This window comes from Equus quagga, chromosome 3 (genome assembly GCF_021613505.1).
Source record: "Equus quagga isolate Etosha38 chromosome 3, UCLA_HA_Equagga_1.0, whole genome shotgun sequence".
Lineage (NCBI taxonomy): Eukaryota > Metazoa > Chordata > Mammalia > Perissodactyla > Equidae > Equus > Equus quagga.
The window spans coordinates 123,310,535-123,454,713 of NC_060269.1; the positions used below are offsets into that span (position 1 = coordinate 123,310,535).

The window sequence follows — 144,179 nt, forward strand, 5'->3', positions numbered from 1 at the left end:
CACCTACCACAGCATGGCTTGCCATGCAGTGCCACGTCCATACCCGGGATCCAAACCAGCGAACCCCAGGCTGCCGAAGCAGAACATGTGAACTTAACCACTGCACCACGGGGCCGGCCCTGAACTTTACTATTTTATCTTAAAAAATAAGGCAAAGTTTTCCATTCTTCTCCACAATTTATTCATTTTTGTTTTAATATGAAATAAAGTATATAAAATAATAATATGCGTTATTTGCCATTGAGTACAATTAATGCCCCTGAAACATGCTAAGTTGACCCTGGACTTGTGGTACTCCCTGGCATACCTCTACATACCTCAGTTGACATGCAAGTCTTTTGTGATAAATACATCAACCCATTTTATTTCTAGTGCTTGGTTTGACAAGTACCATGTGTCGTAAATATGGACATTTGATAACTCATCCTCCAGCTCCACTTTTTTCTAATGAAACTTTTTGTATGGTAGAGGCTGGAAAGTTTAAAATTACATTTCTTAGACCTCTCTGGCATGTAAAAATCTGGATATAAAATAGTTTCCACCAATTAGATACACTCTTACGAGATTCAAGAGGCAGAAGCAAGTTAGAGGCCATCTATCTGTTGCAATGTCTCATTTTGCTAAAAAGTCAAGTTATGGAGAGGTTAGGTTTTCTTCAACACTTTCCAGGTGCCTAGTCACCAGCTCTGGGTGTGTAGAGAGTGAGTTGTGGCAATGGTGCCATGGTGGCCTCCTGATTCCTCACCTTTTAATTATGGCAGAGGCGGCAGCTACTACGGCAGGTTTATTCTGCAGTGTTCTGGAAGTCATACCCAGAGCCAAGTCTAGAGTCCACCTCTCCAAGCTTTCTACCCAACTTTTTAAAAATGCTTTCCATTATAGAGTTTTAAATATATTCAGAAGTAGACATTATAGAATAATGAACCTGCAGCTTCAATATTTACCAACTCAGACCAATCTGATTTCCTAAGTAGCCTGACTCACTTCATCTTATTTTCAAGTAAACCCCAGACATCATATCACTCTATGTAAATATTTCAGCATGTATCATTTTCAAAAAGTAAAGACTCTTCTAAAAATATAACCACTGTGAGATAATAGAAAATATATACTGGTCTCAGGCCCTGGTTCCTGGCGCTGGGCTCCTGAAACTCTTGTAATTCCCTAAGTGACAAGAACACTAGGAGCATCTCTCGTTCTAAAATTTGACTTTGACTGCATCCCTGACACAGGGCTCCCAAGTCCCCTGTAAACTCCTCAGTGGTAAGAGCACTCGGAACGTCTTTCATTCTACTCAGGTGACTCTTGATGGGCTCCAAATGGGGGCTGATCACCAGAAAGACCAAGCCATGATTAGAAGATTGGAATTTTCAGCCCTACCCCTCATCCTTAAGAGAAAGGAGAGGGACTGGAAACAGTAATAATTGATCATGTCCACATGAGGAAATCTCCATAAAATCCCAATAGTATGGGGTTGAGAGAGCTTCCAGGCGGGTGGACACATCCACACTGGGGGGTGATGCACTCCCAACCCTTCACAGGACAGAAGCTCCTATGCCCAGGTTCCTCCGAGACCTCGCTCTAGGTATCTCTTCAGCTGGGTGTTCATTTGTATCCTTTAAGAAACTGGTAAACATAAGTAAGTGTTTCCCTGAGTTCTGTGACTCGCTCTAGCAAATTAATCAAATCTGAGGACAGGGTCATGGAACCTGATTTGTGGCCCAGTTAGACAGAAGTGGTAAGTGGGGATCTACTACTTACGATTGGCATCTGAAGGGGAGGCACAATCTTGTGGGACTGAGTCATTAACCTGTGGAATCTGATGCTATCTCTGAGTAGACAGTGCCAGAATTGAGTTGAATTGTAGGACACCCAGCTGGTATTGTAGAGAATTGCTCAGTGTGATGGGAAAACCTCCACACATTTGGTGACCAGAAGTGTAGGATTCTGTATAAGCGGTAAAGGAGACACAGAGGAAAGAAACACATAGGAGGAAGAAATGGGTTTTTCCCTTTACAGGAGAGAAAGACATAGGAGAAAGACTAGTTTTTCCTAATACAACCAAAATATCACCATCCCTAAAAAAAAAAAGTCTCTTGTCATAAAAGTTTTCTCTTTTTTTTGTTGAACCAGGAAATCAGATCCATAGATTGCAAAGGGCTAATATATTTCTTAAGTCTTAATGTATAGGCTCCCCTTCCGTTTTTGTTTTTTTTTCCCCCTTCATAATTTATTTGAAGAAACTGTGTTGTTAGTTTCCTGCAGTCCATATTGTGGTGATTGCACCCCATATTCCTGTGTCCTCTAATTCCGATCAATTGGCTATTGGATCTACAGGCTCAATCAGATTTAGATTCAATTTGCTTTTGTTTTTGGCAATATAAGCTGATTTTCACTGATTTTTGAGTACCTAATTCTATATATTAGGTACCTTTCTGGGATAGTAGAAGCTATCAGAAAACAAAACAACAAAAACAAAAGCCTAATATTCAGCATTCAATCAGATGAGTCCACATGTAAAGAGTTAACGGGGATAAACAAACTGGCTCATCATTTAGACATCAAGGGCAGGAAATCTTCCCTAACAGTACCATCCAATTTGAGCTTTGTAATCCACTGTACTCTAGAGAGGCAGTATTCCAGGACCCACTTAAAGAGAAGCCAGGTCATTAGCTTACTATGGCAGGCCAGGTAAAATGTCCCTTGGGTCTCTCCTTGATAAATTCTAAGTCTGAGCTTTAGTCTTCTTAGACTGTTGATTTTAGCTTATATAAAGCTGATAATAGGAAACCTCCCAAAGGCCACCTGGATAACAGCTTCCACAACTTTACTAGTCAAAATTATAACATGTGTAACTACACCCAAAAATCTGTTTTCATTGCTGACTGCCATGGCCAAACACAGGTCTCCCAAGAGATATACTTACCCGTCTTCTTTGTTTTCTGGGCAGCATGAAGTTTCCAGTAAGATTTAAATATCTTAAGATCCTGGATAACCTCTTCTCTATTTTATTTCACTTTACTAACCTGAGTAAGAAATTTGTGACCTCGTTGTATTAGCCAGGGTTCAGTTCCGGGAACAACAATTCTAGGTATTTTTCCCAGAAAGAGATCTCAACTACTGTAACCATTGGCTGTACCATGCAGTTTCAGCATTAGCAGATGCCAGTTGATTGGCTCTCCTGAAGCTGGGCAAAGTCAATCCAAAGCAAACTAAGCATCAGTTCCTAGAAAGAAGCAGATTTTGGCTTCCCTCCATCCCTAGCCCACCAAGTTACTTATTTAGTGGATTTCACAGGAAAGGGTTGAATTAATCATCCTCCCTAGTTCATGGCACACTGTCATCATAGGTCTGTGCAAGGTCCCTCTCATTTTATTGATTTATTCCCTTTTTGCTGCATTCCTCATTTTCATATCCTTTCCCTGCCCCAGGCAAGCTTTAAAATATTTTCCATGTGTGTCACTGTTTGTATGTATTGTTGTAAAACATACATTGTCGTTTTGTCTGCACAATTGACAAATAGTACTGTGCTATAGATCTCGTTGTTTTTTCCACACAGCACTGCTTTTAAGACTTATCCATGTTGCTGTGTATACATCATGCCCGTTGCTGCTAACTCCTGCATAGTACTCAATAGTGCGTATCAACCATTTCACACTCCTCCAGTGACGAAGACCTACGTTACCTCCAACGTCCTGCATCATCCCTGTGGACCTACGTAAAAATTTCTTTGGCATATACCCAGCAATAAGATTGCTGAGTCATAGGATATATAAATACTGTTGTCCCTCAGTACGGGGGTGGGAGGGACTGGTTCCAGGACCCCCAAGGATACCAAAATCTGCAGATGCTCATATCTCTTATATAAAATGGCATAGTATTTGCACAGAACCTACATACATCTTCCCACATACTTTAAATCATCTCTAGAGTACTTATAATACTTAACACAATGTAAATGCTATGTAAATAGTTGCTATACTGTACTATTTAGGGAATAATGACTACAAAAGTCTGTACATGTTCCGTACAGATGCAACTGACCTAGGCCTTTCATCCGCCGTTGTCTGAATCCGGGAATGCGGAACCCCCGACTGGGAGGGCCCACTGTATTTAACTAAGTACTGCTCTCCAGGTTTCTCACAAGTTGCTCTCTCACGAGTCTGCACTCCCATTGCTGGTGCATTAAAGTAATGTTTGGCATTATCCAGGTTTCCATTTTGCCAGACTGAGTGTAAGAGAACATCTCATTTTTATTTTAATTTATTTTTCTCATTAGGAATAAATTCTCTTTATTAGCTTGTTGCCTTTTGGAGTCTCCCTTTCTGTAAATTGCTTCATCATATTCTTTGACCATTTTCCTACTGGGATTTAATTTTACAGGAGTTTCTCTTATATTTAGAATTAGCCTCTTGGCATTCAGACATTGCAAATATTTTCTCCTATTTTCGTTCATGATGTTCTTCATTGGGCAAAAAACTTTATGAAATTCACATTTTTGCCTTACGCTTTTGTTTCTGGGGTTTTAAGTTGCTCCCCACCCCCAGGTCAAAAAGATGCTTTCCAAAATTACTTATAATATTTAATGAAATCCCAGATGCCATGTATAAAGATGCATAATGATTTCAGGTGTTTAATTGTGAAAAATACAGCCAATGGCAACTGTAAGAAATAACCTACAGTAAGGACCATCTCGATTTCAGAAATAATACATTGTGAGTCTTAAAGTTGATGACATACACGTACTATTAATTTCATAGCTTCACCTGTCACAACTGTCTTTAATCCTTCTGGAGTCCACCTATGTATACTGTTAGGTAAGCACCCAGATTGACTTTTCTTCCTATATATCCAGTTTCCCAACCTCAGGAGGCAAGATTTCAATAAATTTACCTTTAAGTATGATATTTGTGCTTTAAAAAAATACTGTTTATCAGACTAAAGAAACTCCTTTCTATTTCTAGGTATCTGAGATATTTTATCATTCTAGGCATTATCATTTTAGGTATTAAATTTTATCAAATACTGTTTCTTTATCTATGAAGTTAATCAAATGACTTTTTTTCTCCCCTTCAGTTAAAGTGGTAAATTATATCCTTGTATTCCTGGAATAAACCTACTTGGTTGTGATACCTTATGCTTTTTATATACCACTGGATTTGTTTTTCCAATATTTCGCTTGGATTTTTGCATCTATGGTCACTAAGAAGATAGGATATATCTTTTTATGGTTACGTTTTAATCTATGTTTGAAAACTCCTAATACAGTTTTTTTAGGTCTGTTTCTGCTCTTTTGTCTCTGGTGGTTACCATTCTTGGTGAATTAGATCTTCGTGTGTTTGGTTATTTTTTATTTTAAACTACTTGTTTTCCTTGGAAAACAGTATGTGGGACTTCTTTTTTTAAATCCTCCAAGATGAGGGTGTATTGTCTCTAAGATTTGTATTTGCTTCTGCCAGGCAGCTAATGGTGGCATTAGCAGGCTGTGACTTCTTTAAATTCAATTCATAACCTGATGTTTTTTAGACTGTGTAGGTAATATAATTTTGGCTGCTAATCTGTGAGGGCCACTAGTGATTATAAATTTTACTTTTTTTTTTTTTTTTTTTGGTCTCTCGCTCCGCTCAGTGCCAAAGCAACATTCCTTGAAGTCTTCTGGGAGTGGGAAGGAGGGCAAAATTACTTCTGATCATCCCCACTGAGGATAAAGCCCTTCATCTTTATGGAGTATCTCTTATTAGTCTCCAGGTATGCTGGCCTCTGTCTTCTGTTGCTGCTCCCCAACAAGACTGAAAACTGAAACCAAGGTGAGTCAGGACCAGAGGCACCTTTTATAAAGGTGCCTCTAAGTCCTTTCACTCAGATTTTTGGCTGAAGCCCTTACTATCTTATGAAATATGCAATGCTATTAGAATGTTTTAAATATTTTCATCTGGAATTTTTAGTCTCCCCCATGCTCCTGGTGGAAGGGTCACTGTGAATATCTAATTAAGAAACATATACACAAATATGAGATAGCTATATCTTATATTAAATAGGTCAGGCTGACGTAGCAACACCAGAAACACGCTTTGACTGAGGTACTTCCTCCCATGACCACTGATTGAGCTAGTCTATGATACTGACTTTCTTTCCTAAGTCTTGAACAGTGCAGACTGATCCTTCCCAAATAAATTTCCCATCTTCCTCTCCTGTTCAGCATGCTGCAAGTATGATTTGTCCCAAATCCAGTGGTTATAGTGATGCTATTAATGGTTTTTGTTTTCCTTAGAGGGCACTCCAGATTTCTCAAAATTTCATAGGACAATATTCTGGAACCTCATTTTTAATAGAACCTCATTTATTATACCACTGGTATAATAAAACACAATCTACGTACTGAAAAGTTAATGTTGCAATCAAATAAAGGTTATCTATGTGTGTTTTCATAGCTCCCGTTTAAAAGGATATTTTCATCTGATGGCTTTCAATCCAGAGAAGGAAACCATATTCAGTATACTGTTTTGTGCTGTCTTGTAAATAAGTGATATAGCATGCTCCAGTGTGCCCCCACCCACAGGTGAAGGTCTTTCCTTACCAAAGTCAGCCCATAAAGTCTGGAAGAGAAACTGCTTCTTCAAATGTGCAAACACCTATGCAAGGCTACAGGGATCACAAAGAATCAGAGAAACATGACAGCACTAAAGGAACACAGTAAATTTCCAGTAACTGACCCAAAGAAATGGAGATACATGAATTGCCCAACAAAAATTCAAAATAATTCTTCTAAAGATGCTCAGGGAGCTATAAGAGAACACATAACAAAATCAGGAAAATAACACAAGAACAAAACTGTAAAGAGACAGAAAACATAAAAAAAAAAACCAAACAAATTTTGAACCTGAAAGAATACAATGACTGAACTGAAGAATTCAATAGAGAGCTTCAACAGAAGACTGGACCAAACAGAAGAAAGAATCAGTGAGCTCAAAGACAGAGCATTTGAAGTTATTTAGTCAGAGAAGCAAAAAAGAAAAAAGAATGAAAAGAAATGAAGCAAGCTTATGGGACTTAAGGGACACCATTAACAGAAAATCTATGCATCACTGAAGTCCCAGAAGGAGAAGAGAGGGAAAGGGGCAGGAAGTTTATTTAAAGAAATAATGACTGAGAACTTCCCAAACCTGGGGAAAGATTTGGACATCCAACTTCATGAGGCTAACAAGTCACCCCATAATGTCAATCCAAAACAATCTTCTCTAAACCATATAATAAAATGGCCCAAAATCAAAGACAGAGAAAACTTTTAAAGCAACAAGAACAAAAAAAAATTCTCTCATATAAGGGAATCCCCATAAGGCTATCAGTAGATTTCTCAGCAGAAACCTTGCTGAACAGGAAAGCATAGGATGAAATATTTGAAGTGCTAAAAGAAAAAACTGCTACCTAAGAATACTTTACCCAGCAAAGCAGTCCTTCAGAAATGAATTTGAGATAAAGACTTTCCCCAAAAAGCAAAAGCTGAGGGAGTTAACCCCCATTACACCTGCCTTACAAGAAATGCTGAAATGCTGAAATTCAAGCTGAAACAAAAGGCGCTAATTAGTAACATGAAAACATATGAAAATATAAAACACACTGGTAAAGGCAAGTATATAGTTAGATTCAGAATACTCTAATACTCTAATATGGTGGTGTGTTAAGTACTTAACTCTAGTACAAATGTTAAAGGACAAAAATATTAAAAATAGCTATAGCTACAATAATTTGTTGGTACACAATATAAAAAGACATAAATTGTAACATCAAAAACATAAAATGCGAGGGGATGAGTAAAAGAATAGAGTTTTTGTATGCGATCAAAATTAAATTATCAGCTTAAAATAGACTTATATCTATAAGATATTTTAAGTAAGCCTCAGGGTAACCACAAAACAAAAACCTGTAAGAGACATACACAAGATAAAGAGAAGGGAATCAAAGTATACTATTATGGAAAATCATCAATTCACAAAGGAAGACAGCAAGAGAAGAAGAAAGTTATAAAGGAACCACAAAACAGCCAGAAAACAATTAACAAGATGGCAGTAAGTCCTTACAAAGCAATAATTAAAGTGTAAGTGGATTAAATTCTCTAATCAAAAGGTGGAGAGTGGCTGAAAAGATTACAAAAGATCCAACTATATGATGCCTACATGAGACTCACTTCAGCATAAAGGACACATATAGGCTTAAAATGAAGAGATGGAAAAAGATATTCCACGAAAATAGAAATGAAAAGAATGCAGGGGTAGCTACACTTATATCAGAAAAAACAAACTTTAAGTCAAAAACTGTAACAAGAGACAAAGAAGGTCATTATATAATGATAAAGTGGCCATCAAGAAAATATAACAATTGAAATACATACACATCCAACATCAAAGCTTATAAATATATTAAGCAAATACTAACAGATGTGAAGAGAATAACAGACAATACAATAGTAAGGGACTCCAATCCTCCACTTTCAACAATGGATAAATCATCCAGACAGTAATAATTAAGGAAATATTGGACTTGTACTATAGTTTAGACCAACCAGATGTAACAGACATATATAGAACATACTGTACAAGAGCAGCAGAATATACATTCTTCTCAAGTGCACATGGAAGAACCTCTGGAATAGATATGTTACATCTCAAACAAGTCTCAAAAAGTTTAAAAAGATTGAAATTATACCAAATATCTTTTCCAACTACAATGGCACGAAACTGGAAATCAACAAGAGGAAAATGAGAAAATGCACAAATATGTAGAAATTAAACAACATTATTCCTGAACAACCAATAGGTCAAAGATGAAACCAAAAAATATCTTGAAAGAAAGAAAAATGGAAACACAAGATACCATACTTACGGGATGCAGCAAAAGCAGTACTAAGAGGGAAGTGCATAACAGTGCATGCCTACATTTAGAAAAAAAAGAAAAGAAAAGAAAGATCTCAACTTTACACCTCAAGGAATTAGAAAAAGAACAAACTAAGCCCAAAGTCAGCAGAAAGAAGCAGATAACAAAGATCAAAGCAGAAATAAGTGAAATATAGAAAAACAATAGAAAAGGTCAATTAAACTAAGAGCTGGTTTTTTGAAAAGATAAATAAAACTGAAAAATCTTCAGCTAGACTTACCAAGAAAGAAAGAGAGAGGACTCAAATAAATAAAAATCTAAATGAGAGAAAAGACTTTACAATTGGTACCGCAGAAATACAAAGGATCATAAGTGACTACTATGAACAATTATACACCAACAAATTGAACAATCTAGAAGAAACGGGTAAATTCTTAGAAACACACAACCTACCAAGTCTGAATCATGAAGAAACAGAAAATCTAAACAGACCAATAACAAGTATGGAGATTGAATCAGTAATCAAAAACCTCCCAAAAAGAAAACCCAGGGCCAGATGGCTTTGTGGGTGAATTCCACCAGACATTTAAAGAATGAACGTCAATTATTCTCAAACTCTGACCAAAAAAAAGAAGAGGAGAGAACTCCCAAACTCATTTTATGAGGCCAGAATTACCCTGATACCAAAACCAGATAAAGATACTACAAGAAAAGAAAACCAAAGGCCAATATCCTTGATGAATATAGACGAAAAATTTGCAACAAAATACTAGCAAACCAAATTCAACAGTACATTAAAAAGATCATATGCCATAATCAAGTGGAATTTATCCCTGGGATGTAAGGATGCTTCAACATACACAAATCAATAAATGTGATAAACCAAATCAATAGACTGAAAGACAAAAATCATATGACCATCTCAATAGATGCAGAAAAGCATTTGACAAAATTCAAAGTCTTTCATAATAAAAACTCTCAACAAAATGGGTATAGAAGGAACATAGCTCAAAAAAGGCCATATATGACAAACCCATGGCTAGCAAAATACTCCACAGTGAAAGGCTGAAAGTTTTTCCTCTAAGACTCAGAACAAGACAAGGGTACACTCCTATTCAACACAGTACTGAAAGTCCTAGTCAGAGCAATTAGGCAAGAAAAAGGAATAAAAGAAATCCAAATCAGAAAGGAAGAAGTTAAACTGTCTCTGTTTACAGATGATATGATTTTATATATAGAAAATCCTAAAAACTCCACCAAAAAACTGTTAGAATAAATAAATTCACTCAAGTTGCAGGATACAAAATCAATATACAAAAATCAGTTGCATTTCTATACACTAGCGATGAACTATCAGAAAAAGAAATTAAGAAAACAATTCCATTTTCAATAGCATCAAAAACAATAAAATACTTAGGAATAAATTTAACCAAGGATTTGAAAAGTATGTACACTGAAAACCTACAAGACAGTGATCAAAAAAACTGAAGACACAAATAAATGAAAGATATCCCATGTTCATGGATTGGAAGAGTTAATATTGTTAAAACTTCCACACTACCCAAAGCCATCTACAGATTTCAAGCAATTCTTATCAAAATTCCAATGGCAGGGGCCGGCCCAGTGGCATAGTGGTTAAGTTCACACATTCCACTTCGGCGGCCCCAGGGTTCACCAGTTCGGATCCCGGGTGCGGACATGACACTGCTTGGCAAGCCACGCTGTGGCAGGTGTCTCACATATAAAGTAGAGGAAGATGGGCATGGATGTTAGCTCAGGGCCAGTCTTCCTCAGCAAAAAGAAGATTGGCAGCAGATGTTGGCTCATGGCTAATCTTCCTCAAAAAAAAAAAAAAAAATTCCAATGGCATTATTTCACAGAAATAGAAAAAACAATCCTAAAATTCACAGAGAACCACAAAAGACCCCAAATAGCCAAAGCAACCTTGACAAAGAACAAAGCTAGGGGCATCACACCTCCTGATTTCAAACTATATTACAAAGCTACAGTGATCAAAACAGTATGGTATTGGCATAAAAACAGGGACTAACGGAACAGAATCTAGAGCCCAGAAATAAACCCACTAATATTAGACAAGGGAGCCCAGAATACTTAATGGGGAAAGGATAATCTCTTCAATAAACGGTATTGGGAAAACTGAATATTCACATGCAAAAGAATGAAACTGAACCCCTATCTTACACCACTCACAAAAACTGACTCAAAATGGACTAAGGATTTAAACGTAAGACCTGAAACTGTAAAACTTCTAGAGGAAAACAGAGGGGAAGCTGCTTGACATGTCTTAGCAAAGATTTTTTAGATATGACACCAAAAGCACAGGCAAAAAAAGGCAAAAATCAACAAGTAGAACTACATCAAACTAAAAAGCTTCCGCAGAGCAAAGGAAGCCATCAACAAAACGAAATGGAAACCCTGCAGAATGGGAGAAAATATCTGCAAATCATAAAGGGTTAACATCCAAAATACAAGAAACTCATACAACTCAATAGCAAAGAAAGGAGACAGATCCAATTAAAAACTGGACAGAGGCGTTGAATAGACATTTCTCCAAAGACATACGAATGGGCAACAAGTGTGTGAAAAGGTGCTCAACATCTCTAATCATCAAGGAGATGCAAATCAAAATCATAATGAGACATCACTTCCAACCTGTTAGGATGGCTATTATCAAAAAATAAGAAATAACAAATGCCGGCAAAGGTGTGGAGAAAAGGAAACCCTGATATACTGTTGGTAGGAATGTAAATTGGTACAACTACTATGGAACAGTATGGAGATTCCTTTAAAAATTAAAAATAGAACTACCATATGACCCAGCAACCCAACTTTGTTTCAAAGGAAACAAAATCAGTATTTCAAAGTGACATCTGTATTCCTATGTTCATTGCTGCATTATTCACAAAAGCCAAGCATGAAAACAACCTAAGTGTCCATAACAGATGAATGGATAAAGAAAATGTGGTGGAATATTATGCTGACATAAAAAAGAAGGAAATCCCGCCATTTGCAACAATATGAATGAACCTTGAGGGTACTAAGTGAAATAAATCAGACAGAGAAAGGCAAATACTGTATGATCTCAATCTCACTTATATGTGGAATCTAAAAACATTGAACTCATAGAAACAGACAGTAGAATGGTGGTTGCCAGGGGCTGAAGGGTGGGGGAAATGGGACAATGTTGGTCAAATGGTACAAACTTTCAGTTACAAGATGAATAAGTTCTGGGGATCTAAGGTACAATATGGTGACTACAGTTAACATACCATTGTATACTTTAAAGTTTTTATGAGTGTAGAGCTCTAATGTTCTCACCATAAGAACAACAAAAGGGTAATTATGTAAGGTGAAGGATACATTAACCAACCTTTTTGCAGTAAACATTTCACAATATATACACATATCAAATCATCACATTGTGCACCTTAAGCTTACACAATGTTAAACGTCAATTAGATCTCAATAAAGCTGAAAAAAGGGGATAACTCCATCACCTCATTATTTTTTTTAAGATTGGCACCTGAGCTAACATCTGTTGCCAATCTTCTTTTTTTTCCTTCTCCCCAAAGCCCCACCAGTACATAGCTATATATTCTAGTTGTAGGTCCTTCTGGTTGTGCTATGTGGGATGCCACCTCAGCATGGCCTGATGAGTGGTGCTAGGTCCGTGCCCAGGATCCGAACAGGCGAAACCCTGGGCCACTGAAGCAGAGCACTCAAACTTAACCACTCGGCCATGGGGCCAGCCCCCATCACTTCATTCTACATCCTGACCTCAAATCCTGCAGCTGCTCCTATATGAGACCACAAATAGAACTGCTGATTGATCACATTTTCTATTATTTCTCTACCTCCAAATATAGTCATTCCTTGGGTTAAGGAATTAAATTCTGAAACTTCTTTAAAATTAAAATGCTAACGTTTAATTAGCTATTAAAATTAAATAAATCTCTAGCAAATTAAACTTAAATAAATCAAGATTACCCAGAGGAGTGCTTCAGAACCTATGAGGGGTACAATTGTATGGTTATATATGTACAAATCCATGAATTTGAAGTGTTTAATCTTTTTTCTACAGAAAGTCATTTAAAGATTTCAATCATGAAAGCAAAGCTCAAAGTTACCACCTCCAAAAAGAATTATTCCTCTCCAGTGCTTCCACAGTTCTTTCTTTAAATGCAGTTTCTAGTTCTTAGGACATACACGTTTATATCTCCCTAAAGTTTACTTAGCTTTAAATCACTTGCAACAAGTATTGAGCTTTCAGACATGGATGTGATTAATAAATGTTTAAGAAAACACAAAAGTCAATATGCAAATATATTAACTAAGCAGTATCACTAGAAATAACTTACACACCTAATCTAGTTGCCACCACCAAGTTATCGGATCAAAAGCAATCTCATTAGCAGTTAAGTCATCAACTGAAAGCCCATTCCATCAGCCATGTTGATGACTCATTTGAATATTTAAGTTAAAACATATGCAACTGTGATTTCCTTTTTATTCTTCCTAGCACATAGTAGTCATCAACAAAGATCTCTGGGAGGAATGTATCAAAAATTAATTTTCACATTATGGCATTCAGTGATCAAAAAACATGTAATCTCCTGCAGCTAGATGTGACCATGTGATTAAGTTCTGGCTAATAAGATGTAAGTGGAAGGGTCCTATGGCAGCTTCCAAAAATCTTCTATAAAAGATCACTGGCACTTGCCCATTGCTCCCTTCTTCTTTGTCCTTCCTCCAATAAAATGTAGACAGGATTAGAGCTCTAGCCACCCACCCTGGTCTAGGAAAATGAGGGCCACACTTCAGGTATGGTAGAGTAGTGAGCAAAAAGGATCTTAAATCCCAAAAAACTTCATGGAAAAGAACACACCCATAAGCCCTGGACTCTGTCTCTGGAATTTTATATTGAGAGAAATAAACTTTTATCTTTGCCACTGGGAAAATCCATAATATCAGGTTCCTTTGGATAAAGGAGGAAGGTAGATTTATAAATGGCAGATTTTCATAGACATATATTGTGAAGTCAAATCTCTCTGAGATGGGAATATTAGGATATTCTCTCTTTTTAAGTAATTATTCTTACTCTTATGACATATGAAGTTGCTCTATACTAGAAGTCAGAGAATCCAGGTTCAAGTCTTACCTCTGCCACTAAGTAACAAATCAATCAAATTCTCTAAGCCTTTGTGTCTTTACTTGTTAAAGTCGGTAGCACCACTTATCTAATAAGATTCTTGTATGACTTAAAATACAACGGGTATGAAAGTGTTCCATAGTATAAATCACTATACACAAAATAGTTGATGAGAATAATTTTTTATATCTGTGGATAGAAGTTCTGTCTTACACTGCATCCTCAATAGCAAGTGCTCAATAAATATTTGTTAAATAAATATTTTTAAGTCCTTGTTAAGTGAATGAAATTATTCCGCTTTGGAGTTGAATAAAGTTCAAAGGTCTTTAATATTAACTAAAATACTACTTGAGTCCCTTAGAGAGACAATTCTTAATTTTGATAATAGCTATAAGCTATTTGCTATAGCAAAATAATTTAAACTAGAAGAAAAGATGTGGCACAGAAATGAAATTTTTAGGATCCTTTTCCCTTGAAATTACCATGTAACACATAAAAATATATTTTAATATTTAAACAACTAACCCTACCACATCAAATGAAGGATTTCCTCACATTGGACTGTGGCTAAAGTATTTTATTAAATTAAGCACGTAATTTGCAAATGGTTTCATAAGAAATTTAAAAAGCAAAGCTATAAAACATTTTCAATAAAAAAGTACAGCGTTAACAGCAAAATTACATTTTATTTATAGTACAAATAAAAACAATTCGTTTCTGATACACTGTCTGAAAATTTTATAATATATTCTCCATCTGATAGCTGCAATATTGTATTTTAATGCGAAGTCTCACGGTCAATTCAACCATTTGTTAATAACAGGTTCATCATTTGGACCATGAAAGTCAATTACTCAACTTTAAGGAAAGTAACAAAATTTGTCAACATACAATGTGAAGTTATAAAAGGCTCTTCAGGATGTAGATGTATTCTAGCCTTGTTTCTCTATTAAATTCTGTGAAGAGGCATTAAGTAACACTGTAAACTTGAATTACATTTTAAAAATAAGCACCATTAACATACATTCTACATAAACTTTAGTTTTTAAATGACACTTTTTGTTTGGCCACACAAACATTTAAATCTGTTTTCTTTATCATGTAAATAAAAATAAGCAATATTTTAACTATTACACAGAAAGATTATCAAATTTCACCTCATTGCACAATGGAAAAGCACTTAGAAAAAGCACTTGGAAAAAACAGCACACGTTATTTTCGTGTCTTTTTTATACACATTTGTCATTTTCTTACATTGAGAGCAGTTAAACATTGTCAGAGCAATTTCCTGAGTTTCGAAGTTTCCAATTTCCAGCTCAGAAATAACGAATCTTGTTATTATACATGTTCTTTTTTTTAAGCATACAAAATACTTGAGTTCAAAAAGAAAAAGATGAAAATAAAGGCCTGGAAACAATCCAACAGAACTGTTTAGCTTCTCAAAATGTGTTGTAATACACAAGACACTTCAAAGGATGTCAGGATTTCTAATAAGTAATATATCCTGTAGGTAAAGGCCACAGAATTGCAAACAGTATGGAAATACTAATACATTGAAAAACTCTCAACTTGAAAATAATATAGAGATATATTGACAGCCAATAAATGTAAGACAGCATGCTTCCACTTCTCATCTCAAAGTAAGGAAGTGGATGGATTAAAATTACTGTTAAGAGTCCCCTCCAGGCAACCCCACTTCCCCTGTGAGTGTCCACATTAGTTCTCTTTTTCCCACTGGTAAGACACTACTGAAAGGATATAACTGTCACTAAAACCTTCCAAACTACACAAGTGTTGTACTTTTAAAATATTCAGATGCTAGCAAAGAGCCTTTCTAATGACTCACGTATTAGCACAAATACACCAATACATGAAAACTTTGATAATCTCCACACTATCTTTACCTTTGGTATTTAGGACTTAGAAATGGGTAAAACAAGAAGGAAGAGATTATAAAATTCTCTCTCATAATTATATGTTGCTTAAACTATGCTAGACAGTGGAGTAGAAGGCAGGTTAGGATTAAACAACTTCATAAAAAACACATACAATGCTCAAAATTTGCCTATATATTTATGAATAACGATTAAGAAGAAATACTATGAGATTTACCAAAATAAGGCATAAAATTAAAGTTGATACAGCTTGGAAAACATAGCTTCTTTCATTTTGCTTCTGCTCACAAAATACCTCACCTCTTGTTCTTTTTGACTGCTCCCGATTAATCATAATTACATTAATATTGAAATAAGTCTAGCAGAAGTGCTCAAAAACGGTGATTTTTTAAACTGGGTGAGGAAATACAAAAAACAGAAAAATGAGTATGCAGCTGCATACATTCAAATAAGTCCAGGTTTTAGTATTGTTATTCACATTTCTTGAATCATATTAATTTATACACAGAAATATTTTATTTCATTAACTAACAACTGTAGTTTATAATAAGTTATTGAAAGGAACTGCTTTATTTTTAATGCACACAACTCTTCCAGACATTACAAAAAAAATGTATGTTAAACTGTTGGCATTTTTTCTTTTTTTAACAAACTACTACAAACATAAGAATGTGAATAATACTTCAATGCCAGTCACTAACCATTTCTAAGTAACAAACATATTTTTATTTCTGTGGAAATAAAATTCAGTGATATGGCTCTTCTTTTAAAAGCATGCTTTCATGATGTATAAAAAATATGTTTTTGAGTTTTATTTTCATTAAAATGTTCTTTTGGGGAAATGATGCTATAATTCAGCATTCTTTCAGCTCAATCCTATAATTCCTGATCCAAATGATTTTTTGTATCAAAAAGCAACAAAGTTGTTTGCTAAAATCATATACGTTGAAAATATTCTCCACATCCAAAGTCAAATTTATTTAAACCATTGTCCCATATTGGAAAATTACACTTTACCACATTAAACCTGTATAAAGGAAATAACAATTAACATACTAACAGGACTTTTTAGCTCACCAAAAAACAGAAGTTAATGAGTTTCCTTTTAGAAAGTTGGCTGTTTTTAAAAATAAAGGTAAAAAACCTTTAAATTTTACCGATTTCTTTTATGATTATATCAAAAATGTTTTCTATCTTTGTTTTCAGTTAATAGGATTTTGACCTACTGCAGTTTAGAGATTACATACCTCAAATATAAAACATAACTCTTTAGTACTGTCTTAAATACCACTTACACAGACCATTCTATAAGCAGTTCTATGAGACAGCAACACTTGGTAGATATCTAACAACTTCTTCTCTGAAAACTTTTCTGCCTATGGAAGTACAAAACTGCAACATAATCTCAGAACTCAACTTTCCTCCCGGAAAATGCACACACACAGAAGAAAGGAACAAGAAGTAAGAGATCAAGATCGTATAAAAAGCAGAAGAAAGTGCAACAGCATGTCTTCCTTCCTGTGGGATACAGCAAAATGAAATAATTTTATATTTTTACTTCTGAAATCAAAACACATTCAAGCATTTTGCTAGATATCCTTGCTTTTGTTACCACTATTTCTAAGGAGCGATACCACTGCTTTTTCCTCTTTTAACATAAGCCTTTGGAGAGCAGGAACCAAGTCTCAAAGCAATTGAATGCCTCTCAGAGAAGCCTTTAGGACTTTATTCAACGTCAAACAACAATTAATACAAAAGTAACATTTTCTCTCTGAGAAAGAATCAGAGCACTTCAAACTTTAAAACTGCAGCCGATATGTTTCTTCGACATTTGTAATCAATAAAAATTCTCTTTAATATTTTTAACAGACAACATATTTGGCATTTGATTCAGTAAAAAATTAAACTTCTCTTGAATTGTAAAAAACATCATCATAATGTTTTTCTGTTTTATAACTGGACATTATTTCTAATAAAACACGTTTACAGTAAAACTAATTTACTGCAAATAAAACTAATTTCAACCTACAAACCTTCACACTTCTAAGTCAAGGACGTTTATTTTACTTTAGCATGACTTTCAAGCACCCTGGTTTAATTTCAGAGAACCTGCAGAAATGAGAAAAGAGTTATTTTAAAGAGAGAGATTTCAAACTGGTTAAGGAACGTATCTTGTAATCAATTCCAAATGCCTATGTTAAATATAATATTTACTATCAAAGTACTCTCCTTTACTAAGCCACCATCCAGGACCATTATCTATACTTAGGTGTCTTTTAATCTATTGTCTAAATAAATAAAATCCTAAGGGTGAGGGTTACTCCTTAGTAGTTATAATAATTTAAGATTTTTCAAAACTCTGAAGCCTGAATTTGGCCCTCACGAAGAAGAGCCTGATGTATAAAGGAAAAGATGATGTCTGCATTACATTATTTCTGTGCATTAAGTCAGCACCAAGAAGAAATCTCTAATAAAAGAGGTAAATCTCCTTCATCAGGCTATGAAACGCTTTCAACTCCCTCAGTGTAAAATTTAAAGAAACAGTAGTCTCTAAAATAAATCATTAATCCCAACATGATAGTATTCTGGTCTATTACTCTTTTTGTAAAACTACTCTGAACCGTCATCTGTTTGCATGCTCAGAATTAATGCTACCATTTTCTATAATGTAGTCAAACAACACGTTACATGGCATAAAAAAATATGCCTTACTAATTAAATCTAGAAGGAGGTTTTACTTAATGGGGAGGAGGGTACTTAATGATATCCATCCTCAGGGAATCTTTCCAGCAACAGATCTTTATGCTTGGACTTTTCTTTTCATTTTCTGTTATTGAATTATAATCACTTAATGAAAAAGGACATTTCATGTTTGCCAGCTAAGATCATTAATGGCATTTAACTCATGAAGAGGTATAACTTCATACTGACTGGAGCATTTCCACTAAAGTTTAAACACATTCAAATTACAAGCATATTTCAGGAGAAACTCCCAATTCTTTCCAAAATCTACAAGTACATATTTTCTTTCAAAGAAATAATTAAACAGCAACCTTACAGTATGATATGTATAATCTAATTCTCTTAGATAATACATTATCAAAGAAACACAAATATATTTACTTTCTTTTATAATTTTAAATTTATGATAGAAATAGTTTTTATCAGATGATTACTTCAACAACAAACACATTTTTCTTCATTTCTGGATTACTGAATGTCGCAAATCCTGCAGGGAACATTCTATCACAATTTAAGTATAAATTTGCGGCTAAAATCAGATAGCTGAATTTAGTTAACTATTCTAACAAATTGCTCTGAGCATACCATTAGTGTTTACTCTCTATACAGGGCAATTGCCATTATCATAACCGAAATCTATACCCACCTGAAGCTGTGGCTTGTGAGGTATTTAATGACAGCTGGTTTGATGCGAGCAACTCCTCCCTGGCTGTGACTCCCTCTGCCCGTAATCACAGAGAGATAGGGCTTACCACCACTCTGCTCAAATTCTGTTACAGCAGGAATTGGAACAGTTAAAATTTATTTATCTACATTCTCAATAGAAAACAAACTTCAACCACTCAAACACATACAAAATTATTTTCATGGGGATTAGAGATTTATTACCTCAAAAAGCCCCAAAATTAATGTTTTAAAATGTATGTTTCATCTACACTGTAGGTATGGAAGTCTCATAGCAATTCACCCACCTAAGGACTTAAGAGGGGTTTCTTCCCCTGTAGAGAGGGATATTTGTGTGTGCTACCAGAAGTTCTCTCTGAAATAATGATAATGATATAATAATATTTAATAATACCAAGCAATTATTATACGCATGGAATCAGGTATAGCTTTAAGTGACTTGTATTTATTAACTAAGAATCTTCACAACAACCCTATTAATGAAATACTCTGAAGCTGGCCAGCTGGTTCTGATTAGCAGCTCTGCCACTCAATGACTGTGAGATGACCATGGACAAGTTACTTAGCCTATCTGTGCCTGTTTCCTCATCAGTAAAATGGGATATAAAGCAAGTGCTTTCTAGAATATCCCTCCCAGGAATAGCTATTAGCAAATCCACTAATTATAGCACAGACTGCAGTCCTACTATTAAGATAATCAATTGTTAACTTAAGAAACTCTTCTACATAGATGATGCTTAAACATCAAACGAATCTGAGCCTCTTAAAAGCACCTGCTTTGGATATGATTTTCTGAAAATCAAGTACATAAATAAATCCTGAAACTCAATAATAGCTGTAATAGAATAACAAAAAAACTGTTAATAATGAGCTGATGTAATGAATTTAATAAATACTTGTTCCTCAGTTATAAATAGCAACAAGTTTTGATCTTTAGCATAAAATATATATACACATAATATAAACATTCCATGTTCTGCTCATTAAGTTGCCCTAAGACTCCAGCAGATCTACAAACAGATGGCTTTTCAAGTCTCACATCTCCAGGGCAATATTTAGCCTGGAATTTTAAGAGGACATGTTGCTCTTGCATTTCTAATTCCTTCTTTGCTTAAGATCTCCGTTTCTACTCTAAACCATATCCATTCCTTTAAGCAATACGTCATTTAATATTCAACTCTCCCTAAGTGCTGGCTACACAAGGGTATTCACTTTGTAAAAAGTTTTTAAGCTAAACAACTGTAATTTACGCATTGTACTTTACATATGAGATATTACAAACAAGTTTACTTTAAAAAAACTTAAATCTCTTAACTAACCATAATTTATTCTCATTGCTCTTTCTCTACTGCTCCCCTTGTCAGGTAGGTCAATCCTTTATACCACTTCACCTTTCCATAGTTCATTTATTGCTATGAAATGTCCTCTGTGCGACTCAGATGCCTCAAATAAAGTAGGTGTTCAAAGGATGTTTGTTGAATGAATGTATATGTTTAGGTTCCCAAATTTCAGGCTGTTCCTACCATTTATCACCTTTTAAAAAACTGTTTAACTCATTTTTAAGCATATCCCAGATGTTTTTATCATTTCAACCATAATATTTCAGTATTTCAAAAAGATATGGACTCCTTTAAAAATATATATAACCACAATGTCACCATCATTCTTACAAAATTAAAAATAGTCCCTTAATACCATCAGCATCTTAAAATAGCTAAAAATTGCCCCCAATAGTCTCAAAAAAATGTTTTTTACAAAAAAAATTATTTGAATTGGAGTTAAAAATAAGCCCACATGTTGCATTTGGCTGACACATTTCTTAAATACTTTTAATCTAAAGGTTCTTCCTCCCCTTGTGTTTTTCTTTACAATTTGTTGAAAAAATTGGATCATTTATCCTAGATTTTCACAGTGTGTATTTTGCTGATTGTATCCCCATGGTGCCATTTAACATTTTCTTCTATTCCCTGTAAATTACTATAAAGTAATAGTCAGATCTAAAGGATTGATCTGCTTCTGGTTTATTTGGGAGCAAAAAGACTTCATTGGTGGTGGTGGCGTATATTTTAATCACAAGGCACATAGGTTCAGATATATTTTTTTAATTCATCCCCAATTTTGACAATCCTTTCATCTTATAACTAAAAGCAACACAAGGCACAGCTACAGATTTTCCCCTGGAGACATCTGCATTCAACAATACTACCATCTGCTGGTGACTTCCAGTAACTACAGATGGCAGCATACACAACATGGGCCTTGGCTTCTAGAAAGAATTTGTGTCTTGGGTCTGACCAAGGATCACATTACCCAAGTTATTTAACTCTTTTTTTTCTTGTAATTTTTTTTATTGAGATAAAATTCACATAACATAAAATTCACGATTTTAAAATGTATAATTCAGTGGTTTTTAGTATTCTACACTGTTGTGCAACCATCATCACTATCTAATTCCAGGACATTCCATCATCTCAAAAAGAGATTCTGCACCTCTTAGCAGTCATTCTTCATTCCCTCCTTTTCCAGGCCCAGCAACCAGCAATGTGCTTTCTGTTTCTATGAATTTGCTAATTCTGGACATTTCATATAAACGGAAATCATACAACATGTCGCCTTTGTATCTGGCTTCTTTCGCATAGCATAATGTTTACAAGGTTCATCCATTTGTGGCATCAGTACTTCATTCTATTTCATGGTTGAATAATATTTCATTGTATGGATATACCACATTTTGTTTGTTCATTCTTCAGTTGATTGGACATTTGGGTTTCCACTTTTTAGCTATTATGAACATTCATGTACAAGTTTTCATGTGAAGAAAGCATGTTTTCAATTCTCTTGTGTACATACCTAGGAGCAGAACTGCTGGGTCATATGGTAACTCTATGTTTAACTTTAAAGGAATGCCAACTTTTTCCACAGTGGTTGCACCATTTAACATTCCCACCAGCAATTCCAAGTCTCTACATCCTTACCAACATTTATTATTTTCCATTTTATTAAACTTTTTAAATCATCAGTTTCCTCATCTATAAAACCAGAGGAATACCTACCCTTTATTCAGTCATTTATTCAACTTTTTTGGGTGTTGAATGAAAGGCACTATATACAAAGATGATTTAATAATCATCACTGACTCAATTCTTGGCCAATTAATAATCAATTACACAATAAGCTTTTTATAAAGACTGTGATACATAGGAAGACTATGAGAGGCTATTAATGGGTAGCCCAACTTAGTGTGGAGGTCAAGAAATGACAGTGTAGCTAAACATACAGATAAGGAAGAGGAGCACAACACAAGATGAGAATGGAGAGGCAGGCCAAGGAACAGATTATGTAGAGATTTTGGAAGTTACGCTACATGCACCATGGCAACCTGTACTTTCTTACCACAACGGAAATTATTTATGTTAACTACTTGTTCACTCTCATCTACTCTACTAGACAGCACACTCCATTAGCAAACTCCATAAAGACAGAGATTATGTGTCTTTTTCACTGCTTTATCCTTGAATCTAGAATACAGAAGATAATCAAATTTTATTGCATAAATGATTAACTCATCCTCTATAGACAGAACGTTCTCTTATAATACTTCTATATGAGAGTTTTTCCTTTCTTCAGATTAAATAATGTATTTAAACTGCTCTTAAATTTTCTCTTTTCTAATCTCTATTCTTATTGTTTTCTAGATTTTCTCCTACATTTCCAAAATTCTATTTAAAAAACTACCGGGGGAGGGGAATCCCCTACTTTATTGAAGAATGCCTGCTAATAAACATAGAATGAATACAAATTATAAAACATCAATATGCAACCACCAATATAATAATTGATTCAGCTAAGGATCATCAATGGATGCTAAAATCATCAGGCAAAATATTGTAGAACAGTTATTCACACAGTCACAAAGTATCAATCACCAAAAATTACTAATTAATTACAAAAAGGTACATTTACATAGAGAAATCTGATAAAGTCCTACCTTAGCTAAGAAATCAAACTTAACATCACCAATATTGGGGCAATCTGACCATGTAAGTCTCTTGATATAGTCACCAAGGGCAACTTAACATTCCCTATGTTGTATTTTTACCAAGAAAATTTTAAACTGAATCTAATCATAAGGAAACAATCAGACAAATTAAAACTGCACAACACACTAGCAAACAACTGGCTTGGAGTCTTCAAAAATGTCAACACAGAAGACAAAAAACAGGGAGAAGAACTATTCTCTATTACAAGAGACTACAGACATGGGGCAATCAACTGAAAATGTGATGTCTGACTGATCCTGGACTGAGGGGGACAAAAAGGCACAGCTATACAAGACATTATCCAAACAACTGGAGAAATTTGAATATGGCCTGCATTTTAGATAATATTATTGTAACAATGTTTAATACATGTCTTAAAAGTGATAATGTTATTGTGATCATGTAGGAGAATAAATTTGCTCCTAAGAGATACATATGCTGAGGTATTTAGAGGTAAAGCACCACAATGTCTAACTACTTATTTTCAAATGGTTCAGCAAATTTCAGAGAGATTAAGCAAATGTGGCCAAATGTTAACAACTATCTAGGTAAAGGATATACGGGTATTTATTCATACAATTCTTTCAGTTTCTCTGTAGGTTTTTGATTTTTCAATATAAAATGTCAGAAAAAAGTGATAAGAATACACATGTTGATATACAAAATAAAGCTCAATGTAATATTACAAGTAAATATCTGTCGACAGAGGAATGGATACATTATGATGCATTCACAGAATACTATACAGCAGTTACAATAAAAGACCAGATCCACCAAGATAAGTAGATCTTGAAAACTGTATTGGGTGAAAATAAAATAAGTGACTTGGCTGATGATATAGTGTGATACCATGTACATTCATTTTTTAAAATTCACAAAAGGAGTACTATAGACTTATAGTGGACGAACATACATATAGTAAAGGTATTTTAAAAATTGACCAGGAAGACTGTAGACCAAACTGAAGCATGTTGATTTCCACTAGAAAAGGAGGGAAGAAAGAGAAAAGGATTGGGAAGAATACAAAGAGAAGAGTAAAAAAAAAAAAGATATGAGGCATATATGGACAAATGCTATTATCACTTGTTACTTGGATTCATGAGTGATTAGTATATCCCTCTGTAACCTCTTCAACATGCTTTTCATGATACATGAATTTTCAACCTTTTATATCAATCATACTTAATCAAATAATTAATTACAAGTGATGATGTGTTGAATTGATAAACCTATATAAAGTATAGTATAAAGCTTTCTAAAATGTATATAAATCAATTAATCAGAACAGTATAGCTATCAATGAGAGCGTGGAGCTATGGAGCTGCAAGGTATAGCTCAGGCATGTACTCTACATCTCCGCAATAAAATGGAAGAGAAAGCCAAGTTGAAAATTCAAAAATACTCTAGTAGTGGTGAAAGGAGATGACTTCTAGTATTAAGAGTCTAGGGTAACTAAAACAGAATGAATTTTTCTAAGTGTTACTATCTGATGATGAAAAGGAAACAAGATGATAAACCAACAAGATACATTAATGTATGTGAAGTACAAGATACTGAATGGAAGCATGAGAAAGATCCTCATCCAAAGCCCTGGGAAGAGGCAGAACTTAGACAAGAGGCAGGCAGTGGCCCTTCCTATTGATCTGCAAAGAAAATATAAGCAGAAAGGGAGACGGGAACATCACCATACTGTAAACACTCAGAAATCCTGCCTTTTGTGATAAGTCTGTAAAAATCCTATCACCTTATTTACTTCTGTATTTTATTAAACACCTATTGAACAACTGATATCTAATAAATATCTGTTAGGGTTTTTCTTAATGTTCTTTTTTTTATTATTATTTTTATTTTTCCTTCTTCTCCCCAAAGCCCCCAGTACATAGTTGTGTATTCTGGTTATGGGTCCTTCTAGTTGTGATACGTGGGACGCCGCCTCAGCATGGCCTGATGAGCAGTGCCATGTCCATGCCTAGGATCTGAACTGGCAAAACCCTGGGCTCCCGAAGTGGAGTGTGCGAACTTAACAACTCAGCCACAGGGCCGGCCCCATCTGTTAGCTTTGATAAATGTCTACTGAACAAAGACGTATAATTTCTGAAAGGTCCCATTTATAAGTAAGATGATTCTCAGATTACACCATGCCCTCCCTTTAGTAAATACAACAAAGGAATACAAATGACTGAAACAGGAAAATTTTTTTTAAATGCTAATGGTCATGCTAATGAGAATTCTTTCCCAAGGGATCCCTTGAAGAATGAGCCTAATACAAACATCTATAAATGTGGCACAGATATCCTCAGGCTGCACATTCAGAATTTCCTGAGTTTACAAGTTATATCAACATAAGCAAAGACATATTTTCTATTGAAAATTTGTCATTATCACAGTCCTACCTTCAGTTTTCTGCTGTAAAACTGTCATCAAATGTTCTATAGCTTCATCCACATGCAGCCCATGGAGATCTAAAACATTCTGTGGCAGCAAGGAGGCATTGACCTTCTCAAAGATCTCCACAGCAGCAAGGTGATTGGCTTCTTTCATCTTCTGTTCATGGAGACTACCCTTTAATTATGAACACATCACCAGTAAACACTTTTGATATTTGCTACTTGGTAGGCAATGAGGAAACAAACAGTGCCCCAAACAAAAGACAGAACAAAAGAGGGAACAGTAAGGGCCAGCCTGAAGGCACAGTGGTTAAATTTGCATGTTCTGCTTCAGCAGCCCAGGATTCGCCGGCCTGGATCCAGGGTGTGGACCTACGCACCATTTGGCACAGCCATGCCGTGGCAGGCATCCCACGTATAAAGTAGAGGAAGGTGGGCACAGATGTTAGTTCAGGGCCAGTCTTCCTCAGCAAAAAAGACGAGGATTGGCACCATATGTTAGCTCAGGGCTAATCTTCCTCAAAAAAGAAAATAAATAAATCTAAAACTTTAAATAATGGAATGGGCTAATATGCAAGAATATGCTGAAATTAAGGTGAATTTTGGTGGATTAATAATACAGTTCTTAAACAAGTGAATCATCATTCCTATATATTTTCTGAAGCAAAAATCAAGAAGAGGGAAACTTAAACACCACCCATCTCAAGAAAAAAATCCACTGGTTTATCCTTTGATAATCCTGGGTCTCATCCCTTTCAACACCTTATAGTTACCCCTGAAGCCATCCCTCAAGGTGTGCTGTTAGGGCTCACAGCATTAGAACAGTTTGATACTTTTCTCTGCTCTCTCATGAAAAAGTAAGCCACATGGAACCACAAAAAGTAAATCAGGCAGGTTTCTTGTAATACCATGCCAAACGAGCCCAGGTAGAAATTTTACTTTCCTGAAAGATATTAATGTAATTTTCTGTTTCTCACTACAAAAGTGATACATTACTAAAAATTAAAACCTGATGGAAAGCACAAGTCCCCTGTAATCCCACCATAAGATGGCCAATATTAACATCACGCTGTTTTTCCTCCAGAAAACCTGTATCTGTTTAGAAATAGTACTGAATGATGGAATCTAACTTAAGAGAAAACATGGACTGTCAGAGTAAACTGCAGTTCATGTATGCCATAAAGGCAAAAGCAACCACGGAAATGGGGCATTTCAAAGGAGATGAAATTCTCAGAACCATACATTTCTTATCTATTAGGATACCTTATTTATGTCACTTATATAACTTACATTTCCCAGAATAACTTAATCTTGTCACAATATGAGTTTTATCTGCTTTAAGACTGTTCGGACAATGTGAGTGACAAAGAAATAATAATAATCGGTTTTCTACTTTACCTGCTGGGCATAAAAAGTGGCAACGTTTTTCTTCCCCATCCGATAGGCTTCTTTTGCCTTGCTGTAGCACTCCATCCTCTTCTGCTGGTGCAGGAAAGCCTCCGCCCTGTAGTCGTCATACTCTGGGTACTCAAAATCCTGGAAAGATGGTTCACTTGGTACATCTTCAGTCTCTTTCATTTTCTTTGTCTATAAGAAGTTACAAAATAAGCAAAATATGAAGAAAGTAGGAAATACAGGCTTTATCCTCAGAAAATGCATATGAAAATGGGGCAGTACTATTTTTCATCTTTCTTCTCAGAAAACAGATTCTCCTAGTGTCTACGTAGTAAGTCATGCACTCAGCAACTATCATTAACCTTTTCATGCCATACGGGTACCCCTTCTTTAACCACTCTTACCTTAGGAAATGTTGAAAGTTCTCTAAAGCTGCCAAAGTATAATTAGGTCACAAAATCAAGCCAAAACAGAGAATATAAGATTTTCAAAGAATAAAACATTTACCTAATGCAAAATTTTCCAAATTTTAGTTTGAAAATCCATTCAAAGGGTCCAGTCATTGAAAGCAGTAATGGCATATTTCAGTTTATATTTTTAAAAAACCAATCAATAAAATAATTGAATAATATTCTCTTTAAAACAGAAGGGCATGTGGAGTGATCATGCCTGTAGTTAATAAAAATCATAAGTATGTTTATGGACCAGTTTTCAATCAGTTGACTACAAACTATCCACTATGGTAGTGTTGACTATTACATAATTTCAATAAGATTTGTGAAAAGTCATCTATCAAGTAATTGTTACCCAAAATGGATACTTAAATCTCAAAGCAAAAATGACTCTAATTCAAAACATAAGGTAATGAAAATAATTATTATGTAAATTTGCCTCACTGCTCTCCACCAAATAGGAAAATTGCATTTTTCTGAACAAAATTCTTAGTACATCCAGATGTCTCTAGAATATAAAGTCTATATTAAAAAACAGCAAAATATAATGACTTCTATATCCAATATGGCTTTTCATTTATCCTATTCTCCAAAGTGTTATTTGCAGAAAACTGCTTGCAATCAGCAATCTGGTATGTTTCTTAGCATGTCTTTAGGGGGGAAAAATAGCTACTATGATTTAAGTTGATTTTCTTAAAAGTTTAAAAGAATTTCAGGCATTAGGAGCCATACCAAGTAATTTAATGAACATTTTATAAACATTCAATCCCAAAACTCCCCAAAAATATAAACTTCAATTTTTTTAACAAATCATGCTTTTTTGATATAATTAATTGAAAGTACATTAAATAGTATAGGTTGCTTGTTAAATTTATAAAACCTGAAAATTGTCATTAAGTTGGAAATATTACCAAGGAGTATAACTATAATGTACTCTATAATACCTTTAATAAAATACTGATTTGAACTTTTATATAATATAATATATACTAAAAATTATATGTATATATTTGACAAATAAAAATGGCAAGCAATAGGATATATTGGAGTATATGAGGAAGCCATTTGGTATAAACCTAATTCGGCCTGACTTCTTTTTTTTCCTCCAAAAGGGCCTGACTGGCTATTGAGCACGCACTGCATATCTGCTTAGACATTTCCTATGGCCAGAACAAAGGCCCTTGAGATAAAGATGCAACTTCCCCCCGACATTAGCATTTTTCCTTAGGCTAGGAACTGATTGCTGCACTCACCTCCCAGCTCACCTGTGACCACCCAGCTGGAGACAACAGACTGCCACCCTGCTGTGTTCACCGAGACAGACCTATCTGCTATTTCCATCAATCACTGTGCCGACAGAGTAGTCTCGCGACTATTGTAAAAGGGACATTCCAATCATATGTGAAACATCCTCTTTGAGGGTATATAATGACCCTGTATACCCCCCCACCTCTTGGGAGTGCTCTGTTCCTTTGTGGAAAGACTCTCCCGGGTTATAATCCTCAGATTTAAGCTCAGAATAAACTCAGCCAAATTTTCATTTATAGATTGGATATGGATTATTTTTGTTGACATATTATATATGTATTGCTGACTGATAAAAAAATTTTTTTTCAAATTTCCTGCCCATGAATGGAGTTCAGAAGACAAGAAACACTGGGAAAAACTGATTTAAAATATAGTATTAGTTGGTTGTGTAATTTCTCCACTCATTACATTGTACTTACTTAGCACCTGGAACTTTAGAGGCTTGAAAGAGTTGAAGAAAAGAATAAAATAAAGGCATCACCATACTCCTAACTCATTACCAGAGCCAATTATCTGTAAAACTGAGACTATACAGTCAATTTATCTTTGCAACAAATATCCAGCTTATTTTATGAAAGAACACAAGGCGCTCTCTCATATATGAATATTCATAGAACCTACAACCTTATGTCACTGTAAGCAGCACTTAATCACAAGCTTGTTTCATATTAATGTTTATATTATTCTACGAGTGTATGGTTTGCATCACTGACAAAATCAAAGACTTTCGGGGGAAGGGATAATAAAAAAGCTTTCTATGACCTCTGAAAAGTCCACAGTGCCTAACACCATAAAGATAAATTCATAAACATAAACATAAATTTCTTAACATTAGAGTCTCTGTTGGTGTTCCTACTAAAAAACACAGATGATAGATGTTTCTCTGGGAAGAGATCCTTCACTTCTTATTTTTAAAAAAGAAAAAAACAGTATATAATGAGAAATGCTTTTTCAAAGAGCTACTCTCTTTTAAAATAAAACTAAGATTTATTTTTATATCCATTTCACAGTAATGTGGTTTACTATAACTTCATTAACAGGAGCCAAGTGAAATATTTGCTTCCTAGGAATTCACCTAATTAGTACCACTTATTCTCTTGAAAGCATGATATACTATATAATACCAAAACCATTTCCGATGTTAACAATCTTACAAATTTTATTAAAGCCTAAAGAAGAAAAGTATTAATAAAACAGTTTGAAATGTCAGTTTCTTGAAAACAGATAAACCAAAATGTTCCTGGTACCATGATACTCCCCTTTAGTATCTGTGGTCCCTTAGGGTCCTGGAATATCAGAGACAGACTATTCTGCTCACACATCTTAGAAGATGTTTATCAGTGTTGTGACACCTGCCTACATTTTGTGAGAAAGGCTAAGAAAAATTTCCAGAGTAACTTAAAGTTTACATTTTGGCCAATGTTTACATAACTCACAAAATCTCCTTTTCTGATGACAGCTTCCAATCATCTCCCACTTTGAGCAAGCCCCTTTCCCCATGACCTCCTCTATCATCGTAGTGACCCACCATGCCTTCCTCTATTATCAAGAGAGAGAAAGAATAATCTTCATTCCCAGTTTGACCTTAAAGGACTCATCATCATCTTGTACTCTCTCTATATCTTATAATACCATACCTATCTATCCATGTTGAACACAGGCATCAGTGGTATCACTTGGTTCCTGCCCCATGTATAGCACTAACAGATCACATAAACACCTAAGTCCTATATATCAATCAACTAATTGATGGTGAAATATTCAAAGAAAAAGGGAGCAGATCAAGCTATTCCTGAGTGGTCTTATTAATAAGTAAGAATAGCAGGATGATAAAGTTCTGTTTAAAAATAATGTGTAAAGCTAATACAAGATTACTATACAAAATCAATTATATTTCTATGTATTTGCAATGTGCAATCTAAAAATAAATTTAAGAAAACAATTCCATTTACAATAGTATCAAAAAAAATTAGAAATAAATTTAACAAAAGACATGCAAAACTTATATTCAAAACTACAACACACTGTTGAAAGAAATTAAGTCCTAAATAAATCAAAAGATACACCATCTTCACAATAGTGTTAAGACAGCAATACTCCTCTAATTGATCTACAGACTCAACACAATCCCCGTGACAACTCCAGATGGCTTGTTTGCAGAAATTAACAAGCTGATCCTAAAATTCACATGGAAATGCCAGGGGCCCCGGAATAGCCAAAACAATCTTGAAAAAAGAAGAACATAGTTGGAAACTCACACTTTTTGACTTCAAAACTTACTACAAAGCTACAGTAATCAACAGAGTTTAGTACTGGCATAATGACAGACATATGAAACAATGAAACAGAACTGAGAGTCTAGCAATAAACCCAAGTCAATTCAGTTTCAACAAGGTTGCTAAGAAAATTCAACAGGGAAAGAATTGTCCTTACGAGTGGTGCTGTAACAACTGATATTCACATGGAAAAGAACGAACTTGGACCCCTATTGCACACCATACACAAAAATTAACTCAAAATGGATTAAAGATCTAAACATAAGCACTACAACTATAAAACTCTTAAAGGAAAACAGGTGTAAATCTATGACCTTGGATTAGGCAATGGTTTCTTAGATATGACACCAAAAGCATAAGCAACAAAGAAAAAAGATAAATTGCACATCATCTAAGTTAAAAACTTTTGTGCTTCAAAGGACACCATCAAAAAAGTGAAAAGATAACCCTCAGAATGGGAGAAAATTCTGCAAATTACATATCTGATAAGGGACTTGTATCTAGAATATAGAAAGAACTTGTACAACTCAAGAGTAAAAAAGAAAAATTTAATGGGCAAAGGATATAAATAACATTTCTTCAAAGAAGATATAAATGGCCAATAAGCACATGAAAAGATGCTCAACAACACCAGCCATCGGGGAAATGCAAATCAAAGCCATGAGACAGCACTTGTGTATTAATCATGTCTTTTATTTCCTGTATTCTGATGCTCTGACATCTGGGGCCTTGCTAACCCTTGGAGAGACAGCCCCCACCACCCCAGGGTTAGCTAATTCCTAGAGACAGCAAACAACTTGCCTGCTAGAGCACCTTAGATAAGCAAACCAACCAATCTAGAGCCTATACCCCCAACTACTTCCTTTATGGGGTTCTCACACTCCAGGCCACCATCCACATACCCTTAATCACCCAGGCCAGTAGAAGAAAAGTAAGAAGAGTCCCTATGCCCCAGAGCTTGCTGAAATTATTCAAACCATCCAATTCTATGCCTGCTTACCCTGTCTCATCCATTTCTTCCCACAGAAACCACAATAAAGGCTCTTGCCCACATTTTCCCCTACTCTCTCTGCCTCCTGACTGATCCTGGGGCTTCCTCATGTGGCCCTGCGTAGTGGGCCATGCCTGTTTCTAGGGATCTGTGCATATAATGAACTTCTTCCTTTATGACATCTCCATGTCTGTGTGTCTTACCATGCCTGATTAAAACAAATCCCAGGTACCCTTAAAACAACTTCACACCCACTAGGATGGCTATAATAAAAAAGACAGATAATAACAAGTATTAGAGAGGATGTGAAGAAATTGTAACCCTCATACACTGCTGGTGAGAACATAAAGTGGTGCAGCCATTTTGGAAAAAAGTTTGGCAGTTTCTCAAATGGTTAAGCAATTCCGTCCACATATTTACACCATAAAACACATCATATTACCACCCTACTGCTATTCAATTAAACCTCATACTCTACTGTCTAGAGTCTACACAGAAAAATTCACAGAAATTCAAGTGTTTGCCATGCACAATGACATTGAAGAAAAAAACAATCATCTATAAATTCATTATTTTGAGTAAAGATATTCTAAACCAAATTGGTTAAATTTCCGATCTAGTCAAAATGGTAAGAAATAATCATTAAATTATCTCAATGAACCAACTATATTTTCATATATAATTATTTTCCATTATAATAAAAAATGAGTAACTCTATACCTTTTTCTCCTTAGACTTCTGTGCAGTATGAGAAGGGACATTCTCATTTTGGTGAACGAACTCTTGTGCTACAACTGTTTTTACAGGGTCTCCTTCAAGAACACAGTTTAGAAATTGCACTGTGTGTTCTAATGAATAGCTGTAGAGAGTTTAAGTACAAATATAATGTCAGTAAACGAAAGTAAAAGTTATGTGGAAACATTAACATAAGCAATCCTTCAAACATTTTAGAAGAATATGAAAAACTGGCTCACTTTTAAGTTTTAAACATTGAAATTAAATGCTAATTGCATATCTGAAAGACTCAAGAATGAACAGAGGGTAAGTCAAGTATAGATTCTCACCAAACTAATTTTTAGAAGGAATACCAAAAGGTAACATATTGATAATTAATTCATTTTCTGATCTTTTATTCCAGGTAGAATATCCACAACAAAGCTTTCTTTCATCTTATCAGCTATACCTCTTAAGTCCCTTGGTGGATTCACACATGGTTTCAGTTTCCTTCAAACATCAAACACAGACAATAGATCTTTAAACTGACATTTATTGTGCCAAATTTTACTTTTTTTTAAAGATTTTATTTTTTTCCTTTTTCTCCCCAAAGCCCCCCGGTACATAGTTGTGTATTCTTCGTTGTGGGTTCTTCTAGTTGTGGCATGTGGGATGCTGCCTCAGCGTGGTCTGACGAGCAGTGCCATGTCTGCGCCCAGGATTCGAACCAACGAAACACTGGGCCGCCTGCAGCGGAGCGCGCGAACTTAACCACTCGGCCACGGGGCCAGCCCCCCAAATTTTACTTTTTACTTATACCACGGGGTTCTAGTCAAAGAAATTCTAAGTGCGGATACAGAAAGGACAAAGTAGAACAGTATCTACCTCTCACCCCTACGTTATTCAGGCACATTTTCATGGTGATACTACATTATCTGCAATAGGAAATTCTAAAAATTGACAAATATCTGATACACTCATGTTCTAATATCTAAAAAAACTCACTCCAAAGCAAATTATAAATGATTTTATACTGCTCATTATTTCAGACCATTTAAGCCTCCCGATCTCTCTCAATGGTCAGAAAACGAAGAGGTGACCACAAAGGAATATTTTTGAAATGTAATAATTAGTTATCCAAAGTAGTGTGATATTTTGCTGTTCTTCAGTTTGTTAAAGAGAATCCTTAAAGAGGAACCATTTGGGACTACCATTTCCACTTTAGCCCTCTCACCCCACTCCTCATATATGCTCAACACATAGGGGTTCCTAGGGGCTGGAAGCTACCAGCAATTATCTACATCCTGTCTAGCCCTTAAAATCACCAAGCTTGCTCACTCATGGGGCTAGAAGCCAGTCTCCACCACTGGTGTTGTTCGAGGGAAATTATACCTCAGGCATATACTGCAGTAACCGAATCCAACTACCCTTCTTACCAGGATGAACTTGAAGCTACTGCTAACTGAGAAAATTATCCAGTGGTTGGCAGACAAATGGAGGGAATCAACCACCTACCCTGAGGGTCCTGACCGATCACTCTAGCCATCCCCAGGAAGAACTCACTCAGCCCCCTTACGTTACCTAGAGAACCACAATTCTGGGTTATTTCACATCAGGCCCTCTTGCCCTAGGTCCCCATAGAAGAGAGCTGCCATATGCCAGTACCAGCCCCTAACCCCCAGCCCCTGGGGAGATTTTAACACATATTTCGAAGAAAACAGCAAGTTAGTAGCAAAAATAAATAGGGAAATTATGGATTGCAATTATACCATTAAAAACCTGATTTAAACGATCCAGCCATCCCACTACTGGGTATTTATCCAAAGAGCCTGAAGTCAGCAATCCCAAAAGTCCTGTGCACCCCAATGTTTATTGCAGCACTGTTTACAATAGCCAAGACGTGGAAGCAACCTAAGTGCCCATCAACAGATGAATGGATAAAGAAGATGTGGTACATATATACAATGGAATACTACTCAGCTGCAAAACAGAACAAAATCATTCCATTTGCAATAACATGGATGGACCCTGAGAGAATTATGTTAAGTGAAATAAGCCAGCGAGAGAAAGATAATCTGTGTATGACTCCACTCATATGACGAATTTAAAACTATGGACCAAGAACAGTTTAGTGGATACCAGGGGAAAGGTGGGGTGGGGGGTGGGCACAAAGGGTGAAGTGGTGCACCTACAACATGACTGACAAACATTAATGTACAATTGAAATTTCACAAGATTGTAAGCTATCAATAACTCAATAAAAAAAAAAACCTGATTTAAGTGACATATTTATTTATTACTGCTGAGTATGCAGAGTTCTATGTTTTTCAAAAGCACTTTCAGAAATATTTATAAAAACTGATCATGTATTAAACCACAAAGAAAAACTCAAATTCCAAAAAGAACTCTTACAGGTCACATTCTTATACCCCAATACAACAAAACAAAATAAGCAAAAGTCCTCCTCCCTCCCCGCCCCACCTCCACCATCAAAGCCATCAAACCACTTAGAAAATTTAAAACTCTTGGGTAAATGAAAAATCAAACTGAATTAGAGATTATTTAGAAAATAATGAAAACGAATGTACTATATGTCAAAATCAAAACATTATACAGAGAAAAATTCATACTCTTAAAAGTATTTGTTACTAAAGACTGAAAGGAAACAAACTAAGCAAAGAGTTGAAAACATATCAACAAATTTCAAGCAAAAAGAACCATCAAAAATAGAAAAGAATCATCAAACATAAAAACAAAATTAAGTGATTAGGGAACATTAAAACAACAGACTTTGATCAATAAACCAAAAGCTTGTTCTTTAAAAGGGCCAATCTAATAAAGAGCAAAAACAGAGAGAAAACAGAAAAGAAATTAGGAAAAAGAAAAGGGATGTGATCAAATACAAAATAATGTTTTTAATTATAAAAGAATATTATATACAATTTGACAATAATAAACTTGAAAACCAAGGTAAAACTGATGATTTTCTGGAAGACTACCAGAAAAGCCTCGTGAAAAAAGCAAACGTGAATAAAGTAATAAGCTTAAAAGGTTCTAAAGATCCCCTCCTTGAAGAGGCACAAGCCCAGAACCTTCAAGATACTAAGTCATTAAGCTTTCCAGAGCATAGAGAAGAACGGCAGTCTTGCCAGTTTATTTTATGAAGCCTAATACTAAATAAAACCCTCAAACCAAAATCTGACAAAGATAGAACAGGAACAGAAAAATCACAGACCAATCTCATTTAATTACTGTTACAAAAATCCCAAAATCAATTCCTACACTGCATTGAAGGAAAAAAACAAACACAAAAACCTAAAGGCAGGATCCAATGTCAAGACGGCAGCATAGTTGGACTCTGAACTCACCTCTTCCCACGGACAGGACAAATTTACAACTATTCTTGGAAAAATTACCCCTGAGAGAGAACGGAAAACTAGACAAAAAGAACCTCCCAAACAAGGACAGTGCTGACCGAGGTGGAGGAGACAGAAATTCCTTTCTGGAGAGGGAAAGCCATGTTCTGGCTGCGGCACTTCATGGCTGGCCAGGAGCAACCTTGAGGTACGAATACTTCCCTGGAGGAGTTAGGGATCTGAGCGGCAGAGTGTTACCACAATAAGCAGCTTCTGGACTCAGCACAACCGAGACAAATGTCATAATATCTAGCTTTGCCGGCTATTAACAACAATGGGGATTAGTCCCAGAAAAGCTATCAGGCATAAACAGAAAAAAACCTGCTCTTAAAGGGGCCACGCACAAATTCACCCATTTCAGAAAGCAACCTAAAATTACCAGAAAGGTGTACAGTCCTTTTGAGAAAAGAGACTCACATGATAGGTTCTAGGTACACCTTAGCAAGAGGTGAAACTGCCCCAGGCTGGGACCCCCTCCCCAGGGACTCAGATATTGGTGGCAGCCATTATTGTGACCTAGTACAGGCATGCTGACACAGATGTTTGCAGATGCCACTGGAGCTCTTAGCCCAGGAGTCTGACCCACCACCAGAGCACAGATTTAATCCAGCTCAGCCAGGGCAGGCAGCCTGCCTTACGTACAGGCCCCACCAAAAAGCAAGTCCTGGGGCAACTCATGGGCCCACAGAGGTGGGGTGTCTGGAACCTCTGCAGGAGGTGAGTGAGTCCACCTCTGTGGGGCAGGGCATGCATAAAGGAGTGGGCTTGCATTAGTGGTGTGTGTAGGGCCTCTGCAGTGGGGTGACTGAGTGTGCTTCAGTGTGTCAGTGTGTGTGCACGGAGCAGGACTGTATTGATGCAGTGTGTGGCCCTGCAGGCAGTGGGGCTAGTCAGCTACAGAAGACTTGTATTTCTCAAACAGCCACATGGTGCTCCCACGCCTAGGGCTGGCCCTACTCAGCTGCACTCCTTAGAGAGCTGACAAAAGCCTTGCAAGGCAGAGGCCCACAGTAATTGTAAGCCCCTGAGCCTAACAACCAGCCACGCTGGGGGCCTACTCACTTAAGAGAAAAACTGCAACAGAAATGTGCTATTCGACTTTGGGGCCAACTGTGCTGGAGCTCCCCATGTACAGTAAGTGACTGAAGGGACTGCAGCAGCCACACACAGCTAAGCATTACAACCAGCTTGCCATAGGGACAGCCTCGCCTCCCCAGGCACCTGCAGCAAGAACAACACTGCCACAACAGAAAGACACAAGTAGGCCACACAGCGGTCACTCCTAGAACATTTGGTGATGAGAGGGAAGCACACTGCTGGGCCTCCTAAGGCATCTCTTACATAAGGCCACTCCTCCAAGAGTGGGAAATATAGCTAATCTACCTAATACACAGATATAAGCACAGAGAAGAGACAAAAAGAGGAGACATAGGAATACATTCCAAATAAGAGAACAGGACAAATCCTCAGAAAAAAGAACTAAACAAAACAGAGATAAACAATCTACCTGACAAAGAGTAGAAACTAATAGTCATAAGAATGCTCACTGCTCTTGGGAGAAAAATGGATGAACTCAGTGAGAATGTCAACCAAGAACTGGGAAATATAAAAAAGAACCAATCAGAAATGAAGAATATTATACTGGAAATGAGAAATTCACTAGAAGGACTCAACAGCAGAGTAGGTGATACAGAAGAATGGATCAGCGAGCTAGACAAAAGACTGGAGGAAATCACCCAAGTTGAACATAAAAAGAATTTAAAAGAACAAGGACAGGGGCCAGCTCCATGGCCAAGTGGTTAAGTTTGCGCGCTCTGCTGCGGTGGCCCAGGGTTCAGATCCTGGGCGCGGACATGGCACCGCTTGTCAGGCCACGTTGAGGTGGCGTCCCACATCCCACAACTAGAAGGACCTGCAACTAAGATATACAACTGTGTACAGGGGGGGTTTGGGGAGATAAAGCAGAAAAAAAAAAAAAAAAAGAATGAGGACAGTCTAAGAGACATCTGGGGCAACATCAAACACACTAACATCCATATTATAGGTGTCCCAGAAGGAGATGAGAGAGACAAAGGGACAGAGAATCATTTGAAGAAATAGCTGAAAACTTTCCTAATCTAAGGAAGGAAACAGACATCCAGGAACAGGATACACAGAGAGCACCAAGCAAGATAAACCCAAAGAGGCCCACACCAAGACACATTATAATTAAAAAGCAAGAATTAAAGATAAAGAGAGAAACTTAAAAGCTGCAAGAGAAAGGCAACAAGTTATATAAAAAGGAAACCCCATAAGGCTATCAGATGACTTCACAGCAGAAACCTTACAGGCTAGAAGGGAGTGGCATGATATATTTAAAGTGTTGAAGAGAAAATATCTACAGCCAAGAATACTCTACCCAGGGACTGGGTACAGTGATCAAGTTCACACATTCCGATTCTCAGCAGCCGGGGGTTCACCAGTTCGGATCCTGGGTGCGGACATGGCACCGTTTGGCAAAAGCCATGCTGTGGTAGGCGTCCCACATATAAAGTAGAGGAAGATGGGCATGGATGTTAGCTCAGGGCCAGTTTTCCTCAGCAAAAAGAGGAGGATTGGCAGTAGTTAGCTCAGGGCTAATCTTCCTCCAAAAAAAAAAAAAGAATATTGTACCCAGCAAGGTTATCATTCAGAATGAAAGGAGAGATAAAGAGTTTCCCAGACTAGCAAAAACTAAAGGAGTTTATCACCAAGAAACCAGCCTTACAAGAAATGCTAAAGGGACTTGTTTAAATGTAAAAGAAAAGATGACAAATAGGAATAAGAAAATTATGGCAAAAAAACAAAAACAGGGGCCAGCCCTGTGGCCGACTGGTTAAAGTTCTGCGTGCTCTGCTTCGGTGGCTCAGGTTCACAGGTTCAGAGCCCAGGTACAGACCTACTCCACTCATCAGCCACACTGTGGGGGCATCCCACATACAAAGTAGAGGAATACTGGGCGCAGATGTTAGCTCAGGACCAATCTTCCTCAAGCAAAAAAAAGAGGAACATTGGCCAACGGATGCTAGCTCAGGGTGAATCTTCCTCACACACACAAAAAAGCACAATAAAGTCACTGGTAAAGGCAAATATACAGCAAAGGTAGCAGATCAACCACCTATGAAGCTAATATGAAAGTCTAAAGACAAAAGTACTAAAATTATCTATTTCCATGGTAAGAGGGTAACAGATACGTATGCACAAAAAAGAGGTTAGATATGATATCAAAAACATAAAATGTGAGAGGAGGGGAGTGAAAGAGTAGAGCTTTCAGCAAGAGGTCAAACTTAAGGGACCATCAACTTAATATAGATTGCTATACATGTAGTTATTATATACAGATCTAATGGTAATCACAAACCAGAAACCTATCATAAATACACAAAAAATTAAGAGAAAGGAGCCCAAACATAATACTAAAGAAAACCATCAAACCACAAGGGAAGAGAGCAAGAGAAGAAGAAAGGAACAGAGAACAAACTACTAAAACACTCAGAAAAAAAATAACAAAATGGCAATAAGTAATTCTTATCAATAGCTCCTTTAAATGTCAATGGACTAAATGCTCCAATTGAAAGGCATATGGCGGCCAAGTGGATAAAAAACAAGACCCATATATATGCTGCATACAAGAGACACACTTCAGACCTAAAGACACTCACAAACTGAAAGTGTAAGAAAAAGATACTCCACACAAAAGGCAGTGAAGAGAAAGCTGGGTAGCAAGACTTAACATCACACAAAATAGACTTTAAAACAAAAGCTGTAACAAGAGACAAAGAAGGGCACTACATAATGATAAAGAGAACAACCCAACAAGAGGATATAACACTTGGAAATAACATAGGAGCACCTAAATATATGAAGTAATCATTAGCAGACATAAAAGGAGAAATAGACAGCAACACAACAATAGTAGGGGACTTTAACACTCCACTTACACCAATGGATAGATCATCCAAACAGAGGCTCAACAAGGAAACATTGGCCTTAAATAACACATTACACCAGATGGACTTAGTAGATATATACAGAATATTCCATCCAAAAACCACAGAATACACATTATTTTCAATCGCACATGGCACATTCTCCAGGATAGATATTATATTAGGCCAGAAAACAAGTCTCAATAAATATAAGAAGACTGAAATAATACTAAGCATCTTTTCTGACCATCACAGTACGAAACTAGAAATCAACTACAGGAAGAAAACCAGAAAAGCCACAAATATGTGGAGATTAAACAAAATGCTGCTGAACAATGATTGGGTCAATGAAGAAGTCAAAGGAGACATCTAAAAATACCTGGAGAAATATGATAATGAAAATATGATGTGTCAAAATTTATAGGATACAGGGAAAGTGGTTCTAGGAGGGAAGTTTATAGCAAAGCAGGCCTACCTCAACAAACGAGAAAAATCCCAAATAAGCAAGCTAACAGTGCACCTAAAGGAACTAGAAAAAGAAGAACAAACAAAGCCCAAAATCAGCAGAAGGAAGGAAATAATAAAAATTAGAACAGAAATAAGTGAAACAGAAACTAAGAAAAAAATAGAAAAAAATCAATGAAACTAAGAGCTAGCTGTTTGAAAAGATAAACAAAATTGGCAAACCTTTAGCTAGACTCACCAAGAAAAAAGAGAGAAGGCTCAAATAAATAAAATCAGACATGAAAGAGGAGAAATTACAATGCATACCTAAGAAATACAAAAGACTATAAGAGAATACCACAAAAAGCTATACACCAAAAAATTGGATAATCTAGAAGAAATGGATTAATTCTTAGAATCATACAACCTTCCAAAACTGAATCAAGAAGAAATAGAGAATCTGAATAGACCAATCACCAGTAAAAAGATCGAAACAGTAATCAAAAACCTCCCAAAAAATAAAAGTCCAGACCAGACACTTCCCTGGTAAATGCTATGAAACAAAGAAGACTTAATACCTATCCTTCTCAAACTCTTCTAAAAAATTGAAGAAGAGGGGAAGCTTCCTAGCCCATTCTACAAAGCCAACATTACCCTGATACCAAAAACAGACAAGGACAACATAAAAAAAAGAAAATTACAGGCCAATATCACTAATGATCATTGATGCAAAAATCCTTAACAAAATACTAGCAAACTGAATACAACAATACATTAAAAAGATCACACACCATGATCAAGTGGGATTTATTTCAGGGATGCAGGGATGGTTCAACGTCTGCAAATCAATCAACATGATACACCACATTAACAAAATGAAGAATAAAAATCATATGATCATCTCAATAGATGCAGATAAAGTACTTGACAAGATACAGCATCCATTTATGATAAAAACTCTGAATAAAATGGGTATAGAAGGAAAGCACCTCAACATAATAAAGGCCATATATGACAAACCCACAACAAATATCATTCTCAGTGGAGAAAAACCGAAAGCTGTTCCTCTAAGAACAGTAACCAGACAAGGATGCCCATTTTCATGACTCTTATTTAACATCGTATTGGAAGTCCTGGCCAGAGCAATCAGGCAAGAAAAAGACATAAAACGGACCCAAATTGCAAAGGAAGAAGTGAAACTGCCAATACTTGCAGACAATATGATTTTATATAGAGAAAACTCTAAAGAATCCTCAAAAAAACTCTTAGAAACAATAAATGAATATGGTAAAGTTGCAGGATACAAAATCAACATACAAAACTGTTGCATTTCTATACACTAACAACGAAGTAGAAGAATGAGAAATTAAGAATATGATCCCACTTACAATTCAACAAAAAGAATAAAATACCTAGGAATAAACTAGACCAAAGATGTGAAAGATCTGTACACTGAAAACTATAAAACATTGTTGAAATAAATTGAAGAAGACACAAAGAAACGGAAAGATACTCTGTGCTCACAGATTGGAAGAATTAACATAGTTAAAATGTCCATACTTCCTAAAGCAATCTACAGATTTGATCCAATTCCTATCAAAGTTCCAACGATATTTTTCACAGAAATAGAAAAAGAATCCTAAAATTTGTATGGAACAACAAAAGACCCCAAATAGCCAAGGGAATCCTGAGAAAAAAGAACAGAGCTGGAGGTATTACACTCCCTGACTTCAAAATATGCTACATACTGATAGTAATCAAAACAACATGGCACTCGCACAAAAACAGACACACAGATCAAAGGAACAGAATCGAGAGCCAAGAAATAAACTCACACATGTATGGACAGCTAATTTTCAACAAGGGAGCCAAGAATATACAACAGAGAAAGTAAAGTCTCTTCAATAAATGGTGTTGGGAAAACTGGACAGCCACATGCAAAAGAATAAAAGTAGACCATTATCTTGCATCATACACAAAAATTAACTCAAAATGGATTAAAGACTTGAATGTAAGACCTGAAACCATGAAACTTCTGGAAGAAAACATATGTAGTATCCTCTTTGACGTTGGTCTTAGCAGCATATTGTCAAGTACCAAGTCTGACTGGGCAAGGGAAATAACAGAAAAAATAAACAAATGGGACTAGATCAAACTAAAAAGCCTTAGTTTTAGTTGCACAGCAAAGGAAACCATCAACAAAACGAAAAGATAACCTAACAATTGGGAGAAGATATTTGCAAACCATATATCTGATAAGCAGTTAATATCCAAAATATATAAAGAACTCATACATCTCAACAACGAGAAAACAAACAACCCCATTAAAAAAATGGGCAAAAGATCTGAAGAGACATTTTTCCAAAGAAGATATACAGATGGCAACAGGCACATGAAATGATGTTCAACATCACTAATTATTAGAGAAATGCAAATCAAAACTACAATGAGATACCACCTCTCTCCTGTCAGAATGGCCACAATTAAGAAGACAAGAAATAAAAGCGTTGGAGAGGATATGGAGAAAAGGATACTCTGGTACACTACCAATAGGAGTGTAAACTGGTAAACCACTATGGAAAAAGAGTATGGAGATGCCTCAAAAAATTAAGACTAGAACTATCACACAATCCAGTTATTTCACTGCTGGGTATTTATCCAAAGAACATGAAAATACGAATGCATAAAGATATATGCACCCTTATGTTCATTGCAGCATTATTCACAATAGCCAAGACTTGGAAGCAACCTAGGTGCCCATTGAGGGACGAATGGATAAAGAAGATGTGGTATATGTACACAATGGAATACTACTCAGCAATAAAAAAGGATGAAATCTTGCCATTTGTGACAACAAGGATGGACTTTGAGGGTATTATGCTAAGTGAAATAAGTCAGAGGGAGAAAGTCAAATACCATATGATCTCACTCATAAATAGAAGACAAAAACAACAAACAAACAAACACATAGAGAAAGAGATCAGATTAGTGGTTAGCAGAGGGGAAGCAGGGAGAAAGGAGGGCACAAGGGATGCTTAGGCACATGTGTATAGTAATGGATTATAATTAGCCTTTGGGTAGTGAACATGATGTAATCTACACAGAAATCAAAATACAATGATGTAATACCTGAAATTTATATAATGTTATAAACCAATGTTACCACAATAAAATAAAAGCAAATAAATAAATAAATAAGAAAAACATTATTTTGGCATCAAAATACCCAAAAAAGTTAATTATATTTACTGTAAAAAAATATCTAAAGGTAAAGTAGGTTTTATTCCAGAAATCTATTACTGTGACTGACACAAAATATACTAATAAACTAAAGAAAAAAATTCATATGCGAATTCTCAAAAGATTCTAAAAAGGCAGCTATTTAAAGTAACTCTTACTAAAATAAGAATTTAAGAAAAAGATAAGATCAAAAGTATATGTATGTTATTCAAACTAGAAGCACTCTTAACATATCAAACATCAAAGCACACAATAACACAGTAATTAAAACAATATGGTAGAAACTCAGGACCAAACAAATAGCTCAATAAAATCAAAGAGTCTTTAAAAGAAAATGTATATTTGGGAATGTGGTAAATATTAGTGGTTATATTTTGTATCAGTGGGTAAAGACAATCTATTCATCCAGTTAGTTATTTGGAAAAACAATTAAGTTAAATCTCTACCTCATAATATACACATAAAAATGCCAGATAAATTAAACACTTTTTAACTATTAAAAATACTGAAGAAATATTTTTATAATATTGGGGTAGGACTTCCTAAATGAGACATCAAATTCAGAAACAACAAAGAAAAAAGATTTTCTGGTAAAGTATATGAATTAAAACATGTATATGACCAAAGAAATGATACCAGGTTAAGAGATAAGTATCACGACAGGAAAAAATAATTATAATCTATATTAATAAAGATTACTATAGATAATATACAAAGAACGTCCGCAAATCTAGAAATAGAAACAACCAAAAAGAAAACAGGCAAAAAGTAAGCAACTAACAGAAAGAGAAATAAATGAAAAAAGCTCAACCTTACTAGTAATCAGAAAAATAAGAATTTAAACAACAGAATATCATTTTTCCCATCAGCTTGACAAAAATTTTAAAGATTGTTAATACGCAGAGTCAGTTACACTATCAGTGCATACAACCAATAGAGAAAGCCTTTATCAAATGAAATTGGGCATTAGGTATAAAATTTTAAATGCACTCTGACCTAGCAATTTCACTTTTAAGGAACAAGCCTATAATAGCATTCACCCATGTACACAAAGATGTATGTTCAAGAATGCTTGGTGCAATAGGGTTTTCAATTTTTCTTACAGTCAAAAAATCCATAAGCATGTTTAAATCATTGTAAGAAAACTATAGAATATTCTGTAGACTTTAAAAAGAGAAGAGCAGATCACTAAATACAGACAGGAAAACTAAATACCAACAAAACTACAACAGCACATAAAACACAACCTCTTTTTTTGTGAAATATATATTTATATATATACACAAAAACAAATAGGCACATGCGTTAGCATACATATGAGAAAAAAATTGAGGAAGAATATAAACCAATTGCCAGAAACTGCTTTCTATAGTACATTTAAATAGTTTATAATATACCTATATTGCTTTTATCAGAAAAATAAAAATAAGAGATTAAAATGTATGATATATGCTTTCAATGACATCACAGTAGAAACTACAGGCAATCCTTCCAGCACTCACTTGTGGTCCTTGAAAATGTCCACCAGAAAATTTTGGTTAATGGCAGGAAATATCTTAAAGAGTTGCTTCTCCTTTAGTTTAGTGGCACAATCTTTTTCAAACATAAGCGACTCCCTTTTCTAAAGAAAAAAAAAATAGAAAAGGCAAAAATCACCCTTAAAAATGGAATCTATAATACTAATTATGCTGATCCAAAAGCATAGCTATTTTGTTGCAAAGACTATTAATGTAAAAGCAATCACAGATTTTCTTCACTGATTAAAGGCAGAAATTAGTAATATAAGTATTCTTGCACTATTTATTTATATCCCATTTTTTTGCAAAGCACTTGAAGCTGCTCAATATACACACACACACAATTATACTTCTACATATATGTATGTGTGTGCGTGTGCATATAAATACATACATACATACATACATACTCATATATACACAGTCAACACATTCAAGCATATTATATAAAAAAGGATGAAGATATACATATATATATACATATAAGTAAACAGGATATAAATAAATGAAGTCAGAGAGTAAAGAAAATAAAGGTAAGAATATGGGATATAGCTAGCAAGTAAAATTAGTATATAAATGCATGCCATGAAATCCTGTACAATTGCTAAAGGTGGGCCACAAATTGAGTTCTGAGCTTCTTCGTGGCCAAAGCAAAGGGGGAAACAGAGATTCTCAGTGTCCATAAAATATAAACAAACCAGTTGCTCAGGAGAAGTACAGCTTTTTCTGGTACTGAGACCTGAGAGAAATTTCTCCCATGGGTCTTCATAAAAGGGACACTGTGTGATGCTGTGAACAACGTCCTCAAAAACATATTCTCCTCAATGGGCAGAAACTACAATTAACAAATAAGTTGCAAATTCAGGTTGACAGAAAATCTTAAAAGTCACAATTTAAAAAATTTTCACAAACATATTTACTCCAAAATAACTGTATGAGAATTGTTACTAATTGTTCTTTTTTCACAAGTCATATTTGGATCTGTTCAAATTCCCACACCAAAGGAACTCTCCTAAAGTTTATTTTAATTCTAACCTAGGATTATAGTATACATTGTTAAAGTGATTTCTAACCCTAAGACAATTTGTTGACATTGTGATGTAAATAAATAATATTTTTATTTGCTACAAAGATCCTAACGTCTGAAAAATAACTTCCTACCAAATTTCAAAGGTGACTCTGAAAATTCTTAAACATAAAAATTACAATAATCTAGGACAATCCTAGAATAGTTATTGGTTTTGAAGCCTAACCATACTTAGGCCATTTATAACACCAAACAATAATAGAAGAGGAACCACAATAGGTGACAATCTGACCAGTACAATGGACTGGTAAAGCTGAACACATCACAAGAATGATGGAAACAAGCCACTTCACTTCAAGAATTAAAAATATCTCATGTTTTATTAAGATATGCATTATACTCTGAACCTACTAAAAAATTCAGTGATCGGATTTACTAGCAATCTACCAGGTCATGGAGTTTCTAAACTCTAAATTCTAAGGTCTCATCAATAAACTGAAAACTCATGACCTTAAACATCTTAGTTAATTACTCTAGTCATACATTATGCCTAAAGTATATTTTATATTTTTTGCTTTAAAAAAATGCGAAGTGTATTTCCCCTTTGGGGACAAAGAGTGAGGAGAAGGCATCAAGAAATTCACTGAGGTTCTAACTAAGGCAGAGTCCTGGGGACCAAAAGAGTACAGCTTCTATTACCCAAACCACAGAAAGACAAGCAAAAATCACTGACAGAAAAAAATGCATTAAATTGGGAAGTTAAAGATGCTTATTTGTTCATTGTTATACTGAGAAATTAAAAGGTAGGTTAGAACCATAAAGATAAGTTTAAGTAGTGGAAAATGACATTTCAACAAAAATTGTGACACTATTTGGGCATAAGTTCTAGGCTTTCCTTATTTTTCAAGAAAATCCATTTGTCCAATTTACTACACACATAAACTGAAGAGGATATTTGAAACAACAGTAAATTACAAGATGCTACTGAAGAGACTGGTCCTTGGATTATATGAACACACAAAGATGGGAATGGCAGCATATTCGCAACTTAATTAACAAGGTAACAGGGGAAAATAAATACGAAGGTGGTGGAATCCCATCATTCTTCCTATGCCCCAGTTGTACATATTTCTGCCAAAAATAAAAGTGCTCCTTCGAGCAGACAAATGAGCAGGAAAAAAGTAAAAATGTTTTTAAGATCACCGTCTAAGAATTCCGGTTTTTTCCTTGAGAATTGAACTAAATAACCTCTAAGATCTTTTCCCTTTTGATTTTGAAATTCTCTAATACTAATTTTCAGAATTCCGAAAAAGGCTAAGAAGAAGAAATGCAAAGGAAACCAAATTCTCTAATGGCTTCATATAGTTAGATATGTTGAACAAGGAACAAAAATAAATAGAGCTCAAAGTGAAGTTTCTGTTTGAACTTGTTTAATTGAAAAGTTAGAAGAAAAAGAGTATTTAATTTTTTAATTCAAATTCTTAAGTTTCTAAAATTTTCTCTAAAAAATTTTGTTTCAAAAATGGACAGCTCTTACTAGCAGGACATTTTTTATTACTAATTTATGAATGAAATTGTCTTTAAATAAAAGATTTTTGTCATGTTTCTAGAATTAAAAAATTACAGAAGTAAATGTCAAAAACTAAGAAACATGCAGCTCAATCACCTGCAAAATTAAATCTAAAACAGATTTAACATAGGTTGGCTTATTGTTATAGAATATCAACTAATTTCCCAGAGGCAAAAACCTCCAGCTTTAAACTATATGTAAAACAATTTTCAATTTTAACATTAACTTCAATCAGATTAAATACAGATTGCAGACTAGGAAACAGAATCAAACAAAAATCACAAAGTAAACACATATAATCAACCTAGAGTCAGAGACAAAGGCTTAATATTTATACTAACTCATACCAAATTGTGTTTTTCCTGTAAGGCAATTTCTTCTGACATTATTTCTCTGAGTGATACTTTTTTAGTTTGAGTATTCCAATGATCCAACAGGGGTAGCATTTCAGGTGCTGCTAAAGTCTTCAGTAATCTTTTGCCTGTTCTCTGAGATGATTTTTGTTCAGGATTATCAAGACCAATATGCCCAACCATGGAAGGATCTACAAAAGCAGTATAAACAGTGTCAGAGCCTCAACAACAAATGTACAAAACAAGCGTAATTCAATCTGTGACATCTACCTCAGAGAGACCCAGGAGACACGGTTTTTTACCTTTAGCTCATAAATATAATGCAACTCTGAAGTTTCAAAATACATCTTCACCTAATTGCAAGCAAGAAATGATACGTGTAAATGCAGGAATATTTCAAATGAGCTATGATCTGGGTATCACTGTAAATCGACTCACTGCTTCCCACTCTTTTTCGTATCACAACAACACACAGAAAACAGTAACACATGTATACACTGGTAAACAAAGCAAGCTGCAGCCAGCCAGAGCAGCTCCGGTCAGCTCTGCCCAGTCACTCCAAGGACGGAAGGATCAATATTTTGACAAACCTGTAACCCACTGAAGGCACACAATAAATATTGAGCAAATGACATTCAACATAAGGAAGGAACTGAACATTCTAAGAAGTTCACAATAACAAGTTTTAATGTGCAACCTTTCAGCATCTCTAATGGATATCAACACATTCTGATACAGTCCTTTGCTGGAGAGTGAAGAAACAGCAAATATTGCCTTCGCACAACTCTGATATTTGGGCACCTCCAGCTCTCAAACAGCTTTAGCTCTTGAAGCTACAACACAAGCACAGATCTGAACTAAAGTTCATCCTAAGAATCTTCAACCTGGAGTCCCAGTGTGGAGTGGACAAAAGAGGTATATGAAGGAACTCATGCACAAAAGGAGGACCCTTACTAACAGGTCTGCCACCCTGCACTAATCACTGAGGACAATGCTATCTAAGAGAACTCTTCTGGAATCAAATATTTTCAATTTGGCAGATGAATCAAAAAAATAACTGATTTTTGCACTCTACTAATATAAACATCAATAAAAATTTTGAATAACCAAGTAGTATTTCAATGATGTTCTCAAACCAGAATAGTTTTCTTTCATTCAGAGCAAAATCTTAACAGGGAACACCTTGACTACATGGATTAGAGCAACCTTAGGTGTTTCACAGCACCCATGAAAGCTAAATAATATTATAGGGGCTTTTTTCTTCTTTAAGTTTTATTTTATATCAATAATAAATGTTAAGTGTTTTTAAAGAACTTTTATTTGCAAATCAAAATTCTGGGATAACATATTTTGTGGAAGTATATTTAAAACGAGTTAAAATCCATACATGCACACCAAGTGTCAACATCGAGACAAGAACGTTAGAAGTAAAACTATGAGCTTTACCTCGCATAACCTTGCCACAGGATACCTCTTCTTGTCTTTGTCGCTCCTAAACATAAAAGCAGAAAATGGGATTGGCAAAGGAGAATGCATTAGAAAACAAGATTATTATAAACCAAAAAAGAAAATGAGATTATATTATTTTTCTCTAGCAATCATTTCTCCTTGTAAAACTATCAATTGTTCTTGCTAAATCTAAGTAAAACAATAAACTTAGATAAATAAAATTATAAAGTATGACTACATCTATATATTTTTTTCCACTTAAAGAGCTCTTACGCTGTATTTTCTTAAACACTGTTCTTGAAATTTAATCAATCAGCACTGCAAGTCTTTAATTTAGGGAGTAAAAAACTATTATTTTTTTCTCTTAAAAAAAAAAATCAACAATCATACTGAGCTCCATCATTAATTATATCATTTAGCCAGTCTGGAAATAATCTAAAATACTAGAAAGAGACAAAAAAATCAGTAATCTGTTAAGTGGTAAAGCTCATTCTCTCTCAAAGTCAAAATTCAATAGAAGCCTTTTGTGTAACATAGAAGATTTTATTGAAGAGCAAAGATGACAAAATGGACACAAACGGAGCTCTTTATAAAAAGAAGCCTACCAACCATTACAGATTCTTTCCATTTCTCATGAATCACTTTAGCCAGGTTCAGATCTATATGAACCACACAATCCTCAACTGTTAGAGACCCTTGTGAGGGGGAAAAAAGAAAAGAAAATATAATCATTACTCATTATACATTTGCAGAAAACGTACTCAACCACCTTATGCATCATAAAACTAATCTGTATTATTAATTACTAACCTGTTTCTAGTTATTAATCTCTTGGAACATTTTTGTGTATGTAATATGTCATCGTTATCACACTTTTTGGCTGCTGCCATTATACAGTACTTCATGTATTTAAGTTATTCATGTCCATTAATCTAAATATATTTAATTTATTCATTTCCATTAGTTGAGAGTTTTCAACAAGTGTGTTCTAAGAAATTAATCTTGCCTTAAATGTATCTGGAGAAGCACCAAATGATTCAAAAAGGCTCATCTGTGCAAATAAGTATGAGGTAAATACTAGAGAAAACTTTCAATATATATGCACCGAATGAACAAACTCCATATAAATACTCTCTATTTCTTCAAATTACTTTTTTTTTTATTGAGGAAGATTAGCCCTGAGTTGACATCCACCACTAACCCTCCTCTTTTTGCTGAGGAAGACTGGCCCTGAGCTAACATCTGTGCTCATCTTCCTCTACTTTATTATATGTGAGACACCTGCCACAGCATGGCTTGATAAGCAGTGCATAGGTCCACACCCAGGATCGAAACCTACAAACCCTGGGCCTCTGAAGCAGAGCACACGAACTTAACCACTATGGCACTGGGTCAGCCCCTCAAATTACATTTTTTAAAATCCTCTACAAACACGTTGTGTCAAAAATACAGCAAGTAATACAAATTACTTTTACATTTTGGTTAACATATGAAATAATTTTTTAATTGAAATAGAACCTTCTATCTATATTCTATTCACACAAAGACACACATATAGGTAATTTACTTTTCCCTTACCTGAATCAATACCAACAGGGCCAAATAATTCACTGAGCTGAAAAGCCAGTTCAGGGGGTAATGCCAATTCCAGACAGTCTATGGTCAGAGATTTGGCCGTCACTGGCATTGGATTCAACATCTCAGTTTTATCTTCTTCACCTACTCCAGCTGACAAAGTACTCCCTGCCATTAGAATTTTTTCCATTTCCCGTTCATCTTCATTCATAAATTCTTCTGTGTTTGGAAATTTCAAATAATCCTTTGGAAGATTTTCATTTTTCTTTATTTCAAAAGAGTCAGTAAAATAAAATTCTTCATTTAATTCAAGATTTGAAGTGTTCGATACAGAGTTTACAACATCAGACAAATTCAAAGAACGTATACTGTCTCCAATCTCTGTGACTTCTAGATTCTTCTCCATTTCACTCTCATCTGGAGTGGTAGTGACTTTTAGAGTACCTGGAAAAGACTGCTTACTGTTATATAAACCCGAAAGTTCTGCCTGACTATTAGGAAGCACTTCATTAGTATTCTTTAGATCTACAGTAGTAGTAGGAAATATATTTGTTATTAATCCAGGTTTTTCAGTAGTTGTAATTCTTATTTCTGCCTGCTCTGAGTTTCCCTTTTCTGAATCACAGGTAGACTGCATATTAATGCTACTGATACCACTTCCATGGCTAAATTCTGGCACAGAAAAATCAGAATCCTCTAAAGGTCCTCTTTGGCTAATAATTTCCTTCAAATTCAATCCCAGAGAAAATGGCCCAATTTGTGCTTCATCATATGATTTTTCGATATTCTCAAATTCAGTATCCTCACACAATTTAGTTTCAGAATCCAACAAAAGGCTTGTGGCCCAAATAATATCTTTGTTACACCTCTCATATAAGTCTTTTAGGGCTTCTAATGAAAAGGATCCAAATAGTTTACAAAGAATGTTAAGATTTTCAGATTCATCAGCACTGGTAAGCTCACTTTCTTCAACATACGTGCTTTTATCATACATTACCCTATACGGAATTGTTTCTTGAACATCTAATTTTCTGTTCATATTCAAAGCTTTTGGTTTAAATCCATCTAATCTTCCTGTTAATACTCTCAAAGAATCGGAAACACTAATTTTATTTTTTTCTATTTTCCATAAGAGAGCAAAATCCTGTGGTTCAGTCTGAGTATACACACCTACTTCTACTCCAGGGACTTCTTTAAGCTTTCCTTCTTGAAATTCAGCTAAAGTCTGTGGTCCTACCGTTCCAGGAATAGTTGGCGTACTATCAGTAAAAGTAAGAGACAATGTGTGCTGCCCATGGATCTTTTCACTTGGACAAGTCTTATCCTCGCAGGTCATTTCACTGGACAGCATTTCAGAACCTCCTAGAGAGGCGCTACCCAATGTTTTTAGTTCTTCAGGGCTTGTGCCCCAACAGGCCTCACGTGCCGTGTATAAGGATATTTCATTCATATTGTCATTAGTTCCAAATTCTAGGTTGGGTTCTTTCAAACCAGCCTTTGGCATTCTTGTTCTGTGCTCTCTCTGAGCTAAAGAATCAGATGAAGGCCAGTCGCCCACAATGTTAAACGAGTTTTTTTCAGTATTTTTATAAGTATCATACATACTGCTATTGAAGGATTCTGAAGTATCATCACACTGTGACTTCTTGTTAGCCTCTACACTTTCATGTGGAGATCCTCGTTGCTGGATACAATCTATATTCCCAGACAGACTATTATCTAATACTTTGTGTGATGGAGGGCAATTATACTTTTTGTCACTTTGTACAGAGGAAGCTTTTTCAGTTTTTCGGTTCCTTTTCATTCTCTGACCAATAGTCTTATCAACTGGCCAGTCACCAACAAAATTTGATAGCTCCTGTCTCTGGAACTTTTCCAAAGCTGATTTGCTTTTTTGTTTTCCAAAGGCTTTTTTCTTTACCATTGCTCTTTCTTCCAATACTTCATTAGCTGAAGACTTTTCATTTTGAAATGGCACAGTATTTGAAAGATCACAGTCTTCTTGATTATTTTCACCATAGCAAATACTCGGTGACACTCTGTCTACAAAACTATCTACATTGGTTTTACTATACTCTTGTTCAGAAGCCATTTCTTCTTGCTCTTCTTTTTCACTTTTGTCTGTTACTCGTAGTCTGCTTTCAAAATCAGAAAAACCCATGTCGGGAACTTCCTGAATGAAAGTACTCTCAACTTTAGGATTCATACCACTTGTTTCTTTTCTTCCTTTGTTTAAATCTGCATTAGGGAGATAAGTAACATTCTCAAGTAACATAGTTGCTTTGGTTACTTCAAGTTTCTTCTCTTCAATTAACTCTAGGTGCTTCAAAGATGAGGATAAAATATTTTCTTCTTTTTCAGAGGTAATATCTTCATTGTCTCTCGGGCTGTAAGATTTTTTTAAAAGTATTATAAGGAAATCTCTTAATGTTACTATTAATATCATGATTTAAATTAAAGAAGGACTCAACTGAAAGACAGGGCACTTAACATTTATTTATTCTAAAAATTCTAGAAATAAACTACATTAAAATTACAAAAGCTAACCTTGATCTTTCTTTAACGCACTATGAACACATCCCTTTGTTGTAATCCCAATACCCAGCACAATGCTTGACATATAGGAAGCACTCAATTTTTTTTAAATTGCATAATAAACATGAGATTTTCAGTTAAGGTGCTGATTATGCATGAAATATTAAAGTTTAGGTTCTAAATTTGCTCCTAGAAGAAGACATCACCCCCCTGGCTTCTTTCTGACCTATTTAAGCTTAACGTATTCATGAAACTAGGTCTGCCTCTATACCACCTATCTGTCTTTGCTACAGAGGAAAACACTTAAGCTTCATTTATTAACAAAGTCCTAAAGAGTCAACAAACACGATTTGCACTATTAAGAAAAATGAAAGAAAGGGAGGAGAGCTCTCATTTGAGACGTCACTTGTCAAATTTTTAAAAACCATCCTCCATGTTAATTTCAGACTCAGAGCACTTTTGCCTAATCATTACACTTTGAACTTCAGTGCTTTTCCTTATTCAATTTGTCAACTCATCTTCCTTCCTTTCTTTCTTTCTTTCTTTATTCCAGGACCTCTCAAAGCCCCAACTCTCCCTTGAAGCCTTCCTAAGTGAAATCACATCTAACATTAAGTTTGCTATGGGCCAGATGCTATTCTAAGTCCTTTACAAGTGTTAATCATAATTCTTATAAGATCCTTATGAGCAAAGTGTTATGATTGCCATTTTAGAAATGAAGAGCTGAAGTAAATGCTCAATAAAAGAACATTTATCAATTTTCTCTTCCTAACTCTCAACTCCTTTTTAACAGAGTCTTTCCATATCTTAGCATCATAAAATACAGGCAATTCAGACCTCTATATGTATTTAAGGTTCTTCTTTACTCACTTATTTATTCAATTGTTTATATGTCCTAAATGTTTTGTTTTTTTTTTAGGAAAGTTAGCCCTGAGCCAACATTTGCCACCAATCCCCCTCTTTTTGCTGAGGAATACTGGCCCTGACCTAACATCCATGCCCATCTTTCTCTGCTTTCTATATGGGATGCCTACCACACCATGGCTTACCAAGTGGTGCCATGTCCACACCCAGGATCCAAACCGGTGAACCCCGGGCCACTGAAGCAGAACATGTGAACTTAACCACTGCGCCACCAGGCCAGCCCCAGTATATGTCCTAAATTTTTAACAGAATCAGTACTATCCCGAATTGCAAACTTTCAAAAGGCTCTAACTTGTATTACTTAGTAAAAGTTTACCATTAATAATTAATTTTTATGATATCAGCTTGAAAGAATATTTTTACTAATACCTAAGGAAATTAAGAAGTGATGTGACTATAGTAATAACAGAAAGGCAATAATATAACAGATAAATACTGGAATAGCAGGAAGTTACATAAAGAAGGCAGACGTATTCGTAGTATAAACATGGACTCACAAAACCCTGAGGACAATGAATAAACTCCCATTTCATTGCATATATAAACTTTTACTCCTCTTACTAACCATATACATTCTTCTTCAGATAAGACTATATCTAAACCCTACAAATAACAAATATCTACCTTATTTTTAAAGTTATTTGGCAGTGATTTCACAGTATTTTAAAAATCATATTTTTTAAAATTATGTTTCAAATTGAATTTTTGTACATAGGGATTTTAACCTACCTAGTACTTCTGTCCTCAGAAGAATATGCACACAACTCAATACGTTCAATTTTCTCGGGAACTGAAGAATTCATGATTATTGGCACTGAAACAAAACGTTGATAGTTTTCCAACATTCTTGTTATTTTTTCTTTGCTTATCCCATGAATATTGCGCCTAAAAATTCCAGGGAAGAAAAGGGTAGAAGTAATATTGGTAATTAATTTTTTAATCAAAACATATAATATCAAGAAAAACAATGATATGTTTCTGATATATTTCTAGTACATAAAAATATCAAAGCTGGTTTATTATGACATAATATATACTACTTGACTCTAATTTTCATTTTATTCAGGATTTCTTAAATTACCATTTTCTTAATCATTCCATACAATCTTTTCCAAACATCTTTTATCAACCTGGAAAAAACTAGCAGATCCTAATAACTTTAAAAGAAGTTATTCTCAGGCTGCAAAAAAATCTCATAAGAATATGACTAGCATTTCAAGGCTTTAATTAATTATTAACTAGTGAGTAAAACATTCCTCTACAAATGCTTCCATTTATGCCATTATGGCAGACTAGATGTCCCAAAGGGCCCTCATGGTACAATAAAAGTGGACCCCAAGTGAATTAAATCAAACATACATTTTAAGTTCAAGCAAAGAAAAAAAATTTCCAGTATTTGAAGTCTCTAGATGACTAAATATGAAATTATATTTGTACTTTCAATCATGGTGGCTTATTTCTTTGTGTGGTTTTGTTTAGGAGCTCATATTTAGTTGAACCTAATATATGGGAATTCTCAGGCTTTAAACTGGGAGTGCTTTCATTCCTACAGCATCTGGATTTGCATCTGCCAGAAGGCCAGATGGTATGTGTTAGTCCCTCAAGGGTCTTGTCTCAATGAAAACATCTCAGTTGCAACTTTTCTATCTTGGGTTGGATCCAAGGCTTAGTGTCTGGATCCCAGGGCTAATATTAGCATTTGCCACCTGGGCAAATCTGGCTTTCATATTTACCTACCTCGATCTTGACTGGTTTCAGATCACAGAGAAGCAAAGAGATAGAAAATACGAAAGAGAGGTTAAGAGACATAGACACAGAAGACAGAGCAAAAAGGTCTACTATACATCTAATCCAAGTCCCAGAAAGAGAAAAGAGAGTACATGGGACAGAAGCAATTTAAAGAAAAATGGCTGAGAATTTTTCAGAACTGATAAAAGACATCAATTCCCTGATCTCAGAAGCCCAGCAAATCCCAAATAAGATAAATAATAAGAAATCCAGAACTAGAAACATAGTACTAAAAATGTCATTCACCAAAGATAAAGGGATGATATTAAAAGCAACCAGAAACTTAAAAATAAAAAAACTATTCATCTACAAAGGAACCAACTATTAGAATTACAGCTGACTTAACAATAATAATGGAAGTCAGAAAAGAGTTAAATGTTATCTTCAATAACAGAAATGTCAATCTAGAAAATACACAATACCTAGCAAATACATCTTAGGAGAATGGGATATAAAAGGATTTTCCAACTAAAAATAAAAAAGAGTTTGACATGAAGCAGGCCTACACTGTAAAAAAAAAATCCTAAAAGATGAATGCAGGCAGAAGGAAGTTCCCAGATGAGAGGTTTATGACGAAAGAAAAATTAAGCACAAAGCAGCAACTTCATGAGTGAAAACAAACACTGTCTGTACATTCTAGACAATCATAGCATGTATGTTGGTAAGTATCAGAGTCAAAATATTTGAAAGTCCTTGTATTTGTGAGGAGGAAGGCTAAGAAAATGGTTTAACTTTAAATTTAAAGTTAAATTTAATGTAACTGCATGGTAAAATTTTTAATGTAACCATTAAAAGAAAAATACTGTATATAATTTCCAAATTAGTAGAAAAGGAGAAAATAAGAAAACCTGCATTCAATCAAAAAAAAAATCCAAAATAAGGCATGACAAGAGAAAAAAAATTCAAATACATAATATCTGTGATAGGAGAAAAACTATTGACAGAAAAGGTGAGATAAATAGAAAGCACATAGAGTATAACGGTAAGAAACAAGACCAATTACATGAATAACCAAAATAACTGTAAAAGAACTGAGCTTATCAGTAAAAAGGCAAAGATGGACAGAGTGGATTTTTTTAAAACCCAGCCAATACTAGTTACAAGAGAGACATCTAAACATAAAGATACTGAAAGATCAAAAGTAAAAGTATGGAAAAAGATATAACACTCAAACACTGACTAAAAGGAAGCTGGTGTAGTTCTATTAATGTTAGACAAATTAGACTTTACAACAAAAATTAATATTAAGGATAAAAGAAAATCACTAGATAAGGATAAAAGGTTCAATTAATTAGTGATATAAAAATCTTAAGCTTATATGCACTTCAAAAAATATCCTCAGAATATATAAAACAAAAATAGGTAGGATTATAAGGAGAAACTGATATATTGAACATAACAGGGAGATTTTAACATACATGTCTCACGGTAGATTTCCTCATCCCTCTCTTAAACATTAATCCATCAAGCAAATTTTTTTAAAAAGTAAAGCTATAGGAGATGTGAGCAACAGAATAAATATGCATAATTTAATGATATATTAATACGCTATAACCAGTATACATTCTTATCAAGCAAACATGAAACACTGATAAAAAACTGATAATGAACTATGTCATAAAACTTGTCTTAAAAAAAAATCAGACTTAGTTATCACATAAACCGTGATCTTACCTACTGCAGTTAAGTTGAAAATCCATTTTTTTAAGAAGATAAATTTAAAAACCATCTGCTCAGAAAGTTTAAAACATAGCTCTCAATAATTCAAGGGTTAAAGAATAAAATCAATCATAATGCGAATTAGAAAATAAATGATAAAAAGAAAGTATTATATATTAAAATTCTGGGAGCAGCTAACATAGGACCCGGCGAAATTTACAGCCTCAAATGCTCATGTTAGAAAATGACCTAAACTTTCAGGTAAAGACTTCTAAAAAAACAGAAAAAAACAAAGCAAAATAGACTTTTAAAAAGCAAAGAAAGTAGAAGAGATGAATTAAACATAAAACAAATTTACAATACAAAGATCAATCAAGCAGACATGTTTATTTGAAAAGGCTAATAAAAAAATCTGATCTCTGGTGAGACTAAGCAAGAAAAAAAAGAAGGAAGATACACATAAACCTATTTGGATTGAAAATGGGAACTTGAGTATAGATGCTGCAGAGATGTAAACAGAGAATAACTACTTTAATAAAGTCTTAAGAAATTTGAAAACTCTGGTGTAATGGACAAATTCCAACTGAACCTTCTCACAAAGAAAACATCAGATCCAAACAGTTTCGTACGTTAATTCTATCAAACATTCAAACTTACATAAACTCAGAAAAAGAAGAAATACTTCCCAACTAAATCTGTAAAACTAAAACCATGATACCAAAGCCAGGCAAAGCAGGGCAAGGAAGAGAAAACTGTAGATCGATCTCACTCATTTATACTGATGCAGAAATCCTAAACGAAATATTAGAAAAGCAAATCTAGTAATGTATCGAAAGGAGAATAAAAAGGAATGAACTACTGATAATATGCTACGACATGGATGAACCCTGAAACATGCTAAGTGAAAGATGCCAGACAAAAACGCCACATATTGTATGATTCCATTTATATGCAATGTCCAGAATAGGCAAGTCCGCAGAAACAGAGAAGCAGATTAGTGACTGCCAAAGGGAGAACTGGGAGTGACTTATAGCAGATATGGGGTTTCTTTTGGAGGTGATGGTTGCACCACATTGTGAATATACTAAAATTAGGTTGTCCTTTAGTTAGTATAGAAATCACTTAAAATTACCTCTTAAGAAAAAAATACCCTGACCAGAATTAAGTTAGGGCTAACTCTAAGGGAATCCATAGCATGAAGCAAAATACATTTTATGTCCATGATCTGAGTAACATTTTTATTCAAGTCAAACAATCAAACAAATAAAAACGTTTAACCTTGGGGGAAAAAAGGTGGGGGGGCGGGGAGTGAAATATCTCAACAGCTGGACATTTGCTACCTTTTCCATCTATACATCCTCACCTCCTTCCTGTATTCCAAGTCACTAGGCGGCCACAAGAATTTGTTCCTCCCAGGAGTACGTGGTTCAGGTATGCCAAACCCTAGAGTCTGTTCTACTTTCAGATATTGCCATTATAAGTAATAAAGTTCTGACTATATAAGACAATTGGGATTTTTCTGTTAACTCAACTTTAGGAACAAAAAGATACAAACTCTTCATAAACTGAAAAAGAAAAGTCTATAGGCAATACAAAATTTGTTAACAATTTTTAAGTGACAAAGCTGCAATCTAATCCATTTTGTTTCCTTCATTATTTATAAGGGGAAAAAATCTAGATGGACTTTCTATCACTGTCATGAAATAAAAAATATGTTAGATAGCCTTCAAGTGTTACCTTGCAAGTTCCTTTGGTTTGAACTTCCACCAGGTGTCTGGTTCCCGAAAAAGAACTTTATATTTATATTTTTGCGACTACATGCAAAAAAGACAAAAACATTTAAAAATAATTACTTCCATGAAATTAAATTCACTGTATTCAAATTCAAAGCATGTTAAAACTGGAAGAACCTAAAAGATTATCTAATCTTGATGAGTTTGTTAAACTGGTAAAACGCAATGTCTTTGACCCAGCAATTAACTTCCAGAAACTCAAGCTACTGATAAATACTTACGTAAGAGTGCAAAGATATATACACCAGGATATCCAGTTCACCATTATTTGTAACAGCCAAAAAATGCAAACAACTCAGTGGCTTTTAATATGGAACTGGCTAAATAAGTGAAGGTACAACCAAACAATGAAAATATTATACAGTAATTTTTTAAATTCTATATGTATTAACAATTAGAAAAGGTCCTTAGTATAAATTATTAAGAAAGATACAGAATTTTCTCTAGGGTAAAAAAGGATTATTCACATATTTATACATGTATAGAAAACTTCTGGAAAGATTCTCAAAAATAATATTGAAAGCATCTACTCAAGGGAGTAGGACTTCAGGTGTTCTTTCTTATGGTTTGAATAATTATCATATATATGCATGACTTCTATAATTTTAAAACTACTTCAAATAACAGCTCACTCCATTTTTCAAAACTCTAATATGACTATAACCTGAAAACCAAGCCCTACACTTGCGCACTAGATCCATCTCCTCTCTCCATCCCCAGGATAACTGGGTTCAGCAATTTCTCCCTCCCTCCTGAATCAATCCCATCACATTCTGTTTCTTCTCCCATCTTACTCTTAACCCTACTTCCCCTGCCAACTATCTCCCCATTCTCCTGCTCCTCTTTGCAGGAAGATGTCTAAAAATAATCACTGTATTCTCTGTCTCCAGCTCCTCTCTTCTAGCCTCTCTTAAACCCACTCCAATTGTCTACTCTACTGAAACTGGGGGCACTGAGACCATGAATTACTGCCACATTGAAAACTGCTATGGTGAATTCTCAGTCCTCTCTTACTTGACCTTTAGCAGCATTTGTCACAGTTCATCATTCTCTTCTCCTTAGACTTTTCTTCCTTACACACTATTGTTTTTCCTCCTACCCCACTGGGTAAGTGTTCTCAGTCTTTTTGCTAGTCCTTCCTTTTCACTCAGATGTCTCACAATGGAATGCCCCAAACTTAGTCCTAGATCCTCTACTCTTGATGTATACTCACTTCTTAGGTAATATCACTCCCTTCCTTGGCTTTAAATATCATGCATATGGTAATGACTCTCAAATACATATCTTTAGCCCAGAATTCGCTTCTGAACTCCAAAGTCATAGATCCAATTACCTATTCAACAAATTTAACATATCCAAACCCAGACTTCAGAAATCCATTACGCCACCCCCACCTCAAAACTATGCTATCAGAATCCTTCTCCATCTCAGCTGATAACAGTCTCCGGTTGGATAGGCCAAAAACCAACCTTGATGTCATACTTGACTCCTCCTTTCCTTTCACTTCCACATCAATCCAACGAGAAATTCAGTCGGCTCTACTTTCAAAATATATCCAGAATCTAATTACTATTGTCACCTTCACTGCTACCATGCCTTGGTGTGAGCCACATGATCTCTTACTTTAATTACTGCTATAGCCCTCTAACAAGTCTCCCTGTTTCCACGCTTGTCCTCCCAAGTCTATTCTCAACACTACACTAAAGTGATCCTATTAATAAATAGTTGGATCATGCCACCACTCTGCTTAAAACCCTCTGCTTTGGATTGATGTTTGTGTCTCCTCAAACCCCATATGTTGAAACCCCATTCCTGTCATGTGACTATATTTGAAGATAGGGCCTTAACTATGGAAGTAATTAAGATTAAATGAGGGCATAAGGTGGGGCCTTGATTCGATAGGATTAGTGTCCTTATAAGAAGAGACACCACAGAACTCACTCTCTACACCATGTGAGAATACAGCAAGAACATGGCCATCTGCAAGCCAGCAAGAGAACTCTTACCAGAAACTGACCCTGCTGGACCTTGATCCAGGACTTCGAGCCTCCAGAACTGTGAGAAAATCAATTTTCTGTTGTTTAAGCCACCCAGTCTATAATATTTTGTTATGGCGGCCCAAGCAGACTAATACATCTTACACGCCACTCAAGGTAAAACCCAAGGTCCTTACAGTGATCTGTGAGCCCTCACACAATCTCTCCAACCACCACTACATCTCTGACTTCACCTCCTCTCTCACTACGATCCCCTCAGTTTTATGACAAGATGCCCAAAGTGGTCACTACTATAATCTGTCATTACTGACAGAAAAGCCCAAAAGTCAACCCAGACGCCAAGGTAGAAAGTGACATAACAACCTGTAATGAGCCTAGTCACTTCCATCTCCTCACTACAGCACCAAATTTCATCCAACTTATTCAGGGCCTGATAACAGCCCAGGTCTTTAATTACCTAAAGGAGTGTCATGTAGCTCTTAGGATCAAATTCATTTTAAATGCACACACACACAGAGAAAAACAGAGACTATGAATTTAAAGACTTTTTCAACTCCCCTATCAATATGTAAATCTTAATAATATGTTATATCACTTGAGAGGATTCTGATTTACTTACGTCACGCTATATGATAGCTCACAAGGGAAGATATATATATTTATATTTTTATATATAGATACATATTTAAAGTAAAGTAATAAGTTTTGCCAGTTGCCACTAAGATATCTGACTGTCCCTTATTTATTCTCAATTTACTACTTAGCTACTTTTGTAAATGACAGTCAAAACAGTAATAGACAGTTATCTCCAATCTATTCAACTCCTCCAGAGCTCTTATTATCTTGCTACTAAAAGAAGCAAAAAGTGACTCTCCTTCTCTATAGTAATTCCTATATCTACTTTATGAAGAAAAAACTAGTTTGCCACTCTACAATAATTATGACTCCTTTATATTTCTGAGTTGAGAAGAGCCAAGGAATCAATAATGGAAAAATAGCTTTATATTTTCAATTATTATATAAGAAAAAACGGAAAGGAAAACATTATAGAAGCCTGAAGCAAAATGAAAATCAGAAAGAGTAATTCGAGGCCTTCTTTATTCTCTACACAGGAAAATAAAGTGTCAAAGAACTTTCTAAGATGACAGCAGGAAGCTAAGGAAAACCTACAGAGAAGTCAAGTAAGGTTAAGGGGGAAAGCATGCCACCCATGGTAAACATATTCACCTAGAAATTAGGAACTCCTAAAGCCAGAAAGCAAACCGAATTCCAGCTCCCAAAATACAGTAAAATCGTGTCTTTGTTTCCTCTACTGACACTGCACAGAAGTAAAATCTCATTTGCTTTCAAAAGACACAATTTTCTTCAGAAGGTGAAGCATCACACCATCAAAACAGTACAAGTGCACTAGGCACAGCAAAGGAGGTAGAGGCTGGACGTGTCAAGGACATAGAAGAGGAAGTACCACATTCATTCACTAAGGCAAAAATTGAGGTCCCATGTCCAGGCATGTGCTAATCTTTGGGGAATAAACCAAACAATACCCAAAACTTACAAAAGCTTCATTCGTCAATTTACTCAATGAATATACATTTAATACATGTCAAGCATAGAGCTATACCCTGGAGATTTGATGACAAATAAAACAACAGTTTTACCTCAAGAATATATAGATGGCCTAGAGCCAAATTCAGCCAGTATTGGGATAGCCTAGCAGCTAAAGATAGTTTTTATGTCTTTAAAGAATCGTTTGAAAAAAGAGGAAAAAAAAGAATATGCAAGAGAGACTGTACGTGGCCCACAAAACCTCAAATATTTACTATCTGGCATTTTACAGAAAAAAGTTAGCCAACCCTACTTGATAAAAACAGTATGCTTGTGGCCGGCCCGGTGGTGCAGCGGTTAAGTGCGCGTGTTCCGCTTCAGCGGCATGGGGTTCACCAGTTCGGATCCCGGGTGTGGACATGGCACTGCTTGACAAGCCACGCTGTGGTAGGTATCTCACATATAAAGTGAAGGAAGATGGGCACGAATGTTAGCTCAGGGCCAGTCTTTCTCAGCAAAAAGAGGAGGATTGGCAGCAGATGTTTGCTCAGGGCAAATCTTCCTCAAAAAAAGGAAAAAATCAAAAAAACAGTACGCTTAATGCTATGACAGAATAAAGCCAGGGTGCCATAAAAGTAGAAAGAGTACTCAACTCAGCTTTTTAGTAAGTTAATGAATGCTAACTTTCTGAAAATGGTGACATCAAAGCTGTGCAAAAAAGGACTGTGACAAGTCTGGAGAACTGAAAATAGTTGAGTTTACAGAATTCTGAATTTCTCAGAATAGCAAAATTTCAAAAGAAACTTGAGGAATAACAAAGAATCAACAAATTGTGATTCTGCCAAATAAGAACAATAAGAAAAAGAATCATATATATATATATACACACACAAACATAAAATTATTATATACACACAAACAGAATTATAATTTAATACCACTATTTTTTCATAAACGACATCAAAAAACAAAAATAATCTTAGAATTTAAAAACTGAATCTCAGAATTTGAAAACTGAATACATTTAGCTTTATGGAAAAAACTATTTTTATTTTTCTCATTTAGCTAAAGACCAGAGAAAATTCAGTTACAGACAGTCCAGGGACTGTTTGCTTGAGATTCACTTGTGTAAATAACACCTTCCAATAATTTTACGCCCTCTATTATAGACTTACGACAACTTATGGTACAAACCAAAGCAACATATGGCTTCATTTCCCATGCCTGTAGGTTTGTATTATCTATTATTATAGGAGATATCTTCTTCTCAAAGGCTTCTTTTGCTGAAAAACACACACAGAAAATGACAAATCATTTTTAATAACAATATTAAGCATTATCTTGATATTTTAAAAATCTGATCTTGTTTTCATAATTTGAAAATCATAAATGTGCTAATTTTTTCACAGCCCTACTTCTAAATATCACTTTTGTGTACATGAAAAATTAAAGTACAGGTAAATGTTGAATAATAAATACTAAATAAACAAATACTAAGGTTATAATCAGAGAAAAGTATTAACTAAAACTATCTGATCTAAGTTTTGCATGTGTGTTACAAGCATAAACAGCATAAATTTTTAAAAAGCTATCACTAAAAACAATATCATGCTGGGACCAGCCCAAGTAGCATAGCAGTTAAGTTCATATGTTCCACTGCAGCGGCCCCAGGTTCGCCAGTTCAGATCCTGGGTGCGGACCTATGCACCACCTATCAAGCCATGCTGTGGCAGCCGTCCCACGTATAAAGTAGAGGAAGATGGGCATGGATGTTAGCTCAGGGCCAATCTTCCTCAAAAAAAAAAAAAGAAAAAAAGAAAAACAATATCATGCTAAAAGCAACATGGTATCCTGGATAAGACTCTGGAACAGAAAAGGACTTTAGTAAAACAACTAAAATCCAAACAAAGTCTGGAGTTAGGTAATCGTAAGGTACCAGTGGTAATTTCTTAGTCTTGACAAATGTACCATGGTTATATAACATGTTAAGATTACGGGAAATTGGGCAACGGATATACAGAAACTCTACATTGCCTTTGCACCCTTCCCATAAATCTAAAATTATTCCAAAATAAAGCTTAAAAACAAACAAAAAATATGGACAAACACCAAAAAATATATATATAATGATTTGAAATAAAGAAAATATTATATACTTTGTGCAGGAGAGTTTCTTATAAAACTACCTTTTTCCCCCAAGGAATTAGACCATTCAGGAAATTAATGATAAACCACAATAAATAAGCTTTACAAGGAAATTATTTGGAAGTTTTAAAAGTTCTGTCTACTCTCTTACAACTCAGTAATAAAAAGGCAAATGATCCAATTTAAAAATGGCAAAAGACTTGAATAGACAGCTCTCCAAAGATAAACAAATAGCCAAAAAGCCAAAAACATGTTCAACACCATTAGCCATTAGGGGAATGCAAATCAAAGCCACGCACACCAGGATAACTATAGTCAAAAGACAGATAATAACAAAGTGTTGGTGACAATGGAGAGATGTTGGAAAGGTCATAAAGTACTAGTGGGAATGTAAAGTGGTGCAGTTGCCTTGGAAAACAGCTTGGCAGTTCCTAAAAAGGTTAGACTTAGGTGTGTATATTCATAGCAACATTATTCATAACAGCCAAAAAGTGGAAACAAGCCAAATGTCCATCAACTAATGAAAGGATAAATAAAATGTAACATATCTATGCTATGGAATATTATTCGGCCATGAGAAAGGAATGAAGTATTGATGCATGCTACAACATGGATGAGCTTTGAAAACATTATGCTGAGTGAAAAAAAATTCACAAAAGACCACATATTATATGATTCCATTTATATGAAATGTCCAAATAGGCAAACCTATAGATAGAAAGTAGGTTAGTAGTTGCCTAAGGCTAGGAGTGGTTGGGGAGAAATGAGTGAATGATAATGGGTACAGGAAATTTTTGGAGTGATAAAAATGTTCTAAATTGTTGTACAACTCTGAGTATGCTAAAAACCATGTGAAATATCTCTCAATTAATCTGTTTAAAAAAGATTTAATACTATTATTTAATATTATTATTGCTGTGGTTGTTGCTGTAGTAAGGGCATGTTGAACCATTCCTAAGCACTTCTCCTTCTCATTTTTAACCTTTACAACAATCCTGGGGGTTAAGCATTATTATGTCCTTTTACAGATGAAGACACTGGGCCTTGGAGAGTATAAATACAGTCATCCGTTGTTTAACGATGGGGATACACTCTGAGAAAGGCACTGTCGGGTGATTTCATCACTGTGCGAACATCATAGAGTATACTTAAACAAACCTAGATGGTGTAGCCTACTAGACATCTAGGCTATATGGTACCAATCTCACAAGACCACCGGCATTTATGTGGTCTGAAATGTTGTTATGTGGTGCATGACTGAAACTTGCACAAGATCACACAGCTAGTAACTGACAAACCCAAGATTGCTCTTCACCACATCATACTGTTTCTTTTATTTTTAGCTGTGTTGGTATTTTCATATTCCTGAGTTCTCACTTTAACATTTAGTTCAAGAAAGAATATTTAAAAATTTAACAATGTCTGAAGACAGCAAACTCAAGAATCATCCTGACAGTGCATTTATCATAAAAGAAAGGCTAAGTAAAATATTGTCTATAGTCTTCATAAGAATTCTCCATATAAAATTCAAACTATTCATATAACTAAACATTTCATGATAAAACCATCTTAAGTAAACAAACAGTTGCACTAATAAAGAAATTAAGATTTTTACCTATGATCTTCCCACAGATTCAGTTTGAGAGCCTTTTTTTTTTTTTAAAGATTTTATTTTTCCTTTTTTCTCCCCAAAGCCCCCCAGTACATAGTTGTATATTTTCAGTTGTGGGTCCTTCTAGTTGTGCTATGTGGGATGCTGCCTCAGCATGGCTCGATGAGCGGTGCCATGTCCGCACCCAGGATCCAAACCGGAGAAACCTTGGGCCACTGAAGCAGAGAGCACGAACTTAACCACTTGGCCACGGGGCCAGCCCCCAATGAGAGTCATTTTTACTCTCCCATTATCCTCCATAAAAATTAAAATTAAACCAACCTAGGGAAGACTAGTGGTTAATGATGCAAATTCCATTTTAGGAAACAGGAACCAGAGAATACCAGACAACTGTAACCATCTTAAGCTACGCTGTGACCCAAGTAGAAAATCTTATTTGCTTCTGACGACATTGATTAAATGAAACTTAAACATGCCATGCAATGATCTAAGCATTTTACAAAAATTAACTCATTTAATCCTCACAACAACTCTATGAGATAAGGTTACCTCTTACTATATAACATAAAGATTGTCATAGTTATAATTTTACATATATATTATAGTTATAATATAGAGTTAAAGTTAATTATAACTTTTTTAAAAGTTATATGTCTCAAAATACAAATATTAAGCAGATTTTTTCTTTACATTACTCTTTTTTTTTTTCTCCCCAGAGCCCCAGTACATAGTTGTATATCCTAGTTGTAGGTCATTCTAGTTCTTCTACGTGGGATGCTGCCACAGCATGGCCTGATGAGCGCTGCATAGGTCCACGCCTAGGATCTAAACCAGTGAACCCCAGGCCGCTGAGGCGGAGTGCACAGTTTACCACTCGGCCACATGGCTGGCCCCCTCTTTACACTACTCTTAATATTATTCCAGAATCCGATGTCTATTCTTACCACGATTCTGGTTCCACTCATGTGCTTCTCCTAAGTACTTTACATCAAACTGGTACTGTCCATTTATGTAAAAATAATCATCAGTACTAAGAATGACTCCATTCGGATTATCCTCTTGCAAAGTCCTGTGAAAGATAAATGGAATTATTTTCATAAACTTTTCTTCAAATTTTCTCTCCTAATTTTTACAAGGTCATAATCCAAATAGAAAATTCAAGTATTATTATTTAAAAGAGCGAGAATATTGTAATATTCAAATGAATCATATTGCAAATCCTCTAAGCAAAAGTTTGACTCCCAAGAAAACTGACCTAAGACAAGTCTATTTTGCTTTATGTAAATTATTATTTCAGACACTTGTTTAATGTTATAAAGTCCTTTATCCTTAACTACAAAGGTTTGACGATTAACAAATTTTTTTAGTTATCAAGAAAACCTGGTAACTGAAAATGCTTCAGAACTCCTGTCAGTCACAGGTTCCCCCTCACCTGGTCATTTGATACACAGTGACCTACTTCACCCACTCTAAGTGGAAGGTCACTTCAAGGTAGGCAAGTAGCTTGATATTCAACAGATCTCCAAAAGCAGATAAAGCTCTACTGCTATAAATTTAGTGAGTACGCCAAAAACATCCAACAATATAATGTTAATAGACTATTAATCTGTTAAACTATACACAGTTAAGATAGTTTTGGGGGGGGGGGGGTTGACACCTCTCTTTCCTGATTCTGGAATTTATCTTCTACATAATTGAGATACATGTAACGACTAAGCAAATAGAATCCACAGAGACATAATGCTACCATTCTTGACCATTTGTAAAATATCACCATTTATTGTCTCCTCCTAAAATAGGTATAAGTGTATCTAAAGATAAAATACATCTCTTGAATGTAATTTTTATTAGCATCTACTAAGTGCCAGGCACTGTTTTAAGCACTGAGCACACAGCAGTGAATAAAAAAGACAAAAATTCTTGCACTCATGGAGCTTACCTTCTAGTGAATGCTCACTTGATGCCACCTTCTATCCTCTATTTATCCTCGTCTCCTTTATCTCTTACATTTCCCCTTCTCTGACACTTCCTCTTTTCTCTTTAAACATGGATGCATCTCATCTATCTTTAAAAATTTTCACCATGCTGTAAGGACCCCTTTCAACTCTTACCCAGCTTCTCTCCTTCCCTTAGCCGCTTTGTTATCAACGCTTCATTAACCCTTTGTCTTCTACCTTCACCGTGCAACAAAGTTGTTTTTAAGATATCCACTCATGACTTTCTTTCCAATAAATCCAAAAGCCTTTTTTCATGCCTTATTTTCCTTAGGCTTGCACACTAGTTTAATACTATGGACCATTCTAAGAAAACTCAGCTTCTATGTCTCTGCACTTCCCAGTTATTTCTCTCTACTCATTCAAAAAATATTACTAAGTTCCTACCTAATGACAAGCACTTCTTTCTCTTCCTATTCTCTAACTGCAGCTGCCTCTGGCTCCATGGCCCCTGAAACCTAGTTCTTCAAACCTGTGTCACAGCTCTATTACGTTTTAAGGTACCACCTTTCATTCCAATCTCTTTCACAAACTACAATATCATGAAGGATTGTAATATCCATAACATTAAATTAAAATGGTTCATTATTGTTGTTATTAAATCAATGAGAAAGTCTACAGAAGAATATGCTTATAACTGAATGAGCAGAAAATGTGGAAATTTACTGGAAAATAAACCCAAAGAAAGCATATCAGAAAACTGAGAATGAGCTCATCAAAGACATTCCCAAGTATATATGCATATTCACTAATATGCATATTCACTAAGACTAGACATACCCATGATCAAATAAAAAAGACCCAGCTAAGAAGAGAAGAAAGCAAAAACTTAAAATTTGGAAGGAAAAGGAAAAAAAAGAACTGGTAAATAAATATATTAGATGTAGACCTTCTGGAATTTAAAGAATAAGTGGGGTAGGAGAGACTCTGAAAATAATACTCTTTAACATGTGCTACTGAAAACACAACAAAGCTGCTCCCAAGCCTGACTCTAGTCTCCCAGACAAAGCCACCCACAACATACCGTAACTACAAAAGGGACACAGATGGACATATGAGACAAAATAATTGAGAGTATCATATTTTGTAGCAAATAAATCAGTGAAAACTTAAAGTTCTCTACCAGTGACTCATCCTATGCTGTCTTCCTTCAAATCACACATTTTTAAAAGCATTATTTAACAACATGCTACAATTACAAATTTCCAACTAGCAGTAGAATTCTTGTATTTAAGACTTCCTTGAATTCAAAATCGATTATGGCCCTTTAACTCTATAATCAAAGATGAACTCATCTTTCTCCCAAATTAGTTTTCCTCTACATAAAGCTATTTCTGTTGATTTCACAAGCTCACAATCTTGAAATTATCTTTAATTTCTTTCTCTACTTGTCTCTTAAAATAATAATCTAAGATGAAAGAATTCAATAAAAACTGGAGAAAAGAGTGCTATTAGCTACAAAGTTAGAAAAAATTAGTAAAAAGAAAACATTTTAGGGGTTATTAACATCTCTATTAAGCAAAAGCATTTCACATATTCATACTATTACAAATGTACAGGTTCATGAATTATACTCTTTTTTTAAAACTGAATTAAACCTCATACCTTGCCAAAAAAGATTTTCCTGATCCCGGAAGCCCTCTGAGAAGAACAAGAACTAGTCCAACATAAGATGATGTCTTCTTTCTTACAACCTGCGAAACTGGAGTTTCTTGTACTTGATAAGCACTTGTTCCCTCTTTATTTCTCCATACCTTTGTTGGGGAAGTGTGAGAAATACCTGGGGGTGGAAACGTATAGTTGACAGGTCTCCAGTGTGCAGCTGTGGTTACAACAGGAGCTACAAAGCCATGGTTTCCTTGAAAGAGGTCAAAAGTAGGAACCATTGGATTCCACATTGGTGGAGGTGGAGGCGGCGGCAGGAGTAGAGGAAGAGGGGTGAGTATTGGGCAGTAATTCACATCCTTCCCCTTTGGCGGCAGTTCAGTATGTTTGTGTGACTTGAAACTGAATTCTTCAGAAGGTACAAACATATCAGGTACAGAAGTAGATTTCTGATTCTCACCTCTACCTAGCAAACCAAGCCCTGGATTTTCCACAGTGAGGTTTAAAGGAGCCTGAGATTCACTGACATCCAAATCTACAGGAGCTTGAGAGAACTGAGCCTGAAGACACCCCGATTCTAAGAGCTCTTTCTGTCTTTGATTGAGATTGCTACAACCCCCCCTGGTGTCACCTGCTACATGTAAAGAACTACTGAGCAGAGAATCTTCCAGTGCCAATGTGTTATTCCTTATAACACTTTTGGACTCATTCGAAACTGAATACGAAGTTAAGGAGTTTGAATTTAATGTAGAGGCGGAATTGTCTAAATTTTCACTGTTCAAATCCATATTTTGTGTAGAAAGAATGGGAGCCATACTATTTGAATCTGAACTTATAAATTCACTCGGGTCACTAAAACTACTAACATCTTGCAAAGGCAAAAATGAGTATACTTGGTCACTGGGAGAAGAGTTCAATTTCTCAAAAGCATTCTGTATTAAGGAATCCAAGTCTTCAGTTAGCTGCATGTCCAAAAATGAATCCATTTTTGAATCTTCACTCTCTCCTTCAGGAGGACACTTTTCCATTATTTCATGTCCCGCTGCACTTACTTGGTTCTCAGAAGCAATGAAGCTTTTTGAAGATGATTCTTCTATCTTGGCATCAGTGTCAGATAATTCTAATAGACAATCCATGGCATTTTCAACTGTACAATAACAAGAACAACAGTAACACCAACAAAAAAAATATATATATATGTACTGAAAATAGTAAAATATGATTTGATTAAAATCTACTATAATCATACTAGATTCTGCATTGTAGAGAAATTTATAAATATTCAAGTCATTTTTTTAAAGTAATATTTTACTAACATACCAGTCTGTATCAGTAAAAGTTCTGAATGAATGATGGAGACATCCAATGTTGTTACTTTCAGACAAACAGTAATAAACTAGACTAATGAATTGCCATCAAGTAGATATTCTCTGATAAATTTATTAAGTGGAAAAATATCTGTAATTGCATGCTATTAATAAAGATCCTAACTGGTTGATTTATTCAACAAATACTTACCTACTGCATGTTCTTTAAGGATTAAGTATTTAGTAAACCTAATTTGTTTATATGGTCCATGCTATTAATTTCACTTAATACAAAAAATATGTATGAGCATGTACTATATATCACATATCCTTTGTACACAGATGAATAAGACATTGTTTTACTATACTCAAAGAATTTCTGCAGTCTAATGGAGGCTATTAAAGATCTTTACATTAGAAGACAATACATTATAATATAATATAGATTAAACAATGTACACTTTTAATAATCTATAAATGCTATAAGCAGCCTTATAGGAGAGCAAGGGAAGATTTCACATAAGGTGATACATGAACTGGGACTTGAAGATTAAAAAGAAACTTGTAAGACAGAGGGGAAAGGCAAAGCCAGTCTTGAAAACACAAAGCATGTTTACGGGATTAAGAGAAGCTGGTTGGAGCGTGGGAACACAGTAGTACGGCAGATAAGAAAAGACGAAACTGGAAAGGGGGATGACGTGAAATCTGGAAGGGTCCTACACGTCATGGTAAGAAATATCAATTTCATTTTCTAAGGGAATTTGAAGGGAAATTACCTGTCATAGCATTTAGGGTAGAGACTTTACAGATATCACCTCACTGAATCCTTAAATAATACTGTGAGGTACACAAAGTATTCCCAGCAAATAGATGATGAAAATGAAGCTCAAAAAGTACATAACTTTGGGGGCTGGCCCCGTGGCCGAGTGGTTAAGTTTGCATGCTCCACTGCAGGGGGCCCAGTGTTTCGTTGGTTCGAATCCTGGGCGTGGACATGGCACTGCTCATCAAACTACACTGAGGCAGCATCCCACATGCCACAACTAGAAGGACCCACAATGAAGAATATACAACTATGTACTGGGGGGCTTTGGGGAGAAAAAGGAAAAAAAATAAAATCTTTAAAAAAAAAATACATAACTTTGGGGGAGGGTGAAAAGGGTAAAGGGGCACACATGAATGGTGACAGATAAAAACTAGACTACTGGTGGTGAACACGGTGCAATCTATACAGAAACTGACATATAAAAATGTACACCTGAAATTTACACAATGTTATAAGCCAATATGACCTCAATGAAAAAAATAAAAAATAAAAAAGTATATAACTTGGCCCAAGTCACACAGATAATAAGTGACAGACCCAGGACTGGTATGTCTGACTCCAAAGCTGAGCTCTTTCCATTATAAGACAAATAAGGAACCATTAGAATTGTTAAGCATTTCAAATTGGGGGCTTTTTTGTTTTATCTTGTTTTGTTTTATGGAAGATAAATATGGAAACAGCACAGCACAGTTGGTAACAGCTCTGGTATAGAGTCAGAAACCAGCATTTAAATCCCTACTTGCTGGCTATGACACTTTGAACAAGTTACTTAACTTTCCTAAGCCTTGATTTTCTCATTTGCAATATGGGGATAATAAAAATACCTACCTCATAGGGTTGTTCTGAGGATTAAATGAGATAATCCATGAAAAAATGCTGTGCACAAGGACTGGCACCTAGTAAGCACCCAATTAATGTTCCCTTAAGAAGAAAAACAAAGAGGGATTGGAGGGGGCAAACCTAGCAGAGACCAGTTAGGTGATTATAGCAATACTACAAAACCAGATGCCCTAAATGTGGAAAAAGGGGAAAAAAAAAAAGAAAGAAACAAAGAAACAAAGCAAATACAAGAGGCATTCTTATGAAAAAAACTCTACACAACAGAAAAACCACAAAAGAAAAGATCAACCAAAAAAATTAACATGTATATAATGAAAAACAGTATTAAGTAAAAGTAAGTAAAAGATCAAGACACATATTACACAAAAGAAGAGTCCTTACAGAGTTTTGGAAAAAATTAAAACAATGGTATAAAACAACAAAAAACACATGAATGAACAAGTCACACGAGAATACAAGAATTAATGAACAATCATACACAAAAATGTATTCCTCTTTATTTTAAAAAAATTCAACATTCCTCTCTATTTTAAGAAAACACAAATTAAGAAAAGGTGTCATTTAATTCCTATTAAAACCTTAAAAATAATACTACACAATGCTGAAAAGGCTGTGGTGAAACCACTAGACTAATACTGTGCTGGTGGTATTACAAATTGGCACACCTCTTTGGTAGGCAATTTAGCAGTATTGTTTCCAAGAGCTGAAAACTGTTCTCACCCTGTGACACAAGAAAATAAAACTTTGGGACTAAGAAAAAAGTCAAAAGAAGGAAAAGGTTATTTATACCAAGATGTTTTCTGCAATATTAACTATTCATGAAGAACTCAGACATAATTAAAGCACAACAACTTAGCGGAATATTAGAAAGCTATTAAAAATAAATATGAAGATTGCAGCAACACTGAAAAAATGCTTATGTTAACTTAAGTTTAAAAAGTAGAATATACAATCTCATCAATGCTATTATTCAAACTAATCAAAATATCAGTATTTATGAACAAGGTGTAGAGACGATCCTGGAAAAGAGAAATATATTTTTGTTAGTATGTGAAGGTAATATATTTTTCTTGTAATTCCTCATGGCTGTGTTAGTGAATGCGAAACAAATAAATTTTAAAGACATCAAAATTAGGAAAAAAATGTTGAACTCACACTTACAAAATTCTACACACTATCATTTCTGAGCATCAAGTGGACTACTGAAAACTGGTTTACTGCATACATATCATAACAGAATAAAGGTATGCTCACATCACAGACCACATAATGAATAAAAATGGAAGGTTATCATGCATTATCAAAACTTCCCAAATCTAGAATAATTTTATCCTACACTAACATGGCCAATAGCAATACTAAGCATCAACATTTAATTTACTCATCCAGTCAACTTTGATAGTTTCCCTTCTGTCTACAAACATATTTCTAAACAATTTATTACAAGTTATAAATAACATACTATACTGAAGACTTTACCAAAAACAAAACAAAACAAACCACCTCAAACCTTATGAAAAAAGTCCCATGAGGTACATACTATTATTTTTCTCATTAATAGATTAAAAAATTGAGACCTAGAGAGCTTAAGTGGCAGAGCTAGAAATCCAACCTAGGTTTCTTGACTCCAAAGTCAATGTTTTAAAACCATACTACTCTACTAGCCTCAACTCTCAATCAGCTCTCAGTCCCACAATTATAATTACCTCTTCAATCAATAAATATTTACTGAGGTCCTGCTATGAGTCATTTGCTATTTTAGGGACTGGGGATACAGCAGTAAAACAAAACTGTTTTTAAAATTCATCTTTATGGAGCTTACATCTAGGACTGTGGTTCTCAAGCAGAGATGATTTTGCCCCCTAGGGGACATACGACAATATATGGAGGCATTTTTAATTGTCACAATTTGGTGGGAAGAGTGCTACTGGCACCTAGTGGGTACAGGCCAGGGATGCTGCTGAACATCCTACAACAAACAGGAGAGCCACTCACAACAAAGAACTATGCAGTCCAAAATGTCAAGAGTGCCAACCTGTTCTAGAGGGAAGGTAAAAAAAAATAATAAAACATAGAATATGATATCTAGACATACATCTTATATCTAGAATTATATATTTCTTGAAAGCAGAAACTATGTTTTATTCTTCTTCAGATCCCTCACAATACCAAACTTAGTAGTTGCCCACGCAGATGCTCCATAAGTGATGAACAAAATAGAAACCAGGCAGTCATTTTTCTATATTACTACTGGTCAGGGCATAGTACATGAAGTCTTCTTATAAGATGCAAAGGGTTCAAACTAAACTTTTTCTCACCTTTAAAATCACATTCAGAAAGCATCAAATACACTACATCAGGATCCAGATCAGAAAACATCTCTGAGATAACGGTGAAGAGTTCTTCCTGATCAACTTTTGTCTCACACATGGAAGGAAGAGTAGTGGTTGGCTCCTCATGACTAGCAACACTGGATACGACAACTTCCTTAGAGTTTGCAGTCTTCCGAAAAGGATTTCCCCCAAGATTTTTCCTTCTCCTTGGCATTCTGACTTCCAAAACTAAAATGTTTCCCTTTTCTTACTTAAGATGTTTGATATTTAAGTCATACCTCAAAGAAAACAGGGTTAAGTATCTTGCACAATCCAGCAGTAAAAGGACCTAAAATAGAAAGCAAGTAGAAACACTCAGACTATATAGTTCTATTTCCATTTCTAAAATCGGAATGACATCTTTATTTAACTCTAAGAAAGTACTATCAACTCTGGCGGCAAAGCCAAGAAGCAGTCAGACAATTTCTCTTTCTCCAAAATATTCAAGTTTTGCCAGGATTGAACATGTTAAAAATTAAGATATTAACAAATGCAACATATTTTCAGAACAGTGAGTACACTGTTTTAATATCATTTTTCATAATTAGAATGCCTACTGAACACCTTCATGTGGATGTCTAATAGGCATCACAAACTTAACATGTCCAAAACCGAGCTGCTGCTCATCCCTTCACAGTCTTACCCATCTCAGCTAAGGCAGCTCTGTCCCTCCAACGGCTCAGGTCAAAAATCTTGGAGTCATTCTTCACTCCTCTCATCCCACATCCAATCAGTAAGCCAATTTTGTCAGTATAACCCTTAAAATGTATCCAAATAGGATCGGTCCTCACCATCTCCACTGCTGCCACAGCCTTTTGCCTGGATTACTGTAACAGTCTTGTAAAGAATCTCCCTGCTTCCACCCTTGCCCCTTCGGTCTATTTAGCACAGCAATTAGAGTGATTCAGCTAAACTGTAGGTCAGATCACCCCTCCTTCTGCTAATCTAACCACCAGCTTCCCATCTCACTCAGGGTAAAAAGAAGAGCCCTTAAAACGGCCTATAACCCAGACATTTCTGTTACCTCAGTCCTGTCATCCCTAATCCTCTTTCCCTTGCTCACGTCACTCCAACCACACTTCGCCTCCTTGCTCTTCCTCAAACACACCAACCATGCTCCCACCTGGGAACCTTTACATCCTGGTTCCCTCTACCTGAACTACTATTCTCCCAGGTATCCATAAAGTTTTATTTCCTCACCAGTTTCCTATCATTACTCAAATGTTACCTTCTCAGGAAGTCAGTCCCCCAACACCACTTATCCTTCTTCCCTTACTTGAATTTTCTCCATAAGACTTATCTTCTAACATAGTATATGTTTTATTTATTTGTTTTACTTACTTATTTATTTATTATATTTACTACTGATATTCCAGTAAAATGTAAGCTCCACAAGGGCAGGGACTCGTATATATGGAGAACTCCAGACAGTCTATGCTTGTCTATTAAATATTTCAAACTTAACATATCTAAAACTAAGTGTCTGATATTTTGCCCAAAATCTGCCCTAACCATTTGGGTTGGCTACCATCATCTTTCACCTTATTCCTGTCTCCCTGCTTCCAACCCTTGCCCACTATAGTCTATTTTCAACACATGAGTCAGAACGATCTACATACAGCACTAATCAGAATGAATTAGGGTCTCCTCTAAATCCTCAAGTGGTTGGTTCTCCATGTCACTCAGAGCAAAACCTAAAGTCCTTACAATGGACCACCTCCCTGCTGGCCTGTAACATACTCTCCCCAAGATATCTGCACTGCTAACTCTTTCATTCTTTCAAATCTTTGTTCAAGTGGCACATTCAGTGATTTCTTCCTTGATTACCCAATTTAAAATCATATCCTCCACTCCCTCTGCCCCAATTTCCCTCTCCTGTTAACCACTCATTGCCCTTAACACATTCTAACATACTATAAAATTTGCCTTTTAAAAAAATTTACTGTGTCATAGCTCTATCTTCCAGAACTGCACTATCAATATGGCAGCCGCTGGCCACATGTGCCTATTTAAGTTAATTAAAATTATATTTTTTATATATTAATATGAGATAAAGTAGAATTTAGAGAAAGAAAATTATCAGAGACAGAGAGGAACATTATACAATCATAAAGGATCAGTCCACCAAGAAGACAGAGCAGCCCTAAATGTGTATACACCAAAAAACAGAGCCACCAAATAAGCGATGCAAAAACCGATAGACTGAAAGGAGAAACAGACAAATCCACAATTATAGTTAGAGACTTCAATACCCCTCTCTCAACAATTGATAGAATAACTAGACAGAAGATCAGAAAGGATACAGAAGCACTCAATAACACCATCAATTAAGGATCTAACGAACATTTATATAACATTCCAGCAAACAACAGCAGAATATACATTCCTTTCAAGTGCCCACAGAACATATACCAAGAGCGACCATATGCTAGGCTATAAAACAAACCTCAACAAATTTAAAATAACTGAAATCATACAAAGTATGTTCTCTCACCACAACGGAATCAAACTAGAAATGAGTAACAAAAAGATAACAGGAAAATCTCCACAAACACTTGGAACCTGAGCAATACACTAAATAACCGGTGGATCAAAAAGGAAGTCTCAAGGAAAACTAAAAAATACATTGAAGTAAATGAAACTGAACATATACCATATCAAAATTTGTAGGACACAGCTAAAGCAGCAATGTCAGAAAATTATAGCACTACATGCATACATTAGAAAAGAGGAAAGTCTCAAATCAATAATCTAAGCCCCCACCACAACAGTCCAGAAAAAGAGCAAAATAAACCCAAAGCCAGTAAAAGGAAGGTAATAAAAAAGCTAAGAGCAGAAATGAATGAAATTGAAAACAGAAAAACAGAGAAAAATCAGTGAAACAAATTGATGGCTCCTTGAAAAGATCCATAAAATTGACAAGCTTCTACCACAAATGACAAAGAAAAAAAGAGAGCAGACACAAATTACCAATATCAGGAAGAAACAAGGGGTATCACAACAGACCCTGCAGACATCAAAAGACTAACAAGGGAATACTGTGAACAACTGTACACACACAAGTTTGACAACTCATATGAAACGGACCAGTTTTCTCAACAACCACAAATAACCACAACTCACTCAACAGGAAACAGACAAAAGCTCTATGAAATTTAATTCACAATTTTAAAACTCCCAAAAAAGAAATTCCAGGCCCAAATGGCTTCCACGGAGAATTCTAAGAAAGATTTTTAAGAATTAACACTAACTTTATATAATCTCTTCCCAAAATAGAAGAGAGAACACTTCCCCACTCATTTTATGAGGTTAGTATTATCCCAATACCAAAATCAGACAACGCCAGTATAAAAAAACTATAAACCAATATTCTTCATGAATACAGACACAAAAATACTTGACAAAATATTATCAAATAGAATTCAGCAAATTATAAAAAATATGAGGGATGCAAGGCTGATTCAATATTCAAAAATCAGTGTAACCCACCATATTAACAGGCTAAAGAAGAAAAATCACAATCATATCAATGAATGAAGAAAAAATACTGACAAAATTCAACACCTATTCATGACATAAATCTCCAGAAAAACAGAACTAGAGGAGAACTTCCTCAACTCGATTAACAGCAACTACAAAACCTCTATAGCTAACATTATATTTGATATTAAAAAACTAAATGCCTTCCTCCAAAGACTGGGAACAAGGCAAGGACGTCCACTCTTAGCACTCTTATTCCCTTAATGCTGGAAGTTCTAGCCTGTGAAGTAAGGCAAGAAAAGGAAATAAAAGGCATACAGATCAGAAAGGAAGAAATAAAACTGTCCCTATTTGCAGATGACATAGTTCTCTACATTGAAAATCTCAAGGAATCTACAAAATGTCCAACAAATAAGTGAATTCAGCAAAGCGCAGGATACAAAATAACTGTATTCACATTTTCTCTTTCATGAGATTGCCATTGATTGGAACTGCATTTCTGGTAGGTCAATATCAATGTAAGAATGTGCATAGAGGTAGTAAAAGCAGCAAGAGGTAAAATCTCAGAGGAGTTCTTATCACAATTGTAAAAAATAAATAGGAGTGATTCAGCATCACAACGGAGTGAGTTCTCCTGACAATCTCTCCCCTCCATGATACAATGAAAAAGACATTCACGCTCCAACAGAGGACATCCACACAACACAAAAGACATCTGAGAGACCCATGCAGCCACACGTCAGAGGGTGGAGAGGCTGAAGCCCCCCTCAGAGGAGGTGGAAGCAGGTAAGAGAAAACCTCACTGCCTCCCCAAAAGACTGCTGTCTGGGACTGCAGGCAGCTTCCGAGATGGAAGGAAGGGGGCAGGGGACACCCATTCTTGAGAACATCAAAGATCCCCAAGGTCCCTTGCAGCCTAGAGGAAGCCCCCAACCAGGGTGAAAGCTATCATAGGGGGTGACCTCATCAAGCCAACACCCCAGGAGAGTAGATAGCAAGAGCAGAGCGAGTAAGCCCACAAGAGCACACAGAAGAAAATGCCCCTCCCCTCAACCTGCCCAGCACTGGCTCCAGTGCCTGGGATCTCGGCAGAAGGCAGAGGGCTCAGAATACGCAGTTCTTGACCCCAACCCAGTGGCAATACATGGTAACTGCAACCAAATAATACCAGGATGTGAAAGAACAAAGCCACACCCTCTAGCAGTATCAAAAATTATATTAGATCCCCAGACCACAGTGAAAATGACAAGTAACCAGAAATCAGTCCTGAAAACACAGAAACATGTAATCTAAATGACAGAGAATTCAAAATAGCTATCATCGAAAAACTCAACAAGTTAAAAGAGAATGTAGAGAAACAATTCAAGGAGTTCAGGAGCTACCTCACAAAAGGGACTGAAACTATAAAGAAAGTTCAATAAGAAATATTGGAGATGAAAGGCACAATCAATGAAATAAAACAAAATATGGATTCCCTGAATGCTCCAGCAGACATCATAGAGGAGGAAATCAGCATAATCGAGGATAAACATGTTGAAATGCTCCAGATAGAGAAGAGACAACTAAGACTAGAAAGAAATGAACAAAGTCTCTGAGAAATATCCAACTCGATTAGGAAATGCAACATGAGAATTATAGGTATTCCAGAGGGAGAAGAGAAGGAAAAAGGAGCAGAAAGTCTGCTCAAAGAAATAATAGCAGAGAAGTTCCCAAACCTGGGAAAGGAAGTGGAAAACCATGTGGAAGAAGCTATCAGATCTCCCAAATATGTCAGTGTAAAAAGACCTACTGCAAGGCATATAGTAGTCAAACTGGCAAAAGTAAAAATACCAAGGGCAGCAAGGCAGAAGAAAATAATCTGCAAAGGAACCCTTATCAGGCTTTCAGTGGCTTTCTCTGGAGAAACGTTACAAGCTAGGAGAGACTGGAAGGACATATTCAAATCTTTGAAGGACAAGAACTTTCAGCCAAGAATACTCCATCCAGTGAAAATATCCTTCAGATATGATGGAGAAATAAAAGCTTTCCCAGATAAACAAAAGCTAAGGGAGTTAGTAGCTATGAACCCCCGCTACAAGAAAGGCTCAATAAGGTCTGCATACCTAAGAAAAAAGGGGGAGGAGAAAAGGGTTACAAAGCATGGAGTAAGGAGATAAATAGGTAGACAAAAATCAGAAAATTGTAGCTATACATCAGAGCAGGTTAGCAAATACTCAAGAATAACATTAAATATAAAGGGAAGGAAAACATCAAAAACAAAGACAATCTTGTCCTTTTAACCACAAATTCACAAGACAAGATGGAACTAAGATGTGAGAAAAACAACTTAGGAGGGGAAGAGGGTAAGGAATGAATCAGTTTAGTCTGAGAAATAAGAGCCCATCAGAAAATGGACTATCTTATCTACAAGATTTTGAATACAAACCTCATAGTAACCACTAAACAAAAATGCAGAACAGAGACACAAAAAATAAATAAGGAGGACCAGCCCAGTGGCACAGCAGTTAAGTGTGCATGTTCCGCTTCGGCGGCCCAGGGTTCACCGGTTTGGATCCCCAGTGCGGATATGGCACCACTTAGCAAGCCATGCTGTGGTAGGTATCCCACATATAAAGTAGAGGAAGATGGGCATGAATGTTAGCTCAGGGCCAGCCTTCCTCAGCAAAAAGAGGAGGATTGGCAGCAGTTAGCTCAGGGCTAATCTTCCTCAAAAAATAAATTAATTAAATAAATAAACAAATAAGGAGAGAACAAAGAAACACAACATAAAAAACTACATAACTCAATTGGTAGACCGAAACACATGGGACAAGAAACAAAGGAAATGCAGGAGAACTGGAAAACAAGTGATAAAATGGCAGCATTAAGCCCTCATATATTGATAATCACCCTAAATATAAATGGATTGAATTCTCCAATAAAAAGACATAAATGGGTGAGATGAATTAAAGAATAAGACTCAACAATATGGTGGCTCCAGGAAACACATCTCAGCTTCAACAACAAACACAGGCTCAGAGTGAAGGGATGGAAGACAATACTCCAAGGTAATGGCAAACAAAAGAAAGCAAGTGTCACAATACTTCTATCAGACAAGGGAGACTTCAAGATAAGACAGGTAAAGAAAGACAAAGAGGGGCAGTATATAATAATCAAAGGAATACTCCACCAAGAACACATAACACTTATAAATATCTACGCACCCAACACAGGAGCACCAAAGTACATAAAGCAACTATTAACAAACCTAAAAGGAGATATTAATAATAACACAACAATAGTAGGGAACTTCAACACGCCACTCACATCAATGGATAGATCATCCAGACAGAAAGTCAACAAAGAAACAGTGGAATTAAATGAAAAGCTAGAACAGTTGGACTTAATAGACATATATATAGAACACTCCATCCAAAAACAGCAGAATACACATTCTTCTCAAGTGTGTACAGAACATTCTCAAGGATAGACCATGTGTTGGGAAACAAGGCAAGCCTCAATAAATTTAAGAAGATTGAAATAATAACAAGCATCTTTTCCAATCACAATGCTATGAAGCTAGAAATTAATTACAAGAAAAAAGCTGAGAAAGGGACAAAGATGTGGAGACCAAACAACATGCTATTGAGCAACCAATGGATCACTGAGGAAATTAAAGGAGAAACCAAAAAATATCTGGAGACATGTGAAAATGAAAACATACCATACCAACTCACATGGGATGCAGCAAAAGTGGTACTAAGAGAGAAATTCATTGCAATACAGGCTCACCTTAACAAACAAGAAAAATCCCAAATAAGCAATCTCAAACTACACCTAATTGAATTAGAAAAAGAAAAACAAACAAAGCCCAAAGTCAGCAGAAGGCGAGAGATAATAAAAATCAGAGCAGAAATAAATACAATTGAAACAAAAAGGCAGTAGAAGAAAGGATTAATGAAATAAAGAGCTGCTTCTTTAAGAAGATAAACAAAATTGACAAACTCCTAGCCAGACTTACAAAGAAAAAAAGAGAGAAAGCCCAAATAAATAAAATTAGAAATGACAGAGAAGAAATAACAACAGATACCACAGAAATACAAAGGATTATAAGAGAATAATATGAAAAGCTATATGCCAACAAAATGGACAATCTAGAAGAAATGAATAAATTCTTAGACTCTTAACAACCTCTCAAAGCTGAATCAAGAAGAAATAGAGAATCTGAATAGACCAATCACAAGTAAAGATGTCGAAACAGTAATCAAAAGCATCCCCAAAAATAAAAGCCCAGCACCAGACAGCTTCCTGGGAGAATTCTATGAAACTTTCAGAGAGGATATACTGCCTATCCTTCTCAAGTTATTCCAAAAAATTAGGGAAGACAGAATGCTTCCTAATACATTCTACAAGGCCAACATCACTCTGATATCAAAGCGTGACGAGGACAACACAAAAAAGGAAAACTACAGTCCAATATCGCTGATGAACATAGATGCAAAAATCCTCAACAAAATATTCACAACCCAAATACAACAGTACACCAAAAAGATCATACACCATGATCAAATGGGATTTATACCAGGGACACAAGGATGGTTCAACATCCGCAAATCAATCAATGTGATACACCACATTAACAAAATGAGGAATAAAAACCAGATGATCATCTCAATAGACACAGAGAAAGCATTTGACAAGATCCAACAGCCATTTATGATAAAAACTCTTAACAAAATGGGGAGAGAAGGAAATTACCTCAACATAATAAAGGCCATATATGACAAACCCACAGCCAACATCACACTCAATGGGGAAAAACTGAACGCCATCCCTCTGACAACAGGAACAAGAGAAGGATGCCCACTATCACCACTCTTATTCAACATAGTACTGGAGGTTTGGCCAGAGCAATCAGGCAAGAGAAAGGAATAAAAGGAATCCAAATAGGGAGTGAAGAAGTGAAACTCTCACTGTTTGCAGGCAACATGATCATAAATAGAAAACCCTAAAGAATTCATGGGAAAACTATTAGAAATAATTAACAATTACAGCAGAGTTGCAGGGTACAAAATCAACTTACAAAAATCAGTTGCATTTTCTATCATAACATTAATAAAAAAAAGTCAGCTGCATTTCTATACTCTGATAACCAATTTACAGAAAGAGAACTCAAGAATACAATTCCACTTACAATCACAACAAAAAGAATAAAATATCTAGGAATAAATTTAACCAAGGAGGTGAAAGAGTTATACAATGAAAACTATAAGACATTATTGAAAGAAACAGATGATGACATAAAGAAACACAAAGAAATTCCATGCACATGGATCAGAAAATAAATGTTAAAATGTCCATACTACCCAAAGCAATCTATACATTTAATGCAATCCCAATGACATTCTTCATGGAAATAGAGCTAAGAATCCTAAAATTCATATGGAGCAACAAAAAACCCCAAATTGCTAAAGCAATCCTGAGAAAAAAGAACAAAGTTGGAGGCATCACAATCCCTGACTTCAAAACGTACTACAAAGCCACTGTAATCAAAATAGCATGGTACTGGTACAAAAATAGGCACACAGATCCATGGAACAGAACTGAAAGCCCAGAAATAAAACCACACATCTATAGAGAGCTAATCTTTGACAAAGGTGCCAGGAACATACAATGGAGAAAAGATAGTCTCTTCAATAAATAGTGTTGGGAACTCTAGAAAACCACTTTCAAAAGAGTGAAAGTAGACCATTATCTCACGCCATACACGAAAACAAACTCAAAATGGATCAAAGACTTGAAGATAAGTCCTGAAACCACAAAACTCCTAGAAGATAATACAGGTGGTACACTCTTTAACCTCTAACTCAAAAGGATCTTTTCAAATACCATGATATCATGTCTTCTCACACAAGAGAAACAAAAGAAAAAGAAAAAAACAAGTGGGAATTCATCAGACTAAAGATCTTCTGCAAGGCAAAAGCAACTAGGATCAAAACAAAAAGACAACTGACCAACTGGGAGAAAATATTTGCAAATTATATATCCAACCAGGGGTTAATGTCCATAACATATAAGGAACTCACACAACTGAACAATAAAAAAACAAACAGCCCAATCAAAACAGAGGCAGAGGAGATGAGTAGACATTTTTCCAAAGAAGATATACAGATGGCCAATAAACATGAAAAGATGTTCAACATCACTAGTTATCAGGGCAATGCAAATCAAAACTACACTACGCTACCACCTAACACCTGTTAAAAATGACTATAATCACTAAGACTAAAAATAAAAAATGTTGGAGAGGGTGTGGAGAGAAGGGAACCCTCATACACTGATGGTGGGAATGCAAACTGGTGCAGCCACTATGGAAAACAGTATGGAGATTCCTCAAAAAGCTAAAAATACAACTACCACATGAGCCAGCTATCCCACTACTGGGTATCTACCCAAACAACTTGAAACCAACAATCCCAAGTAACATATGTACCCCTATGTTCACAGCAGCACTATTCACAATAGCCAAGACATGGAAGCAATCCAAGTGCCCATCAACCGATAACTGGATAAAGAAGATGTGGTATATACATGCAACAGAATACTATTCAGCCAGAAAAAAAAGACAAATTCATCCCATTTGCAACAACATGGATGGATCTAGAGGGTATTATGCTAAGTGAAATAAGCCAGACTGAGAAAGAATCACACCAGATTTCACTCATATGTGGAATATAAACAAACACATGGACAAAGAAAACAGTTCAGTGGTTACCAGGGGAAGGGAGGCAGAGGGTGGGCACAGGAGGTGAAGGGGAGCACGTATTTGGTGATGGACAAGAAATAATGTACAACTGAAATTTCACAAAGACGTAAACTATTATGAACTAAATAAAAAAATAAAGAGAAAAATAAATTGTATGTCTGATTCTCTAGTTTTCAGTTTCTTCTACCTTTATGTCTCTATAACATTTTTCTTTTTAACCTTTTAAAATCTTGAGTTGTTTAAAGACAAGCAAATATGTTACATTGGAATGTACCATATTATTTATTTATGATAAAGCCACTGTTTTTATATATTTTACCAATATATTTATATATTCTACCAATGAACACATGGACACTATATTTATATATTCTAGCCACTGCATTTATATATTCTACCAATGAACTGTATTTATATTTAAGTATATAAATTTAAATAGCCACTGTATTTTTATATTCTGTATTTCTATAGCCACTGTATTTATATATTCTACCAATGAACACATGGACACTGTAATTAAAAATACAGTATCATTCACAAACACACAAAAAAATGAAATACTTAGGTATAAATCTAACAAAACATATACAGGACTTGTATGGTGAAAACTACAAAACACTGATGAAAGAAATCAAAGATCTAAACAAATAGAAAGACAGCATGTTCATGAACTGAAACACTCAGCATAGTGAAGATGTCAATTCTCCCCAAATTGATGGACAGATTTAACATAATTCCTATCAAAATCCTAGCAAAATTTTCTGTGGATATGGACAAGATTATTCTAAAATTAAATGGGAAGATGAAGAAACTAGAATAGCTATAACAATTTTGAAAAAGAGTAGAGTGGGAGAAATCAGTCAACTCAATTTTAAGACTTGTTATATAGCCACATTAATCGAGGCTGTGTGGTATCAATGGAAGGACAAACACATGATCAGATAACAGATTATAGATTTGGAAACAGAAGAGAGAACCCAGAAATAGATCAACATAAATATGTCCAACTAACTTTTGACAAAAGCATAAAGCAACTCAATGGAGGAAGAATAGCCTTTTCAACAAATGGTACTGGAGCAAGTGGACAGCCATAGATAAAAAATAAACCTTGACCTCAGTCTCACACTTCATAGAAAAATTAACTCAAAATCGATCATGGACTTAAATCCATAAAACTATAAAACTTTACAAAAAAAAAAACAGGAGAAAATTTTCAGGATCTAGGGTTAGGTAAAAACACCAAAAGTATGATCCATAAAAGGAAAAACTGATGAAGAATATAAGATTGCTTTAATATTTGAAAGTTAATCAATGCAATTCCTGACTAAGAAAATAAAGAAGAAAAATCACATAACTCAATATATGCAGAAAAACCATGTGAAAAAGTCAATATCCACTCATGATAAAAACTCTGTTCCAACTAGAAATAGAAGGGAACTGATAAAGGCATTTACAAAAAAAAAAAACAACAAGCCACCACCAGCATCACCTCGTACTTAATGGTGAAATGCTGAAGGCTTTCCCTCTGCAATCAGAAATGAGACCAGGATGACCGCTATCACCACTTCTATCCTACATTGCTCCATTGTACCAGAGGTCACAGCCAGTACATTAAGACTTGAAAAGAAAATAAAAGTTCTAAGATTGGAAAAGAAGAAATAAAACTATCATTACTCAGACAATACAATTGAGTGCATATAAAATCGAAAAGAATCTAAAGATTATCTGTTGGATTACCAAGATAATTTGGCAAGGTTGCTGGATTGTTTTTCTCTAAACCAGCAAAAATTAGAAAATAAAATAAAACCTAATGGTCTAGACCTATCAGCAGCATCTACACAGGGGATAATCCCTCCTCAGGAGAACACCCTTAGGACATTCAGTATCTTCTCCTAAGGAAAGTACCACTTTTAGGATTTTCTTTAGGATTTCAACCTGGAAACAGTGGAGTGCTCGAGGGCTTGGCCCCGGGATCTCTTCCTTTCCCTGATTTACCAGCTCCTTTGGTGATCTCACTCAGTCTCATGGCTTTAAACACTAACAAAATGCCAACAAATTTATCTCTCCAACCTGCACCTCTTCCCTGATTCCAGAACCACATCAAACTACCCACTGAACATCTCCACTTTGTGTATCTAGTACACATCTCACACCAGGTGGGTCTAAAAGTGATCTCCTGATCCTCCTGTGCAGACCTGCCCTAACTACAGTCCTCTCAGTCTCAGCTACTGGCAACTTCCAGTTGCTGAGGCCAAAAAACTAAGGGCCATTTTTGCCTCCTCTTTCCCTCACACTCATGTCTATCATTCAGCAAATCTTGCCAGTTTTAAATTAAAAATATATTCAGGTCATATAATAATTCTGTTACCTGTAAGGAACTGCCAGAATGTTTCCCAAACTGGCTGTACCATTTTAATTTCCACCAGCAATTTCACCCATTTCTCTACATTCTTACCTGTTATTGTCTGTCTTTCTAATTATGACCATCCTAATGATATCACGTTGTGGTTTTGACTTGCATTTCCCTAATGACTAACGTTGTTGACCATCATTACATGTACTTATTGATATTTGTATATCTTCTTTGAAGAAATGTCTATTCAGATCCTTTGCTCATTTTTAAATTTAAGGGTTACTTGTCTGTGTTATTGAGCTGTAAGAGTTCTTTATACATTCTGAATACAAGTCCTTTATCAAATATTTCCTCCCATTCTGTGGGTTGTCTTTTCACTTTCTTCATAGTGTCCTTTGAAGCACAAATATTTTTTATCTTGATGAATTTATTTTTCTTTTGTCACTTACACTTTTATGTCCTATCTAAGTAACCGTTGCCTAAATCAAGGTCACAAAGATTTACACCTGTTTTCTTCTAAGAGTTTTATAGTTTTAGCTCTTACATTTAGGTCTTTAATCCATTTTGAGTTAATTTTTGTATATGGTGTGAGATTGGGGTCCAAGTTAATTCTTTTTCATGTGCATGTCCAATTGTCCCAGCACCATTTGTTGAAAAGACTATTTTTCCCCCATTGAATGGTCTTGGCACCCCTGTCAAAAATCAACTGACCATTAAGTCTAAGAGTTTATTGCTGGACTCTCAATTCTGTTTCATTGACCTACATGTTTATTCTTATGCCAGTATCAGAGTGTCTTGATTACTGTAGCTTTAGTAAGTTTTAAAATTAGGAAATGTGAGTCTTCCAATTTTGTTCTTTTCTAAGACTGTTTTGACTATTCTGGGCCCCCTGCATTTCCATGTGAAATTTAGAATCGGCTTATCAATTTCTGCAAAGAAGCCAGATGGAATGTTGACACGGACTGCATTAAACCAGCAGATCATAAGTCAAATCAGTCCACTCCTTTGCTTTAAAACCTCCAATAGCTCTGCATCTCATGCAGAGTAAAAGCCCAAGTTCTTAAAATGGCCTCGTTAAGATCCTAAACAGTCTGGTTCCATAATAACTCTCTCAAATCATTTTTTGATACTCTTTCTCTTGCTCTTTCTTAAACTCACCCAGTATTCTGCTTCACTGCCTTTATACTTGATTCTTAGCCTGAAATGCACTTTCCCCAGATATCTACCTGACTCACTCCTGACTTATAAAACTTTACTCATGGTGCGCTTGTAGTGAGGCTTTCCCTAACGGCTCTATGTAAAATTGCACAGACACACATTCTCTCCATCTCCCCTTCATTATTTTTTTCCTCCAAAGCAGTTATCACTCCATAATTTAGATGTTTATTTTGTTTAATGTCTATATACCCTGACACTAGAAAGTAAGCTCTTTGAAGGCAAATGTTTTTGTCAATTCTGCTCACTCATGTAATACCATCACTAAACTAAATAATAAGTACCAAAACTAAATACCAATACTAAAACAAGGCCTAGCACATAATTAGCACTCAATGAATTTCTGCTGGATGAATGAAGGATTAAGGTAGGGAATAAGAACCAAGAAGAACAGGAAAGCAATAGGTCAGAATTCTAAGAAGAAATAGAAATACTCAATAAACACTAAAAAGTTTAATTCATTAATAAAGAGAATTGAAAGAGAATATTATGTTGCCTATTAAATAAAAAATAATAATTTTTAAAGTAATAATAGCCAGTGTTGGCAAGGCTATAGCAAAACAGGAATTCTCATACACTGTAAAGAGTATAAAATGGTATAACCTTTCTGGAAAGCAAAGCACCACTACATATCAAGAAATTTTAGATTACATATATTCTAAGTATATTAAAATGAATTCCAGGAATTCATCATAAAAAATAATCACAAACTTACAGAAATATTTATATAGAGACATTCAAAATACAGTGATTTTTCTACAAAGAAAAACTGAAAAATATTTGGTGAGAAAGGAATGATAAAATAATTTCTGGTGACAAGTATAATTTATTAAATACTTAATGCATGCCAGCTAGAATGCTAAGATTATGACTTTATGTAATTCTTAAAACAGTAAGTAATATTATGCCTGTACTATAAATAAGAAAACTAAGGGGGCCACCCCCGTGACGCAGAGGCTAGGCCTGCACGTTCTACTTAGGTGGCCACGGGTTCGCCAGTTTGGATCCCGGGTGCGGACATGGCACCACTTGGCAAGCCATGCTGTAGTAGGTGTCCAAGATGTAAGAAGTAGAGGAAGATAGGCACAGATGTTAGCACAGGGCCAGTCTTCCTCAGCAAAAAGAGGAGAATTGGCAGCAGATGTTAGCTGAGGGCTAATCTTCCTCAAAAAAAAAAAAGAAAACTAAGGACTAGAAAAAGTAATTATCAGGCTTAAGGCTCTTAAGTAGCAAAACTGGGATCTGAACCCAGATTTGTTAGACTCCACTAAGTACCATATCCCTACAGATTCATAAAATGGAATTTTATACAGCCATTAAAGACTATATTTTGGGTAACATTTAATTGGAATTTTTTAAAACAATGTTAGAAAAGAAAGCAAGACATAAAACTAAACATAATTTACATAGATACTCAAATGGGACTGGACTAGATTAGACTAGGATATTAGACTGGAAAGGAAACCTCTGGGTAATGAGATTAAAAGTAACTTTTTTTTTTGAGGAAGATTAGCCCTGAGCTAACATCTGCTGCCAATCCTCCTCTTTTTTGCTGAGGAAGACTGGCCCTGAGCTAACATCCGTACCCATCTTCCTCTACTTTATATGTGGGATGCCTATCACAGCATGGCTTGCCAAGCAGTGCCATGTCCACACCTGGGATCCGAACCTGTGAACCGAGGGCCACTGAAACGGAACGTGTGCACTTAACCACTGCGCCACCAGGCCTGCTCCAAAAGTAACTTTATTTTTAACATACAATTTTTTATATATATTACTTTTGTATTTTCCAAATAATGTATAATGTACACATTTTTTTCACAATCAGGGAAAAAACAACAATCACTATTATCAATTAAAGCTGAATCTTGGACTTCCCTCTATACTTCTTCCAGCTTATAAACTATATATTCCTTCTACTCTCTTTAAGTATTGTGTCTACTTTTATGGAAAAACATCTAAATATACAGGCAGTTTGAGTGTCCGACCAATAATTAGTACAGTGAAGAAACTCTTACGTATAAAAACATACATAGTTGACACTACCTTCCAATTATCAGTTTTACTTTGTATATCCAGTTTATTTCAATCCCATTTATTCACTTATGTTCACGTTTAACTCTTAACACCTGATTTTACGTATCTTCCTTTTTCCATAGACAGTCTTATTAACATACTAGTTTAAACAAGCTTGTATAACTTCTTCACATACATACCTGACCTAAATAGAGTGTATTCTAAAAACATATGGGCAATAAGGATGGGTAAGTAAGGTCTGATGTATTATGGAGAAATGTGAAAGGACTGGCTCAAATGAAGAACCTAAAAACAAATAATATAAATTTTTATTAATAGTGATACCATGAATACATAAATTTCATACACATATTTTCCAAGCTCTTCTACCTCTTTTATTCAATTTTAACCTGCTAGAGAACCTTATACATACTTGCTCACTAATTATCATCAAAATATTCCAGCATAGTAAACAGAGGTCTTACCAACTCCAGTTTTTTTAAACATAAAAGGACATATTTTCTTTTAACCATTAAAAAAAATTCAGGTTGAACATGAAATCTATAAATACTAGTAGAGTGAACACAAACTCAAACAGTCATATGGCAATGGTCAGTACTACCATTCAAGTGGATAAATCAATAAACACCACATCAAAAAAACCATCCTACTGAAAACTAAATCATTAACCCAACACTAAAAAAATTCCCCATATCATTTTATGAATAAATCTGTTATATGTACATATTATAAGGAGTTTTATATAAAATAATTTTAAATTACTTACCTTTATGGAAAAATATCCAAAAAATAATAAATTTCTATAACAATCAAGAAAGATATTCTATTTAATACTCAATATTAACCATCTAGGAAGAATAGGCCTAAGAAAACTGATACTAACAATAAAACATACTAATAATAATTTACTTCTTTAAAACCATCAAAAAAAGGAACAAAAACAAACAAACAAAAAAAAATAAGGAACATACAGGGAAGTTACAGGACCCAAACTGGCATGATTCCAGACAAGACCAGAAAATATCTCCCTCTGAAACAAACACTACCAAGAATAGTACAATCAATCTTCACTGGGGTTTAAGTTGCCTACAAGATGATTTTAAGTGTACCGCTGTGATAAGGGTAAGGTAGATACTAAATCTCATCAAGGTACCAAAGGGTATGTAATTAAAAAGACAGGATTTATAGAAAATGTAACCCAATTAACAAATAATCTTAAATGTAACTCTCTGTCATAAGAATTATTATAATTGATAATTGAAGACATCCTAAATATTGGATGGACAAGAGTATGGTTAATAAATTATTGCAAAAAAAGAGAAAATCCTACTTTGGAATACTATGCAGCTATTAAAAAGTTTAAGGTGGAATGTAGAAACCAGAAAGAACTCTGAGACATATTCTTAAGGGGAAAAGCCAGTTGCTGAACATTATATAGCTTTTGGCCAGAGTAGGGCAGAAAGATGTATTTCCTCTATAATTCTTGAACATTTTCTACAATCTTTCATTACTTACTGCCAGTACTAGACTTGCTTAGTTATGTTAGAGCCTCACATTGTTGGTTTTACTGACATAATTTCATCCACATATGTTTATTTCCCCAATTAGCTATGTTCCTCGGGAACATAGATTATGACACATACTCCAATTTGGCACTTAGCCATAGTCCTATACATAAAATAGGTGCACAAATAATATTTCTGGATGGCTAACTATATGTTAGCAAGAAGTAGCATTTTAGCAGCAGAGAAATTAAAACACACATTAAATGGGAAAACTAGGACCACGATATAGTTCTTTAGACTTCCTGGATCAACATATGTATGCAACCACAAGCTCTTGGAGAAATTCTAGTAAGAAAATCTGTGATAACATTTTCCTTCTCATGAGAGATTTTTTAAACACTCAAATATGTAAATAAAAGCTTAAAAACCTATGTGAAAAATATTCATACTCTATGACTTAAATAATACTTACCATCTGTCTGGCAGTGATACTCAGGTCCATAATACAAGGTCTCTCTTTCTCACAAAGTACCTAGGAAAATAAATTTGTAATCAGAAAGGTGGTTAAGAATCATAATGAATATTCTCTGTGTCTGCCGAGAGCTCCCTCTTCTCCTCCCCTACCCTACCAGGGCTCTGTTTTCTACTAATGGACCCCTGGCCATATAAGTGAGCACATCACATGACCTAGGCTGAACTAAGCATTGTACCTCATCCCCTCAGCTGCAGAAAGTGATCAAGGAATGGGCATGTGACCAAATCTATCTAGAGCCTCTGACATGAGGCTCTAAGTAGACAAGCCTGTGCTTCCAGGAACCAGGTCCCAACATGTAAGGAAGCATATCCACAGTAGGAGAAATGATGCCAGTATGCATAGACTGAAGTATAGGAAAGGCCCAACTATGGGCAAGTTAAGCCTTAGCTCCTTATGGATATGCATCTCTATGCCTGCAATTTCTGTTATATGGTTATTGGTATAACCAGCAACTGGTACATACCACTACATACTGGTATAACCAGTACCTTTTCTCTCCACAGGCTATTTCAAACTGTATGTCTGTTACCCGCAATCCAAAAAGTTCTAACTAATACACAGAAAAACTGAACAGATGGAAATTATACATCAAAAGATATATTTCACTCAAGATATAAAAGGGCCTACCAAGTATGCCTTTGCTGACTTAGAAAACTTTCACCTATCAGATGTAATGTCTCTTTCCCCTTTTTACTGGTAAACCCCAAAATTACTATTTAATTCTCCTTTTAGTATACTCTGTGCAAATCACACCTTTTTTTTTTTTGCACCAAGGAAGATTCACCCTGAGTTAACATCCATTGCCAGTCTTCCTCTTTTTTGCTTGAGGAAGATTCGCCCTGAGCTAACATCTGTGCCAATCTTCCTCTGTTTTGTGTGTGGGTCACCGCCATAGCATGGCCACCAACAAGTGGTGTAGGTCCATGCCCAGGAACTGAACCTGGACTGTTGAAGCAGAGCACACCAAACTTAACCACTAGGCCACTGGGCTGGCCCGTCATATCATTTTTTAAGACAGCCAATTTACCTTTTCCCTTTATTACATCCTAACCAGTACATGGTAAGATGACAAACAAGTAAAGCAATTCCAATGTGATAAGATGATATAGAATGCTAAGGAAACAAACAGAAGGTGTATGTAAGCCAGCCTTGAGGTATCAAGGAAGACTTCCCCATAGAGGTGTCACCTCAACTGAGACCTGAAAGACAACTCTGAGTTAATGAAACCAAAGGGGAGGGAAGCAAGGAAGTAGAGAAGGCATTCCAGACAGAGGGAAGCTTCTCTACTCAGGCTTAGATTTAACAAACTTGGCATCTTAAAGAAGAAATGCAAGTGACTGAATGACTAGCATATTGAGGGCAAAGGGAGAAAGTAACACGGAGGATGAAGATGAAGAAGTAAACAGAAGTCAGATCACGAAGACCCCGAAAGCCAAATTAAGAAGTTCAGACTTCATGCTGAAGGCAATGAAAAGCCACAAAAAAGGTTTTTAGCAGGGGAGTTACACATTCAAATGTGCTAGACAGATTACTCTGGCTACAGTGGGAAAAACAGATTGGAAGGCAAGACTGGAAGCAGGGATAACCACTTAGGAGGCTACTGAAGCAAGCCAGGTGAGAGATGATGCTAACCACGGAGTAAGCTGGTACCCCTGGGGATAGAGAAAAGGCCCAGACTCAAGAGATATTAAGGAGGAAAATTCCAACAGGGCTCAGTGATCAACCAGAATGTCGGGGAAAAAAGAAGAGGACGAGGAATAGGTCATGTTTCTGTCAAGTTTTTAGCAGGGTCTACTATTTACTGAATTCTTACCACACATACGTTATCTCATTTAATCTTCCTCTAGAAAGAAGACAGAAAAGCAGCAGTTTGTTTCAGATTTTTGGTTTGAGGTTGGGAGAGGGACGGGACGGGTGATAACGACTACAGTTTGGGATCTGCTCGGTTTGAGGTACTATGGGAGCACACAAATGGACATGTCACGCATACAGATGACACACGAGTTCAGCTACCAGAAAAGAGCTTTGAGTTGGAAATTAGAGAACTACCAGCGAACAAATGGCAACTGGGAAAAATATTTTTAAAAGTAAAATATCTCCTTTATTCATGCCAATATTTATTTAATACCTACATACCCAGTGTTGGGACCAGTGTTAGGCGATTTTAAAAGTGAGTAAGCTTCAGTTACTAGAGGGAGGAGGCAGCTCAACACAGCAATCAGTGTATAATGGAAATACATCAAAGGCTCAGAGGTGACACAAAGAGTGAGCGATTATCTCTGCTGCGGGGTGGAAGGAACACTTCACAACAAATACCACCTAAATCTTGAAGTAGGTTAGCAGACAGTTTAGGGAGGAGAGCAGGGGGAACAGTAAAGACACTCCAGACAGAAGAAGCAATAAATTCAAAGACACAAAGGAATTTTTTAAAAAAAGATGCCCTGCTTCAGAACAGAGAAATTAAATATTATTCATGCCAGTCTCCCAAATTAATTCTTAAATTTAATGAATAGAGAGGATGTATAAAAAATTTTTTCTTAAAAAAGACAAGGGGGAAATTCACTTTACTTAAATATCAGAGTCTATTATGAAAGCAACATAATAAAATTAAATAGTACAGCTACAAAAATCCAGTGAAAGACTGAAGAACTGGGGCCGGCCCAGTGGCGCAGTGGTTAAGTTCACACACTTTGCTTCAGTGGCCCAGGGTTCGCAGGTTCAGATCCCTGAAGCAGACCTAGCCCCGCTCGTCAAGCCAGACTGTGGCAGCATCCCACATAAAATAGAGGAAGACTGGCACAGATGTTAGCTCAGCTACAATCTTCCCTCACACACAGAAATAATAATAATAATAAAAACCATTTAAAAAAAAATTGAAGAACTATTATGAGAAGTCAAGAGACCAGAAATAATCCTAACTATACCTCTAAATTTATATGTAATAACATAGGCTTTCTAAAACAAGAAAGACAGAATTTTTTAATAGAATTAACATGATTTAATAGTAATTTAAACAATTAAGGTGGTGTCACATTTTATACTAAAATAAATTCTGATTATAGAGTTTATTTTAGAAATATTGGGGAAAAACTTATTATCACATCTATAAAACAATGAAATTTCTTAATTTGGAAGTATGAAGCAATGACAAAGGAAAAGAATGACTGATTTCATATATGAACATTTTAAACTTCTGACAATTAAAAGTAACCAAAAGTGAAAAGAAACCTAGAGAAAAATATTTTCCAGGAAAAAAGACACTAATATGTTTGGGTCTTTCTCAAAGTTTTAAGAAAAACAGACCCAACAGATGATCAAAGGATATGAACACACAATCCACATTCAGAAAAATACAGTGTCCACCATGAGTCTGGTGAGGTTTGGTGAAATTGGGACACTCAGAGGCAGTGCTCAGGCAAGTGTAACACATGGATTCTTCGATCCTGTAATTCTACTGACTAATAGTCATAAAAATCTAGCTGGCTTAGCCAGTTTATTCCTCCATGGAAATTAATAAAATGCTCTTTTAATTTTTGTATATGAGTTTGGACAGCACAAATTGATTAAACTCAATCTAGATGTACCAAAAAAATAACTTCTGGAGGACAATGTTGAGATTTTTCCAACAGCCTGCCCATCGAGGCATATTTTAAGACTTTCGTCCAGTGGGTAGGAAAGTACTTAAAAGCAAACTCAATAAACCAAAATTCCAAGTAATGTTAAAATCTGTACAAGATTTAATATAAACAAATTGAATTATTTATTGTAACATAGAGGGAAAAATGTTCAGATGACAAACCAATATATCCTATTTCATCAATTTTAAGGCGTGTTTACATTTCTGCAGTAAGGATACCTCCTAAACTCAATGACACGTCACAGTTTACTTGGAGCGTTTTTGGGGTTTTTTTTTAATTTTGTAGAGGTACATAAAATAATAGTTCATCTCACAACTGATGGGATGAACGGTAGTTATTTGGAAATGTAATCATTTACTTGATATCAAAGGTTTTGTTTCAGAGGGCCATGGAAAGAATGTGCTAAGAGTCAACTTTTGGGTCACAAAGATCCAGGCTTGACTGAATCCTTTTCTGCCAAATACTAGTTGGGTGACTTTGGGCAACTTTCTTCACATTTCTCAGATTTTCTGTTTCCTCACCTGTACAATACTACAACCGATAATAGTACAAATCTCATAGAATTCTGAGAATTAAATACACTAGTGCTGGGGCCGGCCCCGTGGCTGAGTAGTTAAGTTCACGCACTGCGCTATGGCGGCCCAGGTTTTTCGCCAGTTCGAATCCTGGGCGCGGACAAGGCACCGCTCATCAGGCCATGCTGAGGCGGCGTCCCACATGCCACAACCGGAGGGACCCACAACTAAGAATGTACACCTGTGTACGGCGGGGCTTTGGGGAGAAAAAGGAAAAAATTTTTAAAAATACAATAATGCTTAAAACGGTGCCTGGCATTTATATTACTATGAGGATGAGAGTGATGAAGATGATAACAACATTTGTTTTACTCATTGCCTGGCATGGTAAATATCAAAAAAGTTCAATCTTTTCTTAATTCCTAATAAAACTACTTCTAAAGGCATTTAATAGTGATCTGATCATGATTACATGGGGATGTAATGTACAGCACGTTGAATACTCCAGTCAATAATGTTGTATTAACTTTGTAAGGCAACAATTACTAGATTTACTGTGGTGACCATTTCGCAATGCATACAAATGTCATATCACTATCCTGTACATCTGAAACTAATATAATACTGCATATCAATTATACCTCAATTTTTTAAAAAAGTTATCTAAGATTAGATGTTTGACTTGACATACTGAGATTCTCCCCAAGACTTACAACGTGAGTTTGCAATAAAAAGCCAAGGAGAAGGGAGGCAAAAATTCACATTGGCTAATAAATGGTTCCTGCTTTGCATATCACAAGACATGCATAACCATGGATAATCATAAAGGAAAAGAAGATTTTTAAAAAAGGGAAATCCTCGGTGTTAAAATAACATGCACTTACACGGATAATATTTATTTTAGCCTCTATCGTGTACAAGATACTATGCCTACTTTAATAAAGAAAAAAAATTCCTCTACCATAACTTAAGCCCACTTTTTCTTTGAAATCCAGTACTCAGGTCCTCTTTACTCTCCCCTTCAAAGGAACTGAAGTCAACAGGTACACAAATTTATATTCCTAAGTACTGTATGCTGATTTGCACTGGGTTTTTTTTAATTCTTTCAAACGTCAGTCTTTTTTCATGAACGAAATTGTAGCCTCCTTGCAGAAAAGGAGCCACTGCTTTCCTATTCTTCCCACCACCTCCACCACTGCAGACCCCCATCCCAAGACAGCCACTTTAATAAAGGCTCTGACACAGGAACTAAAAATTGTTGATTTAATTTCTGACCTTTAAAAACGGACAACGTAAGAAAATGGAACCATGCTGATTATCAAAACACACGATGTTAACATTTCTTAACACGGGTAAGGATTCTTTCATTGAAAATTGAAGGAGGCGAGTTAAAACGAGTTAGAAAAGAGAGCCGGGTGTTTGAGAGGAAAAAAGCAATGAAAATAATAAAATCGGAACGAAAAAGCTGATGTTGGGATGAAAAGATAACATTTTTTTTAAGTGAGAGAAGAGAGGCAGCTGCAAATCAGTCGTTGTTTTCAGAGAGGCCAGGTTGATCTTGAGGATTTTCTTCTCTGAGCTCAACCAATCCCCACCTTTTCTGAGTTAAGCAGTCTCCAGGCAAGCAGCGCTTCTTGATTGGCTTAAAGATGTCGAGTAGAAAAACCAGCCAATCCTGCCTTCAAGTCAGAACTGCGCTATGGAGACATTACAACCACTGCATGGCGAGAATGTGTACAAACGTGTCGGTGCCAAATATCAGATCCCAAGACTGCTGCCGAGAGGAAGATCCTTTAAAGCCAACACTGAGCGTAATCTGGCACCTACACTTTTTTTTTTTAATTACTCTAGCTCTCTTTCTGAGGGAAAAAGCTGTTTTAACCAAAAGAGCCTAAGGAATAAACTGTGCCACCGGTCAGATGACTCACTATCAAACACCGATTTCCAAACGCACACCTCCGAGAGGGTCTGGATGGCAGCAGGGTTTGGGGAGGGTCCCAGCGAGGCTCGAAGTTGCGGTGGGGGCGGGGAGTGCGGACGCGGGTCAAAGAGGGACAGAGATCAAAGACAGGGCACGTCCCCGCAGTATCCAAAATCGGCATATGGGGAGTGAGAGGCTGTTTGGGTTTGAACAAGTGAGTAAATAAATGGCTCTGCTAGGACTACGTGCTCGGGAGGGTGGCCCGAAGTTCCAAGAAGGCTCCGCCTGGGAAACGCCAAAGGCGCTCACAGGGGCGCGAGGTCAATCCCGGCGGGAACCGACAGGGAGGGCGCCCCGGGGGGCGAGAGGGGTGTGCCTGGGGCCTGGAGGCCGAGGAAGCGGCCGCGGCCCCCGCCTTCGGCCGGCGCGCCAGGGCCCGCCCCTCGCCGACGCCTCACTTCCCTTCCGTCGGGGCGGCCCGGCCTCCGGGCCGGACAGCGCGGGCCCCCCACCTGCGGGGTTTGGGTTTCGGTCGCAGCGCCGCCCGCCGCTGCCTCAGGCCCTCCGCCTGGGCTCGGGGCCCCGGGCCCCCTTTCCCCAGGACCCTCACCCGCCCCGCGGCCCCAGCTCCCACCCGCCGCCTTTACCTGCTCCCGGAACGCGCCGAGGGCGTCGAGGCCGGCGCCGCGTCGTCGAGTGCGCGCCGCGGGTCCGCAGCCTTTCCCGCCGCCGCCGCTGCGCTCTCTGGCGCGGCGCTGGGCTGGCGACCAGCAGCCCGGGGTGGGGGGGGGGGGCGCGGTGAGCGCCCGGCGGGGAGACACTGCCGCTCTCCGTCCGGCCACGGAAGAGCAGCCGCGCAGCAGCCAGCCGCGAGAGGGCGGGTGGGCGGCCGAATGGGGAGGGGTCTCAGGGAGGTGGGAATGGCTGCCACGTCGCCTAGGTGGGTCGCCGCCCTCCGCCTCCCCCACCCCCGCCGGCTCCCCGCCGCGACCTCTGCTTCGTCCCCGAACTCCGCCGTGGCGCGTCGGCTCGCCCCGCAGGGCCGACCTGGCGACCCGGGCCCGCGGGCGCCCCCGCCCCTCCCTGCCCCTGGAGAGCGAGTCCTGGCCTGGCCGGTTCGGCGGCTTTGGATCCGTTCCTCTCGCCACCACCTCCCCCCCAAGATAGCTCGCCCACAAGCCTGACGTGTTTACCCCTTCCCTTGTCGGGGCGGGGGCGGGGGTCGCATGGAGGAGCAGGCAAGCCCTTCCAGTGTGTCGGGTTCGGGGGGATGGCGGGAGCCGGTTGGTGCCGGTGAACGTAGCGATAAGGGGCCCGAAATTTCTCTTCAAATAAACGGCGCGGTTCCTAACCCCCTTCGCGCTCTCCCAAGCCCAAGAAGCAAAACAGAAACACAAGGCCGTCCTCGTGGTCGAGGCGGGGGAGGAACCGCGAGCGGGGGCCGGCCGGCCAGCGCGCGGGTCCCGGCTGCAAGTTAGGAAGGAGCGCGGGCCGCGCCAGACGGCCTCGGCGGGGCCTCACTGGGCTGCGGAGCCCGGGCGGGCAGGGCCGCGGCGGGCGGGCGGGCGCGCCAACCCCGCCTCCGTGCGCGCCGCGCTGCCCGCGGAGGTTTCCAGGCGCGCGGCCCGCGGCCCCTCCGCGCGCTCGGGCCGGGGACGCGGCGCGGCCGCTTCGGAGCCGGGGAGACAAAGGGACCCGCGGCGGCCGCGGCCCGGACGGAGACTGCCTGATGCAACCCGCGCTGCCAACGTGCAGAGTGAACACGCTTGCGGAAGCACAAAAACGTGTGCAAGTTCGCGTGTAGCGCCGGCGGCACCGACCTTTGCTCCCCTTGGAGCTGCAGTTTTCAGGTGCCAAGAGAAAGCAACGAGGTTTTCTACCCTTTTGCGATCACTGTTATGATTAGCCTGCCCCCCAAGCCTGCTCCATTTTTACTCCCTTCTAAACTCTGCTTTCCTTGGTTTCCTTCTTCTGTGCTTTGACGTGAAATATTCAGTGCTGTCAGGTACACGACTTTTTTACGCTTGCTTTCTGCTGGTGGTGGTGGTTTGGCTTATCGGTTTTTCCCTCCCTCTGTTCCCCTCCCTTTGGAATGACTTTTTATTCCACTTCCATTGTTTTTCATGAGAAATGAAACAGCATCCTGACAATATTCCTTTGCATCAAAGAGACAGACTGTCAATGATGTTATAATAATTGCTTTAACCTGAGTAGAAATTTGGGAAAAATGCAAGTGGATTTTTATCTTCGCTAGTCTAATTGAAAACATCCTAGTGTTTTGGGGTTTTTTCTTTCAGAAACCAGAAATATTTAAGCAGAGAGCTCGGGATGGTAAATTTTCTAATGAAACCAACCACATAGAAAAATACAAAAGGAAAAAACCTTTTGTATGATTTTTTGTATTTTTAGAGATCCATTGAGTCCCAATGTTAAGAAATTACAATAAAAACACCTTTATTAATGCTTTTATTAAATTTCAAAACACAAAAATTTTAATGATGTACCCAGAATCTCAAGATATAAATATCTATTGCTGAGAACCTAGCATTAACTCTGCCTCTGAACAGCCATTAAGAGACTAATAACAGTGATATATGCCACTTTAGAAATGAAAGAACCCTAGTAATTATAAACTTCAAACAAATCTAGCAAGTTAATATTAATTTTGTTCATAGGAAATAGGTTCACCATGATAATAAAAACTGGCATTTAAATTCTTGAGTTTCCTTTGACCATTGTTAAGGATTCATCACATCTTAAGTCTGAACAATAAAAAATAAAGTGTTCTTAACACTGGAAAATAGATTTCAAGCCACCAAGACATCACCCAGGCTGAGTGTTTTTTAAAAAGAGTGCTTACTAAACCGATAAAAGAAAAACATCAATACTATAAAGTTCTGAAAGTCAGACTCAAATGAACAAAGCAATCTTTACTCAACATTCACAATGCCAGCCTTCCTTTGTGAATATTTATAAAGATTTCCTCCTTCCTTATTGGTTTAAGTTCTAAGCCAATGGGAAAAGTACAACACATCTTTTAAAGGGTGAGACATCAGCATTAGGTTAAAATGTTGGAAAAATGGATTATCATGCCCATTCTCATTCAAGATCATGTGTCTTAATTTCAAAGAAGAAATTTAAGAATCTGAATTATTAAGTATCTGGATATACCTTAAATGCCAAAGTGCTATTCCTGATCACACTCCGCTCTCTGTAATCTTTAATTGGTTACATTACAGTTGATTATGTTACAATATTTAATTCTCTAAAATGCCAGATGAATCTGAAGAATGGCAAAATGCCTATTACTTAACACTTTAAATAAGATGAACCCTGACATTTCTTTAGATGAAAGATTGGCCTTTAAGGAAATAATAAAGTTTATGTTTTGGGAAATGTCTTGGATTTTTATAAATAAAATGGCCAGTGCATCATAAGTAAATCTTTCATAGTTGTCTAAACCCAACTTTGGTCTATTTAAAGGCCAAATTCTAAACATGCTTGTTAATGTTTATGTTCATGTTTAGAACAAAGGATGATTTCCTCCAAATCAAAAATAATCTGTGCCACCTTTTCGTTCCTATACTTTGATTTTGACTTGGAGCATTGTGCTTAATTATTTTCATATTTATAATTTCCCTTAGTAGATCATCAATTCCTTGAAGGCAGATTGTTTCCTGTTCAGCCTTGTATTCCTGACTGCCAAACTCAGAGCCTTGTACAAAATAAGCACTCCATGAATATTTGCTGAGTGAAAGAATGAGCGAGCATCACTCGATGACACAGTAGATGAGAAATCAAAAGAAAATCTCTCAGGATTTTTTCCTCCTCTACATAATAGGTGATAAATACTTCTTTTCATTCCCAATTAAACTTAGAATAGTACTGTTGCAAAAACTTTACTGAAAGAAAATAGGACCAATATATGCTGGAACTCCTGTGTTTTTCTATTTTAAATGTGGTGGAAACTGGATAGTGGGTAATATTGCTTTTATCTAAAGTAAATAAGTATCAATGGGCTTATCCTTTTAAAGATTGCTTTACCACACTCAACAGGAGCTGCAAGCTCTGTGGCCTTGGGAAAATTAAGCCTTCTAAAACTCAGTTTTCTCATCTCTCAAATGCATTCATTATATCTAGTACTTTCTGATTAATTAAAATAATGAAAGCATGTAAAAGTAGAGGCTCAATAGAAGGTAGTTATTGTTACTTGCAGATATTAGTGGACTCAATCATGAAGAAAAAGTAATTTTCTTTATGCAGCTATTTATTTATAAAAAGGCAGGCTTAAAATGCTGTTTCAAAAAAAAAAAAAAAATGAGGCAGCCACCCCTGATGACCTATTGGTTAAAGTTCAGTGTGCTCCGCTTTGGGGTCTGGGTTCAATTCTGGGGGCCGAACCACACCACTCGTCTGTCAGTGGCCATGCTATGTTGGTGGCTCACGTAGAAGAACTAGAAGGACTTACAACTATATACTACCGTGTACTGGGGCTCGGCGTGGGGGTTGGGGGGTAGAAAAAGGAGGAAGATTGGCAACAGATGTTACTTAGAATGAATCTTACCCTACAAAAAAACCGGTTAATTAAAAAAAAAAATGAGCAAACAAATATCCCGAGGGAAGGAATAGGACACTCAGAACACCTACCAAGAGGAGAAAACTTTTAAGAATGGAAATTTGCGAGGCCGGCCCTATGGCCGAGTGGTGAAGTTCCTGCGCTCCGCTGCGGCGGCCTAGGGTTCGGAACCTGGGCACGGACATGGCGCTGCTCGTCAGGCCATGTTGAGGCAGCGTCCCATATGCCACAACTAGAAAGACCTGCAGCTAAGATATACAACTGTGTACCGTGGCGATTTGGGGAGATAAAGCAGAAAAAAAAAAAAAAAATGGCCACAGTTGTTAGCTCAGGTACCGATCTTTAAGAAAAAAAAAAAAGAATTGAAATTTGCTAAGAGAATAGATCTTAAGTGTTCTCAACACACACACACACACACACACACACACACACGGTAGCTAGTGAGGTGATGGATGTGTTAATTAACTTAGCTGTGTTAATCATTTCACAAAGTATATCAAATCATCACATTGTAAGTTTTAATTATATACAGTTTTGTCAATTATACCTCAATAAAGCTAGAGAGAAAAATTAAGGAAAAAAAGTCAATCTGCTATTGTAAAACCAAACAAAAATAACAAAAAATAAACAAGCAGATGAAAAAAAGCAAACTAAAACAACAAGAAAAAAATTAAGGAGAACAATGGCGTTCCAGACTGAGTGAAAACTTCACAAAAAAACAAACCTGACTGTGCCTCTCTCAGAAACTTTACAGCTCCCCACTATTTATATTAGCTTTTCTCAAAATTGTAATAAGAATTATATGAGAAAATACATAAATGAGGGGTGAAGAAGTTATACATTTAAATTAGAGGGCTTCTCATTGCACTCTGCTTTTGAATAAATTCTCAAGGCTTTTCAGATGACAATGTGCATTATAATCTCTAACAGAGGGATGTAGTATTAAATATTTCCAAACTTACTTGACCAAAAATCCTTTATTCATGAGAATATCTCAGGATATATGATTTTATCTCACACTTTGGGAGGAAACACTGTTCTATATGTTTAAAGATAAAATCCAAACCCCTCAACCCATGCTTGCAAATCCTGCCACTCTTCCTACAGAAATGGACTTCCAATAGAACTCAAGCCTAGGTCCACTGAGGCACACTCCTGAGAAATCTAGCTTTGTTTTACCCGGTTTCTCCATAAATGAAAGAGCAGGCATGAGGCAGTCTCCAAACTTGACAGGGAACAGTGGAAATAGGATCAGCAAAAAGAATACTAAATGGGCTAGCCCCATGGCCAAGTGGTTGAGTTCACACGCTCCGCTTCGGCAGCCCAGGGTTTCACCAGGTGGGATCCTGGGCACAGGCATGGCGCCACTTGTCAGGCCATGCTGAGACGGTGTCCCACATAGCACAACCAGAAGGACCTGCAACTAGAATATACAACTAGGTACTGGGAGGCTTTGGGGAGAAGAAGGGGGAAAAAAAGATTGGCAACAGATGTTAGCTCAGGTGCCCATCTTTAAAAAAAAAAGAGTATTAAAAAAAATTCCCTAAAAGAACTAGAACTGCAGAATGACAAGGATAGCTTCCTTGGACTTGGGATAATCCTTCTGTGAATACGATAGCAACCACAGGTCTGTGTCTTTGTGAGGAATTTTTACAGGAAGCCATATTTCAGTCCAGAAGCATATTGTGGTAGCTTCAGCTTTATGTAACTATAAGATTTCATATCATTTGCCAATAAGGAAATGTTACATCCTGTAACCATACATCAGTCACATTACTCTTACATTTGTGACAATCACACACTTTCCAATACATCCTGCTTCCAATGATGATGAGCCACTGGCCAACCTAGTCATTCATTTTCACTTACCTGTGTCTTTACAAACCCAACTCAAATGCCCTTTTTCCTGTAAAGTTTTCCCAGATGCTTCAAACATAATGAACTGCTTCTTCCTCTATGCCCACAGCAATTTTATATACCTTTCTTACTCAGTTGGAATGGTGACTATTTGTTGGTGTGTATCTTCACTAAAACTGTGAGCTCTTTTCCCCCAGACAAAGAGATATATCCCCAGTGACTAGAAAACATTCTCTATACATTGAAATGTAGTAAACCTCTTTTAGGGTACCTCCTAGCTCACAGTTTCCCCTTTAGTTTTTTGTTTGTTTGTTTCTTTTGGTGAGGAAGATTGGCCCTGAGCTAACATCTGTTGCCAATCTTCTTCTTTTTGCTTGAAAAAGATCGTCCCTGAACTAATAGCTGTGGTAATCTTCCTCTACTTTGTATGTGAGACACCGCCACAGCATGGCTTGATGAGCAGTGTGTAGGTCCACACCTGGCATCCAAACCCGTGAACCCCAGGCCGCTGAAGCAGAGTGCATGAACATAATCACTACACCACTGGCCTGGCCACTCCCCTTTAGTTTTACTCACCCTCATTCTATAGTGTGGACTCCAGGGTATTAAAAAATGACTCCATTTCCTTGGCCACAGTTAATTAACCAAGGTCTTTATATAATTAGCCCCTTCATGGAAAATTTTAGAATTGGGACAAAGACAAAAAGCCCAATTGGTAAAATCAAAAGACAAGTGATAAACAAGAAAAAAGTGCAATTCATATCAGAGACAAAGGCCTGATTTCTCTAATATACAAACTCCTAGAAATCAATAAGAAAAAGACCAACAACTCAGTAGAAACAAATTGACAAAGTATAAAAAAGACTGCTCACAGAAAAAGAAATATAAATTACTCAAAAACTTTATATATATATATATATATATATATCTTTTTCCCTATTTTTTAAATTGCAGCAGCCCTATTTGTAATGGAAAAAAATTGAAAAAATCTAAATGTTTATCGATAGGGAACTGGTTAAATATAGCATGTTACATCAAAACGTGGAATTCTATAATATAAAAGAAAGATAGCACTCTCTAAGCACTGATACTGTACAATCTCCAGGATAAATTGCTCAGTGAAAATGTGTGTCTGGTATACTGCCATTAGTATAAAAAGAATGGGGAGAGCAGAATATCTGGATAGACAGACAGATGTATTTTTTCATGTATACATGATGGGACATCAGAATTTCTCATTGTTTGCTTTAATGGATTGCTGCAAAAAACCTGTTCTAAATCAGAAGTTAATCATGATTTGTAGGATGATGTCAATGAGTTTCCTCATTTTTCTTTTGTCTAATTCCAAAATATAGAAGGATTTGATCTGCATGGAGAATGGAAAAGAGAAGTTAGGGGCCAGCCCCATGACTGAATGGTTAAGTTCACGCACTCCGATGCAGGCGGCAGAGTGTTTCGTTGGTTCGAATCCTGGGCACGGACATGGCACAGCTCATCAAACCACGCTGAGGCAGCGTCCCACATGCCACAACTAGAAGGACCCACAACAAAGAATATACAACTATGTACCGGGGGGCTTTGGGGAGAAAAAGGAAAAAAATAAAAAAATAAAGTCTTTAAAAAAAAGAGAAGAGAAGTTAAAAGTATTTTTGCAGAGATTGACCAGCATTGATCAGGGTAGCACTGCTCAGCACACAAATTCCCCAATCTCCTTCAGTTCAATTCAGTAAATATATATTCCTGTGATTTGTGTTGGGGTCTTGAGGGAGCCCAGTAAATAGCATTGCTCTTCTCTGCCCAAATTGAGAATAAAGGGCAAGGGTAAGGTAAATGACAGATCCAATATCACCTTGAACTGATAAGGGCTAAGTGGAGGATGTAACTCATGAGAACCAACTGGCCTGTCACCTGAACCCCAGAATTAGATAGAGTTCCCGTCCCTGTCCCACAGGCAGCACAGGACCCCAGTGTGTTTTGCTTGGGGCCATAGGCACTTCTGCCTTCCCTTCCTCCATAAAAAAAAATATATATTTAAAATTATATTTTATGACTGCACTGATATAAATTACAACATATTAATATTGTATATTAAAACATTTTCTTTGACCTATAAGTTCATTTTTTTTTTCTGATTCTAAGTTAAAACAAAACATTTTCAGGGCCCTGAAAGTATCCTGGGCCCTAGGCACTCTGCCCGCTGTGCCTAATGGTGAAGTTGGCTCTGGGCAACACAATGGACCAAGTCAGTCCTAGATCCTGGAAGATGTGTATACTCTCTGAGAGCAGCCTTACTCAAGAAAGAGAAAAGAAAAGAAATGAGGCAAGATGCCTACGTCATTCTTCTTGAATTTACCAATCAGATGTGACTCTTCTCTGGGATGGGTAAAGGGATAGTGAGAAACTAGGAGTTCATCCTTCTAGCTTAATCCACATAAAAGAAAATGTCCGTTGAGATAAACAACCCTCTCTCAGCAAGACTGTTCTTACTACTGACATGGTTGCGTTCCGTTATAATAATTTGATAATCCTGGCCTTTAAGATTACCTATCTAACGCTTCTTGCGCCAGATTCCTGTTTACCAGAAAATGTTCGGATTATAACTATATGGCTTCCCATAGAGATTTTCCCACCAAGAGAGAGTGCATCGAGCAGCCAATAAGACATACAATCTGCTCTCTGGTTACTTTATCATTGTAAATTAATAAATTAGTATTCTAGTTTACATATTATTCTTACCAGAAATCGGTTGGTATGAGAATCCATGGATTCGTTCAACTCATTTAACTGACTTGACCATGTTAGTGAACCAGAAAAGCTGAGGTTCAAAATCTCAACCATTGATGGCTTAATCTAAGGGACTACAACCCCAGAGGACTCCACTTCAGTGGTCAGGAGGTTTTTACTAGCTGCAGTTCAATTTTCCCATTCTCTAACCACAATATACCCCTCTGCCCTCACACAGCTTCTTTTTTTTTTTTTTTTTTGAGGAAGATTAGCCCTGAGCTAACTACTGCCAGTCCTCTTCTTTTCCTGAGGAAGACTGGCCCTGAGCTAACATCCATTCCCATCTTCCTCTACATTAGATGTGGGACGCCTACCACAGCATGGCTTTTGCCAAGCGGTGCCATGTCCACACCCAGGATCCGAGCCGGCGAACCCTGGGCCACTGAAGCGGAACGTGCGAACTTAACCACTGTGCCACCTGGCCCGCCCCCAAAACTAATCCTAGACCGCGTCAACCACAGACTCTCAAACTGCTTCTAATAATAGTGTGTCCTTAAATTAGATGGTGGGGGGCAGGAAGAAACACTCTGGCAAAATCTTTTCACAACTATTATTTTCTTCCAGTTGTATCCAACGTCAGGGGATTAAGAATACATGACTTTTTTCCATGGCTCATAATTAGGGAAGAATTAATCATTATCAGTTAGTTCTGTGTAAAACAAATCATATCCTTTACAACAAATTATCTATTGGAAATTTTCACTTGGTCTTAAGTACTTCCATGGCCAGACAAGATGTCATCTTGGATCAAGATAGGAAAGAACTTGGGGCCGGCCCGGGGCCAGTGGGTAAATTCGTGCGCTCTGCTTCAGTGGCCCAGGGTTTCACGGGTTGGGATCCTGGGCACGGACAAGGCACTGCTCATCAGGCCACACTGAAGTGGCATCCCACATGCCACAACTAGAAGGACCCACAACTAAAATATACAACTATGTGCTGGGGGGATTTGGGGAGAAAAAGCAGAAAAAAAATGATAAAGAACTGGTGAGACAACAAAGTTAGTGGAACATGTCCACAGTTATATTCTTTCTTTAAACATATATTGAGAGCCAATGATGTGCCGGTCAGTATGTGCCTAACATAATTGGAGACTGGGAAGTATTATCTAACTGTATGTCCAGGAAGAAAAGGAAACAGATTTTGGTGAATATATATTAATTTCTGACTCAACAACTGGGATTATTATTCCAGTTTCAGAGGAAACAGAGGAAGGAGTAAGTAACTTGCCTGTCATATCTAGAAATCATGACATAATCATGATGTAGTCACGACTCAAACCCAAGCCTGTTTGGTTTAATAAACGTCTATCGAGTCCCTACTCTATGGCAGGCCCTGAGGTGGGCATTAAAGGTGCAGCCACAGGAACCAGCCCAGTGGCACAGCGGTTAAGTTCGCACGTTCTGCTTCGGCAGCCCGGGGTTCGCAGGTTCAGATCTGGGGTGCGGACATGGCACCGCTCGGTAAGCTATGCTGTAGTAGGCATCCCACATATAAAGTAGAGGAAGATGGGCACGGATATTAGCTCAGGGCCAGTCTTCCTCAGCAAAAAGAGGAGAATTGGCAGCAGATGTTAGCTCAGGGCTAATCTTCCTCAAAAAACAAAAAGGTGCAGCCACAGTCTTCCCTTGAAGAACTCCATCAGCTTCCTGCCAACAAGCCAGCAACCTACTTGCATGACCACTCATGCTTCCTACCCCTCCCTTGGTTCCATGGGAGAGGCAAAGCTTTCCCTAACAAGGCTGCTTTTTCCCCTGTGCTCTAGATCTCACCCCTCACTTTTATTTTTCAACTTTTTGTTTTGAAATGGTTTCAGACTTACAGAAAAGTTACAAAAATAGTACAGAATTCATGTATATCCTTCACCCCAGCTTCCTCTAATATTAACAATTTGTATAACCATAGCACAGTGATCAAAACCAGGAAGGTAACATTGCTACAATACTGTTAACCAAGCTCTCGACCTTATTCAGATTTTACTGATTTTTTTCCCTAATGTCCTTTTTCTGTCCCAGGATCCTATACCACATTTAGTTGTTGTGTTTCCTTAGTCTCCTCCAAACTACGACAGTTCCTCAGTCTTTCTTTGTCTTTCAAGATCATGACACTTTTTATGAATATTGGTAGTCATTTTGTAGAATGTCTCTCAATTTGGTTTCTCTGATATTTTCTACGAATTAGATTGAAGTTATGCATTTTTGGCAAAAATGCCACAGAAGTGATACTGTGTTCTCAATGCATTGTATTAGAGGGTACATGATGTCATTACATCTTAGTACTGGTGGTATTAATCTTTCTTTTTTCCCTAAAGATTGGCACCTGAGCGAACAACTGTTGCCAATCACCTTTTTCTTCTTCTTCTTTTTCTTCTTCCCCCGAAAGCATCCCAGTACATAGTTGTATATTCTAGTTCTGAGTGCCTCTGGTTGTGCTGGTGGTATTAATCTTGATCACTTAGTTAAACTGATATCTACCAGGTAGTAAAGTTACTATTTTTTTTCCTTTGTATTGATAAATATCTTGACACAGTTACTTTGAGACTAAGCAAAAATCCTGTTTCTCCTCAAACTTTCACCTACTGATTTTACCACCCATCAGCAGATCTTACGTGGAACAATCATTACTCTTGTATTTGCCTAATAGAGATTGTCTATTTCCCTCGTTTATTCTACACCTATTAATTGGAATTTTTCTGTAAGGAATAGATGTTCCTTCTCTCTAATTTACTTGTTTAATTATATTTATGTCAGTGTGGACTCATGGATATTTATTTTATTCGGTGGGTTATAATTCAATATTATTGTTATTTATTTTGTTTCTCAAATGGTTCAACTTTGATCATTGGGAGCTCCTCCAGGCTAGTTTCTGTGTCCTTTTGACGTGTCCACTTCTGTTTTTAAGCACTTCCTTATTCTCTGGTACCACGAGATGTTCCAGGCTCATTCTGCCCCAGCCCTGGAATCAGCCACTTCTCCAAGGAGGCCCTGGTTCCTTTTATTGAAGAATGGCATTTAGGAACCAATCTGGATGCTAGACGCGCTCATTGCTCCTAGGCCCTCTTAGTGAACAGAGCTAAGGAATTACATGTGTATGTTAATGCATGCATGCACACACGTTTATATTTATTTCTGTCTGTCTGTATATATATCAAAAGCCAGGAGTTTATTCTGACACCACTCTTCCCAATCCAACACCACAAGGTTTATTCTAGCCTTTTCCCTTCCCTTATTTGTAATTTCTTTCTCCAACAGTGAAAAACCTGGCTCTCATTATCTACAATATATTCACTCATTTGTTCAATACTAGTATACACATAAGGTAATTTGAGAATGCTAACCTATACCAATGTGAGAAACAGATTTCCTAAATAGAGTACAGTATTCTTTTTGTCTTTAGTCTTACAGTATCTAGTCCATATACTGTTCACTTATATTTTTTATATATTTTTATTGCCTTTTCTTTTTTTTAAAGATTTTATTTTTCCTTTTTCTCCCAAAACCCCCCAGGACATAGTTGTGTATTTTTAGTTGTGGGTCCTTCTAGTTGTGGCATGTGGGACGCCTCCACAAGTGGCCTGATGAGCAGTGCCAGATCTGCACCCAGGATTCAAACCAGCAAAACCCTGGGCCACCGAAGCAGAGCGCGTGAACTTAACCACTCGGCCAAGCACCCAGCCCTATTGTCTTTTCTTATCAGCATTGAAAGACCTCAGTCCTCTCCCATATGAAAAACACTGTTCTCTCATCCCACATTCTCCTTCCACTACAACCCTAGTTCTGAAAGCACTTGAATATTTCTATATTCACTATCCCCAATTCCTCCTCTTATATTGACTATTGAATTCATTGCACTCTGACTTCCATTTTCACTACTCCCCAGAAACTCCTCTTACTAAGATCACGTCTAATCTCTACGTTCCTGTAATCAGCAAATATGTTTTTGCTTGACCTCTCAAAAATGTAGTTCACACTGTTGAGCTCTCTCTTCCTTTGACATTTATGGTTTGGACCCTCCCAGTTTTCCGGCTGCCTCTCTGGCTGATCCTTTTTGTTCCTTCCAAGTTCCTCTTCTTATCTCTTAAACATTGACGCCTCCCTCATTCTTTCAGCACCATTTTCCATGCTTACTGTCTAGCTCCCTGAATAATCTCAATTTGTCTAATGATTTTTAATTACCAACTGCATGAAAATGACTCCAAAATCTAGAACTACAATTTAGATATTTCCAATGGGCTCCAGAATCATATATCCAAATGCCTTTTAGTCAATCTTCATTTGGATTCTCAAAGGAAGTTCAGACTCAACATGTTCCATTATCAACCTGTCATCAGACCTGGTTCTCCTCAATAAGCCTATTTTCAAACACTTTTTATGTTTTTCTTTTAATTAACTGATTTTTTTTTTTTTTGAGGAAGATCAGCCCTGAGCTAACTGCTGCCAATCTTCCTCTTTTTGCTGAGGAAGACTGGCCCTGAGCTAACATCCATGCCCATTTTCCTCTATTTTATATGTGGGACGCCTACCACAGCATGACTTTTACCAAGCAGTGCCATGTCCGCACCCAGAATCTGAACCAGCGAACCCCAGGCCGCTGAGAAGCGGAATGTGCAAACTTAACCGCTGCACCACCAGACGGACCCTCAAACACTTTTTCAAACTTTTTCAGGGCCAGCCCGGTGGCTCGGCAGTTAAGTGCACACGTTCCACTTTGGTGGCCTGGGGCCGGCCGGTTCAGATTCTGGGTGCGGACATGGCACCGCTCATCAAGCCATGCTGTGGTAGGCGTCCCACATATAAAGTAGAGGAAGATGGGCATGGATGTTAGCTCAGGGCCAGTCTTCCTCAGCAAAAAGAGCAGGATTGGCAGATGTTAGCTCAGGGCTGATCTTCCTCAAAAAAAAAAATCTTTTTCCCTTCACTTAGTCTAAGACTTCAAACATAAATGAATTAATCATTTTTCATGCTTTGTTTCATGCTCCAGTGATAATTCTGAAATGTGACACATATTGCTAAAAACAACTCTCCTTCTAGTATTCGAATCATATTTGTCTAAAATCAAATAGAAATTAACATTATACTGGGGCCTGCACAGTGGCGCAGCAGTTAAGTTCGCACATTCTGCTTATCGGCGGCCCGGGGTTCGCCAGTTCGGATCCCGGGTGCCGACACGGCACTGCTTGGCAAAAGCCATGCTGTGGTAGGCGTCCCACGTATAGAGGAAGATGGGCACGGATGTTAGCTCAGGGCCAGCCTTCCTCATCAAAAAGAGAAGGTTTGGCAGCAGTTAGCTCAGGGCTAATCTTCCTCAAAATATAAAAAATAAAAAAATAAAAAAATAAAAATAAAATAATGAAGTTTATACGTTTAAAGTACCAGCAAAGGAGGAAAATCCATTCTGGTGTTCCTTTAATTACACTTCACTGTAATTAATGTGTCCTGAAGTTTCCAAAGCCAAAGATACCTGGGCTTCACTCAGGATTTTTCTCTCTTTATTACAGCCTTTGTACACCTCATTAACAGGCAATCAATTTCCAAGTCCCAGACATTCCAACTCCTACCAAACCCAATTTCTCTGTGTTCTTGTACTACTGCTCAATTCCAGGCTACCTTTCTCTTCCTTAGGTCACTGCAAATGACTCCAAACTGGTTTCACTTCTCCAGTCTCGCTCACCCACATGCTATTAACTATACTGCAGAGTATCCTTTCTAAAGTGCAAATCTGGTTAGGTCACTTTCCTATTAAAACTCTCCCTTTTGGGGCCAGCCCAGTGGTGCAGTAGTTAAGTTCATGTGCTCTGCTTTGGTGGCCCTGGATTCGAGGGTGTAGACCTGCATGCCATCAAGCCATGCTGTGGTGGTGTCCCACATATAAAATAGAGGAAGACTGGCACAGATATGCCTATCTTCCTCACATACAAAAAAACTCTCCCTTTTGTGCTTCAAAAGACACAATTGAGAAAGTGAAACAACAATCCACAGAATAGGAGAAATTTTTTGCAAATCATATATCTGATAAGAGACTTGTAGTTAGAATATATGAAGAACTATTGTAACTCAATAGTAAAAAGATAAATAACCCAATTTTAAAATAGGCAAAGGAAGTGAGCAGACACTTCTCCAAAGAAGGTATATAAATGGCCAATAAGCACATGAAAAGATACTCAACATCATTATCCATCAGGAGAATTGTATTAACCACATGTTTCTGATGCCTTGACATTTTGGGGCCTTGCTGACCTTGAAGCACCTGCCACTCCCAGGGCTAGCCAATTCTTAAGGATAGTAAAGGACATGCCTGCAAGCATACCTTTCATATGCAAACCAACCAATCTAGAGCCCGGACCCTCAATCACCTCCTTTATCAGGCTGTTATGTTCCAGCCTGCTATTTCCCTACCCTAATTGCTCCAAGGCCAGGTACCAGACAACTAGGAGCAGTCCCTATGCCCCAGAGCCTGTGGAAATTATCCCACCTAGCCAATCCTAAACCTGCTTACCCCGCCTTGCCTGTTCCTTCCCACAGAAACCACAGTAAAAGCTCTTTTTTTTTTTTTGAGGAAGATTAGCCCTGAGCTAACTACTGCCAAGCCGCCTCTTTTTGCTGAGGACGACTGGCCCTGAGCTAACATCCATGCCCATCTTCCTCTACTTTATATGTGGGACACCTGCCACAGCATGGCTTTTGCCAAGCGGTGCCATGTCCACACCTGGGATCTGAACCAGCGAGCCCCAGGCCGCTGAGAAGAAGAATGTGCAAACTTAACTGTTGCGCCACTGGGCCAGCCCATACAGTAAAAGCTCTTGCCCACGCTCCCCACCCCTCTTGACTGAACTTGGTTCTTCCCCCTTGTGGCTCCCTCTGCCATGACATGGCATACCCCCTCCTCTTGGGATCTATGGCTCTCTTTTCAAGGGCAATCTGATCTTTTCAGCTTGTCATACCTGAATAATAACAAGATCTACATTTAAAACAGAAATACAAATTAAAAACATATGAGCTGCCACATCACACCCACTAGGACAGCTTTATCAAAAATACCAACAATAACAAGTGTTGCTAGGGCTGTGAAGAAATTGGAACCCTCATACATTGCAAGCAGGAATGTAAAATGGTGCAGCTGACTGGAAAACAGTCCGCAGTTCCTCAAAAAGTAAAACATATGGTTCATATGACCCAGCAATTCCACTCCTCGATATATACGCCCAAGAGAAATGAAAACATGTCCACAAAAAAACTTGAACATGAGTGTTTACGCAACATTATTCATAATAGCCAAAAAGTGGAAGCAACCCAAATGTCTATCAACTGATATACGGATAAAATTTGGTATGTCCATGCCATGGAATATTATTCAGCCATCAAAAGGAATGAAGTACTGATACATGCTATAATATGGATGAAACTTGAAAACATGGTAAGTGAAAGAAGCCAGTCACAAAGGACCACATATTATGAGTCCATGTATGTGAAAGAAAAAGGGAAGTCTATAAACACAAAAAGTAGATTAGTGGTTGCCCAGGGACAAGATGGGTAACAACTCAGGGTACAAGTTCCTTTTTAGGATAATGAAAATGTTCTAAAACTGATTGTGGTGGTAAATGCACAATTCTGTGAATATATACTAAAAGCCATTGAACTCAATACTTTAAATAGGTGAATTGTATGGTTTATGAATTGTATCTCAATAAGGCTGCTTAAAAAAAACACAACTCTTCAATGGATTCCCACTGTCCTTAAAATAAAACTAAATCTAAGATTAATAGGGCAACAAGAAATCTGGCTCCAGCTAATTTTTCCAGCATCATCACTCACCAGTCTTCTCTTTGTTTTGGTTTTTTTTTTTCGAGGAAGATCAGCCCTGAGCTAACTGCTGCCAATCCTCCTCTTTTTTGCTGAGGAAGCCTGGCCCTGAGCTAACATCCATGCCCATCTTCCTCTACTTTATACGTGGGACGCCTACCACAGCATGGCGTGCCAAGCAGTGCCATGTCCACACCCGGGATCCGAACCAGCGAACCCCCAGCTGCCGAAGTGGAACGTGTGCATTTAACCGCTGTGCCACTGGGCCGGCCCCCTCACCAGTCTTCTCTTCATCAGTCATCACCCTCCTCCTTTCACTCTAATTCTAGCCACGGTGAATTCTGCTTGTCATTTCCTTGAACAAATGTGGTGGTTTTAAAATGTTTACAAAATCTTTTTACACCTACTTTCAAAAATTTGAAGCTTAATTTTCCTGCTCTTAAGTACGGAGTAGATTTAATGACTTATTTCTAATGAATAGAATGTGGTAGAAGTGATGTTGCTTGACTTCTAAGACTAGGTTATAAAAGGCATTGTGGCCTCCTTGTTCTCTCTTGGTTCACGTGCTCTTGGGGAAGCTGCCATATTTCAAAGATACTCAAGCAGTCCTATGGAGGCACTCATGTGATAAGGAACTGAGGCCTCCTGCCAACAGCCATGTGAGGGAGCCATCTTGGGAGCAGATCCTCCAGTTAAGCTTTGTCAAGTGTCCAGATGACTGATATCTTGATGGCAACCTCATCAGAGACCCTGAGCCACAAGCTCCCCATTAAGTCATTTCCAAATTCCTGACCACAGAAACTGTGAGATAATAAAAACTTGTTTCTTAAGCCACTAAATTTTGGGACTTAAAAAAGAGATAACTGGGGCCAGCCCTGTGGCCGAGTGGTTAAGTTCGTGTGCTCCACTTCGTTAGCCCAGGGTTTCACGAGTTTGGATCCTAGGCACAGACATGGCACCGCTCATCAAGCCATGCTGAGGCAGCATCCCACATAGCCCAACCAGAGGCACTCACAACTAGAATATACAACTATGTACTGGGGAGCTTTGGAGAGAAGAATGAAAAAAAAAAAATAGATTGGCAACAGATGTTACCTCAGGTGCCAATCTTAAAAAAAAAAAAAAAGAGATAACTGACACAATATGACATGTGACCCATCATCTCTAAGCTAAAGATCATAAGATGTTTACCTCACTAACCTCCAGTTATCCTTATCCTTATCAGTTTCAAAATCATTTTTTCCAGGCTTCCTTAACTACTGATTAGATCCCCTTGCAGCTTGCTACCATAGCACATAGCACATACCCATGTAATTGAATTATTTGTATATCCCAATAGACTCTAAGTTCACTGAGGTCCCATATAGGATCTCTCTTGCCAACACTGTGTCCTTAGCACCTGCCACAGTGCCTGACATATGTTAACCTATAAATAAATATTTGGGGAATGAAGAGTTAAATGAATGAATGATTGAACTTGGGAGTTATAAGGAGAGAATCTAAATGTAATGAGATGAAGAACCCATGAGTGCAGAGGCTGCCACGAGAACACAGAGGAATAGTATTTGATTCCATCTGTGTCACTCCCTTACTGTGTGACTTTTGGCAAGTTACTTAATATCTCTGTCTCTCACTTTCTCTAAGGGACAGCTTCCTTATGCATAAAATTAGAATAATAGTTCCTAACCCATAGGGTTGTTGAATTAACTAGCTAATACCTAGTAGAAAAAAATAACATCTGAGGATTTAGAGAAGAGCTCCATGAGAAATGAATGCCTGGGTAGAGTCTCAAAGCATGAGTAAAAATTAGGCAAGGAAAGGTGGGGAAAAAATCTAGGCAGAGAGAAAATCAAAAACAAGTTTAGAGGTTAGAGCTAGCAAAAGTGCATGCAGAAAACTTCATGCACTTCGGTATCACCAGATCATAAAGTATAAGAAAGAAAAGTGGCAGAACATGAGACTAGAGAGAGAGGTAGGGATAGTAACATGAAAGGCATCCTATGTTATATTACACCTTTGGAATTTATTCTGAAACAAAATTGGTACCATTGAAAGGGGGAGTAAGTTGGTCATATTTGCGTTTTGGACATATTATTCTGATTTACTTAAAAGCCAGTAATTGTCACACCCACTAAGATGGCTATAATTAAAAAGATGGACAATAACGAGTGTTAGCAAGGATGTAGAAAAATTGGAACCCTCATACATTGCTGTTGGGAATGTAAAATAATGCAGCTGCTTTGGAAAATAGTCTGGTAGTTCCTCAAAAAGTTAAACATAGAGTTACCATATGATCCAGTAATTCCACTCCCAGGTATACATCCAAGAGAAATGAAAACACAATTTGTCTTCGCAAAAACATGTGCATGAACATTCATAGCAGCCTTATTCATAACAGACAAAAAGTGGAAACAACCCAATGTCCATCAATTGACGAATAGATAGGTAAAATGTGGTATAGCCATAGAATGGAACCACAAAATTTGGCCATAAAAATGAATGAAATATTGATTCATGCTACAACATAAATGAACCTTGAAAACAGTCTGCTGGGGGCCGGCCCCATGACTGAGTGGTTAAGTTCACTCACTCCACTTTGGCAGCCCAGGGTTTTGCTGGTTCGGATCCTAGGCGCAAACATGGCACCACTCATCAGGCCATGCTGAGGTGGTGTCCCACATGCCACAACTAGAAGGACCTACAACTAAAATATACATCTATGTACTGGGAGGATTTGGGGAGAAAAAGCAGAAAAAAAAAAAAGATCGGCAACAGTTGTTAGGTCAGGTGCCAATCTTAAAAAAAAAAAAGTGTTAGGTGTAAAAAAAGAAAGAAAACATTCTGCTAAGTGAAAGAACCCAGACACAAAAGGCCACATATTGTTTAATTCCATTTATATGTAAAGTCTAGAATAGGCAAATCTGTAGAAATAGAATGTACATTAGTGGTTGCCTAGGACTAGGGCAGGGTAGAATAGGGAGTGACTGTTAATGGGCAAGGAGTTTCTTTTTCGTGGTTTTTTTGTTTTTTTGCTGAGGAAGATTCACCCTGAGCTAACATCTGTTGCCAATCTTCCTCTTTTTGCTTGAGGAAGATTTGCCCTGCGCTGACATCTGTGACAGTCCTCCTCTATTTTGTATGCGGGTTGCCACCACAGCATGGCCGCTGACAAGTGGTGTAGGTCTGCACCCAGGAACTGAACCCAGGCTGCCAAAGCGGAGCAAGCTGAACTTAACTACTAGGCCAAGGGCTGGCCCCAAGGAGCTTCTTTTTTAGAACATGAAAATGTTCCAAACGTACATTATGGTGATGGTTGCACAACTCTGTGAATATACTAAAACCACTGTACACCTGAAATGGGTGAATTTTTTGGTATGTGAATGACATCTCAAAAATATGTTTGTTTTTTCTTAAAAAGTCCATACTCTTTCAAATAGACTACCGTGTTGCATGGTTATTACTGTTATTATTATTATTATTATTATTTTATAGGTTTCTCTTAAATACATGTGACATAACATACATGCCATAAAAGGGTTATACATTTTGATTTACAATACTCCCTTTTGTAATATTAAATTTCTACTTCTTTACTCATTTTAACATAAAATTTCTGAAACAGAAAATAGTTTTAAAAGTTCCCGATCTAGTTGCATCCTTATTTTAGTATTATTTCCATTATGCTGAAATAGTGACATTTCTCAGGGCACACTGCAACTATAATATAAGGAACAATGGAGACAGATTTTTGTCATACAGTTGGTACTATAAACCAAACTTAAAATATATAAATTTTTGATTTCTAGAAACAAAAGAAATATGATCTGAAAAGAATATAAATATATGATATTGTTTTGAGTAGAGAAAAAACATAAGATAATGTTTGTGTGCAAGATGCCCATTGCTACAAAAAAATTGTTTTCTTGCTCTCAAAGTGTTACAATATAATTTCATTTGATTTTAGACAAAGATGATTTAAATACCAAAAAGCATATCGCTTTTATCAATATGTGTCATGTTTCAGAAATATCATTAAATAAATATGAAGAAGGATTAATTCATTTATATCTGAAATCTCAACCTAACCCAAGGAAAAAGACTTGTAAAAAGTGTTTAAAAGTGGTGTTTCCCTGCTCATAGAAAACACTGAAAAATATATGTAACTCTTGAAATGATACCAAATAAGTAATATGACATTTACTTAATTTTTAAGTGGGTCAAACCAACCTACTTCCTTTTATTTCTCCCCTAGAACAGCCTGATTTCAGCTTAGTGAGACCGTGAGCAGAGGACCCAGGTAACCCAGGCTAGACCTCTGACTCACAGAAACCGAGATAATAAATGTGTGTTGTTTTAAACTCTAAGTTTGTGATAAGTTTGTGATAATTTTTTACACAGCAAAAATAACTAATACAGAAGAGATGGGACAAGCCAGCTTCCCTTAGATTCTCTCTTTTTTTACTGTGGTAAAAAAAAACACATAACATAAAACTCACCATCTTACCCATTTTGAAGATTGCTGTTCAGTAGTGTTGTTTATTTACATTGCTGTGAAACAGATCTCCAGAACTTTTTCATCTTGCAAATCTGAAACTCTATACCCATTAAACAACAACTCCCTTTTTCCCCTTCCCTCAGCCCCTAGTAACCATCTTTCTACCTTCTGTTTCTATAAATTTGACTACTTTAGATGCCTCATATAAATGGAATCATATAATATTTGTCTTTTTGTGACTAGCTTATTTCATTTAGCATAATGTCGTCAAGTTTCATCTATGTTGTAACATATGACAAGATTTGCTTCCTTTTAAAGACTGAATATTTCATTGTTTGATATTGGATAAACATTTAGTTTATCCATTCATCTGTTGATGTACGTTTAGGTTGCTTCCACCTCCTGGCTATTGTGAATAATGCTGCAATGAACATGGGCATGCAAATATCTCTTTGACATCCCATTTTCAATTCTTTGGGATATATACCGAGAAGTAGGATTGCTGTATTATATGGTAGTTCTATTTTTAATTTTGTGAGAAACTGCCATACTGTTTTCCACAGTGGTTACACCATTTTACATTCCCACCAACAGTACACAAGGGTTCCAATTTCTCCACATTTTTGTCAACACTTATGATTTTCTGGGGTTTTTGATAGTGGCCATTCTAACGAGTGTGAGGTGTTATCTCATTGTGGTTTTTATTTCTATTTCCCTAGTGATTAGTGGTGTTGAGAATGTTTTCATATGTGTGTTGGCCATTTGTGTATCACCTTTGGAGAAATGTCTATTCAAATCTTTTGCCCATTTTTTAATCAGGTTATTTGATTTTTTTTATTGTTGAGTTGTAGGAGTTCTTTATATATTCTGGATGTTAACTCATCAGATATATCAGACATATGATTTTCAAATATATCTCCCATTTGGTAGGCTGCCTTTTCACTCTGTTGACTGTGTCCTTTGATACACAAAATTTTAGTTTGAAGTAGTCCCAATTGTCTATCTTTGCCTTTGTTGCCAGTGCTTTATGATGTCATATCCAAGAGACCACTGCCAAGCCCAATGTCTTGAAGCCTTTGACTCTTTTTCAAATCCCAAGAATGCTCTCCAGATCCAGATTTTCCAAATTATCTATAATGAAAGCCCAGCTTTTTTCTTTCCAATCCATTGCCAACTAATATTTTGGAAAATGCAATAAAAATTAATCACTAGAAAATGAATTAGGGGTCGGTCCCGTGGACAAGTGGTTGAGTTCACGTGCTCTGTTTCAGCAGCCCAGGGTTTTGCCAGTTCAGATCCTGGGCGCAGACCTAGCACCACTCATCAAGCCGAGCTGAGGAGGCATCCCACATGCCACAACTAGAAGGACCCACAACTAAAATACACAACTATGTACTAGGGGGCTTTGGGGAGAAGAAGGAAAAATTTAAAAATAAATAAATAAATAAAATCTTAAAAAAAAAAGAAAGTGAATTTAAAAACCAAAGACATCAAAAATACAAGCTGACATTTTTATTATTAAATTTAACAGACATTAGCTATTCTGTCAAATTGCTATAAAAGTTTCTAAATGCTTGTTCTCAATTTTCATGATTATCTGGACACAGACAGGTAATACTAGTTCAAGAACTAACTCCAGTCTGCAGTGCTCACTCTGAGACTCTCAGTAGCCACCTTCTACATCTTTCTCAAGGGTGTGATATGGCAAGAAAGATGAGGTAACCACTGTGTCTTTATTCAGCCATGAGTATGGCTGACAGAAAGAGCATCTCAAAATAGTTAAGATTTCCTGTAAACATACAAGAACTGAGAATGCCTTCAACGTGACTGCTCTTCACTGTGGCAGTGCACAGTGTACACTTAGTTAAAATAAGAACTCAAAAGAATTAAAAAAATCACTTTCATTGCATCATAGTGCCCTGTGGCAGCAAAAACCTACCTTCCTCTCTCATTTCCCACTTAGCCAACAAAAATTTTGTAGTTATCAAGAAAGGATCTTTTTCTGACACTGCCCATGTATAATAGAGAGTGCAGAAATACTCAAAGAATTTTTACTTTTTACTTCTTTTCAGGTTTTTAGCAGAAAAACCAACACCAGAATAATTTAGAGGAAATGATTCTGATTCTGTTAATGTCACATCATCTTAGCAAGAAAAGCTGTGGACCTGATTATTATGGCAGTGCCACACCTGTCCTTTTACCTTTTGCAACGTGTATCAATAAAGCTCTGGCAACTCAATTATACTGGGAGGAACTCACTTTGACCCAGTGTTATATTTCCTAGAAGAGACCAGCTCTTGCTATCAACAGAGAAGACTCAGAAGCTCTGAGGAAGGCAAAGTGATTGGAAGGGTGACTGTGGGATTTGTCTTGAAGCTGAAAGTTTGCATAGTAAGCAGGCTGCCTTTACTAAGATTGTATGTTTATATGTAGTGGTTTATGGGGGCGGGTAGCTGATGAAGAATGAGATACTCCCCAGGGCCGGGATTAGGGTGAAGCAAGTCAGTCACTCAACTAGGGTGTAAAATGAAGGGGTGCCAAAAAACTCAGTAATCAAGATAAATAATATTTTGATGCAACATTTTAAAAAACCAAAATTGATGCAAAAACCCCCATAATGAGCAAAATATCAAAACTTTAAATAAAGATAGGATCAGTATTACCAATTTTCTCTTTTGTCTCAGGCTCCAATATTGCTAGGCACAGCACTGCTTGGCACTGCCACTGGGCAAAGATTACAGGCGAAGAGAACTGCTTTCAGAATACTCTTGTATTTTTTTTCAAGTAAGTTTGGATAGTGATGATCAAAGCAAATGCTAGGATGTTACCTCCACAACTTCCAGAATTAAGATGGCTGAGCATTGACCTTTCTAACCTCTTCTTTTGAAATCTCCTCCAAACACAATCAGAATGAGAAACAGAAGCAACACACCCTATCTTCAACAAAACTAGGAAATATCTGTATTCCCAAACCCACAACACATGAAGACAAAAAGCAGGCGGAGGAATGGTAACTAAATTAGCAGAGCAGAGGAAGGCCAAACTTTGTTGGAGAAAACCCTCAAGAAGCAAGACAACTCACCCAGGAAGAGTTAGGTATTGAAGCCTGTACCCTGGAAGGCAGTGGTAGGAATGAGCACTGAAAGCAATGAGGGGTGTCTGAAAAGGAAGCAGTTAGTCCTATGAGCCCCTCCCCCACCCTCATCAGTCAGGCAACCACCCCTCCCCCACTCCCACAAGTACTTAATCTGGGGAGAAACAACCTGAGAGGCTTCTGGGGAGCACCCGGCAGGAAGAGGGCAGGAGTGAGGATTTAATGAAAGTCTGCATGCTGAACTGGGAGATTCATCAGTCTCTTACCTCACCCTGGGCTGTAGCGCCAACAGCCAGGCTTATCCTTCACAGGCAGTAGATCAGAGGCTCTTTCTCTAGATAAACTAAATTGCTACAGAGAAAATACCTACCCTACTGACATTTGGGGGACCACACCCACACCCACACCCACAAGCTGGCTGACTCCCTCCTCAAACTATAAATAAGCCCACAAGCCGACAAGACCTGCGTGCTCACACAGAGCTTCCAGTCAGCCTTGCAGCGATTCATTTAAAAATCTCAACAAACAGCCAAGGATCACCAGATCTTTGAGGAAAGCTTCCAACAGTAAAGAAAGAGACCAAAACAAACTCAGAGGAAACAGATAATGCAGATGGTAGAGAAAAATTTCGAAAAGTAAATTAATATTCTCAGGGAGATAAGATTTTACATGCATAAAATAAGACTGAAATTCTCTCAGGAAGAAGGAAAGAGAGAGAGAAATGAAAGGGATAAGGGAGAAAAATTAGAGGACAAAAGTTGCTTTTGGAAATTAAAAATGAGAGTGAAGTGAAAAAAGATAGGAAAATTAAAGGATCCATCCAGGAGGTTCAACATCTAACTGAAAGAGTTCCCCGAAGAGAGAACAGTGGAAACAAAATTAGCAAGGAAATAACAGAAGAATATTTCTCAGAAATAAAGGCCAATCTCCAGTTTAAAAGAGCATATTGAATATAGAAATATAAAATCATTATGTTGTACACATGAAACTAATATAATGTTTTTGTGGGATTTTTTTTTTTTGAGGAAGATTAGCCCTGAGCTAACATCTGCCACCAATCCTCCTCGTTTTTGCTGAGGAAGACTGGCCCTGAGCTAACATCCGTACCCATCTTCCTCTACTTTATATGTGGGACACCTGCCACAGCATGGCTTGCCAAGTGGTGCCATGTCCACACTGGGGATCCAACCCGGTGAACCCTGGGCCGCCAAAGCAGAACGTGTGAACTTAACCTCTGCACCACTGGGCCCCAGCCCCAAAACTAACATAATGTTAAATGTCAGTTATACCTCAACAACAACAAAAAATAGGGGCCAGCCCAGTGGCATAGTGGTTAAGTTCAGGCACTGCTTGGGAGCCCTTGGATTCATCGGGTGGGATCCCAGGCAAGGACCTATGCACTGCTTATCAAGCCATGCTGTGGCAGGTATCCCACATATAAAATAGAAGAAGATGGGCACAGATGTTAGCTCAGGGCTAATCTTCCTCAAAAAGTGAAAAATTGGGGCCGTTCTTGTGGCCAAGTGGTTAAGTTCACGTACTCCACTTCCATGGCCCAGGGTTTCACCAGTTCAGATCCTGGGCACGGACCTAGCACCACTCATGAAGCCATGCTGAGGTGGCATCCCACCTCTAATTCTAGTAGAACCAGAAGGATCTATAACTAGAATATACATATGTACTGGGGGGCTTTGGGGAGAAGAACAGAAAAACTAAAAGAAAGAAAGAACATATTGAGTGCCCAATATAATACATTTAAAAAAGAGCAACATCAAGACATATCAACTTGAAATTTCAGAATGCCAGAAAAGAGATGATTCTAGAAGCTTTCAAAGAAAAAAAAATACAGGAGACTGGGAGTTAGAATAGTACTGAATTTCTCAGTAACACTGGATGCTAGAAGACAATGGATTATTGCCCTTAAAATTCAGAATTTAAAAAATGATTTTAACTTAGATATATTTAGACACACAAAGTATCAAAACGTTTATCTTCTTCACACCCTTTGTCAGGATGCTATTGGAGGATGCACTCCAGCAAAATAAAAGAGTAAACCAAGAAAGAGTTGTCATTAGATCCAGGAAACTGAGTAGTCCAAGAATAACAGCTGTTCAGTAGGTCCTGAAAGAAATCTGTAGAGACCCGAGTAGGAGGACAGACACCTCCAGGAGGGAAGTCTCCATGGGGAGGAAATGGCAATGATAGTGTGAAAAATGGAATTCACAGGCATTTTACAGGAGGAGGATGTGGGAGGAGGTTCTTTGAACCTGGTCAGAGGTTCGAAGAAAACTAAGCAGAGGAAATAAAAAAGGGTGGGGGAGGAGGGTTAATATCATTATTCTACACGTTTAGGCCCAGCAGTAAACAGTTTACATGCTAGTGGTGTTGAAAACTGGAAATTTGAGGAGGAGTCCCAAATTTTGCTAAATATAGGAAAACTTTTATGCTTAAAGATATTAAAATAATTAATTATAAAATCAAGTATTGAAAACAATCTAAAAGTCCAACAAGAGGGAGACCTGTTAAATAAATTATGATGTATCACTTGATGGAATTCAATTTAATAACATGACATTCTTTTCTGCACACCAAGGACTCATTACAGAACCTGCCTTGAGAGCAGCTTGTTAAATTGAAAGGAGGGATTGAGAAGAGGAGGATGAAAGTTGCTTGTGTGTTACTATTGTGGGAAACTATAACTAAATGCCTTGGAGAAATATCAGTCAATCAAGTAAATCCAAAAACAGGCACCTCAGAGCCCCGTGTTGTTAGTATTTAGTATCGTCAGTATGAAGTAGGAAACAGAAGGTAAATGTTTTGGTAAACCTGCATCTGATGGCTTTGGAAAAAAGACACACGGATCAGTAGTACCATGACCTCAAAGTGGTACAGACTGGAAAGAGATGGAATATTGGGGTAATGCTGACCTACCTAAAGAGTGAGCTGATTCACTGTGCAGTAGGAGACAAGTGGGGAAAGATCTTGGAGATAGCCAAGAACAGAGAGCTCACATTGCCCTGTTCCTAGGATAAGATCCTCAGCCACAGAAGCTACACTTTGAAAAGAGATTTTCGCATATTGAGGTATTTGGGGTAACTATTCGAGTTCAAAACTGATTCGGCTTGAACTAGAAAACCTGTCAAACATACATTGTACATCTGCTTATCCATTAAAGTAAGGAATCTCTCTTGAGATAAAGAATGCATGCTTGCCCTCCTATGCCCTATTGGTAACAACACCCTATTGGTAACACCCGGATTAGTCCCTTTCCTGGCATCTTGGTCATGTTGACCTGCTAATTTGCAACTGACTACCTCTTTGAAAATGAACCCTGGGTGTGTTTAATGTGTCTTCTTTGTTCTAAAAAGATATAAGACTGTACTGCAACTGCTTCTCTGGAAGGCCTTCTAAGGCCTTCCTGGGTTGTAATCCTCACTTTGGCTGATAATAAACTCACCCCAATTTTGATTTATAGGTTGGTGGTGGATAATTTGCATGGGCATTTCTTGGTGTAGTTGCGGCAGGATTTCAGAGAAACCCACTAGAGACTACCTGGAATCTACACTGAACCAGCATTCAGTACCAATAGGGGCCCACTGAGCCTCCCTGGGTCACTGCATTCTTCAGGTGACCTTGGTGAGTTCTTCCGAAATCCGGACCTCTTTATTTTTAAGTCGACAGTCCAGAGTTTATATGAGCTGTTTCAAACCTTAAAACTAGGTGTCGGGGGCCTGCTCCGTGGCCGAGTGGTTAAGTTCCCGCACTCCGCTGCGGCGGCCCAGGTTTCGGATCCTGGGCGCAAACATGACACCGCTCGTCAGGCCACGTTGAGGCGGCGTCCCACATCCCACAGCTCGAAGGACCTACAACTGAGATATGTAACTATGTACTGGGGGGGCGGGGGGGGGGAGGTGTTTGGGAAATAAAGCAGAAAAATAAATAAAAAAAGATTGGCAACAGTTGTTAGCCTAGGTGCCAATCTTTAAAAAGAAAAAAAAAGCCTAGGTGTTTTAGGGGGTACCAGTACATACGGTAGGTAAGAGGAAACTAGGGGCAATTCCTAGGACTGAGGAACCTAGGGGGAATTTCCTAGGCCAGGGGAGCCTAGAGGGAACTTTAGAGTGAGTGGGGAGGGCTGACCTTTTTTTTGTAATTTGGCTTTAAATTGTAAAGAATTGCCTTTATATGAAGTCTGAACAAACTGCTTGATAGAGAAATGAGAAACTGATGTGTTCAGCTCTGAAGAAAAGGGACCTTGCTCCTCCTGGCTGAAAGGCATTCTCAGGTGACTGAGGACCTTAGCAGGAGTGTTGGAGGGTCAAATCCTCACGACATGCAGTGGTCCCATAGGGAACTCTGCTATCATTCACGTTAGTTAATTAAAGTCTTGTCCAGGGAAGCTCTTGAGGGTTGTTCACCCGAACTCTGAGCCCCCACAGTGGTTTCAGGCTGCAAAGACGAGCTCGCCAACTTCCAGCACAATTGCTCAAAAACTAAAGGTTCTGGGAGCTGTAAATATTTACAAAGAACAGCAAAAAAATATTTTCCCAAGCTTGTTTCATGACCTGAGGGCTTGGCTTAATAATCATCAGGTTAGAGGTCCCGAAATATGGTCAGACAAAATGCGCTGCACCCCATTTTGCAGTCAGAGATAGTCAGAGAGAAATGTAGGTTGCACTCCATTCATGGCTGAGGGTCCTACCGGGCTGCTGCCAGCCTCAGGAGAATCACATTGGCCGTTAGAAGGAACTTTCTGATTAGATAAGATCATTTAAAAAGTGTACTTAAAAAGCACAAACTTCAACATTCTGAAATAATCTTATTGAAAGTTTCGTTGCAAAAAGCTAATAGAAAATTAAGTTATAAATAGTAATTAAAGGAATATATTAGGCCATGACTTTATAGACACCCCCACAATCTACAAGTTAATAAGACTGTGAGAGATTTTCTGGGAAACTGCTACACTAACGTTTACTGGAACTGTCAATACCACCAGGTAGTTACAGTTTGTCCCGGCTGAAACCAACAAGGTATTTGAAAGGATTTGAGCAACTTAGGCTCAGAAGCTTGGCCAAACTAGAAGCTGATATTCAGAGTCTGAAAGGAATTTTCTTTCCAGGCCTTCTTCCCTGAATTAAATTAAAACTAAGCACCCAGAGGGGAAAAAAAAAAAAGCAAATTAGGGTGATGGGGTTGGACAGGTGTCCTCAACTTACAAATCCCTGTAAGACTCGAAAGGCAGTTCTAGAGGCAGTTCAGATTCCACCCAGATCCTTTATCTTAGAAAGGATTATGGCCTCGCCTCTGGGAACTGTTATCTAGCTTATCACCAATTCCTAAAACTGAAGAAAAAAAAGGAAAAAGGCCAGAAAAACAGCCATAAGAGCAGCCTTGCCCAAAATCTAGCATCTTTAGTGTCTTCTCTACAAATATTAGTAAAAAGCCTTAAAACAAATTTTGGACTCATAATTAGTGAGGCTTGTACCTGATTCATGGCAGTAATTTTAAAACAATAGCTGTGCAGTCTCTGTATGTCTGTATGTATGTTATATATGTGTGATATTTTTACCTCCGAATGGTATGGCCAAAAATTAAGAGTTCTGTTTACTTGGCTTAAAGTAAGCCCTTACCTAAATTCTTTCTTTTTTTTTTTTTTCTGAGGAAGATTGGCCCTGAGCTAACATCCATGCCCATCTTCCTCTATTTTATATGTGGGACACCTACCACAGCATGGCTTTTGCCAAGCAGTGCCACGTCCATACCCGGGATCCCAACCAGCGAACCCCGGGCCACCAAAGCAGAACTTGCACACTCAACCGCTGCGCCACCAGGCCAGCCCCACCTAAATTATTTCTAAATGGAAAAGAAGTTAACACAAATGTCTTTAAGTTAACGTGATATAAAATTAATCTTTGGTAATTGAAAGCTTATTTAAGATCGTTGTTTTGATTGAAGTAAGCATGTCCTTAAAATTGTCAGCATTTGGATATGATGCAAACATGTCTGGGTTTATTGGTCAAATAAGCTGATGTCATCTCTATTACAAAACTGGTTAGCAAAAATCATAACTTAAAATGATGGCTAATTTTGTCTAATGTCTCATGAAGTTTTATAGGTAATCTAAATAATTATTGGTAATGAGTAAACTAAATAAATGTGAAAGAGATAAAAGTGTTGGGTAAACTTTGTAAAATAATTGTCTTATGACATGTATATTTAAAATAACTGCCAAAACCTTTCTGGTAACTTGAAACTTTGAAGTGTTGCTAGGTAAAATTGAGTAATGAAAAACCTCACTGAACACCTGGGTCATTTTTCAAATAAGATGAAATACTGAAACATTATCATTAGACATATCTAGATTTGTCTACTTTTGGCTCCTTATTACAAAGAAACTAAAAGGATTTTGGGTCTATTAGTAAACGTGTCTTGTATTTTATTAAGATTTACCATGAAGTAGCATGTTTCTAGAAATTACAAAAAGTATTTATAAATTTGCCAAGCCATAGTATGCTAATGTAAAAGACAGCTCATAATTACTTAGTTTTCAGTTTTTACTAGAGACTGTAAGGGTTAAAAATTCTAATTAATATATGTAATTAAAGCTACTAGAAATTAATAAGGAAAACAGCTCTGTATATAAGGAAATTTAAATGTCTGTTTTCAGTAAAGAAGATATAAAGAATGGAAGTATTTTTGTTTGTTGGGTTAAGAAAGATAAATTTGTCCTAAAGTACTAGAAGGGAAGAAAGAAAGCATGGGACAAATTCTGAATGTAAAAAAGTTATGGAAGATTGTGAAGGAGAAATTCTGAAGGGAGATTTATGCCTGGTCAAGTTGGCTAAGATTAAAGTAAATCCAATTAAGTAAATGAGTTTTAATGTTAAAAAATGAGCTGGTGCAAAAAATTAAAATTTACTTTTCTCTCTCAAAAGGATAATTTTCTTGACCTTTTGGTCTGCTCTTGATAGGCTATAAAAGATTTTTCTTTAAGTCTACGTAAAAGACAGAAAATCTGCTTTTTAAAATAATTTCCTATATTCAGAAAGACTGAAGTCTCTCTATTAAGATTTTTTTGGCTGTTTTAACTGTTTGCCCTTGACTGTTTTATTGTCACTTTGATTGAATAGTGTGTGTTGTTTCCTATTTGACCTAGTGTTTTAAAACCTTTTGATATTTTTGACAAGCTCCCCCTGACCAAAATACTCAAATCCTGAATAAAGGCTTTCTTTTGACCTGGAAGAAGGAAGAGAATTTCTCTAAGGATTTTCAGAGGGCCCCCGAGACCTCTCAGAGAAATTTCTTCTCCTTTCCTATAAAGGGGGGATACTAATTAGGCTTGTTTGGTATGCTAAAGTGCATGGGAAGCATTGTCAAGTAAACAATGATAAACCTCCTTGGGTTATATTGTGTAGGTAAAGATCATTCACTATTTTTAACCTTGATACCTTGCTTCCAACATCACACTGGGAGACCATGACTGCATTCTATTATTTAATTGGTTTACAGATAGGTCTTACTTAAACTATAAGCAAGGATGTTATCAAGCTGGATATGCTACCCAGCCTCAAGAATGCCTGCTATTTTCTATTACCTTTACTAACCCACTAAAAGGTTTCCTTCTACAGGCTCAAGAAATCACCATGAAATAAATAAATAAATAAATAAATAAATAAATAAATAAATCACCATGAAAGAAAGAAAGGTGGCAACAAAGGGGAGAAAACAATACTTTTGGAAACTTTCTCCCACAGCAGCTCATAAAGCCTATACTCATTGTGCTACATGCCCAAAATATAATCTAGGGAAACTATTTCATGAGACACAAGGCCGCTTTCCCTTCCTAAGGGACCCTTTGAGGTATGACAATTGGACTTTGTCCAAATGCCACTGTGGGGGCCTGGAATTGGCCACCCCAAGATATGTCTCTTTGGCATGAGGATTGTTTGGGGCTGGTTACTTTTAATAAAAGGAGGCTCTGAGGAATAGAACTTGCTTGCCCTTTGTTAGGAGACATTTACATTGTAAAGGAAATCTCCATCTGTAAAGATGTCTCCCTCTCTGTACCAGGAAGAAGGGAGGATGACCTTATCTCTAGAAACTCTTAATCAATGCCAAAGGCAAGGACTTAAATCTGCATTTGTTTACTGTACTAGTATGGTAATCTCCCATGATCCACTCCCCCTCCACCCCCAACACCACCATCTCAAGGATAAATATCTTGTAATGATCTGTGTGTCCTCATGTCAGGTTGAGCCCTTTCCTTCAGAAGAGCAATGGCTTTAGGTAAATTATTATTGAAAAGGATAATTCTTGCTTGAGGAATTCCTACTGAGTTACATGGTGACCAGGACCTCATTTGATCAGACAAATAATTAAATCTATTTGTAACATTGGGCCAATAATGCAGTATTTCTACTGCACTTACTATCCCTGATCCTCAGGATTGGTGGAAAGGACTAACAGCATAATCAAAACTTCATTGGCAAAACTTTCAGAAGCATTTAATCTCTCATGGCCAAAAGCCCTTCAATCTTAGATCTACACCCTTTGGTAAGCATTGACTGTCTCCTTTCGAGATGATAACTGGACGGCCTGTGCAATTAGATGAGGAAATACAGGAACCAACTTTGCTTAAGGAAGATATTACATTGTTAGCAGGGTCCCATTGAGATGCTTAAATGAAAGGTTGGTAGCTGATTCTTTTCACAGAGCTCCCAGACCTGAAGGATCATGTCCTATAACCTGGAGAATTTATTTCTCAGAAGAGGCATCAAATGAAAGACTCTTTGCAGCCTGTTGGAAAGGACCATAGCAGGATGAGAAGAAGATGGCATTTGTTGTAGACAGCTCTCCCAAGATTCCGGACCAGGCCTGTATTTCCAACCTTGTGACTCCACATAAACCTTTGTTATGCCTAAACAGTATACCTATTTTATAATTGTTCGATTTAAGATTTTAAAATGCTATCATACTTAAAGAAAGTAACTGATTTGGAACAGACCAGTCCTGAAGGCCAGGCATTTATCGGGTGGCTCATAATGGAACTCAATGGTTATGTGGAACAAATTTCTGTCCTTGGCTTCTGCCTAGATGGCAAAACACTGCACCCTGAGTTTCTCTTGGATGCAGGGAAGGATTCAGACTGAGCTAGCATCTGGTGCTAATCTCCCTTTCTTTAAGGCCAGATGAGTCCATTCAGTGTTCCACTGGTATGACCACTGAGAAGGTAGGTTTAGTCGTTCCTCCTTTGGGGCTAGAGGATGTCATATCACATATAGAAGTCATTAACAGCAGTCAAGCAGGAATAGCCTTATTAGATACTGAAATGTCTTTAGTGAGAAAGGCTGTCCTTCAAATTAGAATGGCCTTAGCTATTCTTACAGCATCCCAAGGTGGTACATATAAATCATTCAAACTGAATGCTGTGTTTTTATGCCTGAGGAATCATCCAATGTGTCATCTCTGCTAAAGCACATACACACACACACAAAAGCAGGTGAATGCCTTAAGCAATCTTATACCTGGTCTTGATTTGTTTAGTTGGCTCCCTTCCTGTATTGGCTTCCATTTGTGACCTGGATTGCAATTCCTATTTCTATTACTCCTTGGAATTCTTGTATTGGTCATAATATTCAAACTAATTACTGTTTTCTCAGTGTTGTATGACTGGCATGCAAGCTAGAGTAATGATTGTTCAGCAACTTGAGATGGTTAATGGATCCTACAATCCTGAATGAATCCCCTTTTATTAAGGCTATGCCTAGGAATTCACATTTAAGCTAATCATTTCAAGTATTAGATTACCTGTTCTATGATTGTTATAAACAATGTAACTATAAGTCATGTAAAAGCACATGTGCAGTGTTTGTGCGATAATCTAAAAATAATTGACAAGTTACAAAGCCTATGAAACACCTCCCCTGTTAATAGATACCTCTGTGCTTGTCCACTGTATCTGACTATTTCCCCCCCAATGTGGATAACTGGGCAAATCAATGAAATAAAAGCCTAGCACTGAGGGACATGATGGACCCAGGGCAGGCAGCAACCACCTTGGCACTGAGGGACAATATTTTGATAATCAGTGCTTTCTGTTGAAAGATTATTAATCAAAAGGGGAAAATGGCAAGAGATTTTCACATATTGAGGCAAATGGGGTAACTATTCCAGTTCAAAACTGATTCGGCTTGAACTAGAAAACCTGTCAAACATACATTATACATCTGCTTATCCATTAAAGTAAGGAATCTCTCTTGAGATAAAGAATGCATGCTTGCCCTCCTATGCCCTATTGGTAACAACACCCTATTGGTAACACCCGGATTAGTCCCTTTCCTGGCATCCTGGTCCTGTTGACCTGCTAATCTGCAACTGAATGCCTCTTTGAAAATGTACCCTGGGTGTGTTTAATGTATCTTCTTTGTTCTAAAAAGACATAAGACTGTATTGAAACTCATGCTTGTCTGGAAGTCCTTCCTGAGTTGTGATCTTCACTTTGGCTCATAATAAACTCACCCCAATTTTGATTTATAGGTTGGTTATGGGTTATTTGCGTCAACACCTTCTACCCCAACATCTCCAGCCACGAAGTCCTGGCTACTTCTGAACAGAGCCAGTGAAGCAAGGAGGCAGGGATCCTTCGAAAACCTGCTGGTGACTCCAAGCCCCAGAGGCTCCAAAGTCATCTGCCAGATCTCTGCGCCTTATGCAATAGGGCTGTTAGATGGTTTCAACAGAAATACCTGAAATGCTTGAAAAACTGATCAACTGTGGCTCTGTAACATCCCCAACCCCCAAAACAAGACAAATAAAAACACAATACAAGAAGTACAAGAGTCTACATTACATTTCTTGTTTTATTTATTTTTTTTTTTGAGGAAGATTAGCCCTGAGCTAACTGCTGCCAATCTTCCTCTTTTTTGCTGAGAAAGACTGGCCCTGAGCTAACATCCGTGCCCATCTTCCTCTACTTTATATGTGGGACACCTACCACAGCATGGCTTGCCACGCAGTGCCACATCCACACCCGGGATCCAAACTGGCGAACCCTGGGCCACCAAAGAGAACGTGTGACCTTAACCACTGCACCACTGGGCCGGCCTCACATTTCTTGTTTTAGTTAAGACTATTTTGAACCAGAAACTGCTTCAACTTTCTTCAGCCAAAAAAGAAAATTCACTGTATGACGTGGGGTCAGTGAGCCGAGGAGTCGAAAGAAAGATTTCTTGGACTCTCAAGGTCTGGCAGTAGTGCTCTTTTATTTAGAGAATAGTGTGGAATATCATGGGGACAGGACCCATGGGCAGTCAGAGCTGCTGCTGGCATGGGGAGCTGCTGCTGCTGCTGCAAAACATGGGTGGAGAATAAGACTAAATTTAAGGCATAGGTATGTGAGTTATCTCTTTACAAGACAAAGGAAAGAATATGTAAAAAAGTTGTTAAAATGACATCAGTGCAGGTGGAGTCTGGCTATTGGGTGGTCCTATAACTTTTAGATAAGAATCAAATAGGATTAAGTAAATGCCGGAAGCCACCACCCTAAACACTATCTTCAGCTAAAGACAAAGGAGGATGTTGTGTGTGGGGCGGTTAGTTACATGCGGTTGCCAGACAGTAACCAACTTAAGTCCTTGCCTTCCCCATTAAGAGTTTCCAGAGATAAGGCCATCCCGCCTTCCTCCTGGTGCAGAGAGGCTGGCATCTTTACAGATGGAGATTTCCCTTACAAACGTAAATGTTTCCCAGCAAAGGGCAAACAAGCGCTGAGGGCAAGCTCCTCAGAGTTGCTTTTATTAAAAGTAACCAGCCCCCTTCTCATCTGCAGTTTTAAAAGTAACTAGCCTAAAATAATCCACATCATATAGATACAGGGGAATCTCTCTAACCCATGGGTTAGAAACACAGCCAGGGAACCAGGAAGAGAAAGCTGTCACAAACCAGAGTAAATGCTCCCTTAGTCTCTAGTGTCTCTCTCCCTCTCCCTCCCTTCCTTCTTCCTACCTTCCTCCAACTCTCCCTTCCCCGTCTCCCTTTCCGCACTCCCCTCATGGACTTTCCCTCTATTCTTTCTTGGGTCTGCCTCATTCTTTTCCCTCTCCCACCCACTGGCAAACCTTGGGAAGTATTTTGTCTCCTGCTCAGACTGCTTTTACTTAAGAGAAACATACCCCTCCCACAATCCCTCCCCAATAAAACTCCTCCTGAATAAAATTCTGTGATTTATCAACCACTTTTGACCAACATTTTGAACTCACTGGCTCAATTGTCCTTCTCTGGCACCAGTTTGGAAAAAATCCCAGCCCTGGATCAATCCAATGGTTTGTATTATCTGTATGTGTACCTGTGTTGCTGTGGAAGTCTGGAGAAAACTGTATGGGTATGATTGGGACCACTATGAATTCAGGGTCTCCAATCTCCACTGGACCCTTAACACGGCCCAGGAATTCTTTGACTCCTCTATTTTGTTCACACAACCATTCTTCATAGACTTTCTCCACTCTTCTCACATCTCCCATCCTACTGCCTTTCCCTCACTAGTATCAAATTCCCTCATCTCTTACTTTAGAAAGAAAAGGAGGGGGCCGGCCCCGTGGCATAGTGGTTAAGTTGGGTATGTTCCACTTCAGTGGTCCAGGTTCACGGGTTCGGATCCCAGGAGCAGACCTACACCTTTTGTCAGCCATGCTGAGGTGGTGACCCACATATAAAGCAGAGGAAAATTGGCAACAGATGTCAGCTCAGGGCAAATCTTCCTTAGGGAAAAAAAAAATTTTAGGGCCAGCCCAGTGGCACAGCATTTAAGTTCACACGTTTCACTTCTTGGCAGCCCAGGGTTCGCAGGTTTGGATCCCGGGCGCAGACATGGCACTGCTTGGCAAAAGCCATGCTGTGGTAGGCATCCCACGTATAAAGTAGAGGAAGATGGGCACAGATGTTAGCTCAGGGCCAGTCTTCCTCAGCAAAAAGAGAAGATTATTAGAAATAATAATAGAAGAGTAATAGATAATAATAATAAAAGAAAATTTAACTCTCACCTACTAACCGTTCTCTGATCTTTGTCCTGTTAAATAGACAAGTGGTTTCTTCTCTTACCCGAGGCTAATCCCTTTACAGTGCTTCTTCAACCTCCTCAAGGATCTCCCCCCACTGATTATCCCTCACTTAAATATTACTTGCAGAAGACTCACACCCTCAGCCCTTCAACCCCACCAGCGAACACCCTTTTTAATTTTTAATTTAAGTAAAAGCCAGAAAAGTATGTCTTGAGTACGAACTGTTTTAGACCATGTGCTGGAGGATATTGTGGTGAACTAGACGGATGTGCTCCCTGTGAACTTTCCAGTCCAGAAGACAGACTATGAGTAAAAAACTACAAGTCTGATCTGTATTACTCAACAGGAAGTACAAGGTGCTGTGGAAATATATAGCAAGAAAATTTAACCCTATGTAAGAAGTCAGGTAAGGCCTTCTCGAGGAAGGTAAAATTTAAAGCTGCCACTTAAGGGTTATAAGAAGAATCCAATAAGAAGAAAGAGGTTTAAATTCTATACAGTCCCAACCAAAATCCTATCAGAGCTTTTCATGAAACTTGATAAGCTAATACTAAAATTGACATGGAAGAGAACAAGGGTAAGAAGAGCCAAAACAATTTGAAGAGGAATAAAATGGAGGAACTTGTCCTATCAAGACCAATTAAAAAACTATAGTAATTAAGACAGTAGGGTCTTGGTACAGAAATAAAATTAGAGCAATGAAACCCTCTCTATGCCTGTGCTTACCTACTCATTCTTTGGGACACAGCATGAATATCATTGCCTCCAGGAGGAAATCTCTGACTGACTCCTCACTCAAAATCTTGACTAGGTTCCCTCTTGTGGTGCTTCCATAGCACTCTTACTTCCTCCATACAGAACTTGACACATTTACTCTGATATCTGCCTCCCCAGCTATTAAGACAGAGACAATTACTCTTTTTCACTTTTTCATCCTGATCCTCAGCCCACTGACATTCCTTTAAGGGAAGACTTAAAGTGCCCCCTTAAAGACAGTACGAAGATAGTACTATCCCCACCCCACACCCACTCATTTCTTGCTGCGGTTGACTTCCCATTCACTTTCCCTCATTTATTGAAGACTTTAGCACTTTTGACCATAGTCATATTCTCCAAAAGCCAGCCAGTTTTCTGGGTTTTAACATCTACGCAGGGAATCCATGCAAAATTAGTCTTTGCAGTTTCTTGACATCCCCATCTTTCAACAGACTTCTTCACTCCACCTCAGCATCTCACTCGTAGGGTCATAAGTCTACCTTCAAAATCATGAATTCCACTTTTCTACTACGGAACTAAATCAAGACTGAAATGTGAACAAACAGAGGCTATTTATTCAGAGCTTGCTCTAGCAGGAGTCAGCCACAATCACTTGCTTTTGGCAGAGACTCAAAGGCAAGCAGGAAAGCTTTAGAGTACGAAACAGAGAAGACTTCAGGTATGCTCTGATTGGTGGTTGTCAGCATGGGGAAGCTGCAGACAGGCTAACTAGAAATGAGGCATCTCAGATATTTGGTTTAGGGAACACGTTTGGCTTTCTCTTGTCCTGGGTTGGAAGGATGGGCAAAAAAAAAAAATAGAGAAACTGGTTGTCACTGACCAAGTCCTGATTATTCTGTGCCCATTGCTGCAGAGGTTGTGGTCAGAGTTCTATTGTCGTATATGGTTTGGCCATTGTCCATTTGTACATTCAGTCTTTCACCACTCATTAACCACAGCCTTCAATCTTTCCAGATTATCTGTTCAATTATTCCCACTTTGATGATTCTTCACCTTGCATTTGGACTAGTTACCACCTAGTAAGATGGATGGTAAGAGAGATGGTACCTCTCTTCAACTCCTCTTTACTGGATATTTTCCTTCAGTATTCAGATAGGTTGTAGTCTTTCTCAACCTAAAAACCAAAACCAAACAACAAGAACAAAAATCGTATCTGAACTCCGTCTCCCCATCTCCCAACTTGGGTCTCATTTCTCCACTACCCTTTGCCAACAAACTTCTTAATTTTTCTATATATGCTTTCTGTTGTGGATCCACCAAAAGCTTCATTGCCAACTCTTCTCTCTCCTTTCTCTGAGGCAGTCATTTTTTTTTTTTTTTAGTGTTTCTTCACTCTTTATTTTTTATTTATTTATTTATTTTTTTGAGGGAGATTAACCCTGAGCTAACATCTGCCACCAATCCTCCTCTTTTTGCTGAGGAAGACTGGCCCTGAGCTAACATCCATGTCCATCTTCCTCTACTTTATATGTGAGATGCCTGCCACAGCATAGCTTACCGAGCGGTGCGGTGTCCACACCCAGGATCCAAACCAGTAAACCCCAGGCTGCCGAAGCGGAACGTGCTTATTTAACCACTGCGCCACCGGGCTGGCCCCTCTGAGGTAGTCATTAATCTAAAATTGACGTGTATCATTACCATCTTGCATGTATTTGAACTTTACCATTAGGTTTAACTATACAAAGTTTTAATATTTGATCATTTTGAACTATAAAATAAACAATTTCATTCAAGCTAATATAAATGTATGTATCCCTAAACAATATATACTATGGTTTTTTGTGTTAAAACGTTACGTAAATATATCATAAATATATATATATACTTTTTGCAACTTCCTTCTTATGCATCATTATATATTTTTTAAACTATTTATTTTGAAATAATTACATTTATTTTGAAATAATTTACATTTTACATTTAAATCTATGATCTGTTTTGAGTTAATTTTTGCATTTATCTATGTTGATACCTGTAACTTTAGTCGATTTATTTTGAATTGCATTGTAAGACTAAGTCACAGTGTGTACCCATTGCTGTACCAGGGGACAGTCAGGTTATTTCCACAGTGCTGTAGTGATCATCCTTGTTCATTTCATTTGATGAGATGTCATTTTGTGCACACCATTCACTTCTAAACTCATTCCATCAACTTCTCTTGCTAAATTTAATCATTTCTATGTTTTTCATCTTACTTGATCACTCAAAAATTTTTGACTTTTTTGACAGCTTTCCAGTGAAGCACGGTTTTCTCTTGAATTTCCATTATGACACACACTTCTGGTTTTCCTCCTACTTCTCTGGTCACTACTTTTCAGTTTTCTTTCGGCACCTCCTCTTCACCCAGCCTTTCAGTGTTGGAGTCTTCCAGGTTCAGTCATTAGCCCTCTCTTCTTGACACTCTATACATTCTCCCTCTACACTAGACATCCCGTCCACTTCCATCATTTCAAATATTAAATTAATTTCTTTACACAAGGCTTCTCCTCTCAGCTCCAGATCCTTATCTCTGACTCCCAACTCAACCACTCCACTCAGATGTCACACATTTGGTCATCTCTAAACTTAATATTGCCAAAATCATACTCATCATGATCCCTTGCAGATCTAATCTGCCTCCACTGTCCCCTTCCTGGTCAATAAACATCATTTAGCCATTTATTTATGCCAGACTTCTGGGACTCATTTTGACAACTTCTTTTCCTTTACCAGCATTATACGATCAATCAATAAGTCCTATGGATCCAAATTTCTAAATAAATCCATACTCTATCATCTCTACTGATACTACTTCAAGCTGTCAATAATCTCTTCTTCCTACTGCATCTCCTTTGTGAACCACTGCAATAGCTTCTCAATTCATCCTTCTTTATTCATTCTTGCTTTACCTCAGTATATCCATAGCCATCTTCTTATAACATAAATCTGATTTTATCTAGCTTTCCAAGTTTCCTCACCTCTTTGAAGCTTTGTATATTCCACTTTCTCTGCCTGGAATGCTCTCTCCTTTCTCTTTGCATAGCTAACTTTTATTCATTCAGCAAGCCTCAACTTAAATATCATTTCCTCGGTAATATCTTCCCTAATCATCCCCAAACCAGGGTTATATTCCCTTTTACTTTTCCTTCACAGACTCTATCACAATTTTACAATTTAAGAATTTTGTGTGGATAATTATTTGTTTAATAGTCATCTCCCCCACTATGTGTCTCGTTTACTGTCATATTTCAAACCTTCAGCACAGTGCTTGGCACATGGCAAATGTCTAATAAACATTTGTGGAAAAAATGTACAATTTTTAAGTGAATATTCGAGTAGTTCAATGAAAGAATGGCTGAAACATCAAGAATCTTAAAAATACTTATTTCATTGATTCACTAATTCACTCTTCTGGGACTCATCCCACGTGAACAATAATAAATGCAGGCAAAGTTTTACATACAACCATCTGAATTGCAGTCTTATTTATTTTATTTTTATTTATTTTTTTGAGGAAGATTAGCCCTGAGCTAACATCCACTGCCAATCCTCCTCTTTTTGTTGAAGAAGACTGGCCCTGAGCTAACATCCGTGCCCATCTTCCTCTACTTTACATGTGAGACACCTACCACAGCATGGCTTTTGCCAAGCGGTGCCATGTCCGCACCCAGGATCCGAACCGGTGAACCCTAGGCTACTGAAGCGGAATGTGGGAACTTAACTGCTGCACCCCCAGGCCGGCCCCACCATCTTATTTAAAACAACAAAATATACAGATGATCCAACCATCCAACACATGGAAACATATTAAAATTAGGTAATTTCTTTCCAAATCTAGCTGATCATCAGAGTTTTATTTTATAAAAATAGAGATTTCTGGGTCTCACTCTGGACCTACAAAATTGAGCTCTCTGTAAGTGGACACAAGAAAAAAAATTCCCTAGATTCCTCTGATGAGTAGCTAGGTTTTGGAACCACTGGGTTTAGTGGGAAGAATTTAGATTCTGAAGTAAGACTAACCTTGCTGTTATCAGTTCTGTAAGCTCAGGCAAGTACATTTGCAGACTTCCCTGAAGCTCGGTTTCCTCACCTGTAAAATGCGAATCCCTGGGCTCACTGAAGAGAGAATAAAATGGCGTCTATAAAGTACTGACATACACAATAAGTTATTGCTATTGTTACAGTGCATTGGCACTAGAGAGTATCACACAGCTACTAAAATAATCCTTCTTACAAAATTCTTGGTCTCCTATGTATTAGTCAAAGTCCTGGAAAAAAGGACACGGTGCACTCAAACTGGGGAATTTGAGGGGATTTCACAAAGGGATTATTTACAAAAGGTTTAGGGAAACACAAAAGGGTTATGACAGAGCTTCGGATCTATCAACAGCTGTTTCCAATCCTAGGACTGAAGGAGGGATCCTAGAAAGGGGTGCTGCATGGAGAGACAGAGAGAGCCTCTGACAGGAGCTGGGACCTTCGGGAAAGGGACACAGCAACCCCTCAAAGAGGGAGGGGAAAATCAATACCTCGACCTAGTGTTCCCTATTAGTCAAATCCATACACAAGAACCCAACAGATCCTGTTGATGGAATCCTTACTGGTCAGCTTCCAGGAACACAAAGCAGAATGGAGAAGGAAGAGGAGTGAATCTGGTTTAAAACAGGATATGAATCATATACACAAGTATTTCAATGGTGTAAAAATATCCATAACAATTAGATTGTAAGTAAATACAAACAACATTTTAATATTGTTTTGGGGAAGTGGGACTACAGATCACTTTTCCTTACTCTTTCTAATTTTTTGAATCTTCTGAAATTTCAACCATAAATAATAATAGTTAACCTTTATGAGCACTTACTATTGTATGTACTTATGAGTACTAATATATTTCATCTCTAGGGGACCGGCCCTGTGGTGCAGTGGTTAAGTGCGCACGTTCTACTTCGGTGGCCCGGGGTTCGCCGCTGGCTTGGATCCCGGGTGTAGACACGGCACCGCTTGGCAAAAGCCATGCTGTGGTAGGCGTCCCACATATAAAGTAGAGGAAGATGGGCACAGATGTTAGCTCAGTGTCAGTCTTCCTCAGCAAAAGGAGGAAGATGGGCAGCAGATGTTGGCTCAGGGCTAATCTTCCTCAAAAAAAAAAAAAATATATATATATATATTTCATCTTTGTAGAAACCCTATATGGTAGGTGCTATTACTATCCTCATTTTATTTATTTATTTATTTTGAGGATTTCTCATTTCACAGATGAAGAAACTACAGCTAGAGGGGTTATATGACTTATCCAAAGTTACACAGCCACAGCAAGTATTGTGGAGCCATGATTTAAATACAGGCATTCTGCTGTAGAGTCCGTGCTTTTAAAAGCTCTACTGTGTTATATTCACAGTAGGTAACAAGAAAGA

At 37.2% G+C, this 144,179-nt stretch overlaps 1 protein-coding gene across 7 annotated transcripts; it reads right to left on the reverse strand.

Annotated features, from left to right (window-relative positions):
• Positions 1 to 14,602: 14,602 nt before the first annotated feature.
• On the reverse strand, positions 14,603 to 101,116 carry LOC124237040 (NEDD4-binding protein 2-like). Of its 7 annotated transcripts, XM_046656199.1 has the most exons (20): positions 100,997 to 101,116; positions 94,213 to 94,272; positions 92,415 to 92,520; positions 76,352 to 76,694; positions 71,061 to 72,207; positions 68,406 to 68,530; positions 64,899 to 64,987; positions 60,107 to 60,183; positions 55,652 to 55,807; positions 51,467 to 53,850; positions 50,498 to 50,583; positions 49,886 to 49,931; positions 48,434 to 48,630; positions 45,475 to 45,593; positions 32,932 to 33,070; positions 27,188 to 27,376; positions 25,796 to 25,964; positions 19,325 to 19,448; positions 17,970 to 18,045; positions 14,603 to 17,454 (listed from the first exon to the last, which is right to left on the reverse strand). In XM_046656199.1, the coding sequence occupies exons 4-19, from the start codon at positions 76,578 to 76,580 to the stop codon at positions 18,000 to 18,002; spliced, it is 5,322 nt and encodes a 1,773-aa protein (XP_046512155.1). In that variant the 5' UTR covers positions 76,581 to 76,694; positions 92,415 to 92,520; positions 94,213 to 94,272; positions 100,997 to 101,116; the 3' UTR covers positions 14,603 to 17,454; positions 17,970 to 17,999. The 7 variants fall into 7 exon arrangements, with proteins under 7 accessions (XP_046512155.1, XP_046512157.1, XP_046512153.1 ...); XM_046656201.1 differs by having other exon boundaries at positions 14,603 to 18,045; positions 76,645 to 76,694; XM_046656197.1 differs by having other exon boundaries at positions 14,603 to 18,045.
• Positions 101,117 to 144,179: the final 43,063 nt, after the last annotated feature.

Excerpts from the sequence above, each read along its gene's own strand:
- LOC124237040 (XM_046656199.1), bottom strand. The coding sequence starts at position 76,580 with ATGCCAAGGAGAAGGAAAAATCTTGGGGGAAATCCTTTTCGGAAGACT. Across the intron at positions 50,584-51,466 it reads CCCTGTTGGTATTGATTCAG|GGTCTCTAACAGTTGAGGAT; the intron begins GTAAGGGAAAAG and ends CCCCCTCACAAG. Across the intron at positions 18,046-19,324 it reads CTCACAAGCCACAGCTTCAG|GTTCTCTGAAATTAAACCAG; the intron begins GTGGGTATAGAT and ends TCATTTCTGCAG.